Source organism: Zootoca vivipara, chromosome 4 (genome assembly GCF_963506605.1).
Source record: "Zootoca vivipara chromosome 4, rZooViv1.1, whole genome shotgun sequence".
Lineage (NCBI taxonomy): Eukaryota > Metazoa > Chordata > Lepidosauria > Squamata > Lacertidae > Zootoca > Zootoca vivipara.
In genome coordinates, this window is record NC_083279.1 from 102,126,138 (window position 1) to 102,260,018 (window position 133,881).

The 133,881-nt window shown below is 57.5% G+C and overlaps 10 protein-coding genes across 13 annotated transcripts; 3 read left to right on the forward strand and 7 right to left on the reverse strand.

Moving 5' to 3' along the window:
- Positions 1-1,217: 1,217 nt before the first annotated feature.
- ARFIP2 (ADP ribosylation factor interacting protein 2) lies at positions 1,218-8,900 on the reverse strand. Of its 3 annotated transcripts, none has more exons than XM_035114998.2 (9): positions 8,844-8,900; positions 5,640-5,747; positions 5,192-5,300; positions 4,709-4,804; positions 4,379-4,494; positions 3,773-3,994; positions 3,249-3,406; positions 2,916-3,090; positions 1,218-2,324 (listed from the first exon to the last, which is right to left on the reverse strand). In XM_035114998.2, the coding sequence occupies exons 2-9, from the start codon at positions 5,736-5,738 to the stop codon at positions 2,169-2,171; spliced, it is 1,131 nt and encodes a 376-aa protein (XP_034970889.1). In that variant the 5' UTR covers positions 5,739-5,747; positions 8,844-8,900; the 3' UTR covers positions 1,218-2,168. The 3 variants fall into 3 exon arrangements, with proteins under 3 accessions (XP_034970889.1, XP_034970890.1, XP_034970892.1); XM_035114999.2 differs by having other exon boundaries at positions 8,848-8,897; XM_035115001.2 differs by lacking the exon at positions 4,709-4,804.
- On the forward strand, positions 8,403-9,873 carry TIMM10B (translocase of inner mitochondrial membrane 10B). The gene is made up of 4 exons (XM_060274025.1): positions 8,403-8,543; positions 8,671-9,027; positions 9,232-9,327; positions 9,426-9,873. The coding sequence occupies exons 1-4, from the start codon at positions 8,403-8,405 to the stop codon at positions 9,630-9,632; spliced, it is 801 nt and encodes a 266-aa protein (XP_060130008.1). The 3' UTR covers positions 9,633-9,873.
- A 4,169-nt stretch (positions 9,874-14,042) lies between these two features.
- On the forward strand, positions 14,043-50,881 carry DNHD1 (dynein heavy chain domain 1). The gene is made up of 43 exons (XM_060274026.1): positions 14,043-14,073; positions 15,218-15,932; positions 16,026-16,217; positions 16,547-16,750; positions 17,976-18,086; positions 18,202-18,358; positions 19,345-19,596; positions 21,869-22,012; positions 22,212-22,302; positions 23,130-23,398; positions 24,769-25,012; positions 25,095-25,252; positions 28,517-28,642; positions 29,667-29,943; positions 30,037-30,164; positions 30,320-30,518; positions 31,070-31,161; positions 31,326-31,542; positions 31,716-31,841; positions 31,988-32,085; positions 32,201-35,203; positions 35,386-35,576; positions 35,844-36,039; positions 36,119-36,407; positions 36,516-38,244; positions 38,336-38,544; positions 38,798-39,002; positions 41,140-41,242; positions 42,351-42,500; positions 42,625-42,807; positions 44,573-45,004; positions 45,115-45,556; positions 45,643-45,789; positions 45,913-46,098; positions 46,505-46,683; positions 46,782-47,747; positions 47,830-48,001; positions 48,088-48,174; positions 48,467-48,668; positions 48,987-49,078; positions 49,166-49,318; positions 49,589-50,316; positions 50,409-50,881. The coding sequence occupies exons 1-43, from the start codon at positions 14,043-14,045 to the stop codon at positions 50,865-50,867; spliced, it is 14,334 nt and encodes a 4,777-aa protein (XP_060130009.1). The 3' UTR covers positions 50,868-50,881.
- Positions 50,882-50,892: 11 nt separating this feature from the next.
- Positions 50,893-58,789, reverse strand: LOC118084891 (F-box/WD repeat-containing protein 7). The gene is made up of 12 exons (XM_035114984.2): positions 58,627-58,789; positions 57,764-58,384; positions 56,222-56,304; positions 55,925-56,063; positions 55,404-55,538; positions 53,393-53,516; positions 53,169-53,305; positions 52,461-52,574; positions 52,185-52,366; positions 51,871-52,096; positions 51,569-51,779; positions 50,893-51,347 (listed from the first exon to the last, which is right to left on the reverse strand). Exons 1-12 carry the CDS (start codon positions 58,765-58,767, stop codon positions 51,079-51,081), a joined length of 2,382 nt encoding a protein of 793 aa, XP_034970875.2. The 5' UTR covers positions 58,768-58,789; the 3' UTR covers positions 50,893-51,078.
- Positions 58,790-58,878: 89 nt separating this feature from the next.
- RRP8 (ribosomal RNA processing 8) lies at positions 58,879-63,057 on the reverse strand. The gene is made up of 7 exons (XM_060274152.1): positions 62,858-63,057; positions 62,510-62,774; positions 61,601-62,108; positions 61,324-61,453; positions 60,538-60,644; positions 59,184-59,280; positions 58,879-59,069 (listed from the first exon to the last, which is right to left on the reverse strand). The coding sequence occupies exons 1-7, from the start codon at positions 62,936-62,938 to the stop codon at positions 58,944-58,946; spliced, it is 1,314 nt and encodes a 437-aa protein (XP_060130135.1). The 5' UTR covers positions 62,939-63,057; the 3' UTR covers positions 58,879-58,943.
- Positions 63,058-63,393: 336 nt separating this feature from the next.
- Positions 63,394-69,258, forward strand: ILK (integrin linked kinase). The gene is made up of 13 exons (XM_035114991.2): positions 63,394-63,520; positions 64,065-64,161; positions 65,208-65,373; positions 65,590-65,685; positions 65,955-66,051; positions 66,525-66,608; positions 66,739-66,824; positions 66,893-67,002; positions 67,128-67,255; positions 67,580-67,701; positions 67,791-67,890; positions 68,460-68,590; positions 68,724-69,258. Exons 2-13 carry the CDS (start codon positions 64,073-64,075, stop codon positions 68,871-68,873), a joined length of 1,359 nt encoding a protein of 452 aa, XP_034970882.1. The 5' UTR covers positions 63,394-63,520; positions 64,065-64,072; the 3' UTR covers positions 68,874-69,258.
- Positions 69,259-70,981: 1,723 nt separating this feature from the next.
- On the reverse strand, positions 70,982-72,267 carry TAF10 (TATA-box binding protein associated factor 10). The gene is made up of 5 exons (XM_035115004.2): positions 72,044-72,267; positions 71,656-71,930; positions 71,498-71,562; positions 71,263-71,377; positions 70,982-71,159 (listed from the first exon to the last, which is right to left on the reverse strand). The coding sequence occupies exons 1-5, from the start codon at positions 72,198-72,200 to the stop codon at positions 71,070-71,072; spliced, it is 702 nt and encodes a 233-aa protein (XP_034970895.1). The 5' UTR covers positions 72,201-72,267; the 3' UTR covers positions 70,982-71,069.
- Positions 72,268-72,853: 586 nt separating this feature from the next.
- On the reverse strand, positions 72,854-80,790 carry TPP1 (tripeptidyl peptidase 1). Its single transcript, XM_035114983.2, has 13 exons — positions 80,712-80,790; positions 80,511-80,612; positions 79,841-79,980; positions 78,563-78,713; positions 78,341-78,462; positions 77,815-77,993; positions 77,477-77,675; positions 76,953-77,141; positions 75,626-75,698; positions 75,001-75,121; positions 74,521-74,679; positions 74,297-74,434; positions 72,854-74,120 (listed from the first exon to the last, which is right to left on the reverse strand). Exons 1-13 carry the CDS (start codon positions 80,729-80,731, stop codon positions 73,983-73,985), a joined length of 1,731 nt encoding a protein of 576 aa, XP_034970874.1. The 5' UTR covers positions 80,732-80,790; the 3' UTR covers positions 72,854-73,982.
- A 2,017-nt stretch (positions 80,791-82,807) lies between these two features.
- On the reverse strand, positions 82,808-89,352 carry LOC132592048 (uncharacterized). The gene is made up of 3 exons (XM_060274027.1): positions 87,526-89,352; positions 84,633-86,108; positions 82,808-82,828 (listed from the first exon to the last, which is right to left on the reverse strand). Exons 1-3 carry the CDS (start codon positions 89,350-89,352, stop codon positions 82,808-82,810), a joined length of 3,324 nt encoding a protein of 1,107 aa, XP_060130010.1.
- An 11,462-nt stretch (positions 89,353-100,814) lies between these two features.
- DCHS1 (dachsous cadherin-related 1) lies at positions 100,815-132,833 on the reverse strand. 2 transcript variants are annotated; one of them, XM_035114976.2, is made up of 21 exons: positions 132,595-132,833; positions 128,827-130,656; positions 119,442-119,630; positions 118,664-118,895; positions 118,297-118,533; positions 116,405-117,409; positions 116,100-116,287; positions 115,827-115,923; positions 115,523-115,680; positions 114,596-115,433; positions 113,244-113,483; positions 112,192-112,317; positions 111,472-111,681; positions 109,981-110,844; positions 108,946-109,059; positions 108,227-108,438; positions 107,925-108,079; positions 106,941-107,071; positions 106,353-106,639; positions 105,682-105,820; positions 100,815-105,408 (listed from the first exon to the last, which is right to left on the reverse strand). In XM_035114976.2, the coding sequence occupies exons 2-21, from the start codon at positions 130,558-130,560 to the stop codon at positions 102,842-102,844; spliced, it is 9,723 nt and encodes a 3,240-aa protein (XP_034970867.2). In that variant the 5' UTR covers positions 130,561-130,656; positions 132,595-132,833; the 3' UTR covers positions 100,815-102,841. The 2 variants fall into 2 exon arrangements, with proteins under 2 accessions (XP_034970867.2, XP_034970866.2); XM_035114975.2 differs by lacking the exon at positions 132,595-132,833 and adding an exon at positions 132,144-132,306.
- Between the last annotated feature and the right edge of the window lie 1,048 nt (positions 132,834-133,881).

Here is a 133,881-nt window from a genome sequence, read left to right on the forward strand (position 1 = left end):
TCCTCCCACTTCCCTCTCTCGAACCTCAAGAGGAGAGGTCACCTTGGCACTATTGCTTTCTCCAGATTAGCTAGTTGAGGCTGGAACTGGGAACTTGGCTCTCCAAGCTCTGGGCTTCCCATAAGCTCCTTTGCTGCTTTCCTCCCATCTCTGTTTGTGGCGGCAAAGGCCAGCCGGCTCCCTCGCCTGGCCCTGCACCCTCCGCAGGAAGACTTCACTCTTCCAGTACTCCCCAGCCTTTCAGCTACGCCAGAGAGAAGCAGGGAGGGATGGGGGGCCTGGAGAGCTGCCTTTGGCCACCAGGCCTGAGCGTTCCCACCTTGGAAGTAGGTCTGTGGCCTGATCCCGCAGGGCTCCTGCTCTCCACCACCAGGCTAAGAAGCCCTGCCTGCCTGCCTGCCTGCCTCTTAGGGGCCCTGCACATGCACCCCAGGGTGTCCTGCCGGTGTCACTGGGCAGCCAGCTATGCTTGAGGAATGCCAGTCCACTCTCAGGGCCAGCGGAGGCAGCTCTGGCCCAGCTCTCTTGGCCAGCCCATGGGAATCCTCCTGCAGAAGAAGGTCCGTCCGTGGGAGGGATCCCCACACAAGAGCTTTTCTCCAGTTAGAAACAGAACATTGCACTTTATTTCTGCGCAACCCTTTTGATTGTCTCCAAGGTCACCTGCTTCTCCTCCTCCTCCTGGATCTCTCCATCATTCCTCTTAGCAATGGAAGTCATGCTTCTTCGACTGAAACACAAGAGACTGCATAGGGCAGGGGGCCCACGGCTGCTGACCTGGAGCTGGGGGATCCTGGAAGGGCATGAGGAGGTAGCTCTGGGGAGGAGGAACCAGGAGGTCTCTGAAGGGGGCGGACAGGAGCCCCTTCTGGAAGGGAGCCTGCCATTCTTCTTGCACCCCTTGTGAGGGCATCTGGCTGACCCCCGTGGGAGAGAGGCAGGCCCTCCCTGGCCCCACTCTTCCTCCAATGCAACGGCCGGACCAGACAGGCTTCAACTGAGAGACAAGCAGGGGAGGAGGATTGAAGGAGAAGGGACCCAAAGGGTTTCCTAGTCCAACCCCCTGCAATATAGGGGTCTTGCTGGGCTCCTCCTTCTGCCGCCTGGCTGGCAGCCCTCCCCTAACTCCACCCCCCACATCCCACACAGATCAAGAGGAATGATTGGGGGGGGCAGGCTGAGGGTTCCCCTGGCGGCGGCAACAGGAGAATGGCAGGTTCTGATTCGTACCGTTTATTCTGGATTCTTTACAGAGTGGGTTGGGGGACCCAGCAGGGAGAAGCACCCATTCCTTCACCCTGCCGCCCCCCTATGGAGCCCCCTCACCTAGGAACAAACACAGGGGTACTGGCCGTAAAACACACACACACACACACACACACACACACACACACAATCCCCCCCTCCCCGCAAGGCTGAAGCCATGCTACTTTTTGGTCCATACTGAGAGGGGGGGGGCAATCCCAGTTGGGGATCCTCACATTCACCCCCACCCCCACCCCAATAGCAGCACATCCAGACTGAGGCCCCCTGTGCACAGCTCCCCCTCCCCGCCACAATTTGGAGCACAACTAGGGAGAGGTCAGAGCTGCCCAAATGCAGGACCCCCACTCCACTCCCCCCCCATGAGAAAAGTACTGGAGCGGAACAGCAGCCGGGGGCCAGAGGATGACGCCCTCCCTCCCTGTTTATGCCAGCAGGGGGGGCAAGAAATGTGTAGTGTGGGGCTGGAGCTGCCTTGTGGCAAGAGGGAGAACCCCGCTTCCCCCTCTCCCCAAAATGCCAGCCCCTCTTTTGTGGCTGTTTCCCACCCCCCACCCCACCATGGAGTGTGTCAAAAGTGCAGGCCCTCGTGGCATGGAGGAAGGGGTGGAGGCAGGGCCCCCCTTCTCCAGAGCCAAGAGCAAAATCTGGGGTGGGGCGAGAGTCACCTGCCACTCAAGCAGCCCCAGGAAAAGCTGGGGGGGGGGAAGAGAGGAGAGACTGTTTCTGCTGGCAAGGGCTCCCTCCTCATCCGGCCTGCCTCTTCTTCTGCCCCAGAAGGTGGCGAGGGGGCACAGGAGCGGTAAGGGGGGCGCCTGAGCTCAGCCCCCTCCCCCCAGAGTCCAGGTCCATGAAGGGAGCCAGGGGGCCGGGGAGGGGGCGGGCCGGGGGAGGGGGCTGGCAGTTCACGGCTCCTCCAGCCACGAGGGCTTCTCTGCTCCGGGGCTCTTCAGCTTGATGTTGAACTGCTTGAGCGTCTGCTCCAGCTGCTGCTGGTTGCCGGCAAAGTAGGCCGAGATGGCGTTGTGGAAGAGCAGGAGCTGCTTGTGCATCACCTTCACCTGCAACGGGGGAGGGGGGGACATCAGAGGAGCCGTGGGGAGCAGGACAGGAGCCCCCAGGGTCCAACCGCGGGGCTCAAGGGGCTTCAGGGCATCACTGCTTCCTGCAGCAGCAAGCTCTACAAGTCAGCTCTGCGCTGCGGGAAAGGCTTTCTTTTCTCCTCCCCCCGGGATGGTTGGTCCTCCTGCTGCCCACCTCCGCCCCCTCCCCAAGGAAGCCTCCCCTTGGCCCCTCCTGGACGCTTCTTGCTTGGCCTTCATAGAATCCTAGAGTTGGAAGAGACCCCAAGGGCCATCCAGTCCAACCCCCTGCCAAGCAGGAAACACCATCAAAGCATTCTTGACATATGCCTGTCAAGCCTCTGCTTAAAGACCTCCAAAGAAGGAGACTCTACCACACTCCTTGGTAGCAAATTCCACTGCTGAACAGCTCTTACTTTCAGGAAGTTCTTCCTAATGTTTAGGTGGAATCTAATTCTTCTTGCTTGGCCTTGAAGCACCTGCCAGGAATGCTCCAGCTGGGATTCCCGGACGCAGGTATGGACAGGCCACTGTGGGAGGCCTCTGACCAGGAAACCCCCCCCCCCTCACCTTGTTCTCCTCCAAGAACTTCAGCTTGACGGCCACATCTGCCCGCAGCTTCTCGTACTTGGCGCGGTGGGCCTGGAAGTGGGCCTGGGCAGCATCCAGGCGGCAGAGGGTGGTGGCATCCCGAGGGCCCAAGTTCAGCTCCTCCAGGTCCGTGCGGTAGGCATCGTACTCCAGCCTGCGGGGGGTGGGGGCGTGGAGTGTCAAAGTGGCGGCAGCAACTCCCACCCCTTGGACAGGACTGGCGCCCCCCGGAAAGAGCCACCCACCGGCAGCGGGGCGTCTGCTGGGCCCTGCCTGGAGCTGCCCCCCCTGCTCCCCCCCTTGCAGCCCCACCTGGCCGTCTCATACTGCTTGACGGTCATGAGAGTGTCTTCCATGGTTTTGTTGACCAGCGTGTTGATGCTGGAGACGAAGAAGTTGACAGCCCCCAGGAGGGTCTCCCCATTCTTGCACAGCAGCTTCTGGGTCTCTGCGTTGTAGCCAAACTCCTCCTGTGGGGGGTGGGGGCCTTGAAAAGGGGGCTGACCGTCCCAGACCCCCCACAAACCAGCCCCCAAAGGCAAGAACCCCCCCCCCAGAACTTGAGAGCCCAAGAACAGTCTGCTGGATCAGGCCTTGATAGCTCTCTCCTGCCCCATGCATTTGTCCAATCCTCTTTCAAAGCCCTCCAGACTGGGAGCCATTCCTGGGGGGGGGGCGGGCGTGTGGCTTCAGCTGCTCCCCTGCCAGGCAGGACGTTGGCTTCTGGTGCCCTTGGAAATGGCCACAGAGGCAGGATGGGGGGCCTCCCCTCCGCCTGGCACCTGTGCCAGCCTGGCCTTCCCCCCTGCCGAAAGGACACGGGGAGTGTTCCCCACCTGCAGCTCGGGGGACTTCTGGCTGAGGTCGGAGAAGGCATCGGCCAGGGCGTGCTGCGTCTGCACCAGGCTGTAGAAGTGGTGGGTGAGGGCTCTGGCCAGGCCCAGGACGCTCTCGTACTTGCGCTTGGTGTCCCGCAGGAGCTCAATCTGGGTCTCCAGCTCCAGGTCGACGGTCCGCGAGCCCCTCCCAAAGCGCTCCGAGAGCAGCTGCTTGGTGCACTGCAGAGGGAGAAGAGGAGGGGCAGCTGGGGGAGCCTCGCCTGGAGCGGAAGACCCCCCTCGCCCTAACCCTGGAAAGCCTTGTACAAAGGGGCCACAGCTGAAAAGGCCGCCCCTCCCTGCCTGCCCTCTGGGAAGGGGGCCAAGGGTCTCCTTGGATGGCTGCCCCCTGCCTTTTTGGAGCAGCTTCCCAAGGCAGCCCCCCAAAGCAGGGCACTGCAGGGCTCCAGAAGGCAGAGAAAATGCTGAGCAGACTTGCTGGCAGGCCAAAGGGGATTGATCCAGAAGCAAGAGACTGATCCACGTGAAGAAGAGGGCACCTGCCTGGTTCAGGCTGAGCCGCACCAGCGCCCCCTCTTCCTGGGGCTGAGCTCAACGCCTCACCTTGTAGGTGTTGATGCCCCACTTCTTGACAACATCAAACTTCTCGACCGCGATGCCCCGTGTGGCCTCCTCGCCTGCCAGGGCCGGGCTGGAGTGCGGCTGGTGCAAATTGGAACCTGCAAGGGCCAAGCGGGCGGGGGGCTTCCTGAGCAGGGGGAAGGGGCAGGTCCCCCATTGCTCCGAATGCCGAGCCGCCCCATGGAGGAGGCAGGAGACGGAAAGAGGGGCCAGGAAAATATATCTCCGCTTCGCCTACATTCCCCTGGAAGCCTGCACCCCAACCGCTCCCATGGGGGGGGGCTTTGGGGGGGGCAGGGGGTAGGGCAATACCTGAGGCAGCAACTGCCTGGCTGGCAATCCGGCTGGCAGCCGACGGGCTGGGGGAGATGAGCGGTCTTCGGGGTGGGTGAGATGGAACGAGAGAGCCTGAAATGGAGGGGGCCCAAGGCAGGGCAGAGATGGGCACCGGGCAGGGTGGAGGGAGGAGGAGGAAGAGGAGGAGGGGAGCCATGGAGGGGGTGCAGGGTGACATGGGGGGTTGATGAGCTGTGGCAGACACGGACAGGGTGGCATGAGCACACGATGCCAGGCTCCCAGAGGAGCAGGAGGTGGGCAGAGTTCTCCAGGCAAGGTGCCTTCCTCATCCCTGGGGGTCAGGGGAAAGGGGTGCTGCCGGAGGCCTGCCTCGAAGGAGGGGGCCTTGCTGGTGGGCCCCAGGATGCCCTTCGCGGGCAGGCAGGGCTCGGCTGTGGGCAGAGATTGGCCTCCTCCCCGCGCAGAGAGCAGCACTGCCATTCCCATCGGCTGCCTGACCTTTGATGGCGCTGGTGGGGATGATGCCTTCGGCGGTGCCCCCGTAGCCCCCGGAAACAATGCTGGTCTCATTCAGGTTGGGCCCCGACACCATCACCTGCTGGAGGTCCTGCAGCGGGAGAAAGGGAACGTGGCAGAGCCGAGCCTTCAAGGAGGGGGCTTCAGGCAGGCCCAGCAGCGCCCCCAAACCAGCAGGGCCTGGTTCCCTGAAATCAGTGGCCTGCGGGGAACCAGGAACTGCCTCCCTTGCAGCTGGGAGTCGAGCTGGACTGCTAGAATGGGGGTGGGGGCCCCACAGGCAACTGAACCATCCCACTTCCTTCCCAGCTCGATAACCACCAGAGCTCAGCTTACAGAGCCCCTCTGAAACCTCCCCCTTGCAAGCCCCACGCACTGCGCCCAGGACACCAGTGGACTCCCCCCCCCACTCTGATCCCCTCCCCGTTACCTGCTCCAGACCATCGTCCTCAGCCAGACGCCGGGAGTCTCCGTTGCCATGGATTGGGATCTCCATGGTGGCTGCTTTGCTCATCAGCCCGTCGGTCATGCTCAGGGTCTGGAGGGGCCAGGAAAAATGGGGGGCTCAGACGCCAGGGGCAGAGGAAGGGGCTCCACTGTCCACACACCCCATATGCTGGTCCCAGTCAATAGATAAGGCAGCCTGGATCCTTCTCCCCCCTCCTGCGAAGCCCCCACAACCAGCCAAGATGCCAGTCCAAGGGAGAGGCAGCAGCCCCCCTCCTGACAGCCACCTTGCCCCAAATGCCTGGCCAGGGGTGGCAGCAGGACACCCCAGGGCAAACCCCCACAGGGAGGGGGGGCATTTTTGTCTTCAGGAGCAAAGAGCTGCCTTCCAATGGCCCCAGGCAGGCGCCACTTCCCAGACCTGCTCTGCTGAGCATGCAAGTCTTGTTCCCTGATGCCTGGATTTGGCCAGCGGACCAACTAGGCCAAGAGGAGCCTGCGGGAAACCAGGGAGCACAACAGGGAGCGCAAGAGCACCACGTTGGAAACCCTCCCATTGCCAATCTCCCTTCCATTCTCTCCCTCCTTTGCTAGGCCCCCTTTGAGTTCTCAGGTGCGACTGGAACCACTGTTTGAATAAAAAGCAAAGTGGGCCTGCTTTTTCCATAAATGTACCAAAAAGGAACGGCTTAGGGAGCTGGGTAGGTTTAGCCTGAAGAAGAGAAGAGAAGGTTAAGGGGTGATATGATAGCCATGTTCAAATATATAAAAGGATGCCATATAGAGGAGGGAGAAAGGTTGTTTTCTGCTGCTCCAGAGAAGCGGACACGGAGCAATGGATTCAAGCTACAAGAAAGAAGATTCCACCTAAAAATTAGGAAGAACTTCCTGACAGTAAGAGCTGTTCAGCAGTGGAATTTGCTGCCAAGGAGTGTGGTGGAGTCTCCTTCTTTGGAGGTCTTTAAGCGGAGGCTTGACAGGCATATGTCAAGAATGCTTTGATGGTGTTTCCTGCTTGGCAGGGGGTTGGACTGGATGGCCCTTGTGGTCTCTTCCAACTCTATGATTCTATGATAGCCTTTCTTGGAAAGAATCATAGAGATGGAAGAGACCACAAGGGCCATCCAGTCCAACCCTCTGCCAAGCAGGAACACCATCAAGAGAAAAGAACTTGCTGCCTGCTAACTGGCAGGACCCCTAATGCCAACTCCACCCCCTCACTCCCCGACAGTCCCTGAAACCCCATAGATTCCCAGCACCACCCCACAGAAAATGGGAAACCCAGCCAGATGGGCGGGGTATAAATAATAAATTATTATTATTATTATTATTATTATTATTATTATTATTATTTTCTCCAAAATGCAGGAAGGAGAAGAGAACAGGCCCAGCACACCTTTCCTTGGAGGCACATTGGCAGAACAACAACCCATAACCCTTCTTCACTCCAGAAACTAAGAGAACCACATACAGCCAGGGCACCATCTGGGCCAGGTCAGAAAGTTTAACAATAGTGCCAGGAATAATGCCACCCCCCAGGGCAATCCAGCACAAAACAGGTAGCCTTCCTAGTGGCACCAGCCTCACCCAGGAACCTGAGCTCCAGATCGACCTGCCCAGCAGACGGACGCAGTAAGTGGGCTGCAATAGGGGACACACACACCCCCAAACACGTATCTTGTCTCTCAATAACTAGGCTTCCCCTGTCCTGGGCAGCCGCTCCCCTTGGGATGACAAGTCCTGCCAACGGGTCCAGCACACTGCGCCACCTGCAGAGCGGCCACCCCACCCATGCCAGGCACCTGAAGCAGGGGAAGGAGCCACAGACACAGCACAGAGCATCAGCTCAAGGGAGCCAAATCCAGGGGGAGCACAAGGGGGGGGGTATCAGCACCTCCTGCAAGCCGACCCAGATGGGGCCCAGTGGTGCCCCTCTTCCCCCCCTTCTTGCTGGAACCTCAGTTTCCCTCCTCCCCAACCCCCCCCCCCAATGCAGTCAGCCTATTTTCATAACCTGGCAGGAAGTCATGGCGTGTCACCTCCAAGGGTCCAGTTGGCAGTACATTGGGGTGGGGGGTGGGGAGTGAGGGGTAACAACTCCCTCCCCACTCCAGGAACATGCAAAGTTTCCGCGCTGGTGGTTGACGTGGCCACTGAGGAGCCCAAGTTGGCAGGAAGGGCAGTGCCAGCTGCCAGCTTTGCTTTGTGGTATTTGCTTAGTACTGTGCCTTTTATTGGGGAGGGAGTTTGTACACCTCTGTCAATTGCAATGCATTGTTATGAACTTCCCTGGGAACCTGCGAACTTGGAGGGAGGAATCTCCTGCCTCACAAGCCAGACCCCTGGCCAGATCTGGCCAGGACCCTCTCTCTGCCCCACATTTGGGTTTGAGCAAGACAACCTGCCCGTCCTTCTGCAACATTAGCAAGCCCCCCTCCCCACCCATGATGGCGTTGCTGGAGAGGAGAAGGGGAGCCGTCCTGCCCTTCAGAAGGCCTCCCCCCCAATCCCCAGGGCCTCTTAGTCAGCAGGGACCCCCCCCCAAGCCCCCTCTCTGGCTCTCTCAGCCTCAAGAGGGAAGCGGCATCAGCTGCAGAGGAGATGCGGGGCAGCAAGGGGAGCGGACCAGCGCCCCCTTCTGGCAGGATCCATTTGCCCCACGGCCCTCAGCCCCAGACCCGACCCTCCCTTGCCCAGAGGACACCCACTTCCTCGGCTTCGCTTGGCCCCTGTGGCCCCTTTGGCCATGCCCGGTGGGTGCATCTGCCAGCCGTGCCAGGCTACCCTCTTGGCGCACATCCGGGGGCCACGCGGATCGCGACCAGCGGGAGGCCGCCGGCTGATCCAGGGCTGCCGGGGAGGAGGAGAGTCCTGGGTGGGCCGGCAGGTGCAGGACCCCTTCCCGGAGCCCCCCGCCCTCCCTCCCTCGGGGAAGCAGCCCCCCCCCCGGCCTGCGAGATCCCGGAGGGCACCCCGAAAGGGCGCTGACCCCGCCCCCCGCCCTGCACCCCCAGGGCCCGGCCAGCCCCAGCCCCCCCCTCCCGGCTCCGGCGGGGGTGAGCCCGGGCGAGGGGAGGGGAGGAGAGGAGCCTCCCTCCCTCGCCGGCTCGCCCTGCGCCCGGGAAGTGGCCTCGGCGCGGCTCCGGCTCCCGCCCCGCCTACCCGCCCTCTCTGCTCCGCGGCGCACCTGCCTGGCGGCTCCCGGAGGCTCCGGGCGTCGGATCCGCGTCGGGCCCCGGGCACACCGGAAACGACGTCACGCGCCCCGGCGCCGGAGGAGGAGGGGCCTCGGTCAGACCGGAAGTGGATCCGGAAGCCCCGAGAGGAAGAGGAGGAGGAGGAGGAAGATGGAGCAGCAGCAACTGCGCGGCGTGAGAGGCGGGCGGCGGCGGAGGAGGAGGGGGGCGCGGGCGGGGGCCGGAAGGCAGCGAGCCCGCGGAGACTCTCCTCCGGGCGACACGCGTCCCTGGGACACGTGGGAATGCGCGGGGCGGCGGGGGGGGGCTGCCCCGGGGGTCCTCCTTCCTTCCTTCCTTCCTTCCTCGCTCGGTCCCAGCGCGGCCTTGTCGTTGCAGCTGCGCGACTTCCTGCTGGCCTACAACCAGATGACGGAGCTCTGCTTCCAGCGGTGCGTCTCCAACTTGAACTACCGGACGCTGACCGGGGAGGAGGTGAGCGCTGCCCTGGGGAGGGGAGGGCCGAGCCGGGACCCCGAGACCCCGAGAGCCGGCGGCCTCGCTGACCCCTGCGCCCTCTCTCCCCCCCGCAGGAGAGCTGCCTGGACGGCTGCGCGGGGAAGCTGGTGCGCTCCAACCACCGCCTGATGGCCGCCTACGTCCGCCTCATGCCCTCCCTCGTCCAGCGCCGGATCTCCGACTACGAGGCTGCCGGCCAGGAAGCGGCCCAGGAAGCGGCCCTCCTGCCGCCCACCGAGCCCGCCACCCTGCCGGGGCCCAGCGTGGTCAGCACCTCCTGACGGCACCTCCGGGCTGCTTGGTCTCTCAGCGCCACCTGCCCGCTGTCCCCGATGGCAGTGCCCCGGGTGCTTCCTGGCTGCCTCTCCAAGGAGCCCCTCGCCAGGCCACTTGCCCTCAGAGAGAGATGCCCTCCTCGAGACTGGACTCCGGGGCACCGGGCTGGACGGGGCAGCTGCTCCTTCTCAGGCCCATCTCTCCAGAGCACACCGTTTCTGGGGACAATAAAACCACTTTCTTGGACACCTTGTGCTGGCGTGAGAGTGCTGTGCTGGGATGTGTGCTCTGCGGTGCTTTTCTTTGGGATTGCCATGCTGCTTGCCTGAAGGGAGCCCTGGGGCGAGGTGGCCTCAGCCAGCTTGAGAGCAGAGCTTCTTTGTTGGCAGCTGGAAGTAGCAAGGCTTCCTCTGCATTCATTCATTCATTCATTCACCCCTCCCTCCTTCACCGCCAGGTTCAGCTCCCCCTCCACCGCCTGCTAGTCCAAGTTCTGATTTGACAGGGTGGCTGCTGAGCAGGGTGGGCCCATGAGAAAAGGGCTTGCTGGCAATTCTGGGGCTGTGGCAACCACAGCGTGGCTTGTGTGCATGGAGAAGGGATGTGGGTGGACTGTGCCACATGAGCTGTGAACCCCTGAAGCTTCATGTGGACCAAATGCAGGTTGGTGTCCGTGTGGCATTTGGAGATGTGCCCCACCCCCACCCCCCAGTTCCATCAAGCATTTGGCAAAAGAAAACATGGATCTCCAAGAGCAGAGCACACAATGCAGGGCACATGGGGGGGGAAGGGCCTTGCTGGTCCTGTGCCAAAGGGTCTCGCAAGAAGGACCATCGTAGCCCAGGAGCAGGGAAAATGCTGTACATGCAGAAGGTCCCGGGTTCAATCCCTGCTCACTCGCAGAGACCCCTGCCTGGAACCCCTAAGAGCAGCTGCTTGTGAGTGTGGCTGGTACTACTACTGCTACTAATTTTATTATTTGTGCCCCACCCATCTGACTGGGTTGCCCCATCTACTCTGGGAAGCTTCCAGCAGAATAGAAAAACATTGAGATATTAAACATTAAAAGCCTCCCAATACAGGGCTGCCTTCAGGTGTCTTTGAGAAGTAGGGTAGTTCTTTATCTCCTTGGCATCTGATGGAAGGGCATTCCACAGAGAGGATGCCACTGCTGAGAAGGCTCCCTGCTGCCCAGGTCAGCCCTAACACTTTGAACTGTGCTTGGAAACATACTGGGAGGCTGTGAAAATCCATTAGGACTGGTATAATATGGTCCCAGCGGCTGCTCCCAGTCACCAGTGTAGTTGCCGCATTCTAGATTGTAGTTTCTGAGTCACCCACATAGAGTGCATTGCAGTAGACCAAGGAGGAGAAAACCAGAGCTTGTACAAGAATTTTTTCGTTGCTGTTGCCCCTTGGTAGGCGGGACATTGAGCTTTAACCCATGTCCAGTCTGATTTGGAATGGGTTTTTTGTTGCCCTAATTCCCAGGGGAAACCATGGGGCCACCTAAGCTCCATGCAATGGGCCAATGCACCGACTCTCTATAAGGCAGCTCCCTCCTGTATTCCTGCGTAGAGCCAGAAACCTGGTACAGTAGAATCATAGAGTTGGAAGAGACCACAAGGGCCATCCAGTCCAACCCCCTGCCAAGCAGGAAACACCATCAAAGCATTCTTGACATATGCCTGTCAAGCCTCTGCTTAAAGACCTCCAAAAAATGAGACTCCACAACACTCCTTGGTAGCAAACTCCATTGCCGAACAGCTCTTACTGTCAGGAAGTTCTTCCTAATGTCTAGGTGGAATCTTCTTTCTTGTAGTTTGAATCCATTGCGCCATGTCCGCTTCTCTGGAGCAGCAGAAAACAACCTTTCTCCCTCCTCTATATGACATCCTTTGATATATTTGAACATGGCTATCATATCACCCCTTACAGGTGGGTAGCCATGTTGGTCTGGGTCGAAGTAAAATAAAAAATTTCCTTCAGTAGCACCTTAAAGACCAACACACGAAAGCTCATACCAAAATAAAAACTTAGTTGGTCTTTAAGGTGCTACTGAAGGAAATTTTTTATATCACCCCTTAACCTTCTCTTCTCCAGGCTAAACATACCCAGCTCCCTAAGCCGTTCCTCATAAGGCATTGTTTCCAGGCCTTTGACCATTTTCGTTGCCCTCTTCTGGACACGTTCCAGCTTGTCAGTATCCTTCTTGAACTGTGGTGCCCAGAACTGGACACAGTACTCCAGGTGAGGTCTGACCAGAGCAGAATACAGTGGTACTATTACTTCCCTAGATCTAGACGCTATACTCCTATTGATGCAGCCCAGAATTGCATTGGATTTTTTAGCTGCTGCATCACACTGTTGCAGTAAGGTGGCGCTGGCCCTTTTCCCAGAAGCCAACGGGACTGCAGTCATTTGTGGGAGTATCGAGGGGCAGCAGATGCAGACAGGGAGAATCCCACCTTCCTTTGACTCTTCCAGACTTACAGCTGCTTGTATGGGAAATGGCCTTGAGCCTTTTGGATCAGAGCTGGTCAGACCAGGAAGAGGGCAAGAGGAACACGAGATACGCCTTCTTTTTTAATAATACTTTTATTAATTTTCCATTTTATAATATTTAAACATATCTTCATTATCCACTTTACTTCTTTTGCTCATATGAGCCTATCAACTTCCCTCCCTCCCGCCTCATGGTTTTCAAAATTCATTTGTATATCATAGCATTTATGCATTTTCCATTTTACGTTTCTCTCATTCAGAATATCACAATTTTTAAATAAATAGAAAAGGGTAGTAACAATTACCATTACAAGTCTTCTTACAACCATGCTAGGGTTGTTAATTGCTTACAATGGTCCTTCAAGTATTTTATAAATTTACTCCAGTCTTTTTGGAAAGCTTGATCACATGGGTTTCGGATTTTTCCAGTCAGCTTCGCCAATTCCGCAAAGTCCTTCATCTTCATCTGCCCCTCTCCTTTCGTTGGTATTTCTGGTTTCCATTTTTGGGATAAAAGGATTCTTGCTGCAGTTGTTGCATACATAAACAGTTTTTGATCACCCTATGGCATATTTTCACCCACTAGACCCAATAAAAATGCTTTTGGCTTTTTAACAAAGGTGTACTTACACATATTCTTTAACTCAATATATATCATTTCTCAATACGCTTTTACCTTGTTACAATTCCACCCCATATAAGTTCCCTTCTTCATTACATTTCCAACACTCCTTATTTCTTGTCCTATACTGTACATTTTAATAAGTTAGTTGATGTTAGATACCATCTATACATCATTTTCATAACCTTTTCCTTTAATGCACTACATGTGGTGAATTTATTTCCTTCATTCCATAACTTTTCCCATGATTCTAACTGAATATTATATCCAAGCTCTTTAGCCCATCGTATCATTACCATTTTCACCTCTTCATCTTTGGTCTGCCATTCCAATAATAATTTGTACATTTTTGATAATATTTTTTTCTTATCATCCAATAGCTCTATCTCCAGCCTGGATCTTGTATCAAAATCATTCTTCTTTTTATCCTCATTGAACGCATCATTTAACTGATGACTTTGCAACCAATCCGTCATTAGCTCTCATTTCTTCAAATAATTTCAATTTTAACTTATTTTCTACCTCCATCAATAAATCTCTACACGTGGCCCACTTTCCTTTCATATTTAATCTTTTTACTCGCCCTGTGGAACGCCCTCCCACCAGATGTCAAAGAGAAAAACAACTACCGGCACCAGACTTTTAGAGGACGTCTGAAGGCAGCCCTGTTTAGGGAATCTTTTAATGTTTAATAAATTATTGTATTTTAATATTTCCGTTGGAAGCCGCCCAGAGTGGCTGGGGAAACCCAGCCAGATGGGCGGGGTATAAATAATAAATTGTTGTTGTTGTCGTTACCGCTACTGCTTCAATTGGCTTCTGGCTAGAGAAGTTCTGTGGTTCAAGGCTAGACTCCAGCCTTCCCACGAGAAAGCCTGGAAATGCCAAGGCGGCTGGGCCTGGGAGCAGAACCCTGGGCAGGGAGAGATCCAGGGACGGACGGGATCCTGCTCTGGAGCGGAGCAAGGAGCTTTGCAAGGGGGTTTCCATCCAGACAAGACCCTGCGCGCCAGCTGTCCAGTGCCAGTCCGGCGCCGCCTCGCCCTCGGCTGCCAGGCGCGCAGAGCAGCGCGCGCTCGGCCCCTGGGGGGCGCGGGGGGATCCGCTGCCGCCCCCGCCGCCAGGACGGGACTTTCCGAAGGGAGGGGGGCGAGTCTAGGCATCCCGGGGGCCACGGAGCGCCGCCGGCCGTTGGGCGCCCCTAGCAACGCGCCCACGCGCGCCCTCGCCTCCCCGACGGAGTCCCCGGCGAATCCTTCGGCCGCCCCTCGCTCGCCCCGCCGACGCCATGGAGCCCTGCGCCCCCGACGCCCTGCCGAGTAAAGGACGCACACCCCCCCCCGGGCAGGGGCAGAGGGTCCTTCCGCCGGGCTCCTCGGGGGGGGGGCGTCTCTCTCCCTCTTGGTTCTTTGCGCCGGCCTTGGAGCCCCCTCCACGCCCTACTTGGGGCAGACCGGGAAGTGCAGGGGTTGGACTAGTCCGGCAAGTGGCCTTGGCAGGTCATGGCTGCAGCTGCACGGCTGCCAGTTCCTTTGTCGCGTGGGAAGGGACCCCCGAGGGTCATCTAGTCCAGCCCCCCGCAATGCAGGAATCTCAACATGCAGCTCCCCATCCACTTTGATACCAGACCAGACGCTGCCTTAGCTTTGAGCTAGCACTTTCACCGTTGCACCACTAGAGGGCCTTGTTTGTTTGTTTGTTTCTTTTCATAAAAGTCATAGAAACCCCAAAGTGGTTCTAACCCTAACCCAAGCTGCAGGTGCTGAGTGACAGAGCCATGATTGATTCCAAGGTTGTGACTATGGAAGGCAGAGCCCCTCCGTCTTAGGCTCAGGTGGCAATAAGAAGCCCTATATATCATAAAGGCACCAGAGGGACCCAGGTGGCGCTGTGGTTAAACCACTGAGCCTAGGGCTTGCTGATCAGAAGGTCGGCGGTTCGAATCCCTGTGACGGGGTGAGCTCCCGTTGCTCGGTCCCAGCTCCTGCCAACCTAGCAGTTCGAAAGCACATCAAAATGCAAGTAGATAAATAGGAACCACTACAGCGGGAAAGTAAACGGCATTTCCATGTGCTGCTCTGGTTCGCCAGAAGCGGCTTAGTCATGCCGGCCACATGACCTGGAAGCTATACGCCGGCTCCCTCGGCCAATAATGCGAGATGAGCGCGCAACCCCAGAGTCGGTCACGACTGGACGTAATGGTCAGGGGTCCCTTTACCTTTACCTTTATCATAAAGGCACCAGAGTCTCCCCTGTCTGTCCCTCACTCTCAGGAACCCCAGCCATGGGCAAGCACTGCAACCCCATGAATCCCACGGCTTGCAGGTTGGGGTGGCGATGACTGGAAAGCTGTGCAAAGGGGGAGAAATGTCCTCGCCTGGTGTTGAAGGCCCCTATTGCTCATCCCTAGAGGGCCCCCTTTCCTGGCTGTGCTCTCCCACACCTGAAGAGGGCTGCTCTGAGATGATCCTCACTCATCACCTGTGTGTATCTCTGCAGGCAGGCAGGTGCCCAGCAGCCCAGCCCAACAGGAGGACCATTCCTGGGCCCACGCCCTCCGGCACCGCCTGGCTACCCAGATCCAGGAGGCTGGACATGCGGAGCCCAAGGATGTGGACGCGCTTGTGGCGGAGCTGACCGCCATCTTCCGTACGGTCCTGGAGAGAAGCAGTCGCCGGGCCTGGCTGCGCATGATGGATGCGCTGCGGCTGATTGCCCCCTTCCAGAAGCTGGTGTCGAGGCGGGCAGAGCTGGCCCCCTACCTGGAGGGCCTCTATTTCCAGTTCCGCAGCAGCCAGGCCATGGTTTCCGACCTAGATATTCTGGGGTCCATCTGGCGGGCCTTCCCCATGGACTGTGCTGTGTTGTGGGCTGACCCACGAGAATTCTGCCCCCGAGAGCCGAAGGAAATAGCCAAGCGGCTGCCCTCCAGCAGAGAGCCAGTCTTTGTGGGCCAACCCTACCCTTTTGCGACGGAATGGGTAGCGGCTGGGGCCTCTGGCATGCTGCAGCCAGAGCCCGTGTCCCTCCAGGAGCTGCAGAGATGTGTGGGGCAAGTCGGCAGGGAGGTGGCTCAAGAGGAGACGCCCCGACCTGGCAGCCTTGGCCTCATGCCTCTAACTCTAGCTGCAGATGTGCCAACAGAATACCCCTGTGCTATGCCAAGCCGAGCTGCAGGGTAAGTAAGGCCTCCCCAAGCCAGCTTGGCTCCCCCCCTGGGCGTTTCTGCCAACAAATGTCTTACAGACATTTCTTACCCATATTGATGCAGGCCCTCCCTGGAGCCACGCAAAGAAAGCCCAGCACCACCCAAAGTGCCCAAGAAGAGATCTGTGGCAGCAGGAGACAGAGGAGACCGAGAAATAGTGACGAGTCTGGAGGCAGCGGAGCTCTTTGCAAGGAAGCGCCATTTGGGGAAAATCAGTTTCATCTACTTCAACGTTGCCCAGAACCGGCACTTCAGGTACCCCTGGTTTCTTGCCCTGGCTGCCAATCCCATCATGGAAGTGGGTCCCCCTCCCTCCCTCCTTTGCTTCGGGGGGCAGAGGAGGAGAATTCTGCTCTGTCTGCCCAGCCCTGTCTTACTCGATAGACCCATCATGGTCTGGCTTGGCAAATAAGGCAGCTTCCGGAGTTTCTGTGTCATTTCCTGGAGCTTCCAGGAAAAGCCCGGACAGCAGAGAGGGCAGGATGGAGCCAAGGGGACAAGGGGCCCCTGCCTTGTTTCTCTGGGGGTTGGTGAAGGGGCTCCCTTGGAGGACTCCTGCATCTCCCCCCTCTTTTTTTTTGCAGGCCTTATGACCTGGTGGCTGTTCCCAAGCGTCTGGCCAACCCCCAGCACTACATTTTCTCCCCTTTTGGAGTGCTGCATGTGCACCCTGAGGAAGGGTCAGAGGCCTTTTCCCTGGGCGACTTGCACCGGCAGGCCGTGCTGTGGCAGCTGTTGCAGTACATCCCCTTCTTCCGGCTTTTCTTGGTCCGCAAAGCCTTTGTCCGGTAAGGGGGGGTGGCGAAGAGGTGCCAGGCCAAAGGGATGCGGGTGTTGTCCTCCTGCGTTGTGTGGCGGGTCGGGGTTGCTGCTGCCGCAATAAAGCAAAGGCAGAGCATGTCTTTCCCAGTCTCAGCGGCACATTTCTCTCTCTCTCTCTCTCGTTTTATTGTGCTTTTAATATTCTGTTGGGAGCCGCCCAGAGTGCCTGGGGAAACCCAGCCAGATGGGCGGGGTATAAATATATTGTGCATGCTCTGGTTATCTCCCGCTTGGATTACTGCAATGCACTCTACATGGGGCTACCTTTGAAGGTGACCCGGAAACTGCAATTAATCCAGAATGTGGCAGCTAGACTGGTGACTGGGAGCGGCCGCCGAGACCACATAACACCAGTCCTGAGAGATCTACATTGGCTCCCAGTACATTTCCGATCACAATTCAAAGTGTTGGTGTTGACCTTTAAACAGCCTCGGTGCTCTATAGCTTAAGGAGCGTCTCCACCCCCATCATTCAGCCCGGACGCTGAGATCCAGCACCGAGGGCCTTCTGGCGGTTCCCTCATTGCGAGAAGTGAGGTTACAGGGAACCAGAGAGAGGGCCTTCTCGGTAATGGCACCCGCCCTGTGGAACGCCCTTCCAACAGATGTCAAGGAAATAAGCAGCTATCCTATTTTTAAAAGACACCTGAAGGTAGCCCTGTTTAGGGAAGTTTTTATTATTTAATGCTGTATTGTTTTAATATTCGATTGGGAGCCGCCCAGAGTGGCTGGGGAGACTCAGCCAGATGGGGTGTGTGTGTGTTTACAATTATTATTTGAAATATACTCAGAGTCAAGAGTGAATTTCATGCTCTTTATTCAGCTCATAGTCATCAAGGAGGAGAAGAGAAGACGAATGGCTCTTTTCCCAAAACCATCTACTTATATACATTATTTACACAATGGGCCTTGCGTGATTGGCTACTTCAGGGCTACACCTGTGGGCCAATTATATTGTGGATTGACTTCTGCCTGCAGCCTGATTGGCTGCTCCTACAGGCCAATCAGGTAGCAGATTCACTTCTGCCAGCCGCCTGATTGGCTGCTCCAGCAGGCCAATCAGGTTGCGGATTCACTTCCACCTGGAGTTGGATTGGGTAGCTCCCGCTGATTCTGAATCCTATTGTTCTAGGATTCAGCTCAGTACATAACATTATTATTATTATTATTTTCTCTCCCGCCCATCCACCAGTTGGTTCGTCAACGTCAAGCACTTGCATTACCTGAAGTGCCGGGAGAAGCTGAGTTTGCAGCTCCTCCACTTGGTGCCCCACTTTGGGCTTGCTCTTCTTCACATCTCCAGGTGAGTCCGGGGGGTGGGGAGGTCCTGGACCCCAGGAGTGGGGGGACCTGCTCCCCCTTGGGGGGCCTCTCTTGTTCCTTGGCCCTGGCAGCTCTTTCGTGTCTTCCCTTTGCAGGCTGCTGCTGCAGCTGCACTCCATCCACTGGCTGCCCAGAAGCAGAGTCAAGTGTTACACCTTCTCCGAGCTCAAACGCTCCCTGGCCCAGGAGAACAGAAATGCCCAAGGATTGCTCCGCAAATTCCTCCAGCTCTGCTCCTCCGTCTTGCAGTGGGTGAGCACCAGGGCCTCAAGCAGTATCCCTCGGCTGTGCAGGAGCTGGGAGCCCACACTCCCTCTGGCAAAGGCTGGGGTAAAATCCCTAGGGGCTGCTGGGAGATGCTTCCCGTCCCAGGCTGTAGAATCCTCTAAGGCAGGCATGTCAAACCTGCAGCCCTCCAGATGTTTTGGCCTACAACTCCCATGATCCCTAGCTAGCAGGACCAGTGGTTGGGGAAGATGGGAATTGTAGTCCAAAACATCTGGAGGGCCGAAGTCTGGGGGTGCCTGCTAAGGGCAGGGATTAGCCAGGAATCTTCCCTGCTAATTTTCAGACATCTCCTGAAGACCTTGTTATGCCAACAGGTCTATTCAGTCACTTAAACTTTTCCAAGTTGAGCCAGTTTTTGTCTTTCTCCTGTTGCTTTAATGGATTTTTGTTTCCTTGTCATCTTATATTTTGTTGTACACCACCTTGATGTCCTGGTTCATTCCTTTATTATCTATTTATATTCATTAAATTTGTATGTTGCCCTTCATCTGAAGATCACAGGGCACTTCACAACATAACAATACAAAATGAGAACACAATGTACAGAGTAAAACAAAAACATCTTCTGATGTTCTTGTTTCTGGGCACATTTGCTGTTTTTACCCAGCAAAGCCCATGAAGGTTTGGGCCCCCAGAATCCCTTCCATGACGTTCTTGAGAGAACTGCTAGTGACACCCGGGTTCAAGACTGCAAGTTCCCCAGTGAGTGACTTGGGCCAGCCATCCTGCTTCATCCAGGGAATGGCTGGGCTCCTGCAAGGGGTCCTTTGAAAATGGGCAGTCAGGTTGCCCTTGTGTGAAGTCAGGCAGGCAATCAGCCAGGTGGATCTGAATGCTGACGATCATTCTGCCTGCCTGGGCCCAGGTGAGGTGAGGTGAGGTGAGGTGCCTGCCTGGCTGCTGCACCCCAGCGGCAGCATCATTGACCTTTGCATGTCTTGGTCTGGCAGGTCCGGGATGACACCTACAGGATGGTGCATGGGCTGCAGCAGCAGGTGCAAAGCTACAAGCTGTACATCACCAAGGCTTCCCTGTACAAGCAGCGCATCGACTTTGAGAAGTTGCAGCACCGCCTGCAGATCACCGAACACTGGCTGCAGAGGCTGGGCTTCCTGGCCCTGCTGGTGAACCTCCTCCTCTGCCAGAACCTGGTCTCTGCAATGCAAGAGGAAGTCAGGGCATTTATCTATGACACCATGAAGGTCCCGTACCCCAGGGATACCTGCTCTGGGTGGGTGGGTGGTAGGGAGGGTGGGTGGGGCAGAGCCTGTGGTGGTTTCCAGCTTCTACTCCAGCAGAGGATTCAGGGTAGGCCTCCAGAGTTTGTTTGTGGAGCAGACAGGATGCCCTGCCTTACTGAGGTTATTAATACTGTGCATTTGTTAATAATAATAATAATAATAATAATAATAATAATAATAATACTTTATTACTTATACCCCACCCATCTGCCCAGGCCTTCCCAGCCACTCTGGGCGGCTTCCAACAGAATATTAAAAACACAATAAAACATCAAACATTAAAAGCTTCCCTAAACAGGGCTGCCTTCAGATGTCAGAGAGCTGTTTATTTCCTTGACATCTGATGGGAGGGCATTCCATAGGGCGGGCACCACTTCCAAGAAGGCCCTCTGCCTGGTTCCCTGTAACTTTGCTTCTCGAAGTGAGGGAACCACCAGAAGGCCCTCAAAGCTGGACCTTAGTGTCCGGGCAGAATGATGGGGGTGGAGACGCTCCTTCAGGTCTACTGGACCAATGCTGTTTAGGGCTTTAAAGGTCAGCACAAACACGTTGAATTGTGCTCGGAAACGTACTGGGAGCCAATGTAGGTCTTTCAAGACCGGTGTTATGTGATCTCGGCGGCCGCTCCCAGTCACCAGTCTAGCTGTCGCATTCTGGATTAGTTGTAGTTTCCGGGTCACCTTCAAAGGTAGCCCCATGTAGAGCGCATTGCAGTAGTCCAAGCGAGAGATAGCCAGAGCATGCACTACTCTGGTGAGACAGTCCGTGGGAAGGTAAGGTCTCAGCCTGCGTACCAGATGGAGCTGATAGACAGCTGCCCTGGACACAGAATTAACCTTTGCCTCCTTGAACAGCTGTGAGTCCAAAATGACTCCCAGGCTGCACACCTGGTCCTTCAGGGGCACAGTTTCCCCTATTCAGGACCAGGGAGTCCTCCACCCCCCCCACCCTCTGCCCCCCCCAATAAAACAGTACTCCTGTCTTGTCAGGATTCAGCCTCAATCTGTTAGCCACTATCCATCCTCCAACCGCCTCCAGATACTCACACAGGACCTTCACCGCCTTCACTGGTTCTGATTTAAACTAGAGGTAAATCTGGGTATCATCCGCATACTGATGAACACCCAGCCCAAACCCCCTGATGATCTCTCCCAGTGGCTTCATATAGATGTTAAAAAGCATGGGAGAGAGGACAGAACCCTGAAGCACCCCACAAGTGAGAGCCCAGGGGTCTGAACACTCATCCCCCAATACTACTTTCTGAACACAGCCCAGGAGGAAGGTGAGGAACCACTGCATGACAGTTCCCCCAGCTCCCAAGCCCTCTAGACAGTCCAGAAGGATGTCATGGTTGATGGTATCAAAGGCTGCTGAGAGATCCAGAAGAACTAGGAAACAGCTTTCACCCTTGTACTTAGCTCACTGGAGATCATCAACCAGCGTGACCAAGGCAGTTTCAGTCCTGAGGCCTGAATCCCGATTGGAAGGGATCCAAATGGTCCACATCCTCCAGGCGTGCCTAGAATGTTCAGCAACCACCCACTCAATCACCTTGCCCAAGAATAGAAGATTTGAGACTGGGCGATAGTTGGCCATATTGGCTGGGTCCAAGGATGTTTTTTTTTAAAAAAAGAAGTGGCTTAATGACTGTCTCTTTCAGTGGGTCTGGGAAGGCTCCCTCACGGAGGGAAGCCTTCACCTCCCAGCGGAGCCCATCCCTGCTCACTTTTATGAGCCAGGATGGGCAAGGATCAAGGAGTCGGGTGGTTGGTTTCACTCGTCTAAGCAGCCTGTCCACATCCTCAGAGGTAACAGATTGGAATTGATCCCATGCAACTTGACCAGACAGGACTCTAGCACTCTCCCGCCCTGGCCCTGCTCCCACAGTGGAGTCAACCTCTTTCCGAATCTGAGTAACTTGATCTGCAAAACACTTTGCGAAATCATTGCCGGAGATCTTGGGGTCCTTCCCATGCCCCAATGGTGAAGGCGGTTTCGTTCGATTGTGAACCACTTGAAAGAGTCTCCTGCTGCTGTTTTCTGCAGATGCAATAGAGGTGGTTGGTGAGGAAGGTCCTCTTTGCTGTCTCTTCACTCTTGCCACTTGGTAGGCTCAACGTTGAGCTCCAACCCATGTCTGGTCCAATTCAGGTCCAATGAAATAGTTACCGTACACTTAACATGTCTAGGGCGCCAGAAGCCTTTTCACCTGCCGCTTGGGGTCTCCCTGCAGGCCGATGGCATCAAGCGGAAAGCAGTCCTCCAGGTGCACCTGGTCTTTGGCGCCGACAAGCAGCTCATGCTCTTCCCCTCCCACAAGGAGCTGGAGGACTGCCTGCTGGGGGCCGTGAATACGGTCTTGGAGTCCGTCCTGCAGGTGGGTCAGCTTCCTGGTCAAAGACCATGCAAGGAGGGTCCCTCCTCCCTCCCTCTCTCTCTCCCTCCACCCCACAACTTCCTGGCCTCTTGTGCCTTGCGCTTGCCACATTTCCATGCAGTAGGTGGCAGGGGCTGCCCAGAAGTGTTTGGGAGGGGGCTTTGCCCCACCAGCTGAGTAGACTTTCTGTTCCCTTCAGACGACTCGGGTCAAAAGTGAGGGGACAGCGCCTCCAGAGAAGCCTCAGAGCACCGCATCTGAAGCTGAGCATCGTGCAGCCCAGCCGAGTGGTAAGCCAGGGAGGGGAAGAGCCCCCCAACCCAATGGCCCCTTGCCTGGCCTCCTTGGGCTCTCATGGGGGCTGCTCAAGGGGTGGGGTTGGGGGGTTGGACTGGGCCTCTCCAGAAGTGACACCAAACCTAGGCCAGCTCCTTGCTCCATCCACATCCACACCATGCCTTGAAAGCCCCCTTACACCACTTCCCCCCACCCTATGAATCCTGGGAACTGTAATTGATGAAGGGTCTTGGGAACTAGCTCTGTGAGAGGTCCCAGCATGCTTAGGGAAGTACAGTTCCCAGTATTCCTGGAAGAAAAGCCACGAGAAGAGAAGGTCAAGGGGTGATATGATAGCCATGTTCAAATATATGAAAGGATGTCATATGGAGGAGGGAGAAAGGTTGTTTTCTGCTGCTCCAGAGAAGCGGACACGGAGCAATGGATTCAAACTTCAAGAAAGAAGATTCCACCTAAACATTAGGAAGAACTTCCTGACAGTAAGAGCTGTTCGGCAGTGGAATTTGCTGCCAAGGAGTGTGGTGGAGTCTCCTTCTCTGGAGGTCTTTAAGCAGAGGCTTGACAGGCATATGTCAAGAATGCTTTGATGGTGTTTCCTGCTTGGCAGGGGGTTGGACTGGATGGCCCTTGTGGTCTCTTCCAACTCTATGATTCTATGACTGAAAGGGATCTAAGAGTGCTTTCAATGTATGGTGTGGGTGTGAACCTTGAGCTTGCCTTGTTGTATGTGCTCTGCTTTTGTGGTGCATTTGCCATCTTGTGGAACTACAGATTTGAGGGGTGGGTCACCTTCTTTTCCACTTGCTCTCCTCCCCTGCAGCTGCAGATGTGAGCAGTGGGGGCCCCATTCCCCAGCAGGGCTCCCTGGAGCCCCTCCTGCAGCCCAAGCGGCTGTCGACAGCCGAGCTCTGCGGGGAGAAGCCCCAGCTGGTATATCAGATGGACGTGAAGGTGTATGGTGGCCTGGAGGTCATTGGCCACCGGCTGAAGGGCATGTACCCCTTGCTGTCACGGGAGCAATTGGAGAAGGACCTGAGGTCAGACCGCATCATCCAGGAGGCCACGGAGAAGCTGCGTGCCATGCTCACGGTGAGTGCCCGCTGGAATCATAGAATCATAGAATCCTAGAGTTGGAAGAGACCACAAGGGCCATCCAGTCCAACCCCCTGCCAAGCAGGAAACACCATCAAAGCATTCCTGACAGATGGCTGTCAAGCCTCTGCTTAAAGACCTCCAAAGAAGGAGACTCCACCACACTCCTTGGCAGCAAATTCCACTGCCAAACAGCTCTTACTGTCAGGAAGTGGGGGCTGAGCTGGGGCTGGTTCCAGGCTTGACAGCCCCCCGCTGTGGTTCTGCCTGGCTAGCATAGGGAGCTGTTGCAGCCAGGGTTTGGGGCAGGGGCTTCGATCGCTTTGTCCAGGAACTTACCCAGCACCAGTGAATTTGGACCAGCCTGGGGCCCAATCTTTGGTGAGCTGAGCAGGACCTCATTGGCAATAGTATAGCAAAGGGACAAGGGCAGGCCCTGTTGCTCCAGAGCTGCCTCTTTCCACGTTGCACTCAGTTCTTTTGCCTCAGATTCCATGCCGATTCCGTCCTGCCCATTTGCTTTGCTGGTAGAGAAGGATCTGGGACATACAGAGGACCATTATCCAACCAATGCAGGATAGCAACTCAGAGAGTACAAAAACTACTTGGGGGAAGAGAGAAACACCACAATTGCAATAGAATTGTAGAGAGGGAAGGGACCCTGAGGGTCATCCAGTCCAACCCCCTGCCATGCAGGAATCTCAATTAAAGCATCCATGGCAGACGGCCATCCAACCTCTGCTAAAAAAAACCTCCAAAGGAGGAGAGCCTGCAACCTCCCGAGGGAGCTTGTTCCTCTGTCAAACAGCTCTCACTGTCAGGAAGTTCTTTCTGATGTTTACTTGGAATCCTCTTTCTTGTCACTTCAATCCATTCGTCCAGAGCAGGAGAAAACATGGAGGGCTTGGTCTTAGAAGAGAGAACCAGGGGGGCACCCTTGTCTCTACATACACACTCTATAGGAAGGACAAGGAAAGGTTCCCCCAAGAGGTAACCCTCTCAAACAGGACATGGAGTCCAACAAGTTCGAAATCCCCAAAGGGCCAGTGTGCTCCACGGAGTGCTTCCACAGGCAAGCCGACAATAAGGAATGCTTTAAAAAATACAATTTTGAGACACATTATTGCTAAAATCATAAAGACCCAAAACATTTATCTTTTTTTGCACTCCGTGACCAGAACTCCCGGGAGGTGGGAGCATGTTGGCTTCTTCCTGAATCCTGGGGTCTGGGGAGAGGCAGGCCCTGACATCTCATGGGGAAGTGGTGAGAGCTTTCTGGCAGCCCTGACTCGTGGGTCAGAGGGCTGGGGCCGGGTCCAGCATGGCAAAGGCCTCAGCTGAGTGCTGCCCCCTTTCCCCACCCACAGATGGCCCTAACCGAGACAGAGCTGTTGTGCCGAGAGTACACCTGGCTGGGCGAGATCTACAACTTTGTGCACAACTGGAGCCGTAGCCAGCTGGAAAGCATGAAGAGCTGGCCGGCCGAGGAGTACGTGAACCACATCCTCAAGCTGCGCACGTGGGTGGCCCAGGTCCAGCAGGTGCCACATGTGGTCATCACACACAACCTCCTTCTCTTAGTGGACTGCAGCGGCATTCATCAGGACCTCTGTACGTGCTGGGGAGGGGTGGGAGCAAGGGACCAGGCCTGCTCTACTGGGGGGCCATTTCCCAGCCTGCTCTGTTCTTGCAGTGCCTCTCCTGGCCTCCATCAACGAGGACATCCTGTCCTTGCTGCTGAGCGAGACTGCACAGCGGAGTGAGAAGCTAATTGCCGAGCTGTCCAGTGTTCTGCAACTCTACATGAATGTTGGCACCGACATATTCACCATTGCCAAGTGCTCCCAGAAGGTAGGATTGCTCCCCCTCCCCACCTTGCAGGCAGGGAGGCAGAAAGGCCCTTGCCTTGGCTAGTATCCATGGCCATCTGGGAATCTTCAGCTCCCGCCTTCAGTTAAGGTGCAGATTCACTGTTTCCATGTTATACCTTTCCTGCACATCTCCAGGTTGTGTGTAGGCAGCTACACCTGCAGCAATTGCAAGTTAGTTGACCTACTAGAAGACAAGGTCCAGCAGCTTCAGGCCCGTGTATCTACGCTCCAGGGAATTAAAGAGCTGGAGCTTTTCTTGGATGCAGCAGAGCGCACTGTCTGCACCAAGGAGGAGGAGACAGGGGATCTCCCTGAGGAGGAGGTCAGTTCCCCAACACAGGAGCCAGATGTATGGAGGAACGTGACTCATAGAAGTAGAAGGCCCAGGGATCGCTCTGAGGGTTTAGAACTACACAATCAATTTGAAGTGCTCTCCCTTAACATGGAAGACGAGGAACAGACTCCATTTGAAGATCTCTCCCTCATCACAGTTGATCAGGAATATGAAGACGGGCAGCAAAGTCAGTCCTCCAGGAATATGCAGGTAACCTTGGAAGGGACAGCACATGGAAGAATCCCGACCAAGCCTATGAAGAGGCGTGTAGTGGTGATAGGGGATTCCCTACTGAGGGGTACAGAAGCAGTGATCTGTGGGCCTGACAAGATGTCTCGAGAGGTGTGCTGTCTCCCTGGGGTCAAGATCCAAGATGTAACAGAACGGCTGGAAGGAATCATAAAACCCACCGACAAGTACCCCTTCCTTTTGGTGCATGTGGGAACCAATGACACTGCAAGCCATAGCCTCCAGAAGATCAAAAGTGATTAGGAGGCTCTGGGCAGGAAGTTGAAGCAATTAAATGCACAAATTGTCATCTCATCTGTCCTCCCAGTTGAACGACGGGAGAGAGGGAAAAATAGGGGAAGTGAACAACTGGCTTCGCAAATGGTGCAAGAAGGAACGGTTTGGATTCTTAGATCACAGTCTGCAGTTTATTGAAGATGGACTTCTGGCAAGTGATGGGCTGCACCTCACAAGGGTTGGGAGGAATGTTTTTGCCATGAAACTCAAAAACCTCATCAAGAGGGCTTTAAACTGACTTATGTGGGGGAGGGAGACAGTGGTCCTGAAGGTAGGAGTCTACCAAGTGCTGAAGATGATCATCCGAATGTCAAGGACCAAATGGAGCAAACAGCATGCAGGCTTGGTGGTGGGAGGAAAAAATCCTTAAATAAGAGACATGGGGGAATGATTAATGGTCTTCAGTGTCTGTATACTAATGCACAGAGCATGGGAAATAAACAAGATGAACTTGAGCTCTTGGTACAGCAAACTAAATACCGTACGACATAATAGGCATCACTGAAACCTGGTGGGATGAGTCTCATGATTGGAATGTAGTAATAGAGGGATACAATCTATTTCAGAGAAATAGACCAAACAGGAAAGGAGGAGGGGTGGCATTATATATCAGAGATGTGTATACCTGTGAAGAGATCCAGGATTTAAAACTTCAAAGCCATATTGAGAGTATCTGGGTCAAAATTAAGGGAGAGAAAAATAACAGTGATCTCATTGTGGGAGTTTACTATAGATCCCCAAGCCAAACTGAGGACACAGATGAAGCCTTCCTGGAACAGATGACCATGCATTCAAAAGGAAGTGAGATAGAAATAATGGGGGATTTGAACTATCCTGATATTTGTTGGATGTCAAACTCAGCCAAGAGCATAAGGTCAAACAGATTCCTCACTGCCCTTGCAGACAACTTCACTGTCCAGAAAGTGGGAGAAGCAACAAGAGGATCAGACATTTTAGAAGACAGGGTCACACTTCAAAATGACCGTAACAGATTAGAGAACTGGGCCAAAGCAAACAAGATGAATTTTAACAGGGAGAAATGTAAAGTACTACACTTGGGCAAAAAAAAATGAAAGGCACAAATACAGGATGGGTGACACCTGGCTTGAGAGCAGTACATGTGAAAAGGATCTAGGAGTCTTGGTAGACCACAAACTTGACACGAGTCAGCAGTGTGATGCAGCAGCTAAAAAAGCCAATGCAATTCTGGGCTGCATCAGTAGGAGTATAGCATCTAGATCAAGGGAAGTAATAGTACCTCTGTATTGTGCTCTGGTCAGACCTCACCTGGAGTACTGTGTCCAGTTCTGGGCACCACAGTTCAAGAAGGATACTGACAAGCTGGAACATGTCCAGAAGAGGGCAACCAAAATGGTCAAAGGCCTGGAAACGATGCCTTATGAGGAACGGCTTAGGGAGCTGGGTATGTTTAGCTTGGAGAAGAGAAGGTTAAGGGGTGATATGATAGCCATGTTCAAATATATGAAAGGATGTCATATAGAAGAGGGTGAAAGATTGTTTTCTGCTGCTCCACAGAAGTGGACATAGTTTCAAGCTACAAGAAAGAAGATTCCACCTAAACATTAGGAAGAACTTCCTGACAGTAAGAGCTGTTTGACAGTGGAATTTGCTGCCAAGGAGTTTGGTGGAGTCTCCTTCTTGGGAGGTCTTTAAGCGGAGGCTTGACAGCCATCTGTCAGGAATGCTTTGATGGTATTTTCTGCTTGGCAGGGGGTTGGACTGGATGGCTCTTGTGCTCTCTTCCAACTTTATTATTAAACGGTCCTAAAGGATCTTTTCTGGCTCCCAGTATGTTTCTGAGCATATTTCACAATTCAAGAGAATTCCGTGCTCAGAGCCTCTGAAGCCTTGAGACTGCTCCTGTGAGCCTGGGGTGGGACTAACGGGGAAAGTCCAGTAGCTCTTGTATCTTTCCAGGAAGCTTTTGCTGCAAGAAGGAGGCTGCTTGTGGGAGGTCTGGCTGGAGAAAGGAGGGGGCTCGGGTTCTTCTATGGGTGGCTTCAAGGTTGGGCCCCCCTTAGTAGCCTGAGTTGCCAGGGAGCCCTGTCCAATATATGAGGAGGGATCCAGGGGTGATGGCCAGGAAGCAGAGATTTGCGTCTTGTTTCCGCCTCTCTGTTTCCACCCTCCCATGTTTCTGCCGCCAGCTATGGATTCCAGGTTCTGCGTGCTCCTGCCTGGAGAACCAATGTTGTGCAAGGAGCCTGGGCATTCTAATCACATCTGCAGAGGACAGGGCCGAGGGTTGGGATGGACCCCAAGTGCTGCGTGGTACAGCCAGGGCTTGAGGGCTGGGGATGCCCGCCTGGGGCTCTCTGGGGCAGCAGCAACCCCCCTGCTTGACTTGTGCTTCTTCCTGCACAGCTGGAGCAGTACCAGGGCCAGATGGCAGAGCTGCAGGAATATGTTGACTACGTGCGGGCCCTCAATGAGGTCATCCAGCAATGCTTCCGCCCTCTTACGCCCAGCGAAGAGAGCCTGGAAAACTCGGTGAGAGACCCAGTTGCAGGGTCAATAGGGAAGGATTTTGGCGGTGAGTGGAAAAGAAAACATTGGTGGGGCAAAATGATGTGCCAAGCTGGAGGCTGACGCTGCGTCAGGAGTAGCATCACCTGATCTTGGGCATCCTTCACGTTTCAATGATATTCTTGCAAGGAACCTGGTAAAATGAAGGTTGAACGAGGTAACTTTTGGGGGGATTTGTAGCTGGTTGACTCACCAAACCCAAAGAATAGGATAAGATAAGATAAGATATCTTTATTGTCATTGTCCCCTTGCGGGAACAACGAAATTACTTGGTTACTACATCCACTCAGATAAAGCATTCCACATAATCCAAAATTACAAAACCTAATTAAAAACAGTAAATATAATACAAATAACAAGTTAGATAAGATGACTTCAAAGTCCAGGCTCCTTAATGGTGCCTCCTCATCCTGGGAAAAAGTGACCGGGGGGGGGGGGGGCTGCAGGGTTCTGTCCTGGGCCCATTGTTGTTCAATGTCTTTATCAATGACTTGGATGAAGGAATTGAGAGGATGCTCATCCAATTTGCAGATGACACCAAACTCGAAGGGGTAGCTAATGCCGTCTGTCAGGAATGCTTTGATGGCGTTTCCTGCTTGGCAGGGGGTTAGACTGGATGGCCCTTGTGGTCTCTTCCAACTCTAGGATTCTATGTCTCACTGATTTAAGTATCCATCTCAAGACCACTTGGCATATTTGGGACGGGAGGATGATAGCATGCCCCCTGCACTAAAGAACTATGGGCACCCAGTATCCCCCCCCCACACACAATGGCCCTGTGGAAAAGGGGGTCCCTCTGGGAATTTCTAGCATGTTGCATTTGTTTGATGTTGGGCAGACCACCTCCAGCGCACCTTTTCCTCCCTATAGCGTTTGTGTCCAGAGATAAGCATGGGGCAGGCTTGGTATGTGCTCGAGATGGAGAGCAGCCCTTTGGGCTTTGCGGGTTCTTCTCGGATGAGGTGACCCTCAGCCTTGGCTCTTGCAGCTCCTGGACACCTGGGATGCCTTTGTGTACCAGCAGCGGGAGGTCTCGGACTTCATTTTCTCACGGCGCCTCAGCATCATCGCTGAGCTCAGTAGCTCCCTCCGGAAAGCGACCCTGGAGCTGCAGGAACTGCTGACGGTTGTGACATTGGGGCATTTCCAGGACCCCTCCCAGAACCCCCGGGCCATGGAAGAGGAGCTGCGCACTCTCGGCCAGTCCTTCCAGGCCACGGTGGTGCGCATCACTGACCTCTGCCGTTCCCAGCGGATCCTGACAGGTGAGCTGCAGGGTGTCCTTGCCTTGCAAGGAGGGAGCTCTCTTCTTCTGAGCTGGGCGTGAACCCCGCTGCCGTCTTTTGCTGCCCCCTCAGGGGATTGCATGGACGTCACATTCATCACTGGGAAGCAGGGGGTCATCGAGATCCACACTCGCATCTGGCAGCTTTTCCGCATCATCACTGAGCAGATTACTGAGTGGAAGTGTCTGGCATTTGTCAAGGTAAGGAAACAGAGGGGGCTAGGCTGGCCTCTCCCTGCCCAATGAGACCCACTTTTGGGGTCCCAAACCTCAGTCCCTCCCTCTCCCCCAGCAGGCAACCTCTGTGAGGCTGCCCAAGTAAGCCTCCTCTCCTCTCTTCCGCCCCCCCCCCCCAGTTCAACACCGCTTTGGCCGTGGAGAAGACCGAAGAGTGGCAAAAGGAGGTGATCAGCCTGGAGCACTGCCTGCCCAGCCCAAACCAGGTGCTGCAAGCCTGCCTGCGTGCCATTGCCAATTTGCAGAAGTACCTCCCTATCCTCCTGAAACTGGGCAGCCACTTTCTCAAGCTCAGCTGCTGGAAAGAGATATTTGCTGGTGAGACTCTGGCGCTAGACATGAGGCAGGAAGCACCTTGGCCCCTGCCCTGGAGGTCAAAGCATGGGCGTACCCAGCATGGGGCAGGGAGGGCAGCTGCCCCCCTAGAAGCAGGGCAGCTGGAGAGGACAGGCAGGGACGCTGCCTGCTGTGCTCCGCCTCAGCCTGCTTGGCTGAAGGGAAATGGCAGCGGCAGCAGCAGCAAAGCTGCCTCCGTTGAAGGAAACCTGGACCTGGACCTGGGCTAACTTCAGCCCACACTCCTTCAAGTCACAGCGAGCACAGCACAGAAAGTGCTGCCCCACAATGCTCTGTGGCACCTCATTTGCATACATGGGGGCGTGGCTGGTGTGCCCCCCCTAGCTTTGATCCTGGGTACGCCCATGGGTCAAAGTGCTTCCTCCTCCTCTCTTTCCATGGTGGGAGCAGTGGGGGTCAAGAAGTGAGCAGGCGGGGAAGAAGCCTCCTCTGAGGACTCGGAGACAGCCCATCTCCTCAGTTGCCCTCTCTGTCTGTCTGTCTGTCTGTCTCTCTCTCTCTCTCTCTCTCAGCGATGGGCGTCAAGTGCCCCCTCAACATGCAGTTCACACTGGGGCAGCTCCTTTCCTACCCGCTCCTGGAGCACAGTGACTCCATTTTCAGGGTGAGTAGCTTGGCATGGCAGATTAGCAGAAGCCGGGGCCCCTGGAGAAAAGGAGGCTCCTTGTGCCTGTGTGAAGGGCAGGAAGAGCAGGAGAAGGCCAGGGCCCAGCCTGGCACCACCCCACCCCTTCCTCCTGGGGGGCTGTGACCTTCCTTGATCCCCAGGTCTATGCTTTGGAGAAGAGCCGCCATTACGCCAGGGATACCCTTTTCCGCCTGGAGAGGTCCTGGGCCGAGAAGCAGTTCCGCCTCGTCAATTTCATCCTCAACGTTCCCCACAAGGAGCCACAGCCTGAGCGCTTTCGCCGGCCAGCTGCTGCACGGCACCGCCAACCCAAGCTGGAATATATCTCTAAGGACAGCGGCACTTACATTTTGTCAGGTGAAGCCCCAGAGTGCAAAGGGAAGGGCTCCTCACTTGGGGAGGTGGAACTGAGCTGTGACCTGAGCAGAGAGAGTCCTCTGAAGGTGGCTCCTCACGCCTGTGTGGCATGGGCAAAGGTGGGCTCTGCCTCCTCTCCCTGCCCAGCCCTCATCCTCTGGTCTCGGCCTCAGATACTGCAGAGCTGAAGGCGATGGTGGAGCACAGCCTCTTGACTCTCCAGAACATCATCCTCTCCCCGTTCTCCTCCGACATCCTGCTGGAGGCTGAGAGCTGGGCGTCCCTCCTGCGTTCCTTTGGTGAGGAGCTGGGGAAGGGCAGTTCTGCTGCAGCCCTCTTTTTGGGGGTGGGAGGGAGCCATAGCTCTGGGCCAGCTTGGCCAGGAGGGAGGTGGTGCTTTGCAGCAAAGAGTCTCCCCTTTCCTCATCTCCACTTTGCACCTCAGAATCCCTCCTCGAGGCCTGGGTCAATTTCCAGCAGAAATGGGTCTTCTTGAACATTGTTCTCTACGAGATGGACATCAGTCTCCCCAGCTCTGAGCTGGTGAGTTGCAGGCGGCCCTCTTTTAGCCCACAAACCTCTCTTGGTTGCCTTCTTCCCTTCGGGTGTCCTTGCACCTTGCTGCAGCCCATTCTTCCCCCCTTGCCCTTCCATGCAGGAGTTGCGCTTCCAGCGGGTAGACACCCACTTCCGAGAGTTCATACAGGTGACCTGCAACGACCCGCTGGTGCTGTCCAGTGTGAAGCCCCCCTATGGCTCCTGCCGCGAGAGCCGCTTTGTCGGGGGTGCCTTGCAAGAAGCCTTTGTGGACGGCTCCAGAGACCTGCAGACCATCATCCGGGCCTTGGACTACGTGCTGGAGGGCACACGCATGGGCTTCCCCCGCCTCTTCTTCCTCAGCAACGAGGAGCTGATCAGCCTGCTGGCCACAGCCTCTGAGCCAGCAGAGGCCTCAGCCTGGGCCCAGCGCTGTTTCCCCGGAGTGCGCCAGCTGGCGCTCATCGTGCCCTCTGCTACCCACAACCGTGGCACCTTGTCAGCCGAGCTGCCGGTGGTGCAGGTCACGGGCCTGATTGGGGACCAGGGGGAGCGGCTGGAGCTGTGCAGCATAGTTTGCCTCAGCCGGAAGGCCACCCAGTGGCTCTGCGCCCTGGAGCAGCGCATGAAAGAGACGGTCTTTCAGCAGATGCAGCAGTGTGTGGCCCAGCGCCTGGCGCTGCGCCCGCAGCTGGATGTGGCCTTCAAGCATCGCCCTGGCCCCACCGATCTGCCCCTCCACATGTTGGTGGAAGGCTGGGCCACGCTGGGTCGCAACTTCCCCAACCAATGTGTGGTGCTAGCGGAGGAGGCCCTGTGGCGTGCCACCCTGGAGGAGGCCCTCTCCAAACAATCCTGCCAGCCAGAGCTGGAGCTCAAGCTCAAGCTGAAGCTGGAAGCCCTGGCCCACTACGTCCGCAACTTCCGCAACCTGCAGCCCGGCAGGCCCGGCAGTGAGCAGCTGGGTCCGCTGCTGGAGGTGCTGCTCACCCTGACGGTCCAGCAGCGAGACACCTTTGCCCAGCTGCTCAAGTGCCAGGTGAGCTCCCCGCAAGCCTTTGAGTGGGCCCGGCTCCTCAAGTACCACGTGGCCCTGAGTCCCGAGTGCGGCCATGTGGCGGGGCTCCCCCCTGGCAGCCCCTGGGTGAGCAGCCCCCCTGGCTGCTGGGCAGAAGCCCTGGACCGCCGCTTTCGCTATGACTACGAGTACCTGGGGCCTTGCCTGCACCTCCTGGGGAGCCCCTCGCTGGACAAGACCTTCCTGGGGCTGCTCTTGGCGCTGGACGACTTCCGCTGCGGAGGCCTGCTGGGCCACCCGGACGTGGGCAAGTCTCACACGGTGCAGGGCCTGGCTGAGGCTCTAGGTCGCCAGCTGGTCACCCTGCATTGCACCCTGCAGATGTCTGTGGGCTGCCTCTCGCGCTACCTTTGTGGGGCGGTGCATGCTGGGGCTCTGCTGCTTCTGGAGGCGGCTGAGCGGTTGGAGACAGCGGTTCTCTCCGCCTTCAGCCAGCGCTTGGTGGACCTGCAGCGGATGTGCCTGAGCCTGCAAGGGGGCCGTGGAGCCACTGCCGGGGTGTCCTCGGCTGGCTCCCCCCATTCTAGCCAGAGCTCCCATTCTAGCTCTGGGAGCTCGGAGGGTGAGCTGCAGCCGGCCATCCCAGTGCTGGAGCTGGGCACCGATGAGGCCGAGCCCTACCAGCCCCGGGTCCTGGGCAACATCCTCTTTGGGGGGCGGCTGCTGCGGGTGCGGGAGACCTATGGCTGCGTCATCACCCTGGAGCGCCTCCCAGAGCCCCTGTGCCTGGCCATGCGCCCCCTGGCCATGTTGCCCCCTGACCTCACCCAGCTGGCAGAGGTTGCCCTGCTGGCCGCTGGCTTCCGGGAGGCTACCTGTCTCGCAGAGAAGCTGAACCACTTTCTGCGCCTAGAGGGGGAGCTGAACCCCAAACCCCACCTGGGCCGCTGCAGCCTCGTCCGGGAGGTGGTCCGGGTGGCGGTCAGCATCCTGTTCAGCCCTCCGGCTGGGCAGGACTCCCTGATGCTCAAGTCCCGGCCTTCCGGCAGGACTGCATTCTTCCAGGGCCTGGAGGAACAGCCGGCCATGGTCAAAGCGCTGAGCCTCTCCTCGCTGCTCAGCGGCCCTGGGTGCCCCCGACTCCAGAACACACGGGACCTGCTGCGCGAGGTATTTCCCGGAGCCCCCCTGCAGGCTTTTGAGTTGCGGATGCCCTACCGCCTCCAGAGTGCCTTGGTGGCCCAGCTGCACGAGGACAAGCTCCACCCCGAGCAGGAGCTCCTGAACCTAGCTGGCCAGCTCTTCCAGGCCCTGCAGAGGGCCCCGGGGGTCCTTCTGCTGGGGCCTGCGGGGGGCGGCAAGACCACCATGTGGCGCACCCTGGCCAAGGCCCTGAGCCGGCTGGCAGCCAGCGATGCTGCCCCAGGGGCCCACACGGCCGAGGCCAGCCCCAGCAGCCTCTTCCAGCCAACCAGCACCGTCTGCCTGTGGCCAAACTGCCTGAGTGTGGCTGAGTTTGTGGGGAGCCTGGAGGGCAGCATATGGCAGGATGGGGTCCTCTCCCGGGTTCTGCAGAGAGCAGCCACCTCCGCCCTGGCACGCAGGACTGGCGAGGGGAGCTCCCAGCAGTGGCTGGTCCTGGATGGGGCAGCCTGCGCAGAGTGGCTGGAGCCCATCTCCTCCCTGTTCAGTGCCAGGCCTTCCCTCAGCCTGCCTAATGGGCAGAAGCTGAAGATCCCCGAGAATGTCAAGTTCCTCTTTGAGATGCCCAACACCTCCAACGTGCCCCCCTCCGTCTGCACCCACTACTCCCTGCTGTACTGCGGGGGGGCCAGCCTGTGGCGGGGACTGCTGGCCTCGGGCCTGGCCCCTGTGTACCGCACGTACAGCCTGACCCAGGAGAGCCTGGCCATGCTGCGCAGCCTGGCCGAGGAGCTCTTCCCCTCCACGCTGGCCTTCCTGCGGGAGCACTGCTGCTCGGTGCTGCTCCCCCACACCCACCCCCAGGACCCGGTGGCCCAGGGCGTCCAGGAGACAACCACCTTCATGAGGCTCCTCCATGCCCTGCTGGAGCAACACTTGCGCCGGGACCGGGTCAAGCACCGGGTCAAGCAGGAGGAGGCTCCTGCTCAGGAGCCGACAGGTAAGTGACCCCCGGGGGGGGGGGCGGGCAGAGGGAGCACCTGGGGGCATGTTGAGACCACAGGGTGGGGGGGAAGGAGCCTCTTCCTGGCAGGCCTGCTCCTGGGCTGCATCCCTCTGCCCTTTGTGGGTTTAGTGGGGGAGAGGCTCCTTGCCCTGGCTCTCTTGAGCATGGAGTGCCTTTTCCCACAGACGCCAAGGGCGCCGCCTTGGACAGCCACACTGCCTCCTTGTCCCGCAGCCTGGACGACACCGTCCCTGCCCACCACCACTTGCTAATGCAGAGCATCTTTGTGTTTGCCTACATCTGGGGCTTCGGAGGCCACCTACACCCCAGGTACGCTGGACTCTTTGTCTCACAAGGTGGGGGGGGGACCTAAGGAGGGAGATGTTTATCATGGCCGGGGCGGGGGGCAGGGGAGAGCCAGGGAAGGAGCTGCCTTTGGAAATGCCATAAGTGTATGGAAAGACATTCTGTTATATGGTTCTGTTATATTGGTGATGCTGAACAACAGGCAGGGTGTGAGCCAGGCCAGTGGGTGGAGCAACATTTTGGTCTTGGGGGCTTCAAAGAGTCCTTCCCCTGCCCTTTGTCTTCCTCCAGGCACTGGCCTCTCTTTGAGCACTTTGCCCGCCAGGCCCTGCACAGGAGCCAGCTCTCCATCAAGCTCCCCACTGGGCCTTCCGCCTTCGACCTCTACCCCCTGGTGGTGGATGGCACCCTGGACTCCTTTAATGGGTGCTACCTATCCAACCGTGTCAATGTCCTTCCAGTCACCTTCTCTGTCCTGCAGCCTCAGGTAGGGCCAGCCCCTTGAGGGGGTGATCTCTGGCTGGGGAGCCCATGTGTGTTCTGACTTGCCTTCCTCCCCTCCTCAGCATGAGCGGGCGCTCTTTGTGGTGGACCTGCTCCTGAGCACCGAGCGCCCAGTCCTGCTGGTTGGGGAGCCGGGCTGCGGGAAGTCCTCCTTTGCCGAGATGCTGGTGCAACCAAACCACAGCTACCACCGGGTCTGCCTCACCCCTGCCCTTAGGCCAGCCCACCTGCGCCACCTGCTGCACAAGCGCTTCCTCAGCCTGGCGCGAGACAAGGTCAAGCCTGTGCGGGGGGCAGCCGCCAAGGGACGCTGCCTCTTCCTGGTGGAGGACCTGCACCTGGCCTTTGTGGGTGAGCCAAGGGGGCTGGGGAGGAGAACACCCTCTCCCTGCACCGTGGGGAGGCTGCGAGGGGTTTTGCCATAGCTCTTATGGTCCTCCTCCTCCTCCTCCTGTCCAGATTCAGCCCGGGGCTCAAGTCCTGTGGTGGAGTCCCTGCGCCAGGCTCTGAGCTACCAGCAGTTCTACCACGGAGAGACCCTGGAGGTGCAGCACTGCCCAGCCACCGGCTTCAACTGCTTTGGCACGCTCTCCGTGCCCATGACAGGTGCCCTGCCCCTCTGCCCTCGCTTTGGCAGGCTCTTCAGCACGGTGGTGTTGCCGCTCATGACACGAGAATCCCTGCTGGGCCTATATGTGGACCCTGTTCTGTGCTGGCTGGAGAAGTTCCCCCTGCTGACCCGGCAAAACGACTTGGCCTTTGCACTGGTCAGGGCCACCGTCAATGCCTACGAGACAGCCAAGAGCTTGTTCCCGCCCTCTCCCGCCTGCTGCCTCTTCCACTTCTCGCTGCACGACATCCAGAAGGTCTTCAAGGGCCTCTTCCTGCTACGGCCCCGGCCAGGCATCCACCTCAGCAGCCCCCTGGAGGAACAGAGCTTCAAGGTGGCGTCCAGCCGGCGCGCCTCGGGGTTGACCAAGATGAACATGGGGGCGGGCTATACTGCGCTTCTCAGCACCCGACTGGTCGTCCGCCTCTGGATGCACGAGTGCCTGTGCGTGTTCTGTGACCCACTGCAGGGGAAACGGCAGCGGGAGCGCTGCGAGCAGATGCTGATGGATGTCGCCATAACCGTCTTCTGTGCCAAGCACAATGTCATACGGATTGCGCAGAGGACCTGGTCCTCCAGCCCCCCCAGGGACCAGGACCCCCACCTGCCCAGCAGAGCCGGCATCACCTTCCAGCTGCCCAGCAGGACCTTCAGCGACAGCCTTGATGCAGAATGTGCAGCGGAGGAGGAGTCCGAAGAAGGGAAGCCCCTCTTCCCTTGGAGTGGTGAGATGGGCTGCCCTGACCCCTGGGACCCAGTGGAGCAGGCGGCACCACTGGCCTTGGACCGCCCAGACCCTGGAGAAGGCCCGGCTGCTTTGGAGGTAGAGGGCGAGACCACAGAGGCGGAAACCGCAGAGGAAGGTGCAAGGAAGCAGACCCCTACCTCCCAGGGCCGGTCCCCACGTGACCGGCAGCGGACACCCCCCAACCGGCTCCATCCCCACAAGGCCAGGCGCCAAGGCTCCCCCAAGAAGGAGAGCACCGGCCCCCTGCTGCCCTCCCACCTCCTGCTGCAGCCAGGCGAGGCAATCCGGGACGTCGTCTTCAGCAAGGACCTGGGCCCCGACTCCTACAGCCCCAACACCCACAACCCTTACCAAGAGAAGCTCTGGAAGACCCTGGAGAAGCAGCTGAAGCCCCTGCTGCCCCCCAACTTCCTGCTGTGCTCGGAGGGGCTGAAGCACATAGTGCGCCTGAGCCGGCTCTTCAGCGGCTCTGACCGGCATGGGGCCATTGTCTCCTTTGCCCGCTGCACGGGGCGGAGGACCCTGGTGGCTCTGGCTGCTCGTGCCACCGCCTCGCTGCTCATGGAGATACATGCCAAAGAGGATGAGGCCGGGGCCCTGGCCTTGCTGCGATTGGCCAGTTGGCAGGCAGGCATCATGGGCAAGCGAGTGCTGCTGCTGGTCCACCCTGGCATAAGCCTGGCCAACCTGCACCTGCTGCTGGCCCTCATGGCTGAGGGCACGTGCCCTGGCCTCTACAGCACAGAAGACACCATTTCTGTCATCCAGGCCATGCTGCAGGAGAACCAGAACATCAAGCGCAACATGCGGGAAGAGCTCATTCTGCAAAGGTGTGGGGCTGGGGCAGGCCCTTGGCCCAGGGGGTTGGCAAGGGACGACTTGGCTCAGGGCTCAGGTCCCGCCTTCTGGCTTTCCTTGCAGATTCTTCCAGTTTGTGCGTGCCAACCTGCACGTGGTGCTGCTCCTGGGGGGTGCTGTCTCCTTGGCACTGCCACCCATCACAGCCACAGCCCTGGCCCAAGTGCTCAGCAGCCTGGAGGTCTATCAGCCATGGAGCCACGAGTCCTTGGTGGCAGTGGCCTCCAAGCACTTCATGTACCACCAGAAGATTTCAATCAAGCTCCCTCGAGGTGGGTGCCACTGAAGCAGCAGCTGGGAGTTGGGGAGGAAGGGCACTCCCTCCTGTCCCTCCAGCAACAGCAAACAGCCCTGTGCCCCCCGTGTGCCCAAGATGCCACCATCCCCCCCTCCCTGCTTGCTTGCCCACTTGTTCCCCACTCTCCTTGGTCTTGGTGATGGCAGCGTCCCAATCTCCGTCTCCATGATGCACACCCCACCCCCCAAGCTCTGACCTGGGCATATCTGTCCATTCTCTGTTGTTAGTGCTGACGTCGGTGCATGACCTCAAGGACGTGATGCAGCGCACGGCCAATGCTGCCTCCCTGATCCATTGGTGCACCATGGCACACATCACTTCCCTGGCTGCCCACATCCCCCTCATCAGCCCAAAGACTTTCCTGGATTTCCTTGACACCTTCCTACTGCTGTTGAGCAATCTGCAGGAGAAGAATATCAAGCAGCTGGATCGGTGAGTGTGGCTCTTCCACTCAGTTTTCACTTCCTGGGACTTCAGGTAAGGATCCTGAGTGCAGCCATGTTGCTGCCTGGGGTGGGGCCAGGAGCATGACACTGTCATACTGGAGCAGCTCAAGCAGGTGGGATTTGGAGGTCCTGTTATGGGGGCGCCACCCCTACTCAGTCACTACTGGAAAGCAATGCGTTTCTTGGCTAATACGGGGAGTTTGTTTCTTGGTTCTGGGGCTCGGGCTGTGGAGTGCCACAAGTTTCCCAAACATTCTGGCATATTGAGTGTAGCAGCAGATTGAGTGTACAATCAATATGCTGTAAGAATAAAGGTAAAGGTAAAGGGACCCCTGACCATTAGGTCCAGTCGTGACCGACTCTGGGGTTGCGCGCTCATCTCGCATTATTGGCCGAGGGAGCCGGCGTATAGCTTCCAGGTGATGTGGCCAGCATGACAAAGCCGCTTCTGGCAAACCAGAGCAGCACATGGAAACGCCGTTTACCTTCCCGCTGTAGCGGTTCCTATTTATCTACTTGCATTTTGATATGCTTTCGAACTGCTAGGTTGGCAGGAGCTGGGACCGAGCAACGGGAGCTCACCCCGTCACAGGGATTCGAACCGCCGACCTTCTGATCAGCAAGCCCTAGGCTCAGTGATTTAACCACAGCTAAAAGGGAAAGCTGTCCCGACCAAGGACCAATGGCTACTTAAACTAATAGAATATATCCAACTAGCAAGCATAATGGCCAAGATAAGAAATATAGATGGAAAGATAGTAACAAGCGAGTGTGAGCAATTTGAGGGATATTTAAAACAATGTGATATCAAGATAAATTTACCAGCAGTGATTAATATGTGAGCAGCTGCAAACAAAAGGAAGGGTTATGGATAGAAGGAGAAAAGAGTAGATCATGGGTTTTCAACCAGTGCGCCGTAGCACCCGGGGTGCCTTGAATGATGGTTGGGGTGCCACAGGCAACCCTGGCCTCTGCCCCTCTTTCCTTCCGTTCCTCCTCTGATGCCCCCTCACATCTCTGCCTCCCAAAGGCTTGCATGACTGTTTGTTGCAGCAGCCCTGGCTATAAGCTCTACAGGAGGATGGTGTCCCTGGGGTTGGTCAGGGGCTGCTGGTTGCAAGGAGCTGAGGCTCCTTGGAGTAAGCAAGCAAGTGGGTGAAGGAGCCCAGCCAGCCAACCAGCCCATGTTGTTGGGAATGGACAGACAAGTGGGGGGGCAGGCAGGCAGGCAGGCAGGCTCTGTGCTGTGCTGTGCTGTGCTGTGCTGGCTGTTCTTGTGTTTGCTGCTGCCTCCCAAGGTAAGGTGCTGGCCTCACATTCAGCTTTGGCCTGTCTCCGTTGGGCCACTAAGGCCCTTGTGGGGCAGTGTGAAGAAGCACCTCTCTTATGGCTCAGAGGGGCAGTGGCAGCTGCTGCCCCTCTGGACTCTCAAGGAGAGGAGGCTGAGGGAAGAGTCCACAAGGGAGGGTGTTCAAAAAGGGTGAGGCAAGGGGTGGCATAACTGGGCTCCTGAACTCCACAGGGGTGCCACAGATAGAAGGTAGTTGGTCAAGGGAGCTGTGGACCCCCAAAAGTTGAAAACCTCTGGAGTAGATAATAAATGGAGATATAACAAACATAAGAATGTGTAACAGGCTGTCAAGGAAAGGTAGGTTGGGAAGTCCACATAGGATTTGATAGGATGTAAATATGAATGTATATAATGTATATTGAAAAATGCATAAATAAAAAAATTAAAAAAATTAAAAAGGGCCAGGTAGGGTGATGGAGAAGGTCCATCTGTTAGTATTTTGCAGGACTTTGATTCACAGGATAGCTGAGTTTACTTGAAAGACCTTTGTTCCCTTGAAGGGAAGCAAGAGTTGCCTTCTGACAATCAGCCAAGAACTATGGATAGCATCCCCAACCCATTGAGAGGAACTTAAGTAGCCCCCCCCCCCCAAGTTGTATTCTCTGTAGGCATTCCTGGTTCAGAGGGCGCACGCATCTGTCTTAGGCATCCCATGAAGGGACTTCAGGCAACCAGATTAACTGGCAGAGCTGGGTGGGTGTTGGACCCCTGAGTCCTGTGCCCCAGACCCCCTCTGTGTGCATCCTCATGGGGGTGGTTTTCCCACCTGCAGGATGAAGATGGCCCTGCACAAGATGGGGGAAGTGAGCATGAAGCAGCAGGAGCACACACGGGACGTCCGCTTCCTGCAGCTGAAGCTGGTGAAGATCAAGGAGGTGAGTCAGGCCGGCCAATCGTCTTCCGCTCAGTTGCTGACTGCCTGCTTGAAACTCTCCCAGCTCCCAGCTGGCCTGACATTTATAAAGCACCTGGAATTCACTGGGTGCCATATGCAAGTGAAGGAAGCCCATTTTGCCCCAACGGCAGAGCAAGAGTAAGGCAAGGAGGTGTCTGCCTAGGGCTGCCTTTCCCCACCAGCTGGGTTTTGTGCAGAGGTGGAAGTCTTTAAGTGGAGGCTTGACAGCCATCTGTCAGGAATGCTTTGATGGTGTTTCCTGCTTGGCAGGGGGTTGGACTGGATGGCCCTTGTGGTCTCTTCCAACTCTAGGATTCGATGATTCACAAGGAGAGGCTGCCCAGAGAGTCTTCTCCATCACAGCCGCCTCTTCTGACCAATTTACTGGAGCAGAAGGAACTGTAGGAAGGAGGGATTTGAAAGGAAGCTGGGAACAGGGCAAGGCTTGTAAATAAGATTTGGATATTCAGAATGGAGTCAGGAAGAAAGGGGAAACCATCTTTTATCCCATTCCATTGTGGAGGGTTAGAAATATAGAAAGTGGAGTTGGACAAACCATAGAGGCAAACCTGGCTCACAGCATGTTGGGTGTTTGAATCTTGGGGAGACAGAGACTCTGTGGGAAGGTTTCCATGCCCAAGAGACAGATCAGTTGCCTGTTCTGGGCAGGGCTGCCCTCTCTCTGAAAGAGCAGATGCAAAGCTTGGGCTACTGCTGGGTACATTTGTCAGTAGAGGCTCCAGCAACTGGCTAGGAATGCCTTTGACCTGCTAGCTACAAGCATATCTGGATGATCCAGCCACCGCAGCCCACATGTTGGTAACCTTGAGACTAGACTACTGCAATGAGGTGTTGCCTGTGAGCTTGGTCCAGAAGTTCCAGCTAGCACTGAAGGTCGCATCCTGGCTGCTGATGGGGCAGATGACACATCTGTGGAAGCACTCTTGAAGACTTCTTTTATGCAGACAAGCAGCAGCCAGGTGTTTTGGGTGCCCCTGCAAGTTGTCCTGGCGATCCTGCTGCGGTTTAGGGGGTTGGTGGGCTTAGGATGGCCTCCCTTCACTCCCCCCATCCTCCTTCCCTCGCAGCAAGTGATCTGCAGTCAGCGGGAGGTGGAGCGGGAGCAGGAGGTGCTGAAGCAGCAGGAGAAGGAGTGTGAGCTGTATGAAGCGCGCATTGATGCACTTACCAAGGAGCGGGATGCTCTGGAGAAGGGGAGGGAGCTGGCCATGAAGAAGGTATGGGGGCATGGGGGGGAGGAAGGTCTTGCTCAGTCATCTGGAGGGTGGCAGAGGGGGGCAGGTGAGGAGAGCCCAGCCTGAAAGCCCTCCAACATGGAGCCTTTGCCCCCCCACATCTCAGGTGAACAAGGACTACAAGGAGGCCCTGGCAATGCTGCGGCAGCAGGACATTGAGGAGCTGCGCAGCTATCGCCAGCCTCCTGCGACTGTGGTCATGGTGACGGACATCCTCTGCCTGATGTTTGAGCAGGAGCCGGGCTGGGAGAATGCAAAGCTGCTCCTCAACAGGGACAACTTCTTTGAGGTGAGGCCCAGAGCCCTTCCTGCGGCTCCTGTGCTGTTGGGGCTGGCCCGCCTGGGAAGAGAGAGACCCTGGCCAAGACCAAGAGGCTGTTCCAGCTGTGCCAAGTCCTTGACAAAGGGAGGAGCAAAAGCAGCCTGTTTCCTCCTGGGAGGGGGTGGGGAGGCATGGCTAGCGAAACAGAAAATGTGCATTTGATTAGCATGGAACTACCAGTGGATAAACAGGGTATCCGTGCGCTGCTCTGGTTCGCCAGAAGCGGCTTTGTCATGCTGGCCACATGACCTGGAAGCTGTACGCCAGCTCCCTCGGCCAATAACGCGAGATGAGCGCACAACCCCAGAGTCGGTCACGACTGGACCTAATGGTCAGGGATCTCTTTACCTTTACCAGTGGATAAAACCAGAAACCATCAGCCACAGTAAGAGAACAGGAAAGTAATTGAGCATAACAGAGATACTGCAGTCCTCACGAAGCATGGAAAATATCCTTCAGGAAGAAAACATTATACTGTACAGTATATATAAAATTATCCCTCAAGGGTTGTAGAAAAAGTGAGGCTTGCCTTTTGCTCCTCAGTTCCCCAAGGGACTCTTGAGTCCCCTCAAGTCATGATCAATCGGAGGAGAGTGGATGGAGGCAGGATCCAGTGAAAGCAAGGCAGATCTTTATTTTTCTGTTGCAACAGAGTTCTCCCCCCTCCTCTGCAAGAAAGTGAGAGAGATCAAGAACAATTCTTACTGTATTTTGGATATATCTGTTAGGTTCAGTCATTTCTGTTGAACCATTTTTGTCTCCAATTTCTTTTCTTTCTGTTGCTTTCTGATACATGCTGGTTGTTAACAGTAAATGCTTACACATCTCTGGTTAGTAATTCATTTTTCAAATGCTGTGACCTTGCATGGTATTTGCTTTATTTCTTCTGATGAGTTTAATCTTTATGGTTTGGTTTTCAAGGAGGGCTGCACCCAAGAACAGAGAAGCCCACAGGAGCTGAGAGTGTAGCCCAGAACAAATAATCAGAGTATATAGATGGGGCTCATCCAGTCAACATTGTGCACCTAAAGGTTCAAAAAGCTTTTGATATAGTCCCTCATCAAAGACTCCTGATTAAGCTTAGCAGTCAAGGAGTAAGAGGCGAAGTCCTCTTGGGCCTATGGAATTGGTTGAATCATAGGAAGCAAAGAGTAAGACTAGAATAGATGGTCTGTTCTCTGAACAAATTCATGTGTAAAGTCAAGTCCCCCAAGGATCAGGATCGGGACATGAGCTTTTAAACTTGCACACAAATGACTCAGAGTTAGAGCTCAGCAGTGGGGTGGCCAAGTCTGCAGACAATACTAAACTATTCAGAGTTGTTAAAACAAGTAGAGATTGTGAAGAGCTCCAAACAGACCTCTCCAAACTGGGTGAATGGGAGGGGAAATGGCAAATGCAATTCATTTCTGCACGGGGCTGCTAGGGGCCTCTCTGGAGTGGGCAGGGAAGTCAGAGAGAGGAGAGGCCATGTGCAGGAGCTGGGGATGTGGACAGGCTGGAAGGCCCCCCCAGCCCCCCTGGGTGCTTCTGGAACCTGCTGGAGAAGGTGCTCCCCTTTGGCTCATATTCATTGTAAGCAACTGTGGGTTTGTTTGTTTTAGCTTGGGGCATTTTAATACTGTACAAGCAGCCTTGTGTTTCTTGTGGCAGAAGAGAGGTAAAGAAATGCACCCCATTCCTTGGTGAAAAAGTCAGGCAAGGGTCCCATTCCCTCTGCTCCCCCCTCCAGGACCTTGTCTTCTACCCCAAGGACAGCCTCCCCACAGAGCTCTTTGAGGCCCTGGGCCGGGCTGTGACTCAAGAGCACATCTCTAAGGCCAACATCTCCAACGCCAGCCAGGCTGCCGCCGCCCTCTTCCAGTGGATCTCGGCCACCTACTGGTACCACTGGGCCCTGCTCGACTGGCAGCCGACCATGGCCCGGCTAAAGTACTGTGACGCCCAGATCAACACAGAGAAGATGGAGCTGGGCGACAGGCGCCTGCACGCGGAGTACCTGAGAGATGCCACCCAACTGCGCATCAAGGAGCTGAAGCAGAAGAAGGAGCGCCAGGAGAAGCTGATGCACCAGCTCACCCAGTCCCTGCAGGCCAAAGAGGAGGCCACCACTGTCGAGAGCTCTGTGGCCGAGCACATGGCCAACTGGACAACTGTCACAAGGGTAAGAGGGGCTGCCTGCATGTCCACCCTTGTCCCTCCCTCCACGCCCTGCGAGCCGAGGGTGCTGTTCTCCCAGACTCAGCCCGCTGGCACCTCTGCTTTCCTTCCTAGAACCTGGAATCCCACCGCACTACCGTCTATGGCGATGCCCTCCTCGCTGCAGCCAGCCTCTCCTACCTGGGCCCATTCCCTCCGCAGCGGCGGGAGGAGCTGCTGGAGAAGTGGCAAGCGGTGTGTGCCGGGGCTTGGGGCCCCCTCGGGCCAGACGACGTGAGGTGGCTCCTGCAGAAGGAGCTGCCCTGCCCTGGCCCAGCCTCCCCCAGCGATGTGCTGCTGGCTGTGCAACAGCCCCTGGAACTGGTGTCCCTGCTCAGCTCTCCTCCAGAGCAGCGTCTCTGGGATCGAGTCCACAAGCCCAAGGACCCCAGCAGCCGCCTGGTTGGCATGATCCTGCTCTCCAGCACCCACACGCAGGCTCATCGCTGGCCTCTGCTGGTGGACCCTGACAAGCAGGCCTGTGTCTGGCTGCTGACATCCAAAGCGTTGGAAGAGGGTGAGTGGGGAGTGCAGGGTGGGTGGGCGGGAGTCAGGCCCATGGCCTTGCCTGCGGGTAGCTTCTCACCCAACCCCTCTTTACAGAGGATTCTCAGGCCTTTGCCATCTCTGAGCTGGTGCCGGATATGGTAGAGCAGGGCAGCTCCGAAGAGATCGCAGAAGACAACCTGGAGATCCTGTCGCTCACAGACCCAGACCTGGAGCAGAACCTATGCAACGCAGCCTGCCATGGTAAGCGGAGGAAGGGGGTGTCCCTGCAGTTGGCAGCCCCCGGGGAGGGTGCAGTTCCCTCTCAGCAGCACCGTCCTCCGGGAGCTCAGGCCAATGTGCTGCTTGGCTCCCACCTCCTCACAGGCATCCCGGTGCTGCTGATGGACTTTGAGAAGAACGTCCCCTGGTGCCCAGCCCTCCAGCAGCTGATGCAGAAGGAATCGTTCCGAGGTGCCCTCCACTCCGAGTCCATGGAGGACGCGGTGCTGGTGCCCACCTCCTTCCGGCTCTACCTGTGCACAGAGCTGCCTCTGGAGGCTTTGGCTGCAGGTAAGGGAGGGAGGGAGGTGCCTTCCCCAAGTGGAATTCACTCCCCAAAGCAGCCACACACTTGGATGGCTTTAAAAGACGAGGTGGGTGGAGGCGGCTCAGTCACTCGCTGCTCAGTCATTCGCTGCTCACCCTGACAGCGATGCCCGGCTCCCCCCTCAGAGGGTGAGAGGCTTTGGAAACTTCCAGTTGCTGCGGGTGGAAGCAAAGCTAGATTCTCCCCCAGCATAGGGATTGGAAACTGTGCTCTCAAAACACGGCAGCGACCTACTTGGGTTCCCCAAAGTGTGTGTGGGGGACAAGAGCCACCCTGTAGCCAGCCATCGGTGGAGGGGGGCAGGCAGGTGGGTGACTGGGATGGCTGGGCCCTCCCTCCCTCCCGCCTGGCTCCTCCTCCTCTTTGCAGAGGTGGACCATGAGCTTCTCAAGAGCCTGAACGTGATTGACCTCAGCCTCAGCCAGGAGGCGCTGGAGGAGCAGCTTCTGGTGGAGGTCCTGCGGGCCGAGCGGAAGGAGATCCTGAAGAACCAGCAGGCCTTGCAGTTTGGGGTCCTGCAGCTGGAGGGGAAGCTGGAGGCCACGGAGGTGAGGCAGGGGCTCCTGTGGCTTGGCGTGGGGCAGGTGGGGCAGCAGTGGAGAGGCTGCTCAGCCCAGCCCCCCCCCCCCGTGGCTCTTCCCCGCAGGAGGAGCTGGTGGCCTTGATTGCCCAGCCGCAGCGCTCTCTGCTGGAGGAGGAGAACTTCATGCCGATGGTGCGGCTGCTGCAGACGCAGATCCAGGCCCTGCATGCCACCCACCAGCACATGGTCTCCCAGCACCAGGACCAGGCGGCGCTGTGCAACAAGTACCGGACGGTGCCCCGCCTGGGCGTGGCCCTGCACCTGGCCCTCCAGCAGGTCTGCCGCCTCCACCCCTCCTACAGCTTCCCCAGCAGCATCTGCATGGCCCGCGTGCGCCAGGCCCTGCTCTCCACCAAGCACCAGGAGACGACCAAGCAGCAGTCGCTGGAGTCCCGCCTCCTGGAGCTCAGCAAGGCTGTGCTCCACCACTTCCTCACCGAGGCGGTGCCCTGCCTGCGGGAGATGGACCGCCTTCTCTACCTCTTCCTGGGGGCTGTGGCCACGCTGAAGGTCTCTGGGGAGATCACCCCGCTGGAGTGGCTGGTCTTTTGCCAGGGCCTGCAGGAGCCAGCGGCCAAGGAGCTTCTGCAGCCGCAGGTCAGGGTGCCTTGCCCCACCTGGGTGAGCGCCGAGGCCTGGGAGGAGTGCGGCTTGCTGGAGAACGTTCCTGGGTTCCAGGGGCTGCAGGCCTCCCTGGCTGGGCAGGCCGCCCAGTGGCAGGAGTACTTCCGCCTGCCCTCCACCATGGTGGGGCTGGCTCTGTGCCCCAGCCACGCCCACCTCAGGCCTTTCCAGCGGGCCATCCTGTGGCGCATCTTGCGTCCTACTGCCATGAGCAGCGTGATCTCGGCCCTCACCACCTGCTTGCTGGGCTGGTCTCTCACCGAGGAAATGGCCATCACCTACCCGTACTCCTACAGCCGGGCCAACAAACCCATCATCTTCCACACGCCCTCGGCCAGCTCACCAGGCTCCTTCATGCACCCGCTCCTCTGGATCCAGCAGATGGCCACCCAGCGGGGACGAGGGGTGAGACGGGGGCAACGGGTGCAGGTGTCAGTTGGGTCCCTCTGGGGGGACACAGCAAGTAACCAGGCACCATCCCCTGCAGGGAAATGTGGTAGTCCTCTCCGTTGGCACCCCAGATGCCTGCAAGCGGGTTTGGCGGACGCTGCCCATCTGCAGCAAAAGAGGCAAGTGGCTGGTCTTGACCAACTGCCACCTCCAGGAGCACTGGGACCCCGACTTGCTGCAGCTGCTGGACGAGTTGGTGAAATCCTCAGGTGAGGCAGACGGAAGAAGCAGGAGGTGTCTCCCTCTCCCTCCCCCCCCCGGCCAAAGCCCCTCTCACCTTGCCCTTTCTGCACAGGCAAGGTCTCAGGGGGAGGCCTCGAGATCCACACCAAGTTCCGCCTGTGGCTCATCACTGCAGCCGACGCCCCTCATTCTATGCCAGGTACCAGGCCAGGGAGTAGGGAGGGAGGCTGGTGCCGCAGGCGGGCACGGCCAGAGGGCCTTCTCCACACCCTGCCCGCCCTTTGCACCTCTCTCTCCCAGGGACCCCCTCCCTCTTGCTCATTGTTGTCTGGGCTCCCTCCCAGTGCCGCTGGCTCTGCCACAGGGCCTTCCTCTGCAGGAGAAACAGAAGCTGAGCCACTTCTGATGGCCTTGGAGGCCAAGGGCAGCAGCTGTCCTTACTCTCCCTCCCGGCCTCGGCTGCGGTGCTTGATTCTCTTCTACGCCAACAGGACTCCTGAAGCGCAGTGCCACCTCCCTCTTCTGCGATATGCCACTGGAGCTGAAGGGCATCCTGGCACGCAGCCACTACTGGCTGCAGGGGCAAACCCAGAAACTAGACACAGAGCAGCGGCTGCCCCTCCTCGCCCTCTATGGGGTCCTGCTCTACAGGCAGAACTATGCCCAGTGGACCCAGGCAGAGACATACCTGTGGTGAGTGAAGGAAGGGCTTGCCCTGTCCAGCAGCGAGGCAAAAAGCTTGGAAACGCCTCCTCCACTTTATGCAACTTGGAAAGCACCCTGAATCGCCACCTGTGGGCTCCCCATTCTTCCCCTGCTCTTGGAGCTGCCTGTGTGGGCTAACAAACCAGTCCTTGCCCAAGGGTTGCCACGGAGGGGGCTGCTGGCTGCAAGGGGAGGGGGCGGAGCAAGATGGTCCTCCCTCTGGCAGGCTTCTGTCCAGCCACAAAGCCGGGAGTGTGGTTTTTGCTCTGACTCTGCTCTATGCCCGAGATTGTGTTGCCCTTGCAGGAGCCACGGGGAAGTGTTGGCCGGGCTCAGAATCCAGGAGAGGCTGAGCTGCCTAACAGACGGAGGCCAGGAAGCCCTGCAGGAGCTGGCCGGTATGGAAACAGGGCTGAATGAGGGGTTCAAGAGCCAAGGCCTTGAAGGCCCCCTCCTGAACACGGCTGGCTCTTCTGCCCCTGCAGGGACCATGCTCTATGGGGGCCATGTCCTGGACAGCGGTGATGCCCAAGTGGTGCAGAGCCTGTGCCAGGCCTGTTTGGCTCCTGCCTCCCCCCTGCAGCCACCCTCCAGCCTCCAGCAGCTCGTGGCCACAGTCGTCGGCTGCCCCAACCCAGGTGAGAGAAGATCAAAAGAGCCTGTTCTCACTGCAGGAAACCCGCAAGCCGGACTCAAGCACAAGAGCGGTTTCCGGCAACGAGGGTTTGGAAGTCTTGCTTCCTCCAGCTGTGGCGGCAGAGTGTGGCCATTATGCGGCTCATCAAGAATTGGCTAATGTCTCTGAAGAGCGCTGGGAAGAGCCTGCCGGTGGGCCTTTGGCGCTGGGTGCTCTCCTACAGCAGCCGCGTCCCCCTCCTGATCCCCCTCCCTTTCCTTGTATCCTGTAGGGAACAGTGATGAGGAGGCGGCGGCCGCCACCCAGGCCAGCATCGAGCAGCTGTCCAGCCCCATGGAGCCTGCCGGGATCGGCCTGTGCAGCGCGCTGCAGCAGCGGATGCTGGCCGAGTGGAGCCAGGCCTTGCTGTCGGCCTTGCAGGCCTCCCAGGGCCTGTGGCAGCCCCGGAGGGCCCCCTGCCGCCCGCCCACAGAAGCCCTGGAGCAGCTGCTGCGGGACGGGAGCCAGCTGGTGCAGGAGCTGCAGGAGCAGCTGACCGAGTGTGGCTGGGAGGTGGGCTGGAAGGGGTGCCCCCCGCAAGGGCAGGCCCGCCCCAAGCCGCGCCCCCTGCAGCGCTTCCTGCTGGAGGAGGCGGGCATCCTCCTGGCCCTGCTCAAGCAAGTGGGCCGGGACCTGTGCTGCGCCCAAGAGCACCTGCAGGGGGAGCCCTGCTCCTCCCGCCGCTGTAGCACCATCCTCTACCACCTGAAGCAGGGCTGCCTGCCCAGCCCCTGGCGGCCCTACGCCCTGACCAGCCCCCAGACCCCCCAGGCCTGGCTGCAGACGCTCCAGCAGCGGACCCAGCTCCTCTGCAGCTACCTGGGCTCCATCAGCGGGTCGCTCGTGGCGCACTACCAGCTGGCTGCCTTCCACCAGCCCCGCCGCCTCCTCCTGGCCGTGCTGCAAGAGAGGGCTCGCGTGGAGAGGCAGGAGCTTCACCGCTACCAGCTGCACCAACAGGTAGGGGAGGGCGGGCCTGGGGTTGGGCACAGGGGCAAGCAAGCACAGCAGCCCCGGTCCCTGAGTGCCCCCTTTCCCCCTCTCTTGGCCAGGTCCTTCCCAGTGGGCCACCCCCCACCAGCGCCCCAGAGAAAGGCATCTACCTGAGTGGCCTGGAGCTGCGCCATGCCTTCTGGAAGGCCCACAGTGGGCTGCTGCAGGAGAGCCGCACAGCCGCGCCCTGCCCTCTGCCCACCATCTGGATCCAGGCCACCCGCCAGACTTGGGAGATGGCCACTGCTGACCCCCCCACCAAGATGCCAGCCGACAAGTACCTGTGCCCCGTCTACCTGGGGGCCCCCGAGGTCCCTGTGATGCTCAGCAGCCAGCACGTCATCCTGCACCTGAGCCTGCCTTCCAAGATGGCCCCTGAGTTGTGCCTCCAGCAGCGTGTTCATGCTGTCAGCCTCTTGCGCTGGGAGGGGGAAAGTAGCGCAGGGCAAAGGCAGCGCCCTCCCCCCTCCCCCAGAGGCCCCTCCCCAGGCCAGCCCCCTCCCCCCTCCCAGGCTTAACCCACATGACACAGAAAAAGCCATGTACAGAAATAAAGTGATATATTATTAGTGTGTACAAAAAGCAGACTTGGGTGCTCTGCCGCTCTGCCAGCTGCCCAGGGCCCTGCACGCCGGGCTATAAATAAGGTGCTCGGCCAGGCACCACTCACTCGCGCCTTGGGGGATGCCCGTCCCGCAGGCCCCCCTGCCAGTCCAGCCACCCCCCCCCTCATTTCAGGTCCACGTCAAAATCCAAAACAAGCAGCTTGGTCTCCTCGGTCCCGTTGCGGCTCCCCACAGCGCACACCAGCTTTGTGTTGGAGGCCCGGATGCGCCAAACCACCCCCCCGCTGCCGCCACTTTCCAGCGCCACCAGGTTGCGCACAAACTCGCCCGTCTTGAGGTCCCACAGCTTGACGGTGCCGTCGTCTGAGCTGGTCACCACAAACTTGGAGCTGAACTGGAGGCAGGTGACGGCACTCTGGTGCTTGCTGGGACCTGCAGAAGTTGCGGGGGGGGAGCAAGGAAGGTGAGAGGCAGTCACCAGCTGCCATGCCCAGCCAGCAAGTGCCCAGGCACCTCTTCTTGGAGGACGCCACTGGTGGCAGGCTCCCACCCTATGCCTGCTTCCGTATCCCAAATGGGCTCTCCCCACCCCAAGGCCTTTGGGAGGGCTGATGGGGAGTTTCAGAGCTGAGCCAGCTGCCCACCGCACCCACCTTGCAAGGTCTGCAGACACTGGCCCGTTTTGATGTCCCAGATCTTGACCGTAGAGTCGGCATTGCCAGAGACCAGGATGTTGTCGCGCAGCTCCATGCCGCTGGTCAGGGACTGGTGGCCCATCAAGGTGTGCAGGCAGTTACCGCTCTCAGCATCCCACACCCGGATCGAGGTGTCCAGGGAGCCGCTCACAATGTGGGTCCCATCAAACTGTGCAAGAGAGGGGTGGGAGAAGTGAGTGGCTGTGCGAATCAGGGGGTGGGGGGGTGGGGAGGGGAGGGAAGGGGTCGGGGTCCCTCACCTGCAGGGAGTAGACACGATTGGTGTGGCCTTGCAAGGTGTGGATGCAGCTCTCCGTCTCGGGGTCCCAGACCTTGACCGTGTAGTCGTAGGCGCCACTCACCACCTTGTGCCCGTCGTACTGGACACAGCGGACGGCGGCCACGTGGCCCATCAGCACATGCAGGCACTGCCCGGTCTCGATGTCCCAGAGGCGGAGGGTGGCGTCCCGTGAGCCACTCACCACCCTGCCGAGGGAGGAGAGACAAGCAGCTTGAGTCCCAGGCAGGAGCGGCAGGAGGGGTCCCTGGAGCGGCCTCCCCTCCCCCAACCTACCTGCTGCCATGGAGGTGCATGCAGCGCACGGTGGAGGTGTGCCCGTAGAGGGTGTGCACGCACTCGCCCGTGTCCGCGTTCCACACCTTCAGGGTGCGGTCTGTTGAACCACTGATCACGATGTTGTCCCTCATCTGGGAGGACCAGACGCCCCCCGTGTGCCCCACCAGGGTCTGAACACACTGCAGGAGGATGAGGAGGAGGAGGAAGGTGCTCAGAGCCAGGGAAGGCGGAGCCACAGCCGGCCCCGCCCACAGCACCATTTCCCAGACTCACCTCCCCGGTGACAGCCGACCACACCTTGAGCGTGTTGTCATCTGAGCCGCTCACAATGCGGTTGCCGCAAAACTGGAGGCAGGTGATGACATGGTCATCGTGGCCTTTCAGAACCTGGCACAGGGAGAGATTTAGCGGGCCAACTGGCATCACCCTGCACCCCCACAAAGAAAGTGCCCCCCCTTTCTCAAGTGGCCTTGAGTTCTCCAAGACAGGGCTCCAAGGCTTGAGACAAGGCCCAGCGGTCAGGAGCTGGCATCAAGCAGGCCGACTTCAAATTCAGCAAGGGCTGGACGTTCAGCCACAGTGACAGCCCCAACTCTCTTCCCACCCCCCACCCCCCACATTTGTGAATAGCCAGAATAATTCAACTTTCTGGATCTTCTTTGCCAGAAGTCAAAGATCCACCTAGCCCAGCAGGACCCACACTAACTGGCAGCAGCAGCAGCGGCTCTCAAGAGTTTGGGGCACAGGTCTGTCCCAGCCCACCACTGAGCCCTGGGCCCTGCCTGGTATAGGACAAGGACTGACAAGGACTGGGACCCAGCTGGGCACCCAGGCATTGAGTTGCTCTGGGTGAAGCGCTTGGAAGGAGACACCATCTTTTCCTCCAGAGCCTGCTGTTTGGCCCCCATTTTGCAGCCACCCCATAGATCCCATGGCGAGGTATGTCAACCCCAATGGTGGGGGTCAAGGGAGGTCCCCTACCTTGGGGGGACGGGCATCCCCGCCACGCCAGTTCATGTCAATTCGGTGCTGCCGCAGGAAGGCCAGTTTCCAGGGGCTGTACATGAAGCCTGGGCTGAGCAGCCGGCGCTTGCGCAGACTCAGGGGCTCCTCAATACCTGCAAGAGACAGAAGTGGCTGTGACAAGGAGGAGGCCCAAGGGCAGCCGGGAAGCAACACTGGGCAGGAGCTGAGCTGGGCCTCACCTGCATCGCGGCACTTCTCCCGCCACAACAGGTTGTCCTCGGCCAAAATCCGCCAGTAGCGGCAGGTCTGCGCCGCCCGGAGCAGGTCCCGCGGCTCCAGGAATGAGAGCACGTAGAGCGCCAACTGCAAAAGGGGCAAGATTTCCTCCTGTGAAAGGCCTTCCTGGGTGCAAAGGGCAAGCCAGGCCCAAACCGGTGCAGCTGCAGAGAGAGCATGGGGCTGGGCTGGGCTGGGCAGCTCTTCTCTGGCTGTGGCCTGGAGGGCCTCCCTCTCGGGTGAGGCAACTTCCAACGTTCACCACAGCAATGGCCCCCGGCTTTGTGGCAATGTGGAGACTTTGCCATCTAGATGACCTGACACCACCAGGCCCCACACAGCTGGGAAAGGGGGTGAGGGGCTGCTGCCATCCTTTCACCCTCACCAGACGAACACCTGAAGCAGCCCTCCAATGCTCCTCCAAGAAGAGAGCTGGGCAAAGGCCCTTGGGAAGGCCAGTGGTCCACACCCTCCTCCCACAGCCCCTCAAGGCCCAGCCAAACGCAGCAGCTCTCAGGGCCCACCAGGACCCCCCCAATCCCAAACCCCGCAAAGGCCTCTCCTGCCTTTCCAATCCAGCACAGAGTCTGCGGCTGAGCTCCCTGTTCTGACCACCTGGGCCAATCTCTTGCCCTCCAAGCATCCTCCTGCCATTTCTCCTTGTCCTCCTTGCCACTCCCCTACCTGGTTGGGCTCTTTCTTTGGATGTGTTACAGAGGACTCCCTATGGCACAGCTTTTGCTCTAAAATGGTAGCCTGCACCTCACAAGGGAAGTTCTGCTTTGGCCTGGAGAGGCAGGGAGAGAGTGTCCGTTACATTAGCTCACCTACGCAGACGTTCAAGCGAGCTAAATCCATTCATTGACTGCTGTCTCTCCTCTCCTTTGACATCTTTGACAGCCTTCCCTTAATGTTCGTATATTTAAAAATTAAGGGGGGGAGCGGCTTTCGACTGAAAGTGTTCAGCCCATCTGCCATTTATGACAAGCACACCATTTAAAACCATTTAACAATCACTTTCAAAAAGACAAGATTTTGTACTCTGCATCTGTTTACATTTTAAAGCCTAATTTGAGCATAAAGCCCAACTTTTGCCTTAGCAACCAGAAATCATTTGGATCCCAGAGGCCCAATTTCCACCCCCCCCCACTTCCTCTTCTTTCCCATCACTTTCTGCTGCACACTGAGACAAGGCCTGGGACCCCCAGCCGCTTGCTCTTGGCCAAGCTCTCTCCTACCATCCCCTTCTGGGTTGGTCTGTTCTTCCTCCCTCCTGCAACGCCCTCGGCTGTTGTTCCTTCCCTTGGCTGCCTCATTCCTTTTCCTCCTCTTTGGCAGGAACTAAACTCTGGCTCTTAGCTTCTTGCCAGGCCTTCAGGTTCTCCGATAACTTGCCTTTAAAACTTTTCCAAGGCCTTGAGATCAAATCAAATAGCTCCTTCTCTGATGTATCTTTTATCTCTTGCTAAAGCAACTGGCTCTAGTCAATTTTCCTCCTGGTGCCACATTCGCACTTCAGATAAAGTTCTCTTCTTCCAGTTTCTCTCTGATGGAAGTTACTTCATCCTAGTGTTTCTGTGAGTTTTCATGGACACTTTAAAAATGTGTAGCTTGTATGACTAGTTCTGACTCTTATTTGTTTTAGACACAAGTAGGTAGCCGTGTTGGTCTGACGCAGTTAAATAAAAAATAAAAACAAAAAAATTGTCCAGTAGTGCCTTATAGACCAACTAAGTTTGTTCTGGTATAAGCTTTCGTGCGCATGCGCACTGCTTCACTTCTTTTACAACTACCTATCGTGTCCCCTTATCCCCCCCTCTTGACTTTGGCCCAGATTCTGATCTCTTGGCCTGTTGCTCAAGGCTTTCCAACACCGCCCTGCAAGCTCATTCTTCCACCATCACCTTTGGCCAACAACTGCCCTGCATTCTTCCTCCAAGACACTCCCCCCACCACCACCCACCAGACACTCACCTCTTTGGGCAGCAGTGATATGAAATCGCGCTGGAATTGGGGCTCGATCACTTGCATCATGTGCTTGATCTGAGGAGGCTCACAGCGGTCAATGAGCTCATCCAGAGCCAGCAGCTTCTCTGGGCCACTCCAGCGCTGGCGGGAGAAAGGAGTAAGGGGAGATCAAGCGCAAAACCCAGGATTGCTACCCATCTCTGGGCCAGAACCAAGGCCGCAAAGCAGCCCACAAAAGCAATCCAAGCAAAAGCACCACCATTGCATCAGCTCACTTTTAAGATCAACCCCCTAAAAAAAACAACAACTTGGAAATGAGAAACACACAACATCTGTGTGTTTGGCACAACATCTGCCAAACGCCCGGCTCGTGAAGGCTTTTGCCGAATGTCAGAAGGTCAGCACAAGCCAGCCAGGTGGCCATTCTGCAGCTGCCATCCAGAATGCGCAGCCCTGCTCTGCCTCCAGCCAAGGGCCTCGTGCATCACACACAGACACACACACATGAGGCTCTGTCTGCCGCTCACCTGGAAAGTCCGCAGCCAGTCCTGCAGCTCAGGGGGTGGTGTCATTGGGGGGACATGCCGGCAGCGTGCCTGGCCTGCCTTGGCATTCCGCAAATCCCCAAAGGTGGCTGTGGGGCTAGCGACACAGGGGCCCAGCACTCTGGAAAGGAAGCAAGTATGTCAGGAAAATGCCACGGTGGGGGTCCGAGTTGTTCTCCCACAAGCATTGGCCCAAGTCAAGAGTCCGGCTGGAGACAGACTCCATGTCCCACCCGGCACCTTGCAGGAGCTCCCGAGCGCCACCCACAACCTCCTCACCTGCCCCTCTCGGAGCCCTTGCACAGCTTCTTGCCAGGCGACTGGGCTCTGCCATCTGGGCCGCTCTCTGACTTGCGCTTCATCTGCAATGCAGAGAGATGGGGCAGAATGGAGTCACATGGATCCAGGCAATGCACACAGCTGAAAGTCAAGTGGGGCACTCTTCTTGCTGCCTCCACCACACAGTAGCCATGCCAGGGCCCCCCTGCCTCCCCAAAAGACGGGAAGGTTCAATAGCAGAACACTTTCTCTCAGAACACAGATCTACAAACTGCGCTTTGGGACGACAACCTTGTAAGGGCAGGAGGTGGGGAATAAAGATGCAGCGCACAGCAGCCCTCTCCCCGCCTGACAGCTTTTGTCTTTCTTCCTTGGAGCCTTGATGGCCAGAACACACCTGAGAATCACAAGAGCCTGCTGGATCAGGCCAATGGCCCATCGGGCAAAGGTAAAGGACCCCTGGAAAGTTTAAGTCCAATCAAAGGTACGATGGGGTGCTGTGCTCATCTCGCTTCCCCCTGAGGGAGCCGGTGTTTGTCCGCAGATAGTTTTTCCAGGTCATGTGGCCAGCAGGACTACACCGCTTCTGGCGCAACGGAACACAGTGACGGAAATCAGAGCGCATGGAAATGCCATTTGCCTTCCTGTCCCAGCAGTACTAATTTATCTGCTTGCACTGGCATGCTTTCAAACTGCAAGGTTGGCAGAAGCTGGGACCAAGCAACCGCTCGCCCCGTTGCACAGATTCAAAAAGGGATGTGCATGGGAGTGTGGTCTAAACCACACTGACCCTCTTGGGCTTGCTGATTGGAAGGCCCATCCAGTCCAGCCCTCTGTCCCCATAGTGGCCAACCAGATGCCCATTATGGAAACCCACAAGCACAATTGGTGCCCAAGAACAACACCCCCACCCCCGGTCACCTGTGGCTTCCAGCACCTGGTTTTCAGAGGCATCGCTGCCTCTTACTGTGCAGGGCAGAGCAGAGCATGCTTAGCCATGGTGGCTAGTTGCCGCCAACAACTTCTCTTCCATGAATTGCAGACTGAAATGCAGACTTAGAATCTGCACAGGAAAAATGTGCTCCAACTTCAAAAATTCCTCCAGTGAGCAAAATAAAAATCACAAACGAGGCATTAAATTCAAGAGCTCCCACCCACTTGTTTTGGTCAGCACAGTCCCTTGGCTGCACCCCCTGAGAAATGCTCAGCACAAGCATTGATGCCACAGCCATTTCCAGGGAGAACCTGAAGGCCCTGGCCAGCATCACCCTCCCCTCCTGCCAGCCTCCCTGGGCCAAACCGAATACTTGCACAGCCCCCCCACCCCCCACCCCCCTGCTGCCTGGCATGGACACTCTCGGCTGCCTGCTGCACCCCAGAGCCCCATCCCTGTCTCTGGGCTCCTTTCCCCAGGCACCTTCAGGAGAGGAGAAGTGTCTGCTGGATCTGGCCCCTCGCGGGCAGCCTCCTGCTCTCCCGGGGGTCTCGCAGGTGCCTGGGGCTCCCCCTTCCCTTTCTCTTCCCCCGCAGCCCCTTCTTCACCTTGGGCCGCGTGTGCCGGATGAGGCCGCCGCCCTCCGTCCGCTCCAGGTAGTCGATCCAGCGCTCGTCCACCGTGTAGTAGAAGTAGACGTCGCCGCCGCTCTCCTCGCCATCGCTGCTGCCGCCGCTCGTCTCGTCCTCGGAATCGGGAGCCCCGGGCGGGTAGGAGCTGCCCGGCTCCTCCTCCAGCTCCGCCTCGTCCGCCAAGCAGGCCGGCGCCCAACTCTCCTGCTGCTGCTGCTGCTGCCCGGGACGCGGCGGCGGCGGCGGCGATTGACCCGCCTCTTCGCCCGGAGCCTGCGAGGGGAAGCGGGCAGCAGGGTTCAGGCAGCCTCGGCCCGGCCCGCCGCCCCGCCGCGCCCCCTCGGCCGGCACGGCTTCCTCCCGCCCGCCCCCCGCCCGCCCCGCAGCCTCGGAGAAGGTCGCCGCCAAGCCCACCTCGGTGGCGGCAGCGGCGCCGTCGCGGGGCGCGGGAGCCGAAGACGACGGGGAGGCGGCAGCTCTGGCGGGGTCCGGCTGCTGCGCGGAGCAGATCATTCGCTGGCTGTTGAGCTCCAGGATCCGCGCCGTGATCCCCTTGACGTGCAGCAGGTCGTCCAGGGAGGCGAAGCCCTTCAGTTCCTGGGGGGGAGGGAAGGGGGCGCCCAAGTCACGCACCGAGAGAGAAGAGGAACCCTCCCCCCCCGGAAAAGCCCCTCCCGGCAGGAACGGAGCCCCTCCCCTCCTCTGGGGGCCCTATTTTTGGGGGGGAGGCGCGGCGCGGCAGGTAAGCAGCCCCTCGGGGGGTTCGAGACCCGCTCAGTTCCGGGGGGGGGGGAGGAAGGTGGTGCTGGTGGGCCCCTTCGGACCCCTGGGTCCCTCACCTCCCTCTTGCGCACGATGCCCCTCGCCCGGCGGCGCCCGATGCCGACCAGCGCCCGCTCCAGCTCCGCCACGCAGGCCCGGTTGATGTCCAGCTTGCCCCCGCCGCCGCCGGGCCCCGGCCCGCCCGCCGATACCGACATTGCTGCCGCCGCCGCCGCCCGGACTCGGCCGGACTGCGCTTGCGCCGGCCGCGCGCCGCCCCTGCCTCCCCTACAGCCCCCAGCAGGCATTGAGCGACGAGACACTTCCGCTTCGAGAAAAGCACTTTATTCAGAGCGACGCGACGGCGGCCCAGACGAAGCCCCGCCCCCTGACGTCACCGCCGCTTGTAGAGGCAGGGGCGGAGCGCCAGTCCCGGAAGAGCCCTTTCGCCCCGCCCCTTCCGCTTCGGCGCTTCTGCCTTGCGCAGCTCGAAGGTGAAGAAGTGGCTGCCCGTCACGTCCTGGAAGGAGAGGAGGGGGAAGGCGATGCGGAGGCGCGCGCGGGCCGGAGGGGGCCTCGCGCGCGCCCGGCAAGGAGGACGGGAACCCCCCGCCCACGCCCCGCGGAAACCTACCTTGCTGAGGAGCCGGAAGCCGAGCCGGGCGAGCGCCGCCACGAAGGCCCGCACGTCCGGGAAGCGGCTGGCCACCTCGGCCACCAGGAGGGTCCCCCTGGGAGGGAGGGAGGGAGATCAGCCAAGGCGCCCCTTTGCCCCCCCCCCGCTGCAGCCCCTCTTCACCCTCCCAGCTCTGCGTCAGCAGAAATGACAGCTGAAAAGAGGTATAAAGGACTAAGTGTGATGCTGAGTGAATCCTCCAGCAGCCAGAAACATCCCCATCCCTTGTGTGTGTCAGGAGGGCACCTGCAGAAGCCAGGAGGGGCTGGGAGAAGGCTTGGCCTGGCCCCCCAAAGAGAGGGGCCCCAAATACGATATGCCATTGTTCTTGCTGGCACTTTGAATGGTTAGCAATCATGTAATCCTTTCCCCCTAAGCAGTCCAGGGAATGCATGCTTATTTTATTACTGCATTTCATGTGGTCACCCGTCAGGAAACCTCAGAGGATTCCTCAGAAGCAGCCCCTTCCCACCTTTGGAAATTTAAAATGTCTGTTTTACAATATTTTATGGCCTGTAACCCAGCCAGATGGGCGGGATAGAAGTAATAAAATTATTATTGTTACTATTATTATTCACAGTGATCCAGAGCTGCTGCCTCTGATCCTGTGGCCAACATGTAGCCACTGACAGCCTTCTTTCTCTCTCCAGGGCTTCAGACCCAAGGGTCCTTCTCTAAGCTCTTATTGGAGCTGCCACGGGTGGGTGTGAGTGGGTGAGCCCAAGACCTTCTGCCTGGGAAGTCTGCACTCCCACCAAAGCTCTTCCTGGCCAGAGAGTCACATCCTCCTCCTCGCTACTTGTTTTCAAAGGCAATTGGTGCTGAGGACTGATTTTAAAGGATGCAAGCCAACTAGATCAGAGAGAGTGTTTTGGTACTGAAATAGAAAATACATGAATAGTGGTATTTTCAATATCCAAGTTAGTTATGCTGAAATTTTGCTTACAAGCAGATTTAGCTGATTCACGGGCTAAAGGCTCTTTGCAACCATCATTCATTGTCTGAAAATTAGTAAATTTATATTAACATAATCCTCTACTTTAGTAATACGGTACCTTTTGTTTAAGTTGTTTGTTGTTACTTCAGTTTTCTGTACAACACTTAGAAATGTTCTAACTATATCTCTATTAGTAGAAACCCAGTCAGATGGGCAGAGTATTATTATTATTATTATTATTATTATTATTATTATTATTATTATTATTATCATCATTAAGCAGTATAGGTATTAAATATCATCATCCCCATTTCACATGCCCCCCTCACTGCCACAGCCCCTCCCATGACAGTGACCCCAGGACCCCACAATTACCCAACTCGTAGCACACGGTTAGCCTCTTCCAAGATCTCCTGCAGGTTAGTACCCATCAGTGCCAGGCAGAACACAGCCACATCAACAGATTCATCATCCAGGGGGACCTGCACAGAAGGAGCAAAAAGAGGGAGGCGCAATCAGAAAACTATGTGTGTGAGGTAGTCATAGAATCATAGAACTGTGGAGCTGGGAGGGACACCCAAAGGCAATCTAGTCTAACCCCCTGCAATGTAGGAATCACACCCAATGCATCCCTGACACGTGGCTCTCCAATCTCTGCTTAAAAGCCTCCAGTGAAGCAGAGCCCACCTGCGTGGGCCCATTGTTAGGATTTCATAGTAGATTCTGTTCCACCTTAAACAGGCTTAGGCTTGGAAGAGGATGTTGAATATGTCACATGATGTATATTTCCGTTTGTTGTACTATTGTAATGTTAGTCTTGCTTTTGCTTTGCTGATGGAGACAGACACGTTTGGTCTTGCTTCCGAGATGCTTTAGAATAAACGCTTGTATATATGCAAGAACTTCTCTGACTTTTCTCTGATGCTGCTGCTGCTGCCAAACCACGCTAACGCTGGAGATGAATTCTGCAGATAACGTGTCCAGACTCCAAGGAGCCTGGATCGTGTTACAGCTGGCTACCGGAGAGAAGACACCCGGCAGAGGCTTACCGGGGGGCTTAGTGGCCCAGGTCTTCTGCGGTTTTGCCAACACCCATCACACAGCTGCTCCTAAGCCTGGAGAAGACAGGTGCTGTGAGGAGGCCCTCCCCCTCCAACGTACCTGGGCCATGTCGCAGACAATGACTCGGGGGTCCAGAGCCACCAGATCAAAACAGTGCACTTTGTTCCGCACGCTGCGTGCCAGCCTGCAGTCCCCGCAACCGAAATCTGCCACCACGAGTGACGCTGGTCTGTGGGGGGAGGGGCAGAGTTAGACCATGCATCCATCCTGTCAAACACTTCTATACGTTAACTATGACATTGCAACACGTGCAGATGTTTGCTTAACCAGCACATGTTGAAGGGGGGGAGCTGGCCAATCCCCCCCCCATCCTTACCTTTGACGCAGGTAGCGCACAAACCGCTGCACAGGGTTTTCAGGCCACTGGGCCACCTGCCGGGCAAAGCCCCGGTGATACACCGCCAAGGCCTCAGGGTCATCCTGGAAGAGCTGGACCGCCTGCTGGCTGGAGGATGTGTAGAGCTGCTGGTTGATGAAGCGGAAGCGCGCTGACTCCAGCCGCTCCTCCATGCGCAGCCGCAGGGATGCTGCTCTCTCGCTGAGAGGTTCCTGGGCTGCTGGGTCTTCCTGGCTGCTGGGGGGCTCCTCTGCTGCTGCAGGGACTGCAGGGGGTTCTTCTGCTGCCGCAGAGGCCACGGGGGGCTCCTCGTGGCCCAGCCCTGCCTTGAGCCTCTTCTGGCGACGCTTGTTCTTCTGGCGGTTCTTCCACTGTCTCCTGGTCAGCCGCTGCCGTGGCTCCTCCTCTGGGTCCTTTGCAGCTGCCTTTGCCCCAGCGCTCCTCTGCTTGCTGCTGGGCTCAGGGTCTCCACCTCCAGCTGCTTTGTCTGGACAGGGCAAGGACAGAGGTGCTTGGCGTTGGGCTCCATCGCCCGCCCCCCCCAGCCCAAATGATCTCTCCTGCCCAGGGCTCTGCGTTTTTTCAGGCAGAGGGACCAGCCCTACCCCACCTGGAGAGGCCCCCAGGGAATGTTTCATGAGGTTATAAGAATCTAGTCCAACATCATGGGAAATCCACAAGCAGCACCTCAGCACAAGAGCATTGTAGTCCTGGTTTGGGCTACAATGAAGCAAACAAGCAGCCACCTCTCATTCCCAAGAGAGGCTCCCGCCACCCGAACCCTCCTGCAGATCTACAGCCCAGGCTAACCCCCATGCCCCGGCCTTCATTCCGAGGAGATCCTTGGCGACAGGCAAGCGGGCAGGGCAGGGGCACTGCAGGCGTCACCTGCTCGGGGCGCCGGCTTTTCCTTCCGGGCCGGGAGGCGCTGCTGCTGCGATTGCGGAGCTCCGGCGCGGGACCCGGGGGGCGACCCAGACGGCGGCGCCTTCCTCGGGCGCTTCCTCTCTCGCGGCTGCTCGGCTTCCGAGTCCGACGCGCTGCTGCCTCGGCCGGAGGAGGACGGGGAAGGCGGGCGCGGCGCCGAGCTCTGCAGGCGGCGCAGGGTGGCCAGGAGACGCCGGCGCTCGGCGGGGCTGCTCCGGACGGGGCTCTGCGGGGAGTACCGAGAGCGTGAGGGACCCCGCGCCGCCCCCAGCCGCCCTGCTCGCCCTCCCGCCCCGCCAGGGGACTCACCTGAGCCCGCGGGCGGGGAGGCAGCAGGCGGCCTGCCAGCTCCAGCTCCGCCGCCTCGCCCCACGGGGCTTCCTCGAACATCGTCCAAGGGGGGAAAAGACGCGGCAGCAGCAGCCAGGCGACGAGCTGCTTGGCGGCGGCGGCGGAACTCCTTTGCCAAGACGAGCCTCGCAGCAGCCCAGGCGCTCACGCTGGCGGAAGTTCCGGGTCTCCGGGTTGCACTATAGAGAGCACCATCTCGCCGACGGAGCGGCACGCGGGCTCCCCCTGCCGTCCGGAGGCCGCCACAGCAAGCCGCACCGGAGGAAGGGGCGCCCTCGGAGGGAGAAAGCGGAGACCCCCGTTCCCTCGGGCCAAAGAAACGGGCGCGCCTTGGCGGGGTGTGGGAGCAGAGTCCCGGCAAAGGGGCCTGTCTGTGACGGTGGCGGGGCGCCCCGGGACCCCCGAGCTTGGCCCTCGGCGGGCTTTGCAGCGCCACCTCCTGGCGCCAGTGGCCGCTGCTGCGGAACCTCTGCCGGGCGGGGCGGGAGCGGCGGGCCAGTCGGAGGGGGAGCAGAGGACGGGAGGGGGCGGTCTCCGGCGGGAGCCGCCCGAGGGAGCGGCGGGGAGGAGCCGAGCCGACGGGACGCGCCACACACGGAGCCGCCGCTGCGATCGGGCACGGTAAAGGGGACCGCCAGACGGGGATCGCTCGGGTCGGGATTGGGGCAGCTCGGCCGCTCGCCTCGCAGCGCAGCCCCGGCCACGCCCGTCCGTCGCCCCGGCGCTGCCCTTGCCCGACAGGGGCCCAACAGGGCGGCTTCCTCTCCCGCTCTCTTGCCCCGGGATCCGGGTGGGCTCAACTGTCGGTCGGGCGGCGCCGCATCGCGCCCTTCCCCGGGCTCCTCCGATCCGGTCTGAGAAAGCGGCTCCCCCGGCCGGGCGCTGCGGCTCTGCTGCGGAAGGGCGGCGTCGAAGGGGCTCCTGCCCGGACCTAGAGCCCAGATTCTCGGCTCCAGAGCAGGACGTCGGGGCGGCTGCCTATCTCCCTCTTTCCACCCTGAATCGGACCGCTCGGGACCGTTACTCGGGGCGGGTGGGGTGCAGCTGCTCGGGACGCCCGAGCAGCGGGAGTCAGCCGGGTTGCGGGGCGAGAGGGCTCATTGCGGCCCCCGGAACGGGCTGCGTCTCCGGCTGCTGGCTGACCCTCCCCGCCCTCCTTTGGCAGGAGGGACCATGGACGACATCTTCACCCAGTGCCGGGAGGGCAACGCCGTGGCCGTACGCCTCTGGCTGGACAACACGGAGAACGACCTCAACCAGGGGTCAGTGGGGAGCGGGAGGCAGGCAGGGAGAAGCCCCAGACCCCGTTGTCCGCCCACGCCCCCAAGCTGCCTTCATCCTGCATTTCGTCCCCTTGGCTGGAAAGGACAGGAAATGACCGCAGCTCCAAAACACGCCGGCAGGAATTCTGTTGCCCGAGCTGGGGTGGGGGGGTTGGATGGCAGAGCAGGTGGCGGGAGTCCAGAAGCACCAGCCCAGCCCTGAGGGGAGGTGGGCAGCGAGGGAGGCTGCCCAGATTCCTCCCTCATTTCAGCCTTGCTGTAGAGGAGCCCTGGGGTGGGGGTCAGAGTGTGGGGGTGGGTGAGGTGTGGGGGTTCCCCATCAAAGGAAGAAGCCCTTTGCCCAAGGAGCCAGCATCCTTCCCTGGGGGCAGGTGGCCTGATTCTGGGGGCTGTCCATCCAGGGAGTCCAGAGTCAGGGAAATGGGTGGCTTCATTTCCCTCTGGTCCTGAACTTGTTCCTAGTCCTTTGAAGCAGCCACTGTCACCCCCGTGCAGTCTGGTCCCCAAGGCTTGAAGGGAATTTGGGGTGGCAGGAAGGATGGCTGGGGTCTGTGATGCCAGCCAGGATCCCCTTCTGATCTGTTCCACAGGGGAGGCAGAAGTTTTTCAGTTGAGGTTGGGCGGCCGTCTGTCTGTCAAGGATGCTTTAGCTGAGATTCCTGCCTTGCAGGGGGTTGGAGTAGATGACCCTTTGATCTCCCCTGGGATGCTCCCATCTGCTCGGCCCCCTAGCTGTTGTCCCGGCTGGGGACTGGGGGCTGCCCCGTCTTCCTGGCTCAGATCTCCTTTTAAGGCCTGGTCTTCCTCTCGCTCTCTCCTCCTGTGCTTGGCTCAAGAAGAGTGAGCTCAGGGAGGGAGGAGGAGGAGAGCAGCGGGAGGGATTCCTGCGCTCCCAGCCTCTCCCAGGCTGCTCCTGCCTCTGGCGCTTCCAGCCTTGAGCAGGTGGCCCTGGAGCTCTGCCCCCTGGCCAGGTTGGCCCCTCTCCTGCCCTGGGCGCTGAACAGGGTCCCTCTCCCTCCCTGCAGTGATGACCACGGCTTCAGTCCCCTGCACTGGGCCTGCCGCGAAGGCCGCTCCAGCGTGGTCGACATGCTGGTCATGCGCGGGGCGCGCATCAACGTCATGAACCGGGGGGATGACACCCCGCTGCACCTGGCTGCCAGCCACGGCCACCGGGACATTGTCCAGAAGGTAGAGGGCTTCCCAAGACTCACGGTCGGTCGGTCGCCACCACCTCCTTCCCCACATCCTCCTCTGGGTCTTAGGGCGCCCCCTGCAGGGAGAGGGAAGAGGGTGGCCATCTGGCGCATCTCTCCCCGGGGGGGGGGTGTGTATTTCACTTTGTGGAGGTCTTTTGGAGGGGGATTTCCTTCCCCGGCTCACACTCTATCTTTTTGCCCTGCTCAGCTGATCCAGTTCAAGGCTGACATCAACGCGGTGAATGAGCATGGGAACACCCCGCTCCACTATGCCTGCTTTTGGGCCCAGGAGCAGGTGGCTGAGGTGAGGGCTGCCTTGGCAGAGGCATGTGGGGCTGTTGGGCCTCTTCCTGCCATGGCGGCAGAGGGCCTGGCAACATTCCTGGTTCAATTCTAATCATATACCCCAATTCACACGATTTAAAAGTAAAGGAAAGCTCCCTAATAGGAGGGCAGCAGTGACCTGTGGGGCTGGTGGAAGACCTGGTGCCCCGTGGGGAGAGGGGCTGGGCAAGAAGGGCTTCTGTGGCAAGACGGTCTTTTGCCTCACTTTTCACCCTCTCCGTCTTTCAGGACCTGGTGGCCAGCGGGGCTCTCGTCAGCATCTGCAACAAATATGGGGAGACACCCCTGGACAAGGCCAAGACGCCCCTGCGGGACTCCCTGAAAGGTGAGCACAGCTCCTGGCCATCTGCCTCCTTAAGCCCCTCCCTGCTCAGCGGCTGCCTTCAGCTACTTCCCCCGTTTTGTGTCAGCCAAATATCTCCCAGAGTGCATTGTGTGCAATCCATGACCTGGATTCTACAGCCTGCCTGATCTCTGCCTCTCGACCTCCCACTCGCCTCCTTCCTCTTCTGCCACACTGCTCTCCGCCACAGACTCTCCCGGCTCACTAAATCCTGTTACCTCTTCAGCTTCCGACATCTCCTCTTCCCAATCTTCTGCCTCTGACCACCCGTCCCGGTCCCACCACCACCAACCCCCGGAGGGCTCTGAGCCTTCTTCCCTTAGGGGGTTCCCCTGCTGGTTCCTCCCATCCTTCCTCTGCATCCTGTTCAGTGAGTCTCCAGGTGGTGGGGCCCCTCTTTCCACCCCCTTTCCACCTGTGCAACTTCCGTGTTTTCTCTCCCCCACCCCCTCCAGAGCGAGCAGAGAAGTTGGGCCAGAGCCTCACACGCATCCCCTTCAAGGACACCTTCTGGAAGGGCACAACACGGACGAGACCTCGTAAGACCCGGGAGACATGGGGTGGGCAGAGGGGAGAACGGGGACTCTCCTCGTCCAGTGGGTTGGGCACTGGGGGGTTCCTTTTGCCGGCTGCGGCTGCGCCTGGCTGATGGTCTGTCTCATCTCTTAGGTAATGGGACTCTGAACAAGTTGGCTGGCATCGACTTCCGGCAGTTGACCCTGGGACACAAGCTCAACGAGAACCAGTCTGGAGAGGTGGGGGCCGCTCCTTTCCCCTCCCCCCCAGTTTCCTTCACCCCTCTGACCTTCTGCCTTCTCCATAGCTCTGGGAAGGGCGCTGGCAGGGAAATGCCATCGTCATCAAAGTGCTCAAGCCCCGAGACTGGACGACCCGCAAGAGCCGTGATTTCAATGAGGAGTACCCGAAGCTCAGGTGGGTGGGTGAGGGGGTCCTGTGGGGGACGTCAGAAGCTGCCCTTGGCACCCCTTCCTGCCCACATGGCCGCAGGCGGTGGGTGGCCGGGCTGCTTCCTCCACTCGTCTCCTTTCCACCCGCAGGATCTTTTCCCACCCCAACGTGCTGCCGGTCCTGGGCGCCTGCCAGTCTCCTCCTGCTCCTCACCCCATCATCCTCACCCACTGGATGCCCTACGGCTCCCTCTACAATGTGCTCCATGAAGGCACCAGTGAGTCTCGCTTCCCCTCCCTCGCCCTACTTCCAAGGGGGCACCCCCAGGGGCCATCTAGCCCACCCCTGGGCAACGCAGGAATCGTTTGCTCTCTCTGTAGCTCTTGGGAGGGAACAGAGCGCTTTCTGGCTGCCTTTAGTGTGTTGGTGGCCAGAGCAAGAAAGGGTTGGGGGGCCTGAGTTGGCCCCTGTCCATACCATTCTTGCACTTGATGAAGCCTTCCCCCCCCTTCCGGACAGCGCTCAGGAGGAAGTGCTGACCCCAGCAGAGGCAGGCTCCCCCCCCCCATATTTGCTGCCCCTGCTCTCTCTCCCCCTGTAGACTTTGTTGTGGACCAGACGCAGGCAGTGAAGTTTGCTCTCGACGTGTCCCGGGGAATGGCTTTCCTGCACACCCTGGAGCCCCTCATCCCGCGCCACTATCTCAACAGCCGCAGCATCATGGTGCGTGGGGGGCCCTTTCTGGGGATCCAGTGGGCTGGTGGGGTCTCTAGGAGGCTGAGCTCCCCGTTGTGTCCTCCCTTCCACCACAGATCGACGAGGACATGACGGCCCGGATCAGCATGGCAGACGTCAAGTTCTCCTTCCAGTGCCCTGGCAGGATGTATGCACCAGCATGGGTGGCGCCAGAAGGTGAGTGGCGCCCTGCCCTCCCCTGAGATCCCCATTATCTGACCCAAAGAAGAGCCTTCTGGATCAGGCCGTGGGGGTGTGTGTGTGTGCACCATCAGGTCCAGCATCCTGTTCTCACAGAGGTCAACCAGATCCCCCTGATGGGAGACCACAAGCAGGATCCAAGCACGAGAGCAAGTCTTCCCTCCTGCGACTGTGGAGGGCAGAGCAGTCACTGCACTTAGAGCCATTCCATAGATCCCCCCCCCCCGAATTTGTCGTGTTTTCTGGTTCTTATCCTTGGTTTCATTATATTTCTTTATTGCTTATTGCAGAAGAATGCCTCAAAGCAGCTTGAATTTTTTAAAAATCTCCTACACAGGACCAAACTGAAAAGCACTCCCGGGGGAGGGAGGTCCCCGTTCCTCTGAGTGCCTCAGACCACTTTACCACGCTGCCCTCCTCTGGTCAGCAGCTGACCTGAGGAGGGGGTTTGCTTAGGGGGGGAGTGCAGGCAGAGCAGCTGCCCTCCTGGGGAGGGGTCCCCCTTCCAGCCACTGCGTTTCTCCAGCCCCTCTTTGCTCCTGCAGCTCTGCAGAAGAAGGCAGAGGAGATCAACCGTCGCTCGGCTGACATGTGGAGCTTTGCTGTGCTGCTGTGGGAGCTGGTGACGCGGGAAGTGCCCTTTGCTGACCTCTCCAACATGGAGATTGGCATGAAGGTGAGGCAGGGGCAGGAGGGCAGGACCACCACCACCCCATCTCGCCTTCAGGTCATGCCCCTTGGCAGGCTTGGACTAGGCAACCCTTGGGGACCCCTTCTGAGGTTCTTCTTCCTCCTCCTCCTCCTCCCAGGTTGCCCTGGAGGGCCTGCGGCCCACCATCCCCCCAGGCATCTCCCCCCACATTTGCAAGCTGATGAAGATCTGCATGAACGAGGACCCAGCCAAGCGCCCCAAATTTGACATGATCGTCCCCATCCTTGAGAAGATGCAGGAGAAGTGAGGGGAGGGGGACATGCTCTGCAGCCCAGCCCCCCGCTCCAACCTGCCCACAAGTGCCTTGGGGAGGCGCTGTTGACAAGAAGTGCCACTTCCTTGCTCTCAAAACAAAACGGTACAGAAGGAGCCGCCGCCTTGCCCCCCTCCCCTTTTGGGGCAGTTCTATTGGGGGGGGGGGTCCCTGCTGTAAACTGCCCTGGCCTTTTAAGCTCCCCCAGCAATGCTGCACTGCCTTCCACAGTGCCTAGCATCCCGTCCCCTCAGCGTGCATCAGCAAGGTCGCCTCGCACTCGGAGCCCACCGCCTGCCTCTGCGCTGCACGGTTTTTATCTTTTCTATGCAGGCCCCGGCCAAAGCCAGAGGGCTCAAAATAAAGAGTTATTAAAGGAGACAGTGGTTGCTGCAGCCTTTGTGGGGTGTGGGGGACACAGCCGGCTGCCCCAGCTTCCCTGGAGGGCTTCGGCTGAAGAGGATGCTTGCCCCAGCCCTCTCGCCCAGGAGCCTTGTCCATTTCCTTGGGTAAGCCAGTGGCGAGGTGGCTGTATTTGGGTTCTAATCCCCATCAGGTGCTACACTCTGGCTGGTCTTCTGTTGCCCTCAAATGAAACCGGCCTTTTCATTTCCACTCTCCTAATGCCATGGGAAATATGGGCCACAACCCTCTTTGAGATGCAGCTCAGAAAGAAAGTGCAGAGCTGGGAAAAGGACAGGCAGTGGCAGCCAAGAGGCTCAGCAGCCAGCAGCCTTTCTCCCGGTCTCATGCCCAACACATTTGGGTGCTTTGAGCAGGATCAGGCCACTCCAGCACCAGAGGCAGCGTGCCTCTGGGCTCCCCAGCTGTGGTGGGTGAGATAGGCCTCTCGCTGGAGCCAACAGCCTGCTTGTGGTTTTCCTTGCAGTGCAAGTTTTCCTGCTCCACGAGTAATCACCTCCACACATCTTCTCAGTGAAGAGACGGGAGGAAAAAACCAAGCGACCCATTGGAATGGGAGAAAGAAAGCAGAACAGATGCAATGGGTGCAGCCAGCGTGTGTTCTCATTGGCATCAACTGAGGCCACCCTCTGCGAGCTGCAACACCCATTGCCATGTTGCAGCGCTTGAGTTATTGCGTGGTTGGTGGACGTGGTCACGGGACAGGGGGAGGCTCTGAGGCAGCTGCTGAGTCATGCAGAGCCACTTGGCTGCATGCAAAGAGGGGGGCTGTTTTGCACAGCTCCAGGCCCTCCTGGAGCGTTTTTGCCTAGTGGAAAAAACTGTCAACTGTGACCGTGCTTAACTGGACAGAGAGGGACTTTGTGTGTGAGCAGAAACCTCTGAGTTTTGGAGGGCCTGGACCGTCACCTATCATAGAAAGGTAGGCGTCCCACCTGTTGCCCAACCACTGTCATCCCCCCGCCCCCGCCCAAATCCCCCCCCCAGCAAATCCATTTGGGCTGGGGGGGGAGGAGGTTGACCTTCAAGAGGCCAGCTCCCTCTGGTTTCCCCATCACAAAGAGAAAAGCTGCTGCAGCGGGAGCAACTGAATTCCTGACGCTGGAGCAGTCCAGCTTTCCACCCCCCTCCTCCCTGCAATTCTTAGCTGTTCAGTGCGCAAGATCAGGGCAAAGCGGGCCCACCAAGTCCAGCAACCTCTTCTCTTGGTGGCCAGCCAGATTTCCCCATCTAGTCCAACCCCCTGCAATGCGGGAATCTCGGCTAAAACATCCATGACTGTTGGTCATCCAACCTCTGCTTAAAAACCTCCACCTCTCATGGGAATCTTCCACTACTGAACAGCTCTTACTGAGAGAAAGTTTTTCCAAATGTTTAGTCGGAATCTCCCTTCTTGAGATCCTGCACTGCAGCTGGGTTGGACTAGATGACCCTTGGGGTCCCTTCCAACTCTAAGATTCTATCAAATATCATTGCCTTTGCCTTCCACATGCGCCACAGGTAATGCTGGATGAACTTCCTTGGGCGTCCCCGGAACGTCATGCCCATGCCAACCAAAGCCATTTTCATTATCCCCCCCAGGTGTCCTGGGACATCTTTGCTTCAAATACCCCCCCCCATCTTTTGTCAGAGCTGCTCCCCTCCTCCAATGCAGAAGGAGCGACAGGCAGGGCAGGGAGCTCAGGAAAGGGAGAACTTTAATGGTACAGCAGCCAATAAGAAAAAGAAGCAGTCCAAGAGCGAATCCAGGGGGTCGGGGGCGGGCAGCTAAGTGAAGTAGTGGGGCTTCTTGACGTTGATGCCGTACTCAGAGAGCGCAGGCGCAAGGTCCTCCATGGTGAGGGTGTATTTCTTGTCCTGCAATGGGGGAGGGGAGAGGGAGGGGCGTCAGCTGGGCATCCTGCCTGGGCACCTCAAGGGAGAGTGGTGGAAGGGCGGCATTTGGGGGGGGGGACCTCACCTTGCTCTTGTTTCGGGAGCTGCCAGAGGCCGTCCCCTTCATCTTGCAGTGCTGCAGAGCGTCGTTTGCAATGTCGGAGATGAACTTCTGGGCGGCCAGGGAGATCAGGCGGATGCTGGCAGGGGAAAGATCAGAAGAGGGATGAGGGCAGGGAGTGAGCAACATGGAGCCCCTCGAGCTAGTGGCAGTCTATCTGTCCTGGGGACTTGGTCTCTCCCCCCACGGCTCCACTTACATGCGCGGATCGGAAGCTTCGAAGCCAGCGCGGTTCAGGTAGTAGCCCGTGACGGCATCTGGGATCTGGAAGGGAAATGTGAGGAGGACGGTTCAAGAGGGAGATGCCACCAGGGGCCGGTGAGGCGGGCGGGGGCCGGGCGGGGAAGGGGGCCTCACCGTGGGCGTGTAATCCTCCAGCTGCAGCAGGAAGTCGACCAGCGGAGCGCTGGAGGCGGGAGAGGAGGCCGGGGCGGCGGAGGCCGAAGAGGCCGAGGCAGATGAGGCAGCGGCGAGGGCGGCCGACTTCGAGTCTCCGTTGGCGGTCGCTCCGGGCGGCGCGAAAATCCCGTTGGGCACCGAGGGCGCCGCCTCCGCGGGATGCGCCAGCAGTGAGGACGAGGAGGAAGAGGAGGAGGAGGAGGAAGAGGAGGAAGACGAGGAGGAGGAGGCACCTGCGGAGAGAAAGAGGACTTTAGAGACAGACTCCGGGCAAGGAAAGGAAGGAAGGACGGAAGGCGCCCCTCCCCCCACTCCCCACCTTCCCCTCCCCCACCATCTCTCTCACCGGCTCCTCCGGCTCCGGCCACGGCCGCCACGAGCCCCGGGCTGCCCTTGGCGCTGTCTCCCCCGGCGGCGGGGAGGGGAACGGGGACGACCGGGCTGAGGTCGGGCTCCAAGCCGCCGCCTCCTCCTCCGCCTCCGCTTCCCCCGATGGCGCTCATGGAGTCCCGGACCAGCAGCGTCGCTCCGAGCAGCTTCTGCGCAGGCGCCGCGAGCCCAGCCGAGAGGGAGGGGGAAGAGGATCCCGGAAGTGGAGGGGCGGGGCCTGAGCGGCGACCGCCGCTTCCTTTTCCGGGCCAATCTTTCTACGGCCGCCGCGCAGACGCCACTTCCGCTCTCCTCTCCGAGGCGGGGCAGGCGAGGTGGGCGTGGTCTCCATGAGTTGGGCTGCGGAACTCCCGGCCACAAGACAGGCAGCAGCGGCGTCCGGCAGCCGTCTAGGGCGGAGTGGGCCAATCCCCGGAGGAAGAGGAGCGGGCTCTGGGTCGGGGCTGCTGGGCGGGGTGGCTCCGCTCTACTCCGCGCTCGGAGGCCGCCCGGGCGAGGGGATCCGGCGGTCCTTCCCTGGGCTGACCTGGGGAGCGCGCCTGCACTGCTGCTGCTTCTCACGGGGCGAGACTCGAGCAACATCGGGAAGAACGGAAGGGGTCCCGACAGCTTAGTCCCCTCCGGCAACATCTGCAGGTGGACCTGGGAGAGACCCCAAAGCCAGAAGCCTGGGAGGGCCGCTGCTGCCAGTCAGGGAAGGCGAGGCTGAGTTTGAGAGACGCACCCAACCGAACGCAGAAATCAATACAGCACAGGACAGCCCTGATGGGAGCAACTCTCCAAAATATTTATTTATTGCTCTGCTTTTGCATTCACACCCATGAGCCCGAAACACCACAAATCTGTTGTTGCTTTTTAAAAAAGAAATCACAACCATAAGTAATTGTATTTAGAATTATCAAAGCTGAATATATAAATCCATTATTGGAGGAAGAATATCAGTATTTCCACATTAAATGCTCTAGTGCAAATTAGGGGGTGGGAGAGGGGAAGAAGTGCTGCCTCCATTGACTTTGGAGCAGGAGGGAAAGAATGGGGGGGGGCAACTGCCTGGCAAAGATTTCACAGGCAACGGAGGCATTGAACTGGGCTCCCACAAATTCCCCAGCCTGCAAATGGTGCCCAAGTAATGCTGGCAAAGCGGTTCCTGCAGGTGGGGCAGGATCAGGGCCAGGACCCAAGCAAGGCCTTCTGCTTAGGGAGTTGTGACATAGAGGAGAGGGACTGAGCTGGCATTGCATCTTGTGGAGCCCCCAACAGCGGGAGGGCAACCCCCACCTTCACTCCAATGAGGTAGTTTCCAGTTGGAGCTGGTGAAGAACTGGTCATTTGGCTATCTAAGTTTCCTAGAGGCAGGGCTTCATCCTCAGAGGTCTCAGGCACCAGATAGGCTGGTTTGGGGTATGGGGAGGGGGGCACACACTGTGACCCCTCCTCCTACCTGATTGGCCAATCATGGGACTGCCCTTGTGTAGCTGCAGATGCAAAGTTCTCACATTTGCTAAGAGAGACACACAACTCTTTCCACTTCAATGTATTTCACACACTAAACACATGATTGAGACTGTTATGCACCTTCCCCTCCCGACGTATCACTATAGATTCACAGAGATGAATGTGCATATTTCTGCTTCCACTGTCTTTTCTGTTAGGCTAATGCACACTTTGTGGTCATGCAAAGGAGGCAGGGGGGGCCCCTCTGAAATGCCCCCTGCCTCCATCTTGCAGCTTGAGATTCCCACCCAGCCCTGGGCAGTGAGGGGCCCACACACGCCTTCCCCCTGAGCAGATGGGACTTTGGCTGCTGGACACCAAGCAACTCCCCCCAGCTATTGAGTGGCCAAGCACCATGGATGTCTGCAAGTGTGATGTGGCCACCTAGCCCCCCCCAGCGCCTAGCCCAGCAGGGCAGACAGGAGCTCTGGGTAGTTTGGTGTCCCCCAGCCGGTGACAGGATCCCAGGAAGGAGCAGCGCAGAATCCTTGGCCTTGCACAGTTTCATCTAGACACGAGTAGTGGCAGCCCTTGGTCACCTGGAAGAGGAGAGAGGAAGAGCGTGTCATCAGGCAGAGCAGCCCCAGAAAAAGCCTCCCCCCTTTGCCCCATGCGGCAAACAAAAGGCTGCCCCCCCCCCACACACACACGGCTGGCCAAGCCAAGGACCAAGCTGCTTCAGCAGGATGCGGCCCCAGCCCCTTCCCACACTCACGTCATAGAGGGCGGTGCTGTTCCCCTTCTCCTGGAGCCGGTAGAGGGCAGGGTTGAGGAAGCCCAGGGGGGGCTGCCCTCGCTGGAGGCGCCAGTCATTGATCAGAGCTATGATGCCCCCCACCACAGGAGTCGAGGCCTGTCGGGGGAGGAGAGGCAGAGTGAGGTGCGGCACCCACAGGCGGCCCTGCCCAGGAGCAGGCACCAGGCGGGCAGCATCCTCACCGAAGTGCCCGAGACCCAGGGCATGGGGATGCGGTTGGTCACCACCCAGTAGTTGTCAGAGAGAGCAGCCAGGTCCGGGTAGGCTCTGCCCGTCTTGTTGTAATAGCTGGAAGGTGGCAGCTTGGTGGTCGTGCTCAGGAACCGCTTCACAGCTGTTGTCTGTTGAGGGAAAGGCGGGAAGAGGAAGGAGGCAGAGCTGAGACGGGTCCTGGTTGAGGGATCCCAGGTCCCATCTGCCTGGATCTTTCATTTCTGGTCTCGGGGGGGAGGGGGGGGGAGCTCCTGCGCTTCAAAATCCACCACTTCACCACAGTAAAAGCCATTTATGCAAATGTTCACAATTTACGGCAATGAGTTCCATAGTGATAGTGGATCCTGGAAAACCCCAAAGGGCCCAGGGGCTGCAGGCTGAAATCTGCCATGATGGGTCAGAGCCAGCAGGAAGCCCCAATGGCCCCTTGCAAGTAGAATGGGACTCACCTGGTACTTTGGCATCGGGAAGACGTTGCTGAAGCCTCCCCCGCTGATGGAGTCGGTGACCTCATCACTGACCAGGAAGGGGTGCTGGAACGACGTCCCACCCACTGTGGTCACGTAGGGGCTGCGAGCACAGCAAGGCAAGGCGTCACAAAGGCACCGACAGACCAGGGGGGTACCAGCCCCTCAGGATGACCAGGGAGATACAGGCAGTCCAAGGGTGGCAGAACGCAACAGCCCCCCCTCCCCCCCGAGAAGATTCTGCTTCCATCAAAGGGCAGGTAGCAGCGACCTCTGAAGCCCCCCAGGAGGAGGACTCCCCTGCCAACCCAGAGGCCTAACCCCACAGGCAGGGCTGGGCATTTTCAGTAAGGCTGCAGATTTCAGATCTAATATCTGCTGCAGAATTTCTGCATTGTGAAAAATATGCAAGTAGCTCACTGCCCTGGTTTCAGAGAAAGACTTGGAAAGGCAAGAGCCAGGCCTGCATAAAGCTGGGGGGGGGATGCAGAAGGGGCAGGCCTCTGTGGGTGGATCTGGGTCATGAGCCCCCTTCCCCAGCCCCACCTTGACATGGGAAGAGCAGGGGTTTCTGCAAGCCCCTCACAGCGCCTTCCTCTCCTCTCACCTGGAGGCTGGGAAGCTGGGCCGGAAGGTGTGCTTCCCTCCGTGGACTGACCGACAACCTGCTCCAGAGTCACCTGCAGGGAAAGGGCAGCCAAGGACTTGGCCAGTTGGTCGCGGCACTTGCAAGCCACTTTCACTCTGTCCCCAAACATGCTGACCTCACCCCAACTCTGCCCCTTTCAGGCACACCATGGAAACTGCTTTATCGGCCCGGGCTTCTAATTGACAGCAACCTGAATTTTATTGCCTTTGTGAAATGTTGCTGCTACACTATTTTATTGCCATTACTGTTTTATTCTATACCACTGATTCTATATTTGACGTTTTCAATTATACGCTTGGAAAACTGCCTTGCAATTGTTTTTGAAATTAACCACTGAGGTACAAATACTTCAGATTAATACATTTTATATTAAATGTACCAAAGCAGCCTACAACCTAACATTAAGGGACGTTTAAGCAATACTATGTATTAAAATAGGGACCCAGGTGGCGCTGTGGGTTAAACCACTGAGCCTAGGGCTTGCTGATCAGAAGGTCGGCGGTTCGAATCCCCGCAATGGGGTGAGCTCCCGTTGCTCAGTCCCAGCTCCTGCCAACCTAGCAGTTCGAAAGCACGTCACAATGCAAGTAGATAAATAGGAACCGCTACAGCGGGAAGGTAAACGGCGTTTCCGTGTGCTGCTCTGGTTCTCCAGAAGCGGCTTTGTCATGCTGGCCACATGACCCGGAAGCTGTACGCCGGCTCCCTCGGCCAATAATGCAAGATGAGCGCGCAACCCCAGAGTCGGTCACGACTGGACCTAATGGTCAGGGGTCCCTTTACCTTTACCTTATGTCTTGAAATAGGAAACTCTGAAAGCGCTCTAACACACAATATAAATCACAGCATAAAACCACAAGCTTGCCAAGGAGGGCAATAAAATGCCCCAAGTCAACATAAATCTTGCCCCTGCCTTCCTTCTACAATACAAGGCAGGCCTTAAGGGCCTGTTTGAAGTCAGTATCTGACCTGGATCTTGTGATCACCACCTGAGGGTGGCAACATGAGAAGGGCCTTTTCTGTAGTGACTCCTCGCTTGTGCGATCACGCTCTTTCCAGGGATGCTCGCCTGGCCCCTTCTTTGCACATCTTTAGGTGAAAGGCAAAAATGTTCCTCTTCTCCCAGTCCCAAAGGCCTTTTAAACTGTGAGTACTGTGGCTGGGGGGTCAGGGATGCTAGTGTTTTTGTTGGTTTCTATGGTCTGCATTTTTCTGCCTTTGTAGCGTGTGCTTTGTGTTTCGAGGGAGGGGAACCCAAGGGTTCAGGCTGCCTGCCCCCACCTACCTGAGGCAAAGAGGATGCTCATCCCTCGGGCAGCTGCCTTCATGAACTCCACGTTGACCCGCTCCATGTAGGCCCGGGACAGGCTGTCCTCATCGTCGCCATAGCTGACCGTGTGCACCCAGGGCAGGGCAGACATGTTGCTGAGCACAAGGAGCCACTGCAGGAAAGGCTCCTGGCTTTCATGCCTCCCTGGGGGAGAAGGAATATCAGCAGGGCCCATTGGGAGCCCACCTTGCACAGCAAACGGGGGAAAGTGGGTTGGGGGGGGGTAGCCTGCACTTCCACTGCAAGCCACGTCTCAACCCCACGACTCACCCCCAGCCCCAGAGACACCCTTCTGCCTCAGCACCTTCCAATATAGCACTCAGCCCCGACTGGTCCCAGGATGAGGGTAGCGCAGAGAAAGCAGCCAGGCGGCCACATCACAGCCAGGAGTTCCTGCCCCACTCCACTTCCCAGAGAGGTTGGACCCCTTCCCCTTGGGGAGCTAAGGAAGACAGGGAGCCAAGCGGGCTGGTCAGTACCTCCGTTGCTGAAGACCCAGGTGGAGATGTTGGCCCCAGAGCTCATGATGTACTCCACGTCCAAGCTGGCTTCCACGCCGGCCTTGCCCCAGCCCTGGTGCCCCACCACCTGGTCCACACGCAAATGGTGAGGGAAACTCTTCCCAAAGAAGCCCATGAACTCAGCCAGGTCCGCTTGGTGGAAGTACTGCTCCAGGAACTGGAGGGGAAAGAGAAGAGGCAGGCGTGGGGCACCCAGACCCATCACACCTCATTGCTAGCTGCACCCCTGGGGGCGGCTGGGCTGAGAGCAGCTGGCTCCAGGACACTGAAGGGGGGGGAGAACACCCCCTAGTTACCTGGGCACAGGCCTGGCTGTTGTTGGGGGAGCTGCCCACATCCTTGTCAGTCAGGTTGTACCGCTGCCGGATCACAGCCGGTGTCACCCCCAGGTGAAAGGTGGAGAGCAGCGCCTTTCCTGCAGTCCAGGCCCTACTCACTGCCTTCCTGTCGGCAGGGAAGCGATGGAGACCCCCCACTGAGAATTGGGAGGAGGAGGAGAATAAGCAGAGGCTGCAGTTATCCTTGGGGCAGAAGGAAGGGGGCACCTAAAGCAGACTTGGCTCAGCCCAAGGCTCAAGGCTGACTGGGGGGGGGGCAGATCTGCTCAGTCAGGCCCGCCAGCCCTCCCTTCATCACCACCCACTTATTCGCTGGGTGAAGAGCAGCTCAGATCCCCCACTCCTGTGGTGGGAAGATATTTGCCTATTTCCAGGGCTAGACACTCCCCCCCCCCACCGGATGTTCCCTGGGAGTCTGGGCTAATGCACACGGGGGGCAGAGGGTCCCATGCTGCCGCTCCCCATTTCCCCAAGGCTTCCGTACCAAAATCCACGTGCTCGGCCACCTCCTCCGCTAAGGTGTAGGCAAAGGGGGACCTCACGACGCTTCGCTCCCCGTTGACATAGCGCTGGAACTGTGCACCCGGGAGGAGCTGCTCTGCCACGCTGCATGGAGAAGCCTCGGGTCAGGGTCAGTTGCGGGGGGAGCTCAGGGTGCCTTCTGTGCCCTCCCCCTTGACCCAAGAGCCCCCACATCTCAACTCACCCGGCTGGCACCAGGCACTGCAAAAAGTCCTTGGTGCCCACGTCTGTGCAGTCCCAGATCCCATGAGCCTCCAGCCATTTGCGAACAGCATTCAGCGTTTGAGGGGAGGGGGCAACCAGGGCCTGCACCTCCGCTAGAGACAGGAACCGGCCTGCGAGACAAAGTGGAGTGGGGGGGGGAAGGAGACTTATGGTGGCCCAACTACCTCAAAGGGTCACAGGGGTCTCCCTCCACCCCCACCCCCAACTGTCAGGGGAGCTGGGCAGCCAAGCAAGGGCACAGTCTTCCATCGCTGCTTGCCAACAATCTCCTTTCCCTTCCTTCCCCACAACAAACACTCTGTGAGGTGAATGGGGCTGAGAGACTTCAGAGAAGTGTGACTAGCCCAAGGTCACCCAGCAGCTGCATGTGGAGGAGTGGAGACGCGAACCCGGCTCCCCAGATTAGGAGTCTGCCACTCTTAACCACTACACCACACTGGAAGGGGGCTGAGAGCTCTGTTAGGGACTCCTAGACTAGCCAACTTCCGCCTCCCAGGAAAGAGAGTTCCCTGAGGAGACCAGAAAACCACCAAGATGGTCCTGTGATGTAAAGATGCCCTTGGAATTGGGAAGAGGAAATCTGCCTGCCTGCCTTCCTCCCACAAACCCTACGAGGTGCTCCTCCCAGGGAGCCACCAGAGCGCCAAAGATTGTGCAAGAGTAGCTGAGCAGGAAGTCATAGAATCCTAGAGTTGGAAGAGACCACAAGGGCCATCCAGTCCAACCCCCTGCCAAGCAGGAAACACCATCAAAGCATTCTTGACATATGGCTGTCAAGCCTCTGCTTAAAGACCTCCAAAGAAGGAGACTCCACCACACTCCTTGGTAGCAAATTCCACTGCCGAACAGCTCTTACTGTCAGGAAGTTCTTCCTAATGTTGAGGTGGAATCTTCTTTCTTGTAGTTTGAATCCATTGCTCCGTGTCCACTTCTCTGGAGCAGACAGGACCATGTCCTGCTTAGCTCAGTGGGACTCACTGCCTGGGAGACATTCTGAGAGCTGCATTGTGAGGGGCTGCCAGCCTTGGCCTCCAAAGTGCTGCAAGGGAGCCCAAGAACAGGATGTGCCTACCTTAGAGGACTGTTGCAAGGAGAACACTGTGCAGTCCTCTAAGGCCACGTGAAATGTGCCCCTGAGTCACAAGAAGGCTGGCTCTCTTGGCTGTACTGAGAGATCAGGGAAGCCCCAGCAAGAGGGGCAGAAGCAGGGGGGGCAGAGAGAGAAGGGGGGCATTACCATACTCTGAAGAGTCTGGAGAGGAGACTCGGTGCACCAGCTCCTCCAGGCGCCCCACATTCTGCTGCCGGAGGGCGAAGGTCAGGCTCAGCGCCTCCGAGGACGCCACTCGACCCAGACAGCTCCATCCCTCTGGGATCCTGGGAAAGAGACACGGCTGTCACAGGGGGAACCAAGCTGAGGAAAGAACAGTGCCCAAGCCTGGCAGCGCCAGCCAAATCCCGCTCTTTCCCCAGAAGAACTGGGAATTAACACCATGCGCCTATTTCACAGAAAAGGAGTCTCCTTCAGCAGACCGATGGGGATCCGGCAAGCTCAGCTGGCAAGGCCAAAGGGGCTTGCGTCCCCCAACCAAACCTACCCCCTAATAACAATAATAACATTATTATTGATACCCCACCCACCTGGGGGCGGGTCCTTCCTGCCACGCGGCCCCCAACTTGACTCCGCGGTCGGCCCCCCGCCCCCTCCGCTTCGCAAGTCGATCTCCCTGGGTCGAGTCCCGGCTCAAGCGCCCGTCGCTCGCCGCGATCGTCCTCCTGCCCCAACGGCGCCCTCCGCCCCAGGCCCGGCCGGGGTCCCCGCTAGCAAAGGAGCCCGCCGCGACGAGAGGCGGCCCGGCCCCGCCACCGCCTCCTCCCCGTCGCCCGGCCCTGCTGCGGCCGCTTACTGGAAAAGCTGGTCCGGCTCCGGAGCCCACCCGAAGGCGGCGGCGGCGGCGGTCTCCAAGCGGAGCAAGGCGGGCAGCTGGAGCAGCGCCAGCAGGAGACACCTGCACGGGAGAAACGGGAGGGGGGGTCAGGCAGCGGAACGGGAAGCTTCTGCCCCCCCATCCCCGCGCGCCCCCCGCGCGCCCCCCGCGCCCTGGTACCGGCGGTCTAGGAGCCCCATCGCAGCGCAGCCTCTCGCTCTTGGCAGGATCCGAGATCTGAGTCACGTGAGAAGCTGCCCGTCACATGATTGCGGGGAGAGACATCCATATCACGTGACTCGCCCGCTGGGTTGCTTTGAGCTGCCTACACTTTGTGCGTGCTCAGAGGCTACACTGGCCGCCGGAAGCGACGCCGGGGCGGGCGAGAGGGGGTGGAAGGAAAGGACAGGGCTCATTAAAAAGAAAGGAAAGCGCGTTTTTATTCAGCCCTGATGGTGGGGTCGCGAAATGTTGGGCGAAATGTTAGGAAATCCTTTCCGGGAAATCTGCGAATCGGGAAAGGAATAAATCCAGCAGCCCTTTCTAAAGCATTCGCCAGGTGAGAGTAATCCACGTAAGGCAGAACTCGGGCGCCTTTTCTCTCCCGGGGGCTGCGCTGGAAGCGGCAACGCTCGCCCTGGGGATCCTGATGGGGAGGAAGGCAACGGGACACCACCTTTCCCGCCACAATTGCACCACACGTGGGCAAGGGTTTATTTGGGCAACCTCCAGGCCCACAGCAAAGGCCCGCGAGATGCCCACTTGCGGTTTGAGGGCTATTGCATGACTAACTTTGCTTTTAAGAAAGGAAAAGCATTTTAGCAGGCATTGGAAGTGTGTGGGGATCAGAAAGGGAGATGAAATGGTGCCCATGCACGAGCATGTCAGAGTGCTGCCAGGCACACTTGCCCATCGTTCACATCACCAGCACATCTCTTGGGAAAGAGAGGAGCCCTCGCCTCAGCTGCAGTCCCCGGCCGCAGAGAGTGGTCTGCTGCTTTGCCTTCCAAAACTACCTAGTAAGAAGCATCGCCTGCTGCGGAGAAAACACAGGCCCATGGGGAAAATCCCATGTTCTGTGGAAGGGGGACTGGCATTGGTTGGCACTGGCATCCGTTTCAAGGGTGGAGCCCAGATCCAGACTAGGTTAGAACCACAGCCTCAAAGGATGAACACTCCCCACAGGAGCCCTCCTGCTTCACACCCATCTCTCAAGTTAGGTTGGTGGGAGGGACCTGCAGAGGAAGACCAAAGGCCCATCTAGTGCAGCTCCCTGTTGTCTCTGTGGCCAGCCAGACGTCTCTGAGGAACCCGCAAGGGGGACTTGTGCTGTTCGCAGCAAGTGGTGTTCGTGTTAGAATGTAGCGTTGTGGGACATGGGTGGCCCTGTGGTCTAAACTACTGAGCCTCTTGGGCTTGCTGATCAAAAGGTTGGCGGTTCAAATCCGTGCAACAGAGTGTGTTCCTGTTGCTCTGTCCCAGCTTCTGCCAACCTAGCAGTTTTAAAGCATACCAGTGGGAGGAAATAAATAGGTAACGCTGCGACGGGAAGGTAAATGGTGCTCTGGCACTCGCCATGGTCCTCCATGCTCCAGTAGCGGTTTAATAATGCCGGCCACATGACCCAGAAAGTGCTGCACCCCTTAGTCGAATTTGACTGGACTTAACCACCGTCCAGCGCTCCTTTACTTTTACCTTTACCTATAATGCATGGGCTCCTTGCATTCAAGCTGGAGGGCCAGGAAAAGGACTGATCACTGCTCAAGATGCCAGAGATCTTCTGCCAGTCAGACAGCCCTGGGCTGCAAGGGCCAGCAATCTGATCCGGCCAAAAGCAGGACTCACCTGCACCCCACACCCCAGAACACCCTCCTTAGTCACAGGCTACTGCTAGACACATTGCAGTTCTCTGAGCACTGAAAAGCAGGGGCCGGGACTCCCCGCCCCCCAGGTGCAACTGCATGGTTTGGAGTTTCCATCCCATGTGAAAGAGGCACACCTTCTTCCCCCTGGCCTCTGACGCCCGAGGTGCATGTCATCAGGACCCACCTTCTTCCTGTGACTAATTTGTTTTGAAATGCTTTTACGGTTGCTTACTAAATTGTCACAACCTGTGACCTGATGGTGAAATAAGAACAACTCCTCCAAGGACACATCCTGCATCCCAGCTGCTTCCTTCCGAAGGAAGTCCTGGGAGGCTTTTGACGTTGATGAAACACAAAAGGAGCCTGGCTGCAGGATCAGAGGAAAAGCCTGTCCGGTCAAGCATCCTCTTCTCAGATGTTCCCAGGGGAAGCCTGCAAGCAGGACATGAGCATAAAAGCCAGTCTTCCTACTCCATTTGGAGATGGGGAGCCTGTGGGCCTCCCAAGGTCACAGAGGCTGGTCATAAGTGGAAGGGTCACAGTATTCACAGTCCAGGAGATCTTGCTTCCCTGCGGAGCTTCCAGGGTGAACCCTGGAGGATTCTTGCAGAGAGAAATGCAGCCTTCCATGGGTCCCGTTCTCAACACAGTCTACATGCTACAGCTTCTTTGCAAGCAGCTTGATGCAACGGCGTAGCCAGGATCAAAACTAGGGGGGGGCAAGCCATGATCATTCAGGGGCGGGGCCACAAAGTGGGAACGTGGGCGGGGCTACAGGGCCAGCTGGCCTGACGACATAGTGGTGGCGGCAGCGGCGGCAGCGGCCACCTTGTGCTTCTGGGGCTGGCAACGGCGGCGGCTACCCTGCTTGGCTGGAGAGGACGGGAGGGTCGGGCAGGCAAGAGGGGGTGACAGGGTGGGCGAGGGCAAGGCAAGGCACGGCCGCAGTCACGACGGCTCCGAGGCGTTGATGGGCTTTCTATGTGGGGCTTATCTGCCCCCCCTATTTTATTAAGAATGGAAGAGGGAGGGAAGGAAGGAAGGAAGAAATAGAGAGAGGGATAACTCATATTTGTGGGTGCCTCTGGGTGACGCTGTGATGCTGGAACTCTGCAGCAAGAGGACGGGAGGGTCGGGCAGGCGAGAGGGGGTGGCAGGGCGGGTGAGGGCGTGGGAAGGCACAGCACAGTCACGACAGCTCTGAGGCGTTGCTGCATATCAGCATAATATTTCAACCATGTTTTGGGTTCAAGCCCCACCTTGGGGGGAAAATCCTGCATTGCAGGGGGTTGGACTAGATGACCCTTGTGGTCCCTTCCGACTACAATTCTATGATTCCATTGATATATTACCATAGCATATGCATCATTCTGCTTTCTTGAATTGTCCTACTCCTAGGCATAGCAGCCAAATCCTAGAGGCCTAGGTGCCTCCCCCCCCCAATTACTGGTAAATACCGTATTTGAAAGAGTCACCCCCCCCCATTTTGATGGGCTTTCTATGTGGGGCTTATCTGCCCCCCCCAGTATTTTATTAAGGATGGAAGAGGGAGGGAAGGAAGGAATAATAGAGAGAGGGATACCTCATATTTGTGGGTGCCTCTGGTGATGCTGTGAAGCTGGAACTCTGCAGCAAGAGGATGGGAGGGTCGGGCAGGGGAGAGGGGGTGGCAGGGCAGGCGAGGGCAAGGCAAGACAGGGCCGCAGTCTCGATGGCTCCGAGGCGTTGCTGCATATCAGCATAATATTTCAACCATGTTGTGGGTTGAAGCCCCACATTGGGGAAAAATTCCTGCATTGCAGGGGGTTGGACTAGATGACCCAGGGAAAAGACTGGTATTTGGTGAATAGGCTCTCAGTGGGAACAGTTGAGGGGGATTTTTCTCGGGAAGGCAGTGGAGTAGGGCACAACAAGGATTAGCACAATGTAAGGCACAGCAACACATAGACACACACAAAACACTAATAACTAATATTGAAATAATCACCTTAAGTATAGACCTTACCCATCCTAAGTTGGGGAGCCAGCCCCATAGGTCAAAGTCTGAGAGTCCCTCATGTTGAATCGCTTCAAGTTGTCCTGCCAGTTTGTGGATGTTGTTTAGGTGTCCGGTTATGTTTAGGGTTTGGTCTGTCACGAACGTGCAGCATTCAGAGCCAATCAGAGCACAGGTCCCACCCTCACTGGACAACAAGAAGTCCGTTGCAATTCTGTTCTGAATCGAGAGTTGGCGTACCTGTGACAGTTCTGTGGTGAGGGAGTCCGTGATTTGTTCTGCTTCCTGCATGAATTTCAGAAGTACATCAGTAAGTTTAAGGATGTCCACATGGTTGGAGCCCGCTCCATATGCAGGGAATAATGCCCTGCCCCATGTTTCACCGTTGGCTGCCACATCGGAGAGATCTGAGAGGGATTTCTGCCCTCTCCTGTTCCTTTGCCTTCCAGCTGGTAAGTTGTAAGTGACTCGGATTCCAGGCACGATGTATCCGATGAAACAGGAACCAGACATGTGGGGGCTCACCCAGCTGTATGCGCGATGCCCACATACCCAGAATAACCCTGAGAGGTAGGATTCCATCCTTCCGGAAGCGAAGGGCCGCAGGAGCAAGGGGTTCGGGTTGTATGTAGAGTTTTTAGAAGGGCGGCCAATCACCGCGACCCATGCCATTGAAAGATTGGGGTAAATGTGGGAACCTAGATGTGAGGAGATTGTCACCTGTCCAGAAGCATGGAGTTCGAGGTTGGTGGTGCAGGTGCTGGTACCTATGTGGGCCCCGCCACCGGCGAAAAGTCGGCAGAGGGGGCCCTTAGTTGGACCCGTGAGGTACAGGTACTGATGAGTCAGGTTCATAGCGGTAAGATTCCAGGATGTCATGTCCCCGGAGCGGAATTGTTCTAGGGTGACAGGCACTGGTACCAGGGGTAGCCCTTGCCGCATGTGGCTTGGAGCATGGGCGCAAATCCAACAGTCTTGTGGAGGGGCCTCCTTAGCTACCTGGCTAAGGAGTTGGAGGTAAGAGTTCTTGCCCCAGGAGGAGAGCAGATCAGGCTCCTCAAGAGTGGAGTATCCACCGAGCTGTCTAGGAGCCGTTCCGATAGGATGGAGGGGGTCAGAGGTGCTTAGGAGGGTCGTATTCTTGGCGATTCCCCCACATCGCTGCGGTCCATCGTGGTCCCACACTGGGGAATTGTTTGAAGATCCTACAGGGTGGTACCAGCCTTCAAGGTATTCCCCTCCTTTCCAACCCTGTGTGTAGCCCAAGTTCCATAGACAACAGAAACGCCTTAAACAAACTCCCTGTAGCTGTGGTTTCTCCGGCTTCGGGGTCAAGAGGAGGCATTGGAACCCAAATATCAACCTTTCTGATGGATGGTGGTTGTCTGTGTAAACGGGTTGGGCACCTCCCTTTTCCATCTCGGTCCAATTAGGGTAGCGGAGGATGTCCCTTTGCCCGTAGAGGAAGTATGATCCATTGGTACAGTGAAGTCGGTAGTACTGCTGTTCCAAGGTGAGATTTGCAGATCCAATGCGCTGGTAGTTCCGGTCCCGTATGAAAAGTTCCCAGTATTGGGTCCCACTGAGCCTTGGGACCAAGGAGTGACGAAGGAGGGTTCGGGATTCCGGGAGGCAAAAGTTGAAGTCGCCCACTCGGTCCGGGTTCTGGTTGCCCCCAAGGTCTGCGGTATGGTAGTCAAGAAAGCGATAGTCCGTCTGCAGACCGGAGCACTGGTCTGATAAAGGCATGGTAGGTGGGGCAAAGAGGAGGAGGATGAATAAGTGAAGGGTAGGTTCCATGTCCAGTTCACGAGTGTTTGGCCTGCGTAGGGGTTGTTTAACAGAAGGAAAAATAAGTGGTTGTTGGGTGCCAGAGACGGGAGTTGTCAGACTAGTCCGAGGAGAACAAGCTGTCAAACCGTGGCGGAGAAGAACGAGCGGCTGAGAGCTGTCAAACAAGAGCTGTCAAAACGTGGCGGAGAAGAACGAGCGGTTGACAGCTGTCAAACAGGAGCTGTCAAAACGTGGCGGAGAAGAACGAGCGGTTGACAGCTGTCAAACAGGAGCTGTCAAAACGTGGCGGAGAAGAACGAGCGGTTGACAGCTGTCAAACAGGAGCTGTCAAAACGTGGCGGAGAAGAACGAGCGGTTGACAGCTGTCAACCAGGAGCTGTGCGTCGGCAGGAAGCAGGAACGAAGAGAAGCGAAGCGATGGCTGGAAGCAGGAACGATGAGAAGCGAAGTGATGGCAGGAAGCAGGAACGAAGAGAAGCGAAGCGATGGCTGGAAGCAGGAACGAAGAGAAGCGAAGCGATGGCAGGAAGCAGGAAGGAAGCGAAGCGAAGCGATGGCAGGAAACAGGAACGATGGCGTCGTCGAGGGGGTATCACTGGCGTTTCAGGCGCAGCTTGATTGCGGTGGGGTCTGGGACAATTTCCGAAGTCCAATTGTCCCACAAAGGCGTAGCGGCAAGGTCTTCCTCAGGTCCGGTCTGTAGAGCCCGATCTTGGCCCCGATCGTCAGGTCCGGTCTGTAGAGCCCGATCTTGGCCCCGATCGTCAGGTCCGGTCTGTAGAGCCCGATCTTGGCCCCGATCCGGGTCCGGAGTTGGGAGCAAGGGAGGCGGGTCAGGCTCGTTGTCCTCTAGGTCAGCAGCTGGGAGGGTTGGAGGTTTGTCAAAGGTACAGTCCTCCCCCTCCCCGTCCCCAGAGTCTGACGGTGGCTCGGCTTTCTTGCACCTGGTGTGGTGCACCCAGGAGCTCTTCTCCCCTATTTTTAAAGCGGTAGGTGAGGTGAGGAGAATTTGAAAGGGTCCCTCCCAGGAGGGTTGAAGTGTCTGCTTGTGGTAAACTTTCACTAAGATCCAATCCCCTGGATGGAAGGAATGGGCCGGAACATCTATAGGCAGGTTCTGACCCTCTACAGCAGCGTAGGCATGGAGTCGCCGTAATTGCTTCTGGAGTTGGACGACATATGCCGTGAGTTCCGCTTCCCCGGTATCCAACTCAGCAAGCGGGAATTGTGTGGTATAGACTGGTGGCGGTCTCCCGAATAGGAGCTCGTATGGGGATAATTTTAGAGCTCTTGTGGGAGCACATCTAATGTTATGTAGAACTAGAGGTAGTGCGTTCACCCATTTCAGCCCCGTTTCACTGCAGAGTTTTCCAAGTTGCAACTTGATTTCTTGGTTTATACGCTCTACTTGGCCAGAAGACTGAGGGTGGTAAGGGGTGTGTAGTTCCCACTTAATCCCGAGTGCCTGGGCAACATGTTGGGCCACCTCTGCAGTGAAATGGGTTCCTTGATCGCTGTCCAATTTACGGGGGATCCCATATCTAGGTATAATTTCGTGGATGAGAGTTTTAGCGACTACAGAGGCCGTCGCCCGTCGGGTAGGAAATCCCTCTACCCAATGGGAGAACTTGTCTACAATGATTAGTGCGTGCTTGAATCCCTGGCATGGTGGTAGATCGATGAAGTCTAATTGCAGGGTCTCAAAGGGGACGAAAGCCCACGGTCTAGCTCCTGGGGGCCGTTTAGGTTCCCGTTTCGGGTTAAAGTTTTGGCAAGTGATACAATTCTTGGTAGCTGCTGCGGCCGCGGCTGCAGTCCCCGGCGCATAGCAGTACCTTTGTATGAAGTCCGTTATCTTTCCCTTTCCCCAGTGGGTCTGTTGGTGAAGTGTCCTTGCGAACTTAGGCGTCCAAGCCTTGGGTAGAACTATTCTACCATCCGGCAAAGTCCAAATCCCGTCGATTTCGGACGCACCGATAGAGATCCACTTTGCCAGTTCTTCATCAGTTATGGCCTGATAGATATCTTTCAGGTTTAAATCAGCTGGGAGTTGGATGCACTGAAAGTCCATTCCCTCTGAGGGAGGTTGGAGTGCAGCCATTTGGGCCGCTCTATCCGCCCGGCTATTCCCTTTGGAGATGGGATCCCTCCCTCTCGTGTGTGCTTTGCAGTGAACAACAGCTATTGCCTCGGGTAGGTGGATAGCATTCAGGAGCCTCTCTACCAGGGCAGCGTGCGATATTTGGGAACCCGCCGCTGTCAAGAAGCCCCTTTGGAGCCAGATTTGCCCCGTGGTGTGCACCAATCCGAAGCAATACTTGCTGTCTGTGTAGATGGTGGCCCGTTTGCCTTCACTAATTTCACAGGCCCTGATGAGGGCTACAAGTTCAGCCGCTTGGGCACTATACTGCGGACTTATTGGGTTGGCTTCTATTATTTCAAAATCCGTGACCACTGCATACCCCGACTTCCTTTCCCCGTCTACAATTTTGGAGCTGCCATCGGTATACAGAATTAGGTCCGGATTTGGCAGGGGAAGATGATCTAAATCTTCTCGAGGTTTCTCTGCCTGACGGACTATCTGGGTGCAATCATGGTGTGGGGTGCCATCATCTGGTAGTGGTAAGAGGGTGGCAGGATTGAGGGAGGTAACTCGTTTGATAGTTACATTCGAAGGGGTCAGAAGTAAGGCCTCATAGCGGTTTAGTCGCGAGTTTGAGAAGTGGTGCGAACCCTTCATTGTTAGGAGAATGGACACCGCGTGCGGAACATGTATGGTGATTTCATGTCCTAATACAGTTTCCTGAGCTTTCTCAAGAAGTGCGGCTGTTGCAGCTATAGCACGGAGACAGTTGACAGTTCCCTTAGCTGTGTTATCCAGCTGAAGACTGTAGTAGGCTACTGGTCTTTCCCTATCACGAAAGGGTTGTGTGAGGACCCCTGATGCAACTCCCATTTGTTCGTGGACATAGAGATTGAAAGGGATACGGTAGTCTGGGAGTCCCAAAGCGGGAGCTGAGCGGAGTTCCCGTTTTATTCGTTCAAAGGAGGCATAGGCTTCCTCATTCCATTGGAGTTTATCGGGGTGGTCCTGTCGGGTCATGGCTGTCAGGGGCTTGGTGAGTTCGGCATAACCCGCTATCCATGATCGGCAAAATCCAGCCATCCCTAGGAACCCCCTGAGCTGTCTTTTCGTTTGAGGTAATGGGATTTTTGTGACTGCCTCAATCCTGTCAGTAGCTAGGCTTCTAGTGCCAACCCCCAGGATGTGGCCTAGGTATTTCACCTCTTGTTTGCAGAATTGCAATTTCTTAGGTGACACCTTGTGTCCCTTATGTGCCAATTCCATGAGCAGGTACTTGGTGTCCAGTCTGCATGCTTCCTCACTAGTAGAACACAATAAAATATCATCTACGTATAAGAGATAGGTGGATCCCCCAGGAAGGTTCACATCCTGCAGATCTTGGTGGAGGACCGCAGAGAAGATTGCGGGTGATTCAACATATCCCTGGGGTAGCCGAGTCCAGGTTAGTTGACCCGGTCCCCATGTAAACGCAAATAAGAACTGACTTTCTGGGGCCACCGGGATGCTAAAAAAAGCTGAGCACAAATCCGCTGCACTATACCAGGTCGTGTCGGGCGGGATGGCGTTTAGGAGCGAGTTCGGGTTGCCTACCACGGGGTGGCGAGGGATCACGAACTGGTTCACCAAGCGGAGGTCCTGAACAAAGCGATAACGGACAGGTGCGCCTTCCCCTCCCGGTTTTTTGATTGGGAGTACCGGGGTGTTACAAGGGGAGGCGGTGTGCACCAGTATTCCTTGGTCTAGAAAGTCCTGTATCATTGGCGTGAGGCCGTCTATAGCCTCCTTAGGGAGCGGGTATTGCTTTGTGCAGGGGAAAGGTACGTCAGTGCGGTAGGTAATTCTGACAGGTATAGCTGACTTTAGGAGTCCGACCGAGGTAGATTCGGTGCCCCAGAGCCAAGGGGGCATTTCTAGCTCGAGTTCAAGGGGTAAGTCCGGGAATTGGTGGCCCATTTTCGCCTCCTCCACGATGCCTTGGAAGGCTAGGAGGGACTCTTCAGGGAGGTGTAGATAAATCCCTTCCTTATTACACTGAATGGTAGCTCTCAACTTGCAGAGAAGGTCCCTGCCTAACATGTTCACCGGGCTGTTAGTCAAAAGGAAGGTATGTTCTGCCAGCAGGGGTCCCAACCTTACTTTAGCTGGCTCAGAAAGGGGACAGGTTCGGGGTATCCCATCTAATCCAAACACTTTGCGAGTTTCCCTTCCCGGTTTGAGGTGACTGTCCGACAAGGTAGAAAAGGTGGCTCCCGTGTCCAGCAGGCAATCATAGGATTGTCCGTCTATGTTAAGGGTACAGACTGGGTCCTCAGGTGATAAGGCGAGGACCGGGCAAAGTGCGGAGGCTTGAGTGGGATACCCGGCTGATTGTCAATAATTCTGCCCTCCGGGTAGCAAGGATTGGGTTGAAGGAGCTGGATTATGCTGGTACGAGTTTCCATACTGTGGAGCCTGTGTCTGATACCCTGAGAGGGGCCGGGGGTTGGTGGCCTGAATGTTTTGTCGGTTCCCAGAATTAGGGGGGTACCGCTGTCCTGAGGCCATAGGTCCGGGTGCCGGTTGGTGTGGGAAGGTGCTGGTAGGGGGGTTTCCGTAGGGAACTTGTGACGGGTAGTAACCCGAGCCAGAGAGGTACGGACAGAACTTTTTGATATGGCTTTCTTCCCCGCAATTGTAGCACCCCCCTGTGTTGGGTCCCCACGGCCTGGGAATTACTGGTGGTGCGCCTCCTCTACCTCTTCCCCGGGCCATGCCTCTTCCCCGGAACCCCCTAGGTTCCATGTTGAGGGCCAATACCTTCTCCTCCTCAGCTGACCCTTCTCGCTTGGTTTTCTCATCTCGTGAGTTGAAAATGGTCTTTGCAATGGACAGAATTTCGCCAATGGGCTTTCCATCATATCCTATCTGGAGGTTCAGGGCCTTCCTTATGTCTGGGGTGGCCTGGTCCTTGAAGAATCCTTTAACTATAATTTCATGCTCGGGACTTTCTGGGTTTATCCCACCCCATGTTTTTATCGCAGTTGTTAGTCTACTGAAATAGTCGGAGGGGTGTTCGTTTTGTCCTTGCTGGACCGCTTGGACCTTGGTCCAATTGACTACCCGTTTCCCGGCCGCCCGGATCCCTTCTAGGATTGCCCTGGTGAAAACCTCTAGACACCAGGTATGATCTGGATTGTTATAATTCCATGAGGGGTCATTTCGCAGCACGGTGGCTGTGAGAGGTGCGACGCCTCCGGGTCGGTTAGGTTGAAAGTCAGGGAGATTCAAGGCTTCACCTGCCTTGGCTAAGATGTCTGCCTTCTCAGCCTCGTTAAAGAGGGAGTTCAGGAGTACCTGAACATCTGCCCAGGTAGGGTTATATGAAGAGAAGATGGCGCTGACTTGCCGGTGGCATTTATCGGGGTCATCTCTCAGGGAAGGCATCAAATTAGACCAGGTAACAAGATCAGTGGTGGCGAATGGTCGGTGAGCGTACACCATCCTAGGTGGACCGTCAGGGGCGGAAGGAGGGATGGGTAACCCTCGTAGGGGCATCTGTGCGTCCCCTTGGCTGCTAGGACCGGCCCCATCATTTACTGACGTTAGCTTGGACTTTGCCTTTAACTCTTTCTTAGTCTTTTCCCTTTGCGCCAAGGTCGAAGCCCTGGCTGTTCTTCCTTGCCCTTCGCTGCCACTCATTCCATCATCAATTTCACCCTCACTGCTAGTATCTTCAGAGGTGGCCGTTGGGTAGTAAAAGGGCAAAAGGGACTGATCGAAGGAGTCGCTGTCATCTGCTGGGTCCTCATAAGGAGGGGGTGGCGGCAGATTCCTTTGGGACCTAGGTCGGCGGGCTTTGGATTTCAAGACCGCTAGGTGTCTCGGATTTCCTCGTCCTGAGCAATCCGGGACCGCTCTCTCGGCGGCTTCAAAGAGACTTAAATATTGCAGCTGCCGGGGCTTTTCTTCCCTTAAGTGCTTCTTTAAAATCTTAATTCGATCCACGTTAAAGGATCCCTCCGGTGGCCAACGGAGTTCAGGTCTTGTAGTCGTAGTTAACTTTGGCCAGGAAGCCTGACAGAGGTCTTCCAATTTCCGCTTTGAAAGGGTTGCATGTCCTGGAAGTTGACTCCAGCGGGCTAGCACGAATTCAAGGGGAGAGTCGGGGTCCCGCTGGGATAGAGAAGGCGTCCTCGAAGCCTTCTTCCCAGAGGGAGTCCGCTCTGGCTTCGAAGCACAAGTGCCCATTTTAAAGGGTTTTCTGGTGAAAGAAAGGAGGACGGATAAAGGGTAAGGGCTGGGTCACTCTAACGTCTAGATTTTTAACAGGAAACAATCTATCCTATCAAGTTATACTTTTCCTAAAACTCCTGCGGGTTTTCCTTCCCACTCTGCCGTGTCCCCCTAGGCTTCCGCTAGGCTCTTCCCTCCTGGCAACCTCCTACCTATCTCTACAATCTGAAGAAAGAGGAGAGTCCTACTGAACGCCCGCGAGATGCGGTGCCAGATCGGGTGCTCTCCGAATAGAGTTTTGCGATCCGGAATACCCCCCTTGCTTTCAGAAGCGAGTTCACGCACGACACGCGTGTTACGTGACTCGACTGGTGCGGCTGGGGTAGAGACAGTGCAGGAAGGCTCCAACCAGGTGGTTGGAGGGTGGAAAAAGAGCTCTGGCCCCTTGCTTTCGCTGGAGATCGTGCCCCAACGGTGCGGCTGGTCAGAGTCCCCCACTCTCACCTGGTCCCTTGCTTTCACTGGAGATCGCGCTCCAGCGGGGCGGCTGACCAGCTGAGGGGGGGTTCGAGGAAACAGGGATAGAGCTCAGGACTCCCGTTCGAGTCGAGCGCGGCACTCGGTCCGAAGAGAAAGGCAGAAGGTAAGATAGGTAAGAGGGCAGAGAATTCAGTTGCCAGGAGATACCACCCGCTTCCCACCAGTGCACTGGATTTAACCTTATACTCACACACCTCCTCCTGAGAAGATCCCGGGATCGATGAGGTTGTCCGGCCGGTCCCTGGTTTTGCTCCCTGGCTGGGTCCTTCGGGGACCTGTAGATTACCGCCCGGTTGGTGGCCGGAGGTCCGGAAGATCCCCACAGGCAAAAGGTGCCTGATGCCGGCTTGAAGACCTCAGGGCCCCCGGTCAGCAACTCGGGAGAACCGCAGGTCCCTGTTCGGGCGCCAAATGTTAGGGCAAAATCTGGGTGCAAAGCAGCCGGACACCCAGCACGTCAGGCGAGGGCCTGCGGTGATTGCGGACAGCAAAGGAAGGAGGCCAGCCAGAGGTAGAAGCAAAAACACCAAGGTTTATTGCTGCGCAGCAGGTTCAATGCAGAGAATGAACCCCGAACAAAAGGTTACAACAACTTTTAAAAGTTCTCAACATTTCCCATAGAACACTGCAGAAAGTGTCATACATACATCATTGATACATCATGGACACGTCACGAAAGGGGAAGGTACAGAACACATTTCCATATGGGTAAACAAGTTTTATGGCCAAGGGGTTGACAGACGACCCCATGATGGGTTACTCGATGGCCCAGGCATTGAAATCTCCAGGAAGATGAGTATTGGTGGATGTTCCAGATATGCACAGACAGGAGGTAACAAAGGAACCCTAGAGGGGAGGATATTCAGGGATTATACCTGATGGGTTTGTGTACAAGGTGGAGGGGACATTTTCCTGTGTACGTGACTCCGCGCTTTGGGGATTATGTCGGAGCCTGGGGTCTTGGAAAGGCCTTGGTGTCTGTATCAAAATATCGTTGGTTCCGAAGGAATCCATGTTTGCAGTGATTTTATATGATTTAATAAAGATTCTTGAGTTCCCCTATCTGGACTTGCTGTCTCGTTCATTGCCTGGGTAGCTTGGATACATTGTAGCAAGTTCTAATTGGATTACCAGCTTCCGAAGGTTCGAAGAACTGTCAGTGATTGTTCTCCTGTCATCGCCTTGTCAGAGGCTTACTCAAGCGTGCAGAGCTAGCTGAGCTAGGCTCTGCAGAGAGATTGCAATCATCTGATTGGCTAAGACGCAGCGGACAGGAGAAGGGGGTTTCATTCATAATTTTCGCTACACTCATAACTTGGTTTCATTCATGGGTTTGTGACAGTGTTACTATCATATAGAGAGGGTTATACAGGGGAGAGGGAGAAGCGGGAATGGAGAGAAGCCTTTATTTTGACAGGGCTCATTCCCATGGGTTGTGGGTTTACTTGTGGTGTGCCTGTGGGGATGTGGCCTAGCCTGGCGGGGTCATCTTGGGGTCCACTTCGGGGTCCAAACTAATCCTCGTTTGGTTGCCCCCCCCCCGTAAAATTCCCTAACAATTACCATAGCATATGCATGATTCTGCTTTCTTGAATTGTCCTAGGCATAGCAGCCAACTCCTAGAGGCCTAGGTGCCTCCCCCCCCCAAAAGAAATTACTGGTAAATACTGTATTTTAAAGAGTCCTCCCCCCCCATGTTGATGGGCTTTCTATGTGGGGCTTATCTGCCCCCCCCGTATTTTATTGAGGATGGAAGAGGGAGGAAAGGAAGGAAGAAATAGAGAGAGGGATAACTCACATTTGTGGGTGCCTCTGGGTGACGCTGTGATGCTAGAACTCTGCAGCAAGAGGAAGATACCGGTACACCTGTACAGGAGCCTTGTAAGCAGCTTTCTCTCTGCTTGATTTACAGCAGGCACATCCAACAGGTAGATTGTGATCTACCAGTAGATCACTGGATGTCTGTGGTAGATCACTGCTAGATCACTGGCACCCCTAAAAAAAGCTCACCCAAATTTTTCCTCCTCCCTAAAAAAAGCTGAACTATGACCTGAAGCCCTAAACAAAAATGGGCCTCCCTCCCTCCTAAAAGAAGCTCAACAAGTTTGACCTAAACCCCCCAAAACAGGGCTTCCCTTCCTTAAAAAAACTCAACAGCTTTGACCTGAACCCCCCAAAAGGGGGTAGATCACTCCCAGTTTTTAACTCTGTGAGTAGATCAGAGTCTCTTGGGAGGTGGCCACCCCTGATTTACAGTATACAGATGCAGGAGGAGGGGCAGACTGGAACACCACTGCTTTTTATAAACATCACTGTGTCTATCAAAGCTACAGCCCCCCCCCCTTCTTATTCACTTCCTTTTAGCCTTGCAGGGCCACCTTAGTCAAATTGAATCCTCTGCACCCTCATTAAATCGCCAATAGAACTGTTAATGCGATCCCTGAATGCCCATTAACAACTCCCACTGAATAACAATAGGGTGAATAGGGTGGACCTTGCCTGAAGGGATATTCTGCTCCATTGTCTTAACTGCTTAAGTACTGGTAGCTACTTTGCTTTATTTATTTGATGTGTTTTTGTTACAGCTGTGTTCCCGCCCCCAGCAAGTGGAGAGCTGCTCTTGCTAAAGCAAAGCCCTTTCCACTTCAGTTTTTGGAGGGGCAAAGTATTGGTTATGGTCTGTAAAATACAATAATTTTTTGCTTCTAGGGGGGGGGCAGCTGCCCCCTCCTGCCCCCCCCTGTCTACACCCATGGCTTGATGACATCCTTTCCCACAGAGAAGGTGGATCCTGGGGAAGGAAAGACAAAGGAAAGACTTGCCCTACCCCCAGCTGTTGGCTTCCAACTTACACAACAAAAAAGAACCATCACAAACTAGGCCAGTTGACTTGAAATCAGTTCATAGCCTGACCCAGCAGGCTCTCCTTATGTTCTTGTTTGACTGGTTTTTTCCCTACATAAGTGAGAGCAAGAACAACAGGAAGGAAGAGAAGGCATCCCGACACCACAGGGATCAGAAAGGTATTTGCCCAGATGTCTTCAGCCAGTGGCCAGACTTGGGTTTTAGCAAATATCAGGCAGAAGAGAGATCCAGAACCAGGGAACAACTATGGTAGAAAGTGCTCTACTTGCCCTTGATGCTTAAACATGTCACAAAGAGGAACTGCTCAGGGGCGGCTGCTGCTGGAGATCACAGTGGTGGCCGCCCAAGGTCTGAGACCCACGACAGACTCAGAGCAGAACCTTTGCTCTTAGAAGGCCTCACTAGCTTAGGTCTACCAACAAATGTACCTTGAGCAGAATTTAGTCAGATACAGACCCATTCTTAATTTAAGGGCATAATGGTGCAGACTTTGGATGGATTTTATGGAGAGCTTCCCAGGTGGAGCCGGCTGCTGTGCTGGGCGGCTGGAAGTAAAAGATCTCCCCAAGTTGTAATTTGATAAGGCAAAGGAAACGGAGGGCCAGGGCCACCCAAGTGATGCCTGGTGTCATGGCCCTTCATAGTTAAAGATGAGCCTCCATGGGGCTGTCCCTGAATAAGTCTGGCCCAACTCATAGCCGCGGACATGCCTTGGACCTGGTGTTTACCTCTATGGATGTTGGTGATATGACACTAAGTAAAAGTGAAACTAAAGAAGTGCCGTGGTCAGATCACTACCCGGTGCAACTGGACTTCTCTGTGACCCTTCCCCTCTGCTGGGAGGTGGGACCAATTCGGATGGTCTGCCCCCGCCACTTAATGGATCCAAATGGTTTCCAGAGAGTGGTAGGGGATGCTTTATCCCATGTTGATGGCCTCTCAGCCGATTCCCTGGTAGCCCGCTGGAATGTGGAGTTAACCAGGGCTAATGACTGTTTGGCTCCGAAGCACCCTCTCCGATTGCATGGAGCCTGGACAGCCCCGTGGTTTTCCACAGATCTGAGGGCAATGAAACAATCGCTGAGACGGCTAGAGCGCCGGTGGCGTATAACTCATTCTGAAGCTGACCGGACATGGGTTAGAGCTCAATGTTGAGCCTACCAAGTGGTGGTAGCGACAGTGAAGAAGACTTTCTCCACCGCCTCTATTGCATCTGCATAAAACAGCAGCAGGAGACTCTTTCAGGTGGTTCGCAATTTAGCATAACCACCTGCTCCATCGGGGTCCAGCACGGGCCACATGATCTCCGGCAATGATTTTGCAAAGTTTTTTGCAAATGAAGTCGCTCAGATTTGGGAAGAGGTAGACTCCACCGTGGGCGCAGGGCTGGGGCGGGGGAGTGCTAGAGATCTGTCTAGTCATGTTGCGTGGGATCTATTTCAATCTATTACCTCTGAGGATGTGAACAGGCTGCTTGGACGAGTGAAACCAGCCACCTGTCTCCTTGATCCTTGCCCATCCTGGCTTATAAAAGCTAGCCGAGAAGGGCTGGGCGATGGGCTTTGTGGGTTGGTGAATGCTTCTCTCCGTGAGGGAGCCTTCCCAGACACGCTGAAAGAGGCGGTTATTAAACCGCTTCTTAAAAAACCATCTTTAGATGCAGCCAATATGGCCAACTATCGCCCAGTCTCAAATCTTCCATTCTTGGGCAAGGTGATTGAGCGAGTGGTTGCTGAACAACTCCAGGCACGCCTGGAAGAAGCGGACCATTTGGATCCCTTCCAGTCGGGATTCAGGCCTCATCATGGGACTGAAACTGCCTTGGTCGCACTGGTCGATGATCTCTGGCAGGCTAGGGACGAAGGTGAGAGCTGTTTCCTAGTTCTGCTGGATCTCTCAGCGGCTTTTGACACCATCGACCATAACATCCTTCTGGACCGTCTAGAGGGCTTGGGAGCTGGGGGCACTGTCATACAGTGGTTCCGCTCCTTCCTCCTGGGCCGTGTTCAGAAAGTGGTGGTGGGGGATGAGTGTTCGGACCCCTGGGCTCTCACTTGTGGGGTGCCTCAGGGTTCTGTACTCTCCCCCATGCTTTTTAACATCTACATGCAGCCACTGGGAGAGATCTTCAGGGGGTTTGGGCTCATCAGTATGCGGATGATACCCAGCTCTACCTCTCTTTCAAATCAGAACCAGTGAAGGTGGTGAAGGTCCTGTGTGAGTGTCTGAAGGTGGTTGGAGGATGGATGGCGGCTAACAGATTGAGGTTGAATCCTGACAAGACAGAAGGACTGTTTGTGGGGGGCAGGAGGCGGGCAGGTGTGGAGGACTCCCTGGTCCTGAATGGGGTAACTGTGCCCCTGAAGGACCAGGTGCGCAGCCTGGGAGTCATTTTGGACTCACAGCTGTCCATGAAGGCACAGGTCAATTCTGTGTCCAGGACAGCTGTTTATCAGCTCCATCTGGTACGCAGGCTGAGACCCTACCTGCCTGCAGACTGTATTGCCAGAGTGGTACATGCTCTAGTTATCTCCCGCTTGGACTACTGCAATGCGCTCTATGTGGGGCTGCCTTTGAAGGTGATCCGGAAACTACAACTAATCCAGAATGCGGCAGCTAGACTGGTGACTGGGAGCGGCCGCTGAGACCACATAACACCGGTCTTGAAAGATCTACATCCGAGCACAATTCAAAGTGTTGGTGCTGACCTTTAAAGCCCTAAACGGCCTCGGTCCAGTATACCTGAAGGAGCGTCTCCACCTCCATCATTCTGCCCGGACACTGAGGGCCTTCTGGCGGTTCCCTCTTTGCGAGACGCCAAGTTGCAGGGAACCAGGCAGAGGACCTTCTCGGTAGTGGTGCCCGCCCTGTGGAACGCCCTCCCATCAGATGTCAGAGACAAAAACAGCTACCAGATTTTTAGAAGACATCTGAAGGCAGCCCTGTTTAGGGAGGCTTTTAATGTTTAATCGATTGTTTTCTTTGTTTTGTTTTGTTTTTCTGTTGGAAGCCGCCCAGAGTGGCTGGGGAAACCCAGCCAGATGGGCGGGGGTTAAATAATAAATTATTATTATTATATATCTTTTTTTGGCAAGAGAGATCAACAGCAGCTTCCACCGTGCTCTGGATAAACATGCTTACACACTTCCAGGCTCTAGGCAGTGGCCCACAGGTCTGGGCCCCATGGAGCACTTGCAGCAACAGTGGGGCCCGTCCCCTCCCCTGGCTTCTATACCTTTCACTGACAAGGTGCGTGCCTCCAACCTGACCTGAGACTTCTCCTGCCAGGAAGTCATCACTGCTCTTCCCTTTTCATGTCCTTCCTGGTTAGAATAATAGAATCTTAGCATTGGAAGGGACCCTAAGGGTCATCTAGTCCAACCCCCTGCAGGAATCTCAGCTAAAGCATCCATGACTACTACTACTACTAATAATAATAATTTATTGATACCCCGCCCATCTGGGCAGCTCCCAGCAGAATATTAAAAATAGAATCAAACATTAAAAACTTCCCTAAACAGGGCTTCCTTCAGCTGTCTTCTAAAGTCACATAGTTGTTACCGGTAGCTCCTTGACATCTCACGGGAGGGTGTTCCACAGGGCGGGTGCCACTACCGAGAAGGCCCTCTTTCTGCTTCCCTGTAACCTCACTTCTTGCAGGGGGGAACCGCCAGAAGGCCCTTGGCTCTGGACCTCAGATGGCCATCCAACCTGTTTAAGAACTTCCACCTTCCTCTCGTGGGAATCTCTTCCACTGCTGAACAGCTCTTACTGTCAGAAAGTTTTTCTGAATGTTTAGTCGGAGCAACACGGTTCCTCTGCTCTCTCCGGTGCCCTCCAGCTGCTCGCCCACGAACTGCGACAAAGGCTCGTGCCCGGGGCAAACGCTGCAGGGGAGCCTCCACCCCCAAGCCCCTTCCCAGTGGGCGCGTCTGCTCCGCGGGGTTTCCCCCTCACCTCCTGGAGGGTTGCGAGAGGCGGCGCGCTCGGCTGGGTTCGGGGGCTCCAGAGGGGCGTGAAGACAGCGGGGCTGCCTGGCTGGTTCGTGCAGCTGTAGAATCATAGAGTTGGAAGGGATTCCCCAGGGTCATCTAGTCCACCCCTGTCAGGCAAGACTCGCAGCTCAAGCGTCCAAGTTCACCCGGAGTTCACGTCTGCCGGCCGGGGTGTGTGTGTGTGTGTGTCTTCGGGCCGCTCTGGCTAATCCTGCCAATTGGCCGCCGCGGGGAGCTGAGCCGGCCTGATTAGGCGCATCTGCTTCGGGGCTTAGGCTAAGCGGATGAAGCTCGGCGCCCCCGAAAGCTGAGCGCGCGACGGGGCGGGAGCTTGGACCAGGCAGGACCGCTGGCTGCAGCGGTCGAGGGTCGCGCGGGTCGCGAAAGCCCCCGTCCGCCGTCCAGTCAGGGCCTCCGGAAGCAGCCCCGACCCCCAGCTTTGGTTCTGCCTTCGCCCACTGCGCCGGCCGGGGCTTTTCCTTGCCGCCGCAGGTCTGGGCGTCGGAGTGGGGTAACCCGAGCAAACTGCACTTGGGGGGGGGAGGGGCGTTGGAGGGAACAGCCATCCAGGAGGAAGAGAGGCTGCTCAGGCGATGGAGGGGCGAGAGCCCCGTCGGGGGCAATCGGGGGCTAGAGCCGCCACGACTATGCTTCGACTCTGCAGCTAGAGGCAGCCCTGCTTTTGCCTGCCCGTGGCTGGAAGCACAGGAGGGGCGAAGGCTCTTGGCTCGGATCCTGCTTGCCGGCTTCTTTTGGGGGCGTCTGGTCGGCCACTGCGAGGACAGAACAGGATGCCGGATCCTGGACCCGAAAGCTCTTCTTTTCTGGCCCATTAAGATGCCACCCCGAAGGGGCCCGCCCCAAGGTTGCCTTGGGGGGTACGGGCCCCGTCTTATCCCCTCAGCGACCCCCCCCCAAGAAGACGAGTCCTTACAAACACGGTGTGGTTTATTAAGGCATTACTTCAAAAAGTTGGCACTTGGATCTGGTCCCTGCTCAAAAGGAGGGCAAGGGAGGGGGTGGGCGGGGCACCCGGGACTTCTCATGCTGCGGGTGCTCAGCAATACAAAAAGATACAAAATGCTGGAAATAGGAAACAGATTACAATAAATAAACAGAGCCTGCCAGGCTGGGCTGCAGTCAGGAAAGAGAAAGGCCGGGGGCGGACGAGGATGCCAGAGAGGGAGGCTTCAGGACATGTCTCGGTGGGGGGACAGAGGGCCACCATCCCTCGCCCGCTCAGCAGGGGTCTCCTGTGCTTGTAACCTCAGAAAGTCCTGGGCCAGTGGTCTTGAGCATGCAGGCAGCAGTTCTGCTGGTAGAGCTTTTCCCGGCCTGGAGAGGAAGTGCCCTTGGCTGCCACCCCCACCCTCCTGTGCAGGAGCCTTCTGGGAAGCCTCTGGGCAAGGAGCAAACTTGTTGCAGCTTCCGTCCCCTTCCCGCCCCTGCCCTGATGGGGTCTCTCTGCCATGCTTCCTATGCTTCTTCAGCATCCTGCCCAATGCACCCATCAACTCTTCCCATTTGCAGCTTTCAAGCCCCTGTGGCCCCTCAAGGTCCTTCCCTTCCTGACATGCTAGCTTTCCATCTGCAGGGCATTTTACTTTGTGCGGGAACATGGCCTCTTGCCAGCACTGGCAGGGAAGGGTGGAGCAGCTGCTTGGCATGCAGAAGATCCTGGGTACAAAACTTGGCAGCCTCTCCAGTTTAGGCCTGGGAAGGTCCCCTGTCTAGACAGCTGCTACCAGCCAGAGCTGGAGGGGTTCAGGAGAGGCCGCTCCCTCTGCTTGCCCTTATTCTCATGTATGTGCCTGTAGGGCAGGATGGGGGTGGACAGTCAGGGTTGTTTAATTATTGCTACTGTAGTACCATTCACTCCCCTCACTGAAAAAAAGAAGCCAAGGGAGGGGCACTTGGTTATTGCAAGTGGCCAGTCTGTGCTGGGGGGGGGGAGGTATTGCTTTGAAGGAGAGTTGTGGGGAGTCTGGGGTCCCCTGCTTCAGTCTCAGACAAAGAGCAATGCGGACAAGAAGGTTATTGGTGCTGTATCACCCCAAGACCCCATGGCCCTCACACCCAGTGCCAAGCTGTCAGAGTGCTGCCCTTCCTGGGCAGCACCCAGTGTGAGCGAGCAAAGTGAAGGTGCCCTCTTCCTAGGTTAAGATTTGCTTGTGTGTGTGTGTTGGGGGGGGGAAACCAGCCCCCCAAGGCATGCATATGCCTGTGCAAAGCAAGCAGTGGGAGGAAGGCACAGGGGCCCCTGGCATGGAAGGGGAGCTGGTGGCACGGTGCGGGACTGTGAAGGGCAGAAGTTGCACCTACCTTGGCAGAGAGAGAGAGATGCTTTGGTCAAGCAAAGAGGCCCCTCCATGCTGGCTGCCCCCTTTGCTGCTTTGGGGTGCCTTTGAGTCCCATTGCAATTGCTGACTCTACAGGAGCAGCTTGGAACAGCAGCAGCATCTCACGGGTCTGGAGGGGGCAGTGACAGCCCTGAGAGGCAACAGCGGCTTCAGCCAGACGCCCCTTCAGCAGACCCAGCCCAGCCAGCTCCGTGTGCATGGGGGAGCAGTGCCACATGGGGGTGGGTGGGGGTGGAACAATACTGAGAAGGTGGTGTGTGTCTTCCTGTGAGTAGCGTCTGTACATGGGTCGGGGGCAGTGGAAGGATGGCAATGAGATCTGTCACATGGAATGCCCCCCTGGGAGCGCAGCCCATGTCCTGCCACCACTTTTGCCAGCCAGTTGCCTGGAGAGGGACGCATTCTGCCCCTCACAGCATCCCTTTGCATCGAGGAAGAGGTGAGGACGGTGATGCCAGGGCAGTTTCTGCAACCCACGACTCTCCTGCAGGCAGAGCTCCCCAGACGCAGGAGCCAGCCTAGCAAAGTCCCAGTCTCGGCTCCAGGAGTGCGGGGAGGGGGCTTGTGCTCAGTCAACACCCTTTCCAGAGTCCCAAGCTAAATGCGGAGCTCGGCCTCCTCAGAGGCCTCCAGGGAATGCTCGGTGCTGATGGCGGACGTCGAGGGCCCCTGGGAGACCCCGAAGGGTGAGACCATGGGGGATCGCGCTGCCAGTGGGGAGAGAGAGGGAGAGAAGCTGGGTGACATGGCGGCCGAGGAGAGGGAGCCCTCATGGCTGATGGGGGAGCGTCGCAGAGAGGAGGAGGAGGCTGTGGCCAGGTGGGGGAAGGCTCGCCCCACGGCCGGCTTGGGGGGCACTGACTTGGCGCCCGGGTGCGCCACGGAGGTGATGAGTGGAGGTGGGTCGATGCGGGGCTTGGGCTTGGTGGGGAAGGGCTTACGCAGGGAGCTCTCGTCCTTCAGGCGGGCAATTTCTGTGAAGACGCTGGCCAGTGGCTGAAACTGGGGGCACCAGTTGAGGAGGTAGTCCCAGTTGTAGCTGCCGCGAAGCTCCTCATCACTGGCCACAATGGCTGTCAAGGACCCATCCACACATGGCTTCCCGTCCTCCGGAAAAGAGTAGTCTTTGGGGGCGGAGGAGACGCTGAGCCCACAGCCGGCCCCCAGGTAGGGACCGCTGCTGCCCCCGTCCTCCCGGTAGAGCTGGGGGGGCTGGCCGGGAAGCAGCAGGCCACCGGGCCCCTTCCGGTTCTTGAACCAGTGAGCCGCATCCAGGGTGGCAGGCTCGCAGGAGACGTCAGAGAGACGGTCTGCGTCCGTCTGGATGCCGGAGTCAGGTCCGCGAGCCGCCAGGTGCTCCTGCAGGGAGGAGGTGACGCTGGACATGCGGGGGCACTCATTGATCATGCGGATTTCATCATCCTCGGCTGCCTCGGCTGAGCCTCGCCCGCTGGAGTGGGAAGGGTCCAGAGACCCACCCCGGGTGTAGGGACCGGCCGGTTCCGTGCCATAGCCAGGCAGAGCCTCGTGGTAGAGGCAGTCACCGCCGGGCAGGGCTGGCTCGCTGTGGCCCAGCTTCTGCATGGAGCCGCTCTGCACATGGGCCAGATCCACCTCCTTGGGGCCACGGCTCTGCCGTGAGCGGACCAGGGCCAGCACAATGGCCACAGTGGCCAGCACAACCACCACGCCGAGGGAGGCGGCCACGGCCACCACCAGCAGCAGGTTGAGGTCAGGCACCAGGCCGAAGGAGGTGTGCGTCACGTCCACGGTGACCTGGGTGGAGGCCGAGCGCGAGGCGGGCAAGGGGCTGTGGGCCTGCACCTCCAGCACCATTTCCCGGGGCTCTTGCTTGGGAGGCCCCCCCGAGGGCGCCTGGCTGTCCACACGCAGGTAGATGGTGCCACTGGTTTGGTTGATCCCGAAGAAGGGAGACTGCTTGAGCAGCGTGTAGAGCACCACGCCGTCGGGGCCTTCGTCCTCATCTGTGGCCACCACGGCCCCAATGCTCTGCCCCCGCTGGGCACCCTCGGGGACCTCGAAGCTGTAGGCTGGGCTGAGGAACACGGGGTCATACTCATCCTCCCCAGTCACCAGAATACGTACAGTGGCCGTGGCCGACGTGTTGCCAACATCCGTGGCCTGCACCCGCAGCTGGATGGCCTTCGTGCGCTCAAAGTCAAAGGGCTGGAGCGCGTGCAGTTCCCCGGAGCTGCTGTTGATGGCGAAGGCCTCCCTCCCCTCGGTCGGCAGCAGGGCGTAGTGCAGCTCCCCAAAGGCTCCCACGTCCAGGTCCACGGCCCGCACAGTGGTGACCAGGCTCCCTGGCGGCAGGTTCTCCCGCAGGCTGCAGCTCAGCACCTCCAGGGGGAAGTAGGGGAGGTTGTCATTGACGTCCTTCACCTCCACAGTGACGGACGCTAGGGCAAAGTGGCCGCCTGCTCCATCCGAGGCCCGCACCACCAGGCTGTGCAGGGCCTGGGCTTCGCAGTCCAGCGCCTTCGCCAGGCGCAGTGCCCCTGTGGATGGGTGCAGCTGGAAGAGCCCGCCAGGGTCCCCGGAGCTGATGGTGTAGCGGACCTGGCCGTGGGCCCCCGAGTCAGGGTCCTGGGCTCCCACACGCAGCAGCTCTGCCCCGGGCACGGTGCCCTCGCTCACGGCCACGTGGTAGGCAGAGCGTCCAAACACCGGGGGGTTGTCATTGACGTCCAGCACAGTGAGAAGTACGGACACCACGGCGCTGTGCTGAGGCACTCCCCGGTCTGACACGGCCACCGTCAAGTTGTAGACCGCCACGGCCTCAAAGTCAAGGGGCTCCACCAGCACCAGGGCGCTGGCGCCCCCGGAACGGCCCTCCAACTGGAAGGCGTGGCCACTGTTCCCGCTGACAATGGTGTAGTCAAGGGCCGCATTCTCCCGCGTCACGTCGGCATCTATGGCTTCCAGGGTGAGCAGGGTGGTCCCCGGGTGCAGGTCCTCTGACACGCAGGCGTTGTAGTGCGGCTTCAAGAACTGAGGCCCGTGGTCGTTCACATCCAGCACTTGGATCTGCACCGTGGTCCAGGCCGAAAGGCTGGGTGTGCCCCGGTCATGAGCCTCCACTAGGATGTCCAGTGTGGAGCACCCCGGGTCCAGCACCAGGAGCTGCGTGGTGAACAAGGTCCCTAGGAGGGCAGAGAAAGGGCAGTGAGGAAGAATAGGAGGAGGAAGAGGAGGAGGTGGAAAAGGAGAAGAAGGAAGAGAAGAAGAAGGAAGAGAAAGAGGAGCAAGAACATCACAGAGGACAAAGAAGAGGAGAGAGATGAAGAGGAGAAAGGAGGAGAAGGAAGAGCTCAGCCAAAGTCCCCCCCCCCACTTCAGAACTGCCCCTGCCCCTCCAAGGCGTCTCACAGGGGCCTTTCTGTGGATACAGCCTCCTCCCACTGCTGCCTTCCTACCGTTGGTCCGGTGGATGGAGACCAAGCGGCTTGGCCTGGCCAGCTGGTAGGTGACCTCCCCATTGGCGCCCGAGTCCAGGTCTGTGGCGCTGAGGGTCAGGATGGGGCTGCCGGCTCGGATGTGTTCTGGCAGTACAACCTGGGAGGACACAGGGGGTTACCAGTCATTCCTTGGCATTTATTTGCCCTCCAAGGTTGTGGGGAAAACCCACATGTTGGCATGAGCTGCCCCCCCCACCCAGGGCCTCCTGGGTTCCCTTGGGTGCCTGTGCGAGGAGCCAAAGGGGGAGCAGAGCAGAATGAGGGCAATGAGGAGGGTGTCGGGGAGGGAGGCGTGGTCTCTCTGGCACATGACTGAGCCATGTTGAGCTGAAGGGGGCAACTCACACCCAGATACTTTTCCATATTTGGCGTAAGTGACGTTTAAACTAAAGCAGCAACATAGCGATTTGCATCGAGGTTTGTAACTGAAGGTGCTGTCGCTGCTCCGCCCTCTGAATCCTATGCTCTGAGCCTCTTTTCTGCATTTTTCCACACGGCATTTGTGTGGAACCGCTGCAGAACTCCCCTAGGCAGATCGCTTTGGGAATGGCCTTCTGACAGGTTCTGCCCTGCCTGGCAAAGGACGTGCGGCCCCTGAGGGGAGAAGCCCGAGGGCGAAGGCTGCACACCTGATACAGGGCCTGGGAGAAGACCGGAGGGTTGTCGTTGACGTCTTCCACCAGCACCGTGACGTTGGCCTCCGTCTCGTGCTGAGAGTCTGAGGCGCGCACGGTCAGTGCATATCGGCTGCGCTGCTCATAGTCCAGCGGCCCCAGCAGAGTGATGCGGCCCCCGTAGCGCAGGATGCTGAAGGTGCCAGCGGTGCCACTGTCCAACACCAGCATGTAGGAGAGCTGTGGCCCGCAGTCCACGTCGTTGCCCGTCACCATGGTGATCTCGGTGCCCAGCAGGGCATCTGTGGAGTGGGGAGGGGGTCAGAGCTGGGCCTGCCGGGGGCAAAGGCCATGTGAAGCTGTTTGGGGTTGCCCAGGGGGGCAAGGCTTCTCCTCCCCCATCTCAATGGAGGGCTCTGTGCCAGCACTAAGAGAAAGAATCTCTGCACACGCTCAGAGGTGCTCATGTCTTCAGGTTCTGCAAGAGTTTCCCAGGTGACACCCTCTGGGCCCGCTTTTGAGGGGAGCCCTGCAGAGAGCGCCCCGCTTCCCCACAACGCCCCTCCCCCACCAGCCAACCAAGGGGGGCTTCCATCTACTCACTCTCAGGCACTCGCACCTCCCAGGGGGCAGGGATGGTGGGGCTGTTGTCATTCACATCCATCACCAGCACCGTGAGGGTGGCAGAGCCCACCAGGGGAGGGTTTCCTCGGTCTGTTGCAGTCAGCACCAGGCTGTGGGCGGGAGGGAAGCAGGAGCGTCTCAGGGACCAGAAGGCACAGGTGACGTCTGCCTGGGGAATGGGGGTCAGGGCCAAGGAGAGGCCCACAGGGTGCCTTTGTGGGGGCTGGTGCCCCTCCCCCTTTGGCATCCTGTGGACTGGCAGCCTTCAGGAGGACCCCACAGGCACCCCTGCTCTTCCAGGGAGCGCATGGCGGTGGCAGAAGAGGGAACTGGCCCGGCCTGGCCCAGTCGCAGACCTACCTTTTTGGGCCCCTGAAGCTTGAAATGTCACGGGGGGCCCTTGGCAACCAGCAACGAGGTCTGGGTAAGCCCTGTTCTCTTCTTCATTGATAGAACTGACACCTTTACAACATCTGTGCTACTGACTCTTGGACTTTGGTGTTGTTGAAATACATACAACAAAAACTTAGGCTCAAATCAATGCAGCTCAGATTGGGTCTACTAGACCCCAAAAATTTAAGCATCGTGGACTAAAGTTGCTTCTGGGGTCCCTCTGGGATTAAGAGCCCTGAAGCTGAAGCTTCATTAGTTTCATAGTAGATCTGTCCCTGCCCGTCCCCCAATCCCCCAATCCCTGCCCTTTGTGGATTGGCTGCCTCTCCATGGTTCAGTTCAGTTCAGTTCAGAGTTGCTTCCTGTGAGGAATCCCAAAGAGATTCACCCCGCAGTAGAAACACATCTATCAAAACTATTAAAAGCATCACACACACACAATTTAATCACCACTTCTCTCCCTCTACCCAACATCAACAGAGCCCCACATGGGCTCCTCGCGAGGCTTGTGGCCATAGTCGATCCATGGCCTCCATGGCTGGAAGTGGGGAGGACAAAGGGCAGACTCACCGGGTCTGGGCCCAAATCTCCCTGTCCAGAATGGCCGCTGTCGTGATGGCGCCCGTCTGGCTGTTGATGCGATAGAGCCCATTCATGGGCAGCGTCTGGTTGATGGTGTACGTCACCTGCCCGTTGGGACCCTGGTCCAAGTCATCTGCCACAACCTGCCGTGAGAAGGCATGGAGAGTCCTGCCGCCGCATGGACCTGGCCCAAATGGCCCCCCCAGGACTCCCCCCCCAGAACTCCCCCCCATCCCCATTGCTGCTCAGCCAAAGAGCCAGCCACCCCAGAGCACCCCTTCCCTTCCCACCTGGATGACAGGCGAGTCATAGCCCTGGGCCTCCCAGATGAAGGCCACGTAGTTGGGCAGCCGGAAGCACGGGTGGTTGTCGTTGACGTCCTGCAGGTTGACGTTCACAGCCATGAAGCTGAAGGAGGAGGCGGACTCTGCCTGCAGCACTAGGCGCAAGCGGGGGCTCAGCTCAAAGTCCAGGCTGCGGGGATTCTGCACGGACACCAGGCCTGCCAGGGCAGAAAGGGGGAGATTGGCCACCTGCGCCACCCTCTCTCCACGCAGGGAGGGTCCCCAGGGGAAGCTGTGTGGCAGGGGCCACCCTCTCCCTCTCCCGCAGCCGAGGCTCCTCCTCGCCTACCCTTGAGAGCAACATGGGGGCTGCTTGGGTTCCTTTGCCATGGAGGCCTGCGCTCCGAGTCTGGCAAGGGCAGCCTGCCAGCAAGGTCCCTGGGCAGCGAGAAAAGCTGGACCCAAATGGCCAGATCAAGGAGGAGAGAGGCCCTTGCACCCTGCAGCAGGAACACGTCCAAGCAAGTAGTGGAGAAGAAGGGGAGCCAGGAAGGAAGGGAGCGGCCCCCGAAAAGCCTTCAGCTCTCACCTCCTCCAGGACAAAGCAGGCTTTCATGGGGGCCGTTTGACCCAGAGATGAAGCCGCCTGAGAACAACAGGGCCCAAGGCCTCTCCTCACACCCTGTGGGGCCTGTCTGGCCTTGTCCTCACGGGCCCCTCCATACCTGAGCTGGGCTGGATGTGGAAAGCGCCCTTCTCATTGCCACTGATGATGCTGTAGCTGATGCGGCCTGAGGAGCCGGCTGTGTGGGTGGCTGGGGTGCTCAGCACGGTGGTGCCTGCAGGGGGAGGGAGCCAGGGGGCAGGCCTTTAGAAAAAGAACATCCCCTTCCAGAAGGAAACCTGCTTTGCTGCTATTGGAAGATTCAGAACAGGTAACAGCAAGCACTTCTTCCTGCAGCACAGAGTTAAACCATGGAACTCCCTCCCACAAGAGGAAGGGATGGCCACCAACTCGGATGGCCCTGAAAGAGGCTTAGGCAAATCCATGGAGGAGGAGGAGGAGGCTCCTGAGGGCCACTAGCCAGGATGCCTATGCCCACCTCCAGGGCCGGCCCTACGGCCAGGCTGGGTGGCGCAGGGCGCCAGGGGGGAGGGGGTGCCACGGAGCTGCACCTGCCCGCCCGCTGCGCTCTGCACTGCGCCCACCCGCCCAGCTCCGGCCGCCCAGCTCCGCCCGCCTGCCACGCTGGGAAACGGGGCAGGGCGGGGGCACCGGAGGGATCCGTCGCACCACGGCGCCAGGGCGCCAGATATACTTAAGACGGCCCTGCCCACCTCCACGGTCAGAGGCAGCCCTGCTTCTGAATGCCAGTTGCTAGAAACCGCCGGAGGGGAGAGTGTTGCTCTTGTGCTCTGGTCCTGCTTGTGGGATTCCTATATTATCATTATCATTATCATTATTCCACCCGTTATCAAAAGATCCCAGAGTGGTGTACAACATTAAGGACACATTTTATGGGCAACTGTTCAGCCCCTGTGAGAACTCTGAAGTTTCTTATGCTCAATAAAATACATTTTATTGTATTTTAATCTTTGCTGGAAGCTGCCCAGAGTGGCTGGGGAGACCCAGCCGGATGGGCAGGGTACAAATATTATTATCATTATCATTATCATTATCATTATCATTATCATTATCATTATCATTATCATTATCATTATCATTATCATTATCATTATCATTATCCCCTTGCCCATACCTGCCACAGCGTTCTCTGGCAGCGTCACATCGCTGGTGCTGCGGGGGAAGCGGACCCCCCGGAAGCCCTCGTCTTGCAGGTGGATGACCACCACTCCGATGGAGGAGAGCGGGGGCTCCCCCAGGTCGCTGGCCAGGACGAAGACAGTGCGCTGGCGCTGGGTGAGGGTGCCCAGGGGCTGCAGCAGCTGAATGGCACCTGTGTAGGTGTTGATGGCAAAGGCGGGGCTGGGGGCGGCCAGGCGGTAGAGGAGGGAGGCGTTGGCGCCCGCGTCATGGTCCTCAGCCCGCAGCGTGGCCACCACCCGCTTGGTGGGCATGTTGCGGGGCAGCGTGACAGAAAGTGGGCTGAGCGGAAAGGCCGGGATGTGGTCGTTGACGTCCTGGACGCTGACCGTGACCTGCACGGAAGCACTGCGGGGGCTCAGTGGGGACGAGTCCACGGCCACAGCCACGAAGCGGTAAGAGTCTCGGTGTTCCCGGTCCAGTGGCTGTGTGGTGGTGAGGCGGCCTGTCTGAGGCTCCACCTGGAAGGTGCCCAGCGACTCGTTGGCCAGGAAGTAGGAGATGCGTCCATTGGGCCCTTCGTCCGGGTCCTTGGCCTCCAGCTGCAGCACCAGCGCCCCCACGGGCAAGTCCTCGGGCACCTCGGCCACATAGCTTTCCTGGGCAAAGTGAGGGGCATTGTCGTTCAGATCCAGCACTTCCACGTGGAGCGCCAGGCTGGCGCAGCGTGGGGGGGAGCCGTGGTCACAGGCCTGGACAGTCAGGGCGTAGCTGGCCACACGCTCCCGGTCCAGGCCTCGTGCTGTGGACAGCTGGCCGGAGACGGGGTTCAAGGCGAAGTCTTCCTCAGAGTCTCCAGCTGAAAGGGAGGAGCAGCAGGAGGAGGAGGGTGAAGCTTTCCTGGACCGGCACATGGCTGCCCAAACTACCCCTAATGCTGGCTTCTCAGTTGCCCTCCCCTGCCTGAAGGGGGCCCAACATGTTTGCAAAAGATTGCCTTACCCACTTCATGGAATTGACACTACTGACACCCCATAATCCCCTTTCAGCATTTGAAAGAACTTAGCCTGGAACTCCTTGCCTACTGCTATCAAACAGGCAGCTTCCCTATATTCCTTTTGACATTCTTGTTCAGGGAAGCTCAGAAATGCTGATGTAGATTTTATCTGCTCTAGTGTTTTAACTTTTTGTAGGGTTTAAAACATCGCTGCAAATTTTTCTTGATTTTCTTCTTTCATCTTTTTGTAAACTACTTTGAGGTTGTTTTTCCACAATTGAGCAACGTATAAATTTTAATGTATGGTAATGAATGAATAAATAAAATCTCTAAGGCTTAATACGGCTCCAAAGTAGGAAATGGAGGCTGCATGGACCCACTCTGAAATGAAGGGGGACCAGGAGAAGGAGCCCCTTCCCCTGGTGGGGTGGGAAACCTTTCCTTCTACCTGCATCATCCCAGGCAGGGAGTTTCCCTCCCTCCCCTCACCTGCCAGGCGATAGGTGAGGCGCCCATTTTCTCCTGCATCGTGATCCGTGGCCCGCACGGTGGTCAGCTCCACCTGGCTCTGGTTCTCTGGGACCTCCAGGGAAGAAGCCTCAGCCTGGAAGGTGGGTGCATGGTCGTTGTCATCTGCCACCAGGATGCGGACCGTGGCTTTGGCCTGGCGAGGGGGCAGCCCCTTGTCCCGTGCGTACACTGTGGGGGGAGGGGGAGCAGGCTGTGAGCCAGCAGGGGAAAGTCTCCTGGGGTGGGGACAGGGAGTAAGGGGGCTGCCAGGCACTGGGAGGGGCACACCGGCTATACCTGGCCCTCTGTGCACATTGAAAGGGGCTTCTGGGAGCACCTTCAGCTCCTTCCATTTGCCAGGTGCGGATTAACTCATTGTAACAGAGAAACCTCAGGACAGCAAAGCAGAAACACACAGAGGCAGCAAAAACAACAAATTCCATACAATGCCAATTGATACAAGTTTGTAATGGGATACACATTTAATAAACACTTTATAAAACTGACTCAGATTTTAAAACACTAGAAAGGAACTTGAGCAAGTCCCACCACAGGACTGCCTTTGCCCAAATGCTGCACCCAGAGCTGGCCTGTCCTTGTGTGCTCTCCGAGGCAGAAGGGGCCTGGGTGTGTCTTGGAAATAGAAGGAGCCCCTGGCCTGTGGTCCCAGAAGAGGACCCCCCCCTCTCCCCCACTTACCTGTCAGCAAGTGCTCTGCCCGCTCCTCATGGTCTAGGGAGCGCCGGGTGCTGATCAGACCTGTGTGGGGGTCGATGGAGAACTCGTCCCCAGAGATGCCGCCATAGGACACCTGCCCATTGGATCCTGGAGAGATATGCAAGGGAGGCTGAGCATGGGCCCTACTCTTCCCCCACATAGCTGCTCTGCTCTGGGCACAAGGGCCCCTCTTCCAGACCCTCCCAACCCCACTCGGCTGACCCCCCCCTCAGAGCCCCACTGCTTACCCTCCCCACCCCAACAAAGCCAGAGTGTTAGCAGGGCAGAGACTGGGGCCCCAGCTGTGGCAGCTGCCAGAGGCTGGCGTGTTTAAATTGCGCTTCAGAAGCCTTTCAAGATCAGCCTGACATGGAAACGGGGAGCTTCCTAGTCCAACCCCAGATGCCACCTTGGTACCAAGGCGCACACAAGGTCTCTGCCACATGGGGAGTGGGGAGGGTTGGAGCAAGAGGAGGTGCTCCAGCAGGCACCCACAGGCGGGCACCAGCTAGGCCAGGGGCACCTGTGCTTGCCACAGACGGGTGGCCAACCCAACACTGGGCATTCTGGCTATTTAGTTGGGGTTGGTCTGCTGGGCTGAAGCCATCTTGGCTAAGGGCCTGCCAGCCTCCTCTGTGGCCTGCCTTGCATTTGCACCCTCCTTTTGCTCCAAGGATTATCACCATTTAATTCTAACAACCCTCTTGTGAGGGAGGTTAGGCTGAGATGTCCTGACCAGCTGGCCAACAGTCTCCATGAGTCAAGTCCAACCTTTCCTCCCCTGGCCCACTCAGGTACCCTCAGCCCAAGCTGGCAGAGGTTCTCCACCCACTGATGCCCAGGAGTTCAGAGGTCTGAAGTTTCACAAACAGCAGGTGGCCTTTGGCACAAATATGCCACAATGCGCCCCCATGGAAAGGGGGCTTGTGTTCTCTGGGTGACCCCATTGTCTGGCCAGACACTCCTCCCCATCCCTTCCACTTCTGGGGTGGATGACCCTGCAGATTACCACAGGCAGAGGGCCAGGCTCTTACCCAGGTCGGGGTCGGTGGCATGCAGCTGCAGCACCGGAACACCAGGGGGCAGGTTTTCTGCCACACTGGCTTCGTAGCTGTTTCTCTCAAAGGCAGGCGCCTGGTCGTTCACATCCAGCACATGCACATGCAGGAGTTGCGTGGCAGAGCGCCGTGGCGACCCGTGGTCCGTGGCTACCACTGTCAAGTTATGCTGGGATACTTCCTCCCGGTCCAGTGTCCTCACGATGGATAGGGCGCCTGGGAGGAGAGCAGGAGGCTAACGTTTGAGATTGAGATGATGCAGGAAAACATTTTGCATCAAGACCTACAAAAGGGGGTTGCAGGGATCTCATAGTTCTGGGAATCAACTCTGCAAGACTCTGCCCTCAAATTTCTGGCCAGGTTACTCCAGTTGGAGTGCAAGGAGGAGTTTCATCTTTTTATGTAAAAAAGTATTCTTCTGCAAAAGTCCAATTCCGAGAAGGAAGAGAATAAAGCAGTTGTTATCCAGAAACCCTTGTCAACAATCACTGAAAAGGATCTCAGTAGCATTCTAGAACAACCAAAAGATGGAATTTCCCCCTTTGTTTTCTGCCAGAACCATCATAAGGAGCTGTTGCCCCAAAGGCTTAGCCCCCCCAGCCAAGCAAAAGGTGCAGAAGAACCACCCATCTCACAATAGAGCAGGGGCCAGCAACCTTTTTCAGCCATGGGCCGGTCCACCATCCCTCAGACCGTGTGGTGGGCCAGACTATATTTGGGGGGGGGGGAGATGAGCAAATTCCTATGCCCCACAAATAACCCAGAGATGCATTTTAAATAAAAGGACACATTCTACTCATGTAAAAACACACTGATTCCCGGACCGCCTGCGGGCCAGATGCGGCCCAATTGCCTTCTCAATCTGGCCTTAGGTTGCCTTCCCCTGCACTAGAGGATCTTAGACCTTAAGTTTGGGGTGATTTGTTTTATCTTTCTTTCCTAGACTTGTCCTTTTGCTCCTGGTGACATACAAGGTCCCTACATGCCATGGGGCGTGGGGACTGTGTACAGACCACATCTCGGAAAGACAGACGGACCATTTATTGGTGGCATATTGCAAGATGACCCCACAGGACAGGGAGGAGGGACTGCTGCCGCCACCAGCCAATCAGCAGAGCGCCCAGTCAAAATAGCAGGGTGTGCAAAAGGCGGGAGAACACAGAAAAATCTCGTGGGGGGAGGACTGTTCATATAACTGAAGGACATCCCTTCCATCCTGATGCAGTGCTATTTCCCAACTCCTGGGAATGCATGGTGGGACCCTGCACACACAGACTACAAATCCCCCCCTTCCCCTGCATGGCGGCCTGGTACCCCCTCCGCCTTACCTGTGTTGGGGTTGAGGTGGAATCGCCCATCCAGGTTCCCTGCTCGGAGCGCATAGCTGACCCTCCCGTTCTCTCCCAGGTCCCGATCCCTTGCCACCACCTGGAGCACCAGGAAGCCCACGGGCTGGTCCTCAGGGATGTCAATTCTCGAGGGGGTGCAGAACTCAGGCCCGTTGTCGTTCTCGTCCGTGACGAAGATGTGGGCAGTGACAGCCGCCGAGTGGCGCTGGCTAGCGTTGAGAGCCTGGTCTGTGGCCTGGACCACCAGCAGGTAGGCTGACTGAGTCTCGCGGTCCAGTGCCCCCTGCAGGCTCAGCTCCCCGCTGCGCGCATCCAGCTGGAAGGGGGCCTGGGGGGCCTCCTGGTGCAAGAGGTTGTAGCGCAGTTGGCTGTTGGGTCCTGGGCCGTCCCCATCCAGGGCCTGGAAGGTGAAGAGGGATGTGCCAGGGGTGGCCCCCTCAGACACCACCACAGTGACAGGGTCCTGGGGCCACGTGGGAACGTGGTCGTTGCTGTCCTGCACGTGGATCTCGACCAAGACCAGGCGCTGGCTGGGGTAGCCCTGCAGGACGTCTTCCATGCTCACTTGCAGGCTGTGCTTCATCCCTGCTTCGTAGTCTAGCTCCTGGGCCACGTAGATGTTCCCCGTGCCTGGGTCCACCACAAAGAGGCCGTCCCCGCTGCTGCCCCCCACCAGCATGTAGGTCACTTGCCCAGGTGCAGGTGGCTCTGGGGGGGCCACACAGCCAATGAGAGAGCCCGGCTGCAGGCCCTCCGAGGGGTGAAAGGTCAGCACCGTGGTGTCAGGGCGGGGCAGCAGGCGGGCTGTGGACACCACCTGCAGAGGGAGGGGAGAGGTTAGGAAGGGGCCTAGGGGGTATTTGGGGCAGGCCCAGCCCCACGCCCGAGGCAAAAGAGGTCTCCTACTTGGATGCGCACGGCTGCTGTTGTGCTCTGGGGGGCAGCACCTCGGTCGCTTGCTGTCACTGTGAAAGCGTACTCGCCCCGTTCTGCTTGGCGCAGCCGGGTGGCTGTCCGCAGTTCCCCGGTGGCCACGTGCAGGGAGAAGCGCTCTGCCCAGGCACCTGCAGGGAGACCAAGGGAGAAGCGCTGAGGGAGGGGGGCAGCCAAGGGCAGGCCCAGGAAACCCTCCTGGAGAAGGAGGGGAAGCCTGAAACCTCTGGGCATTGTGGGGCCTCCCAGGAGCACAGCCCAAGGGGATCTGTTCTACCTGACAGCGAGTAGAAGACAGTGCCGTTCTCTGCCTCGTCTGGGTCTTTGGCCCTCAGCGAAGCCACCAGCAGCCCAGCCGGCTTCTCCTCCAGAACCTGAGAGGGTACAGCAGAGGGGGGGGAGCTGGAGTTGGCCGCCATTGCCTGGACACGCAGAGGGTGATGCCACCTCCCTACTCCATGATCCTACCCCTCGGGCCCTGGCCTTTCTGGGGAACTGCCAGTGCCCCTTGGATCCCTCGCCCAGGCATGAGCCAGGCCTGAGCACCCACCTGGAGGAGGAGTTCGCGGCCCTCGGCCACGTGCAGGAAGGTGGGTGCATTGTCATTCTCATCCAGGACAGTGACGTAGACGGTGCCAGTGGTGCTGCGTGGTGGCGTCCCCCCGTCCTGAACCACGACCTGCAGCTGGTAGCTGGCCTGCTGCTCCCGGTCCAGGCTCCTCCGAAGGCTCAGCTCCCCTGGAGGATGAGGAGAAGAAGCACAGCGCAGGTGAGACCCCTGGCTGCTCCCTCCCCCGGCTCCCACACGGGAGCCCCTGCTGAGAAGTGCCTCCCACTCCCTCTCTGCTCCCTCACCAGTCTGGGTGTGGATCAGGAAGTTCCCCTCGGGTGGCACCAGGCGGTAGGCCAGGCGGCTGTTCTGTCCCGCGTCCCGGTCGCTGGCCGTCACCCGGCCCACGCTGCTGCCTGCCGGCCTGTTCTCAGCCACAGTGAAGAAGTAGCGCTCCTCACTCAGGCGGGGGCTGTTGTCATTCTCATCCGTGACAGTGACGCGCACGGTGCTGGTGCCAGTTTGGCGACCCTCGCCCTCCCCGGCCACCGCCAGCACCGTCAGCACGTACAGCTCCTGCACCTCCCGGTCGAGGGTGCTGCGCACGTACAGCCAGCCAGTGTCTGGGGCGATGCCAAAGCTGGCTGCATCCCCCTCGGCCCGCAGGTGGTAGGCCAATGGGGCACTGGGCTCCCGTGCCAGGGCTCGCACCTGCAGGAAGCGGGTGCTCACGGGCACGCCCTCGCGCACCTCCACGCGGTAGGTGATTGTGTCAAAGATGGGGCTGTGCTCATCGGCTGCTTGCAGGTGAACCAAGAGGGTGAAGGTGGCACTGAGCCGGGGGACCCCGCCGTCCTGCGCCAGGATGACCAGTCTGTAGGGGGCACTGGTCTCCCGCTGCAGGGCCCCTGCGAGCCGCACCTTCCCGGAGAAGTGCTCCACTGTGAAAGCGCTGGCCCCTCCTGAGGCCAGTTCGAAGCGCACCTGCCCATTCACCCCACTGTCACGGTCCTCCGCCTGCAGGGTGTAGACCACCGTGCCCAGGGCAGCCCCCTCGGGTAGCAGCACTGAGTCAGAGGGGGCCAGGAAGGCGGGTGCATTGTCGTTCACGTCCGTGATGCTGATCTGCACCCGAGCGCTGCTGTAGGCGGGAGGGGAGCCGCTGCGGGCTTGGACCTCCAGGAGGAGGAGGGGCTGAGCCTCGTGGTCCAGGGGCAGGCTGGTGTGCAGCTCCCCCAGTTCTGGGTCCACAGAGAAGTAGCCGTGCGGGTCCCCCGAGGAGATGGAGTAGAACACGCTGTCCAAGTGGCCTGGAGGCAAGAACAGAGGGGGGAGTGGAGACCTGCTGGAGTGGGAAACAGCCCCCCTGTACCCCCAAATAGAGATGTACTTGGGACACAGAAACTCTTCTATTGAGCGCCTGCCACTCTCTGCATTTATTATAGGGGTGGGGGACCTGTTTGGATCGATGGAGCAGATCCTGATTAGCAGTAGCCTTGCAAGCCAAATTTGACAGGCAGTCAGCATGTGGTGTCACTTGACTGACAATTGGGCAGCCCCTCCCACCTCTGAAAGCCTATTGTACAGGGTTGCTAAGCGCCTGTCAGCCTGACTGTTAAGTACTTGGGGACCTGCAACAGCTTTGGCACAAATGGCTTAGGACAGCCCTGCCCCCCCCAAGCTTCATACTTGAATGGGGGGTGGGGAAGAAATGTGTCTGAAAGCCCTTTGCAAAAGCGCTCATTGAGGCAGCAGCACCCTCCTCTTAATATGGTTTAAGTGACATTTAAAGCACTTTGAAGCAGCCTCCCCCATAATTTAAACATCACTCAAGCACTGGAGTCTCCTAAGGCACCTCACAAAAGTGTCCTTTCAGGAAGTGCTTTGTGGGAGGCTGCTTCAAAGAGTACTTTTTGCCAGATGCTTTAAGACGGACCCTGTGCTCCCGAGACCATCTTCATGGGCTTTCCAAAAGGGTTCTTTGAAACAGCTCTGCACTTCTAAGAGAGCGGCCCAAGGTGGGGGAGGGGAGGCAGCGAGAAGCTCACTTACAGCAGAAGGTCTCACGGATCCACTGATGTTACCTGTGCTGTCAGATGGGCATGGTTATGGGGCCAAAATGGGGCCCCTGATGGGCAAAGACTGGCTCACAGGCCAGAGGTCCCCCACCCCTGTTTTACAGGCTCCCTATGCCTACCTGCGGGGTTGCGGGCATAGACGACCCCAACGCTGCTGCCTGGCCGGGTGTCTTCTGGGACCGTGAAGTAGTACTCGGTGCGCTCAAAGCTCGGAGGGGAGATGGTGCCGGCCACAATGCTGATGTTGACCTGAGCTCTGGGCTGGGCCGCCAGACCCCCTCCGTCTCGGGCCGCCACCTCCAGCTGCACCAGGGTGTTGGCTTTGCCCACCAGACTCCTCAGCAAGGAGATGGCACCTGCCAAGGAAGAGGGAGAGCTGGTTGTGGAGTAGGCCTGGGCCAGGGGTGGGGAGGGAAGAAGCAGCCCCCCTGGGGTGAAGCACCTGGAGGCTGGCGCTGCCCTGCCTGCCCCACCAGGCCTCCTCACCCGTGTCTGGGTTGATGGCAAAGAGGGACGGCGTGTTGCCTGTGGCAATGTGGTAGGTCACCCGCCCATGGGGCCCCTCGTCCTTGTCGTGGGCCGTGACACGCAGCACTGCTGAGCCAGGATGGCTTTGGGTGCTGATGCTGGTGGCATACTCCAGAGGGTAAAAGGTGGGGGCGTTGTCATTGATGTCCTCCAGGAAAACCTTGACGTAGGCCATGGAGCTCAGCCCACCCTGCAAAGGGAGGAAGGAGAGAGAGAGATGCTCCTGGGAATCCATAACCTGGAGCCTGGATCACACCTTTGTTTAATTAAAGGATGCTTCAGTTGTAATTCCTGTATGGCAAGAGGTTGGACGAGATGACCCTTGGGGTCGCTTCCAACTCGACCATTCTATAATTCCATGACTTCAATCTGCTGCACCTCAAATGGCCCCTGCCTGTGGGTGGGACAGAAGCCACAAGCCCCCAATGCGGGTGGCACAGACTGGGGTAGCAGCCAGGGCTCCATTTCCACACTGGTGCCTCCACAGCCCAACTGGTTCCTGGTGTTTCGGAAGGGCAGGTGTGGCTGGCCCCAGGGACCACGGCCTTCTTTAGGGTGAGGCCAAAATGGCTGCTGTAAACCTCCCCGCCCACCCCCACCCCAACACACACAGGGGCTGACACGGTCCAGCCAGAAGGGTCTCCAACAGCCCCCCAACCCCACTTGTGGCCACCCTTTGCCACCATTGGCTGAAGCCGTTCTGCCACAACAGGGCGAGCCTCTGTGGCCTCCTCACCCCATCAACCGCTGTGACGGTGAAGTCATAGGCGGAGGTGCCCTCATCGCGGTCCAGGTCTTGCGTGGTGCAGAGCTGGCCGGTCTCTTCCCCAAGGCGAAAGGCAGAGGGGGCTGAGCTGGTGAGGCCGGTGCCCAGGGAGTAGGAGAGGGAGCCCAGAGAGCCACTGTCGGCATCCGTGGCTGTGACCTGCAGAAAGCAAGGAAGAAGCATGGCATTTGCACATGTCAGGCGGCAACAGCAGGACCAAAGTGCAACATCCCCCCCCCACCAATGACACATTTGCATGCACACCTGCACACATCTGGAAGGTGGGGGAGGCTGCTTTCCTGTGTGCTGTGCCACCCCTACTGAGGTGGTGTGATGTATTCCCACACGTCTCCACAACACAAGTCCCTGAGGGCAATTTGACGGACTGAACCCACAAAGTGCTCTCCAGGGCAGGAAAAGTGAGCTGCACAAATCTAGGATGGGGGATCCCTAGCTTAACTGCAGCCGGGGGGGGGGGGTCTTAGTGAACTACAAGGTGAATGTGAGTCAGCAGTGTGATGCAGTAGCAAAAAGAATCCATCAATGGAGTCTCCGAAAAATTTGACTAATGGGACGTCCAGTGCACTGGAAGAAGCAAAGATCACCAGTGTGGAAGCAATGATTCTGCAACATCAACTTTGTTGGACTGATCATGTTGTGTGGTTGCCTGATTATTGTCCTCCAAAGCAACTACTCTATTCTGAACTTAGAAATGGAAAGCGTAATGCTGGTGGTCAATGAAAGAGGCTTAAAGACTCTCTCAAGGCAAATCTTTAAAGGTGTCATGGGCTTTGAACTCAGGACGAAAAGGGGAAGCGTGCTAAGAGGAAGGCACGCTTGGCAAACCTTCACTGTGATCAACTCCTGCCCAGAACTATGGAAGGACGTGTGGATCCAGAATTGGCCTCCACAGTCACTTACAGACTCACTGTTAAAACTGCGTTCATGGAAGACAATCTTACTCAGCTACAAGTGATAGCCAAAGGAGGAGGAGGAGGAGGAGGAGGAGGAGGAGGAGGAGGAGGAGGAGGAGGAGGAGGAGGAGGAGAAGAAGAAGAAGAAGAAGAAGAAGAAGAAGAAGAAGAAGAAGAAGAAGAAGAAGAAGAAGAAGAAGAAGAAGAAGAAGAAGAAGAAGAAGACAGCAGCAGCAGCAGCAGCAGCAGCAGCAAAAAAAGCTCATGCAGTTGTAGGCTTCCTCAACAAGCATCAAGTGTCCACATCAAGGAATGTTGGGGCCAGTCCTCTCTTGAGGCAAAATGAGGTGACTGCCTCAGGGGGCAGGATCCACAGGAGCAACAGATCCCATTGCAGATCTTTATTCCCTGCATATTCTTGATGTAGCTCTTCACCTTTCTTCTCTGATAGAGGGAGGCATGTTGTAGTTTTCCTCAGGTGCCAAAATGTACAGTACTGGGTTGGCCCCGAGGGACGTCATAGTAACCCTGGAGTCCTGCGTTCAGTTCTGGGTACCCCAGTTTAAGAAGGATGATGACAAGCTGGAAGTATGCTGAGGTTGGTGACCAAAGCTGATAAAGGGTCTGTAAACTAAGCCTTATGAGGAATGGCTGAGGGAGTTGGGGATGTTTTGCCTGGAAAAGAGGAGACTGAGAGGGGATATGATAGCCAAAAATCTAAAGGGTTGTCACATGGAAGATGGAGTAAGCATGTTTTCTCCTGCTCCAGAGGGAATAGGTTGTGGACTCTCCTTCATTGAATGTTTTTAAGCAGAGGTTGGATAGCCATCTGTCATGAATACTTTAGTTGAGATTCCTGCATTGCAAAGGGTTGGACTAGATGCCCCTCAGGGGTCCTATGATCCTATGACAATAGCTGTCAGCATATGGACTTCTTGGGAAAGACACAATGAGAAACCACAAACATTATTTACAATGCCAGATCATAGGATCATAACCCGTAGTGAATATAATAATGACAAGATTATTTGTTAATGTTGGTTTGCTCTAATTAGAAGGGAATCCCAGATGCAGCATGATGTCTCTCTTCCTCACTTTGTGCCTTTTGGTTGGGGTGCTCCCTCTGTTTCTAAAACCAGCCCTCATTTCCTCCCCCCTCTTAAAACACACACTAGACCTGCTTGCAAGGCCTGTACAAGGTGCGGGGGGGGGGGGCTCCTTTCCCAGAGGACAGACTCTTCCACAAGCCCTGAGGGGGGTGAGGCTGTGGGGAATGACAAAGATGTGCTTGGGGAGGGGGCGGAGACCCACCCAGACCAGCAAGCCGGAGATGCCTGCATTTCTGCTGCCCAAGGCTCCCTCCACCTCCCCTCCCCAGCCAAGACAGCAGCTCTTTCTGCTCCTTCCCAGTGTTCATGAGGGAAAGAGCTCTGTGGGTGGTGGAGGCCAGGAGGGAGGTTTGCCATGTAGCCTCCACAGACAAGCCAACAGCCCAGCCCCAGAACCAGCCAGTTACACGCTGGGGTCTTATATGCTGCAGATCATTTTAATGATGCAGCCGCAGTGGGGAATTTTTATCAGGCAGGCAGGGTGCATTTATTAATAATAATCCCATCTGTCAGAGATGCCTTAGCAGAGATTCCTGCATTGCAGGGGGTTGGACTAGATGGCCCTTGGTTGGGTCCCTTCCAACTCTACTCTTCTATGATTCTATAACTACCCCCTTCCCACCCCCACCCCCCAAAAAACCCCAATAGAGAGGAGGCCCCAATACTCTCATAACAGCTTGGCCAGGGTGGTGCAAGCAGGGCATGGAGCTGGTCAGGAGTGTGCAGCCCCCCCCCCATGTTCTGTGACCCATAAGATGATGCCCACCATTAAGCACACTTCACGGGGAGAGGTTGAGTGTGTGGGGAGGCTTCCCCCCACATCATCGCTCAGCTGACCTGCGATGGGATCTCCTGACACTTTGCTTTTTAATGAAATGCAGCTGGAAACAAACAGCTTCTTGTGGTATTTTCAGGGGTGGGGTGGGATTTAGACTGAAAAACAGAGTTCACCGGCCCCCTCCCAAAATGCATTAAACCCAAGCTGGCCGCCACCTCCACTGCTCAGCTGCATGTCATTAGAAAGCAGAGAAAAGCTCTCCTTTGGCTCTGTGATTCTCTGGAGCTCCTCTTCCATCTTGCCTCCTGCGAATCCTCAGCCCCAGGTGCTACAGGGCAGGGGGGCAGGGGGTGTACAGCAGCCCCCACATCGAGCCATGCACTTTCTGGGGCAACAGGCACTTCTTCCGAAATAAAAGCCATGACGTGTATTTGTTTAACCTGATTAATGTAAGGTGCAGAGGAGACTCAAGAGGGGAGCCCCAAAGCCCCCCCCCCATTTCCTGCCTGCCAGGCCCCCGTCTTCAGCCACAGCCATACAATCACACACACACAACACCAGACAGGGACATTGAGGATCCTGCTGTTTGCACTGGAAGCCCCATTGCTGCGCTGGAGCATGGAGGGCTGGGGAGGGGAGGGGACTGTGCTTCCTGGCACAGCCTGTCACTGCCATTCCTGACAGAGCTCCTGCATAATGGAGGGGCCTCCCTGCAGCAGCCGCCCATCCGCAAGGGGCTCATGTTTCAGAGCAAAGTGCTGACGCCACATTCCCCCCCCCCCTTCCAAAGGCGGCCACAGCGGCACTCAGCATCCTGGGACTGTCAGGGCCACCCACAACCCTGGCAGAGACCAGAGGCATCTCTGACACACGCACACACACACACACACACACACACACACACACACACACACACACAGCCTTCCTCCATCCTGAGGATGGTCACCTCGGTTCCTCCCGCCTTTTGCTCATCCACACATTCATTCATTTAGGCCCAGAGAGTGAGGGAGGCTATGATGCTGACAGGGCAGGGATTTGAACCCAGCACCTCCCTACCAACCATTGCCCCTGCCACTAAACTTTGATGACTCTTCAATGGGCATGGCAGGACAGGACTGTGGGGAGCTGCATCCTGCTCAGAGCCCCTCTGAGTGATCAGGAGGAGGAGTTCCTCTCCTCCTCCTCCTCCTCTGTTCATGCACTTACAATGGACGGAACAAGGACGGAGGGCAGCCATCTCTGAAGTTTGGTTCCAGACAGGAAAGAGGAGTGCCTGTTCTTCCCCCCCCCCCCCCAAGAAGGAGCAGAGGGCATCCCTCTCAGGCAGGGACCAGGCCTTTTTGCAGGCTGCTCTCCTGACTGCCCGCCTGCCCATCCAAGCTCAGCCCAGCTCCCAGGCCCCGGATGGCAGGCTGCCCAGGAGGCCTCGCTCTGCAGATGTTTGCAAAGCCGCAGTTCCACATCTGGCTTTGGTTCAGGCCCAGGAACAGGGGAGCTGTGGCGCCAGTGTGGTCAGCAATCCCACGCACACTCCCGGCTAGGCGCACTGCGCAGCTGCCCTCCCCACCCTGGCACAGTTGCTGAGCGGCTAAAAGTGGTGAAGGAGCAGCCAGCTGGGCTATTTCAGGAAATGAGGGCTCCCAGCTCCCGGCTCCCAGCCGGCTTCCAGGGTCAGCTGGGGAGCGGCTGGCCTGCACGGGCTGGGTCAGAAGAGCGGGCCCCGTGGGTAGCTGTTGACAGCAGCAGCGGCCGCCAGCCATGCGTGGCCAGCGGCAACGCTTCCTAGAGCCTCCCTGCAGCTGCATCAACCCAGAGTCCTTCCGCTCTTGCTCTTGCAGCCAGGGCTAAGCAGGGGAGACTGGAGGCCAGTGCCCAGAGGCCCCATGGTCAGTTCCGTTGAGCCCCAAATCTGTCTGGGCAGTCACACCTGTGCTGTAGACCAACAAGGCGGCCATGGCCACCTTCAGGCAGGCCCAGCTTGGCATCGGCAGGGAGGAGGGTGAGGGTGCTCACCAGCAGCCCAAGTGCCATGCCGGGAGGGGGTGAATCCTGACTCCTCCCATGGCTCTGGGTACACAGAGAGAGCTCAGAAGGCACCCATGGCACAGGGGCCTCTTCCATCACACACCCAACCCTCTTCCAAGGACAGCCCCCTCCCTGGAATAGCCTACAGGCAAAAGCACACACTGGTCACGAGATCAGACCCACCTCAGTCCAGCCTGGTTCCCACTGTGGCCAACCCGTGTCCTGAAGGGACAAAGGCCAGAAGCAAGCAGGACCCCACCTGCTGTGATTCCTGGCAGCATGGCTAGTAGCCAGGATTAGGCCTTCATGATAATAATAATAATAATAATAATAATAATAATAATAATAATAATAAAATAAACACAATGGGAGGAATCATCACTTAAGTGCAACCCCAGCAGGGAGCCCAGACACTGAGGGCACAGCACCAACTAGACACCAGCTGGATGGAGCCAGGCAAGCCAGGCAAGTCACACAGGGCAGTCTCGAGCAGATCACGTGCCCTGGCGCTGAGGGGCGGAGATCGCTCCAGCGCCCCCGCCCTCGCAGGGCGCAGCATGGTTTCCCACCGGGGGTCTACCTAGAGCTGGCCCTCAAATCACATGCCAAGCAGCCTGGCTCTCGCAGGAAGTTCCATGACTTGATGCCCACAGTGAGGACTCCAGATCCTGGGCATGAGTCAGAAAGAGTAGAAAGTGGTGCTGCAGGATCCATTGGGTGAGAAAGGGCATGGAGAGGCCCCAGGAGCAAATGCCCAGCACCCAGAAGGACATGGAGTCACTGCCACTCAGATGGTGCCACATGTAGGAATTCAGGTGTAGCCTGCCTATTCAGAGCCAACAAACAGCCACATTTTCTCTGCCCAAGCCAGCTCAGGAGGTGACAATGGAGGATGCGAGTTTGAATTACATTAAGGTGGGGGCTGCACATCTCCTTCCCACTGCACAAGTAGGATCCCTTGAGAAGCAGAATTCATGAGGACACATGGCCACAGGGTGGAGGAATGGATGTAGTCACCTTTGCATAATCAACCAGTTTCTGCACACATCACACACCCTTCTCCAGCCTCCATCCAGGGAATCAAAAAATCACAGAAGTGTAGAGTTGGAAGGGACCCTGAGGGTGATTTAGTCCAGCCCCCTGTAATGCAGGGATCATTTGCACAATGGGGGGCTCAAACCCATGACACTGAGATTAAAAGTCTCATGATCCACCAACTGAGCTATCATCAAGAGATGTTGTCAGAGATCCAGGACATATCCCAGCCAGGCAAAAAACACCCAGGATGCAAAGGAGGGTCAGGGAGGGGAGGTGGGTGGCCCGGGGGGGGGGGGAGTTTCCAAAGGGCCACAGACTTTCTGACAGTAAGAGCAGTTCAACAGTGGAACTGTCTCCCTTGGGAGGTTGTGGATTCTCTTGCATTGGGGTTTTTTAAGCAGAGCTTGGTGGCCCTCTGTCATGGATGCTTTAGCTGAGATTGATGCATTTCAGGGGGTTGGACCGGATGATCCTTGGAGGTCCCTTCCAACCCTTTTAATATTTGGTTGGGAGCAGCCCAGAGTGGCTGGGGAAACCCAGCCAGATGGGCGGGGTATAAATAATAAATAATCATTATTATTATTATACAATTCTATGATTCTATTAAAGCCATTGTTTTCTCTTTGCAGCTGCATATTTCCTGTGAAGTGGCAGAACAAGCAGCAGAATCTGGTTCTTCTGCACGCCTTCCCTTTTTCAAACTAGCCTTGGTGGGTGACAAAGAGGATGTGCAAATGATAAATGGGGGAATGGAAGAAGCATGTGTGGGGCAGAGAGAGAGGAAGGGGGAGGGGTGCTAGTTGCAAACAAGATTTTTTTTATTTTTTTAAAGATATGACTATAAAGAGCAGTTGTTGCCAACAGGTTGGGACAGAGGACCCCAACCCACCCACAGTGCTCTTTTGAGCCCCCAACCCCACATACTACCCACCCAGAGACCCTCCCCCAGGGCTGACACTTCTGAAACAAACCTGTGGCCAGCCTGAAGCACAGTTTTTGACATGCCCGCTGAGCATCTTTTCTGTGCCTGTGCCCCCTCCCCAAGTCAGAAGCAAACACCCTCCAGCCACTGCCACAGCCACCATCTGAACCTTCGCTTTGCTTCCCCAGGAGGCCCCCTGCCCAGATCGGCTGCTGGGGAGCTGGCATGCTCATGTCATGGGGGGGAGGGCTTGTCTTCCATCCTACAGCGAGCCCACCATCAAATGTTTTACTGTTTAAATTCCTTTCTAATAAATATTCCTGTTGTGTTTTATATATACATGTATTAAAAACATTTTAAATATATTTTAATTAATTAAAATATATATTCGAAGGAAGCATTTGCCCCCTTTCCTGAGCTATTGTGCAGATTCCTAGTTCAAAGAATATGAAAGGACAAGGAACAATGTCTGCAGATCCAGCTCCTTCTCTTGCTCAGCAAACCTCCCCATAAGTGGCGATGGAGTCTGGGGCTGCCGCAGTTGCACTACCATGGGAGAAACTGGGGTTTGCTCAGCCAGAAAGTCCCTCAAATAACACATATGTCAGCAGCATAAGGAAACTCTCAAGGAGAAAGCAGCAGCCAGCCAGCCAATGGGAACAGCCATTTCAGAGGTCTGCAGCTCTGAAAGGGACAACCTCAGAGGCCAGAGCTATGAGCTTCTAGAGGCAAGAGAAAGGAAACAGGGAGCATGGCAGGAGACAGAGAAAGATGCAAGGTACATTCCACAGCCCAGAGAGCTAAAGGGGGAAATGTGTAGGAAGCTAGAGGAAGGAAACCACCCTGACAGGTTTTGCACTGAGGAAGTTGGGAATATAAACTGAATAAAATAAATCTGGATAAAATATACAACCAGGAAGAAGTCAGTCCATCCTGGGTTTTCCTTAGTGCATCAACAAATCAACCTTTTATACAACCTGAGATGCCACTGACTGTGGCAAGGAGCGGGGAGGGGGGACGGGGACTCAGTCTCCAGCTCTCCTCCTCCTTACCCAGGGCCATCCTGGCTCTTGGGAGGTACAGCCCCACAATTATCTGGAGGGCCCCAACATGTCTGCACCCCTTCTTCAAACCACATGGCAACATTGCTGGCGCTCCGATACTCCCCACCCCATCCTGCCCTCCTTGGGCTGCAAGGGAGAGGGCCTTCACCTCCTCTTGGCCAGCTCACCAGCTGCCTGCCGCCTTCCCCCCTGGTCTGCACTCCAGATACTCAGCTGCTATCATGGGGAATGGTGGGGTGGGTGGAGGGATGACATTTCACAACGGACCTCATTACAGAGGAGCAGGATCCTGTTCCATGAAGCTAAGGCTGGCATCGCCTGAGGCACCTCAAGGCAGCTGAGCCACCAAAGGGATCCCCGGAGGACCCAAATTGCAACGGGGTTCTTCCAAGGCTAAAGAGAGCCAACTTGGCGGTATGACTAATGGACCCTGGCAGGTCTGCTCTGCAAATCTCCTGGCCTGGCCCATAAAATGGGGTTGGGTCCTTGGCCCATCTACTGCTGCACTGCCTCCTGCGAGGGAAAGAGGCTGCTAGGGGCCTTGCAGTAGAGCTCACTCTCTCCTCCATGGCGGATTCTGTGGACTCAGCCTGGAGGTTTCTGCATGCCAAGTACTGTATCCATCTAGTGAGCTTATTCCTGTCCAAAGTTCCTGCAATGGACAGCCCTGTGGAATGGAGAAGGGCAGGAAGCAGGAGCTTATCAAGGAGGAGAAGGGCCCCGCTCAGCAGACTGCTGGGGCTTATGCAAGTGTGAGGCTTCCTTGTCCCTTCCTGGGACTTTCCCCCAACATGCCAAGGAAAGGATTCTTTCCCTCTTGATCCTGTCCCTTCTTCCTGAGCCCACAGGGTGGGCAGAGAGAGGGGAATGGCCCTAAGACAGGAAGTGGGGAGGTAGGACTGACCTTTCCTTAGCATGGCAGCCCTTCAAGATAGGGAGGTATGTGGGGCTAGAAGGGAATTGCTATTATAGAAATAGCCTGGCCTGCCATATTCCAAGTCAGACCAGAGGTCCACCTGGCGTAGTTCTGTCTACAGTGGCAGCAAAGACTCTCCAGGATTCAGGCAGGAGTCTCTCTCCCAGCCCTACCTGGCTGTCACTGGGATTAAACCTGGGACCTTCTGCATGCCAAGCAGGCACTTGAACCCTGAGCCATGCCCTTCATGAATGAGCTGCCATTACCAAGAGAGGTGGTCCCCTTCCAATGAACCTCAGAGCTGCTGAGAAGACCTCTGCTGGTTGACTCTTGGCCAGTTGGACTTGAGGTGCACATTCCCCACCCTAGTCAAGGAACTCCAGCCCACCCACCCCCAGGCATCCCACCCCCTCCAGATCATGGATTTGTCTTTCTCAGGAGCCACAGACAAGCACAGGGCACATCAACCTGGGCCAGGTACCAGGGGGGGAGAGGCTGTTTGTACTGCCACCACTTTGGCTGCTCCTGCAGCATCGCCCCCTCCTGCGCCAAGTGCGCCAGCCAGGCCCCTCCCCAACCCCTTGCTCACCTGGAGGAAGCAGGTGCCAGGAGGGACGTTCTCCTTCAGGGAGACATTGTAGAAGTTGCTTTCAAAGAGGGGCTCATTGTCGTTGACATCCTGCAAGGTCACATGAACCACAGCGGTTGAAGACAGGGGAGGCTTGCCCCTATCCGTGGCCACCACAGTCAGCTGGGGCTGAGCATCGACCTCATAATCCAGAGAAGAGGCCGTTGTGACGATGCCTGTGGCAGGATCAATGGCAAACCAGTGGGAATGGGTGTGGTGGGTGTGCAGGATGCTGTAGCGAACCTCCCCATTCGGGCCCTGGTCTTTGTCACGAGCCGTCACCTGCAGCACGAAGCTGCCTGGGTAGACCACCTCTGGGACGCTCTGCTCATACTCCTGGGTGTCAAATAGGGGTGGGTTGTCGTTGACGTCTGTCACCTGGAGCACAAATGCTGACTCGGCCCGCAGCGGGGGCGTTCCTGCATCCGTGGCTGTCACCCGCAACTCGTAAGAGTCCCGTTCCTCCCTGTCCAGCATTTGGTCCACGCAGATCAAGTAGATGATGTTGTCTTTGGTGGTGAGGGCGAACTTGCCCTCGCCACCCTCCAGGGAGACGTTGACATTGGCGTACTCCCCATAGTCAGGGTCTGAGACGGAGATGCGGGCCACAAACTGCCCGGGCTGGGCGCCTTCTGAGATGCGAGGAGAGCCATCCTCACTGAGGAAGATGATGGTCATCGTGGGCTGGTTGTCGTTGTAGTCTCGCACCTGGATGGTGACGAAGGCTGTGGAGACTTCTGGGTGCACTGCCCTGTCTCGCGCCTGCACCACAAGCTCGTGCACCTTCCGCAACTCATAGTCCAACCCCTTGTTGAGCTTGATGACTCCCGTGGCGGCATCGATTGTGAAGTACTGCTCTGGGTCGCTTTGCCGCCGGTTGATCTCATAGACCACGGCGCCATTGTCCCCTTCGTCAGCGTCCAGGGCAAAGACCCGCATGATGCTGCTGCCAGGCTGGAGGTTCTCTGGGATGAGGGTGTGGTAGCGACTCTGGTTGAAGGCTGGCGCGTTGTCATTGACATCCTGGACAGACACGTCCAAGGTCATCTGGGAGCTCCGGGGGGGAGATCCGCCATCATAGGCCTCCAGAAAGAGGGTGTAGCTGGGCCGCGTCTCCCGGTCCAACATGCTGCTCACCACCAGCTCTGGCTGGAGGACCCCATTGGGCCCACGGCGCATCTCCAGGCGGAAAGCCTGCCCCACGTTTCCCCCTTTGATGGTGTACCCCTGGGTGTTGAGCAAACCACTGTCAGCATCAAAGGCTGGCTCTAGGGGGAAACGGCTGCCCAGGGGTGTGTGCTCTGGGATCTGGAGGGAGCTGCGCTGCTTGGGGAAGGTGGGCGCGTGGTCATTGATGTCGTTGACCTGGACATTGACTTCCACTGTGGCACCTTCAGGGGTGACAGCAATGAAGCTGTAGTGGTCTCGGCTCTCATGGTCCAGGACCCGGGCAGCCTTGATGATGCCGGTATTCTCATCAATTTCTAGGTCTGTAGCCACGCCGCTGCCCTCCTGGGCGGAGATGAAGTACATGTAAGTCGTGGTGTCAGGGGGCAAGCCTGCACTGATGTCGCCAATGATGGTGCCAGCCGGCTGCTCCTCATCAATCTGCAGGTCTAGGGTGCCCGGGAGTGCTGAGCCCTGCCCAAGGGCAGCCAGCACCCCCAGCAGCAGCAGCAGAATGACCCAAGCCATGTCTAGCTGCTCCCTGAAGCCTTTCCAATAGAAGCTGGTGAGGGTTGGGAGGCCCTCCAAAGGCTGGCCTCTGTCTGCTGAGCAAGCGCCTTAATCCTGCAAGGAATGCACAAGAGAAAGCAAGTCTGAAGGGGAAGAACAGGCTAGGAGACAGTGAGGGAAACATGCCAGTTATGGGACCCCCACCAACTACTGTCTTTGTGGCCAAGGGGGGAAATCAGATCCCAGAGCAGGGGGACAATGGTGGGTGCTGCAGGAAAGGTGAGAGGGGACGTTCCTGACACCCCTGACAGACCCCAAAAAAATCCCAGGACCCTTTCCCCTCTGGCAAGACAGGCTGGTAGGGGTGGGTCTTGCTGACTAGAACAGGGGCTGAGGAGTGGGCAGACCAGAGGACAGGGGTTGGGGGGGCAGGTGTGGTTTCCAAGTCAGGCCCTTCCTGGCTGGTGGCAGCGTACCCAGGGCTGAGGAGCTCCCCTCCCTACTCTTGCCAAGAGGACTTCAGGTGAGCAGGCGCTCCCCAGCCGCTTTTTCCGTAGCAAAAGAAAGCGCGACGGGGGCGCTACCCGTGCCCCCAACCCCAACTCTTCCTGCCCCGGGCACAGCCGTCTCAGGAACGACGTCCCGGTCAGGAGGGCCCCTGGGGCCACCCCACCTGCCTGCCATCGGAGACCGGGACAGACAAAGGCGGCGGGCGGGCTGCAGGAGGAGGAGAAGCGGGGAAGAAAGAAGAAGAAAGCGCGAGCTGGCCACGGCCCGCCTTTGTCTCTGCCGCTGCCGTCGCGGCTGCTCCCCGCCCCGCTCGCTCGCTCGCTGCCTGGCTGGCTCCCCCCGCCTGCCTTTGTCTCTCCGGCTCCTTGGCTCCGGCTCGTTGGCTGCAGCCCCACCGCTCGCTCCGCCTCGCTGTAGCGGCTCCTCACTGCAGGGGGGGCGGGGGGCGGGCGGGCTGGCTCCAATCCCGCGGGCGGCGCGGGTGCTCCGAGCGGGAGCGGTTCAGCCCTTCCTCGGGCTTAGTGGGGAGGGGGAGCCCCGCGGCGGCGGCTCCGAGCCCCGCAGGCACGGCCAGGATTCGGGCTCCGCCGGGAAGCAGTGATAGCCTGAGCTCATACTTGGCCGTGCTTGAAAGCGTCGCCGCCGTCGCCGCGATGGCACTCGGGAAGCCCCGGCCCCGGGGTTGACGGTGGGGCCCCGCACGGCCCGCGCCCTGCTCCAGGGAGAAGCCGTCGAGCTCCAGGGAGAAGCCGTCCTCCACCTGAGCTGACGCCCCGTCGTCCACTCCAAAGCGGCGGCGTCGGAGCCCTGCCGGCCCGCGGCTCGCACCCCGAGGCTGCTCTGGAGGAGTGACCCCGCCCCCTCGGAAAGGTCTCCCCAGCGGGGCAAAGGGGGCTGCGGCTGCAGGGAAAGACTGCGACTCTGCTCCCACCCCACGCCCATAAGCCCTTGGGCAGCGCGCGCCCCAGACCCAGTGAGCACTAGGAGTAGCGGGAAGGCAAGCAGGGCGAGCCGGCTTGGGGGGGGGGGTGTCCCTGGACCTTTGCTCTCCATTCCCCAAGACACATGCGAATCTCGCCCCGCGCGCACACCGTGAGGGGCAGCCCCATATCCCTCGGGGGTCCCGTCCTGTCCTTGGCTTTAGGGGCTCAGGCCAGCCCGCTCCGAGCACCAGGAGGCGCGGAGTCGCCCCAGCAGCGCCGCAGCTGCTTCCAATTTGCCCAGCGCCGAGCGCGGGGGGAGCCGGGCGGGTGAGGCGGGTCCAGTCCCGGCCTGTGAAACGTGCGCCCTTCCCCTCGCGGAGCCCCGACTCGCCATGCAAACCAGGGAGGGGCTGCTCTGGACCCTTTCGCCGCTCTTTAGGGTGCTGGGCAGAAGCACATGGGGCGGGGGCTGGCCAGGTGTGGGGGCAGGTTTCGCCGTTTCGCGGCCCGGTCCCGGCGAGGTCCCGCCCACCTCCTCCCCCGCGCTCCTACTCTGCTTGCGGGACAAAGGGGGGAGGGGCGCAGCGCGACGGCGCCTCCGAGCGCTCCGGCCACCTACGTGCATCCTCTCTCCTGGCCATCCGCCTGTCCACCTGGCGCTCCGGCCGCGGGTGGGGGGCTGGCCGGCCTCGGGGCCGGCAGAAACCCCCCCGCCAGGCGCCGAAGGAGGAGAAGAGGGAGGCGAGGGCGACGACGGCTCCGCGCTGGGCTCGACTGGGAGGATGGAGCGAGCGGAGGCTTCGCTGAAACCCGAGCCGCGCCGTCTGGCCCGCCCGCTCCTGCTTGCGCCGCGGCCCAGCGCACCCTCCCTCTCCGCGCGCGCCCCGGCAACCCCCCCCCCCCAAGAGCGAGCCTGGGCGGGGGCTGCGCCTGCTCCGGAGACGCGATGCGCTCGGCCGAATGGAAGACCTCTGCGCGCTGCTCCTCCGGATGCCGAGCGGGAAGGCGGCACTCGGCACATGCTCAGAGGCTTCTTTCTGCGTCGGTTGGTGCGGCGGCTGGCGGGGGTCCGAGCTCCCCAGTCTCCGCTCAGTAACAAACCGTAGTGCAAAAATCGTGACCTTTTCACTGATGAATGAATGAGATCGAATATACTTGAATCGGCTCGTGATGCAAGCAAGGATTCAGAGCGGGAATCCGCTCCCCTCCCCCTCTGGCTCTCTCTTGTTCTGTGTGGTCACCTCGCCGCCGCCACGATTTTTGCTGGACGAGATTAATTTTGTTCACGGACTTTGTTTCCCGTCCTTTCTTTTCTGTCCCACCACAAGAGGAGCTTCCAGCTGCAAGGCGGCTTATAAAAGGTGACCCCCTGTAACAGCTGTCAGGCGCCTTCTGCGCCACAGAGATGCCTCGCTGGGGAGAGAGTGTGGGTCACACGCCCCATTCTTAGAATCATAGAATCATAGAGTTGGAAGAGACCACAAGGGCCATCCAGTCCAACCCCCTGCCAAGCAGGAAACACCATCAAAGCATTCTTGACATATAGCTGTCAAGCCTCTGCTTAAAGACCTCCAAAGAAGGAGACTCCACCAAACTCCTTGGTAGCAAATTCCACTGCCGAACAGCTCTTACTGTCAGGAAGTTCTTCCTAATGTTTAGGTGGAATCTTCTTTCTTGTAGTTTGAATCCATTGTTCTGTGTCCGCTTCTCTGGAGCAGCAGAAAACAACCTTTCACCCTCCTCTATATGACATCCTTTTATATATTTGAACTTGGCTATCATACCACCCCTTAACCTTCTCTTCTCCAGGCTAAACATACCCAGCTCCCTAAGCCGTTCCTCATAAGGCATCATTTCCAGGCCTTTGACCATTTTGGTTGCCCTCCTCTGGACACATTCCAGCTTG

Bases quoted from the DNA above. Each gene is read 5' to 3' on its own strand.
- ARFIP2 (XM_035114998.2), bottom strand. From the start codon at position 5,738: ATGACCGACGGGCTGATGAGCAAAGCAGCCACCATGGAGATCCCAATC. The intron at 3,995-4,378 runs GTGAGGCGTTGA...CTCCCTCTGCAG, and splicing joins GGGGCATCAACACCTACAAG to TGCACCAAGCAGCTGCTCTC. The intron at 3,091-3,248 runs GTGGGGCTGCAA...CACCCCCCGCAG, and splicing joins AAGCAGTATGAGACGGCCAG to GCTGGAGTACGATGCCTACC.
- TIMM10B (XM_060274025.1), top strand. From the start codon at position 8,403: ATGCCCGGTGGGTGCATCTGCCAGCCGTGCCAGGCTACCCTCTTGGCG. The intron at 8,544-8,670 runs GTGCAGGACCCC...CTGCACCCCCAG, and splicing joins AGTCCTGGGTGGGCCGGCAG to GGCCCGGCCAGCCCCAGCCC. The intron at 9,028-9,231 runs GTGAGAGGCGGG...TTGTCGTTGCAG, and splicing joins AGCAGCAGCAACTGCGCGGC to CTGCGCGACTTCCTGCTGGC.
- DNHD1 (XM_060274026.1), top strand. From the start codon at position 14,043: ATGGAGCCCTGCGCCCCCGACGCCCTGCCGA. The intron at 29,944-30,036 runs GTGAGCTGCAGG...CTGCCCCCTCAG, and splicing joins TTCCCAGCGGATCCTGACAG to GGGATTGCATGGACGTCACA. The intron at 31,162-31,325 runs GTGAGTAGCTTG...CTTGATCCCCAG, and splicing joins ACAGTGACTCCATTTTCAGG to GTCTATGCTTTGGAGAAGAG.
- LOC118084891 (XM_035114984.2), bottom strand. From the start codon at position 58,767: ATGTCGGTATCGGCGGGCGGGCCGGGGCCCGGCGGCGGCGGGGGCAAG. The intron at 56,064-56,221 runs GTGAGGAGGTTG...CTTCCTTTCCAG, and splicing joins AAGGGCTCCGAGAGGGGCAG to AGTGCTGGGCCCCTGTGTCG. The intron at 55,539-55,924 runs GTGAGCGGCAGA...TTCTCCCGCCAG, and splicing joins ACTGGCTGCGGACTTTCCAG to CGCTGGAGTGGCCCAGAGAA.
- RRP8 (XM_060274152.1), bottom strand. From the start codon at position 62,938: ATGTTCGAGGAAGCCCCGTGGGGCGAGGCGGCGGAGCTGGAGCTGGCA. The intron at 61,454-61,600 runs GTAAGGATGGGG...CTCCCCCCACAG, and splicing joins GTGCGCTACCTGCGTCAAAG to ACCAGCGTCACTCGTGGTGG. The intron at 60,645-61,323 runs GTACGTTGGAGG...CCTTCTGTGCAG, and splicing joins TTGTCTGCGACATGGCCCAG to GTCCCCCTGGATGATGAATC.
- ILK (XM_035114991.2), top strand. From the start codon at position 64,073: ATGGACGACATCTTCACCCAGTGCCGGGAGGGCAACGCCGTGGCCGTA. The intron at 66,609-66,738 runs GTAAGACCCGGG...CTCATCTCTTAG, and splicing joins CACAACACGGACGAGACCTC to GTAATGGGACTCTGAACAAG. The intron at 67,003-67,127 runs GTGGGTGGGTGA...TTCCACCCGCAG, and splicing joins GAGGAGTACCCGAAGCTCAG to GATCTTTTCCCACCCCAACG.
- TAF10 (XM_035115004.2), bottom strand. From the start codon at position 72,200: ATGAGCGCCATCGGGGGAAGCGGAGGCGGAGGAGGAGGCGGCGGCTTG. The intron at 71,931-72,043 runs GTGAGAGAGATG...TTCTCTCCGCAG, and splicing joins GGCCGGAGCCGGAGGAGCCG to GTGCCTCCTCCTCCTCGTCT. The intron at 71,378-71,497 runs GTAAGTGGAGCC...TTCCCCTGCCAG, and splicing joins GAAGCTTCCGATCCGCGCAT to CATCCGCCTGATCTCCCTGG.
- TPP1 (XM_035114983.2), bottom strand. From the start codon at position 80,731: ATGGGGCTCCTAGACCGCCG. The intron at 80,613-80,711 runs GTACCAGGGCGC...TCTCCCGTGCAG, and splicing joins ATGGGGCTCCTAGACCGCCG to GTGTCTCCTGCTGGCGCTGC. The intron at 77,676-77,814 runs GTAACTAGGGGG...TTTCCCCTCCAG, and splicing joins ACAGCCAGGCCTGTGCCCAG to TTCCTGGAGCAGTACTTCCA.
- LOC132592048 (XM_060274027.1), bottom strand. From the start codon at position 89,352: ATGGCTGGATTTTGCCGATCATGGATAGCGGGTTATGCCGAACTCACC. The intron at 86,109-87,525 runs GTGAACGCACTA...TCCGGTCTGCAG, and splicing joins GTGAAACGGGGCTGAAATGG to ACGGACTATCGCTTTCTTGA. The intron at 82,829-84,632 runs GTACGCCAACTC...TCCTGCTTGCAG, and splicing joins TCACCACAGAACTGTCACAG to GCTTCCCCTGGGAACATCTG.
- DCHS1 (XM_035114976.2), bottom strand. From the start codon at position 130,560: ATGGCTTGGGTCATTCTGCTGCTGCTGCTGGGGGTGCTGGCTGCCCTT. The intron at 117,410-118,296 runs GTAGGCATAGGG...TCTTGCCTCCAG, and splicing joins CTATGCCCGCAACCCCGCAG to GCCACTTGGACAGCGTGTTC. The intron at 105,409-105,681 runs GTAGGAAGGCAG...CTGCCCTCCTAG, and splicing joins CTCCATCCACCGGACCAACG to GGACCTTGTTCACCACGCAG.